We start from the raw sequence: 123,963 nt of genomic DNA on the forward strand, positions 1-123,963 counted from the left end.
AAGATGCGGAGACACGATACTCCAACATTGAGAAATTAGCTCTAGCATTGGTCATGTCTGCTCGGAAACTTCGCCCTTATTTCCAAGCACACGCCATCATCGTGCTTACCAATCACCCTCTTCGACAGATACTCCAGAGTCCTGACACGTCTGGGCGAATGATCAAATGGGCGATAGCATTGGGTGAGTTTGACATCTCCTACCAACCAAAACCAGCCGAAAAAGGTCAAGCAGTAGCAGATTTCATTGCCGACTTCACATATCCGGTTGACATTGCTTCTACACCTGAAGCAGTGGCTTCATTACCCCCGGAAGCTCAGAAGGTAGAATCAACGACCTCAGCTTGGAGTCTGTATGTTGATGGCTCATCCAACCAACAGGGCTGTGGAGCGGGACTAGTCTTGACTACGCCCGACAAGGTAGCAATGGAGTATGCTCTTCGTTTCAAATTCAAGGCATCAAACAATGAGGCCGAGTATGAAGCCCTTCTGGCAGGATTACGTTTGGCCAAACACCTCGGGGTTAAACAAATTGATATTTTCAGTGACTCCCAATTAGTGGTCAACCAGGTTACCAACAACTTTGATGCTAAGGACAGCTCCATGGCAGCATATCTTGCGCAAACACAACTTTTGCTCAAGCACTTCCACTACCAGATCACCCAAGTTCCTCGAGCGGCAAACAGTCATGCAGACGCCCTGGCTCGCCTCACCTCAGCTGTGGAAGACAAGATTGGAAGAAAAATTCATGTCGAACTGTTGGCAACACCAAGCACCATGGCCGCAGAAGTATGCAACTTACAACAGGGGGATAGTTGGATCACCCCGATCTATAATTTCCTTGCTCATGGCACCCTCCCAAATGATAAAGTCCAGGCTAAGCAAATTCGATACAAGTCTACCCGCTACCTGATCATCAATGATCAACTCTATAAGCGAGGTTTTAGCCTGCCATACTTAAGGTGTCTTACGCCTGCCGAGGCGGAAATCGTCCTTCGGGAAATACATGAGGGAGTCTGTGGAGATCATGCTGGATCTCGGTCCCTAGCACACAAGACTTTTCGCCAAGGATATTACTGGCCAACACTCCACCAGGATGCCATCAAAGTATCCCGCTCATGTGACAAATGTCAACGATATGCAACTATTCCTCATTCCCCTCCAGAGCCTCTTACTCCTATGATCAGCCCTTGGCCCTTCGCCCAGTGGGGACTTGATTTGATCGGCCCAATGCCGGCAGGGAAGGGCAAAGTCTGTTACGCAGTCGTTGCAGTGGACTACTTCACAAAGTGGGCCGAAGTAGAACCCTTGGCAACCATTACTGAGGCAAAGATAGAGGACTTCGTGTGGAAGAACATCCTTTGTAGATTCGGCATTCCCAATGCGATAGTCACTGACAATGGGCGACAGTTTGACAACAAGAAGTTCAGGTTGTTCTGCTCTAAGTTCAACATCAACTTATGCTTTGCCTCTCCAGCTCATCCCCAGTCTAATGGACAAGTTGAGGCCATCAACAAAATAATCAAGCGCACTTTGAAAACCAGCTTGGACAAAGCTAAAGGCTGTTGGCCAGAATTTGTACCCCAAGTTCTTTGGTCATATCGCACTTCATATCGGACTTCAACAGGAGAAACTCCATTCTCACTTGCCTTTGGCACAGAGGCGGTTGTCCCTGTTGAGCTCGAGCAAGCAACATTCCGAGTCCAGAACTACATTCAAAGTGAAAATGACAAACAACTCACCCTCAACTTGGATTTAGTCGAGGAACACAGAAACCAAGCTCACTTGAGGAATGTCGCCTACAAGCAGCGCATCTCCAACTATTATGACTCTAGGGTCAAGCCTCGTTCTTTCAAAATAGGAGACTGGGTCTTAAAGAAAAGATTACTCTGCGACAGAGTCCCGAGTGAAGGCACACTTAGTCCAAACTGGGATGGACCGTATGAAGTCATTGGCATCAGTCGCCCTGGCTCTTACACACTTAGAAGCTCCGATGGCAAGACCCTTGGCCATCCATGGAACGCTGATCACTTGAAGTACTACTACAAATAGACTCACGATGTACAAGTGTTGAGCTATAGCCGTTCGGCATCCTATGTAATGAAGGCCATTTGGCAATGAATTCAATAAAGAGGTAATTTAGCCAACTCAGCCCTCACTCTTTTACATTCATAGCAAGCGATGCCGGAACCCTTCTCAATCAGAAAGCAATCTGTCTTCCACAGTCACTACAAAACAAGCAAATGAAGACCGTGTCAAGCGCCAAAAAAAAAAAAAAAAAAAAAAAAAAAAAAAAAACAACTTCATCCAAAAAGCTTCACCCGAAAAGCTTCACCTCCAAAGCTTCACCCACAAAGCTTCACCTAAAAAGCTTCACCCAAAAAGCTTCACCATCAAAGCTTCACCTAAAAAGCTTCACCCAAAAAGCTTCACCTAAAAAGCTTCACCCAAAAAGCTTCACCATCAAAGCTTCACCTAAAAAAGCTTCACCCAAAAAGCTTCACCCGAAAAGCTTCACCTAAAAAGCTTCACCCAAAAAGCTTCACCCGAAAAGCTTCACCTAAAAAGCTTCACCCACAAAGCTTCACCTAAAAAGCTTCACCCAACAAGCTTCACCCGAAAAGCTTCACCTCCAAAGCTTCACCCACAATGCTTCAACACCAAAGCTTCACCTACAAAGCTTCAACACAAAACCTTGCTCCAAATAAACAAATTTTGTTCACAAAACCCAAGATGCCCTTGAACTTGTACAAAAACATTTGGGTAAACATAAACATTTTTTGTTTTACACCCACAAGGGCCCAAAATTTTCCTTCTTATTTATTCACTTATATATGTTCCCAAACATATTATAATAGATCCAACAACAAGCCAAAGTCCCAAATTTCATAATGGACAAAAGTACAAGCAATTCATCAATAATGAAGGTGCTACAAAAATTGGAATCTGCCCCAAAATAGAAATCCAACCCAAGAGACTTTTTCTCTCTCTCCCTCTTCCGCCTCCTTTCATCTATCAAATTTCTGCAACCTCTGCTCTTCTCCAATGGAGCTGAATTTTGGACACCCTATAGTTCTTGAGCATATGAACAACTTTCAAGAAGGAACCATTTCTGTTTGAGCGACGGAAATTAAAGTGTTGAAGCTCCAAACATGATAGTCGGCTTCTTGCAGATTTCGAAGCTGTTGTGATGTTTCGAAGATCTGGAAATATTTAACCGTTAGTTCATCCTGAATTTTTGATATGTTATGAAAGAGTCGATGAGGAACAACTTCAATGAAGAAAGCATACCGATCTGAACAAGAGAAAATGGAGTTTCGAAGCTCACAACAAATCTGACGGGTTGACAGACAAATAATAACCAGTCATTCATCATACCTGAGTTTCTTGAGTTATACAGCTCCGAGGGATCTCAAATTTGGATATGTTGTAGTTCACAAGCTGAGGAACAACTTCAATGAAGAAAGCATACCGATCTGAACAAGAGAAAATGGAGTTTCGAAGCTCACAACAAATCTGACGGGTTGACAGAAAAATAATAACCAGTCATTCATCATACCTGAGTTTCTTGAGTTATACAGCTCCGAGGGATCTCAAATTTGGATATGTTGTAGTTCACAAGCTGAGGAACAACTTCAATGAAGAAATCATGCTGATCTGAGCAAGAGAAAATAGAGTTTCAAAGCTCACAACAAATCTGACGGGTTGACAGACAAATGATAAACAGTCACTCATCATACCTGGATTTCTGGAGTTGTACTGCTTCGATGGCTCTCCAATTTGGATATGTTGTAGTTAAGGAATTAACGAACAACTTTCATGAAGACAACTTTGTGATTCGACCTACAGATGATGGTGTTATGTTGAAAAACAATTCCGGTTGTTAGGGGAAATGAAAAACAATTCCACCAAAGAAACATCATTATGATGTTTCATCATTATGGTGTTTTCATCATTATGATGCTTTCATCATTGTGATGCTTCCATCATTGTGATGCTTCCATTATGATGTTAATGCACCAACGGTTACACCTTCTGCAATTCCACTTATTCGGGCCTAGCAACCTTCATCAACAAAATCTATGAAGAAAAAGTCCGGGGCTATTAGCAAGACACCTCATTCGTCAACTCCCTCGACTAGAGACTTGGGGGACTCCCACCATATGCTACTACGCCTTGGTACTCAAAAGTTCGTGACTACTCAGTGACTTGGATTTTTCAAGTCTCCAACCGAGAAGTTTTCCTCACTCGGGAAATTAAGGGAACACTACCTCAAACTACATGCTTCACTCACAAAGCTTCAACAATACAGGTTTCAACAAAAGCAAAAATTCAAAGAACTTTATGAAGAAGGCTTTGGTGTATTTAACACAATATGTTGAAATGAAGCAAAGCTTATTTATTAATATTTTCGATAAGCCACAAATATGTACATATACATGAGTCAAAATAAACAAACAAAAGGGAGCCTTCACAAAGGTTGCTTAGGGGAAGTCTCAGCAGTCGGTAGAGCCCCAGAAAGAGAAAGCACCGGAGGGTGGTTATCCGGAGCCTCAGTACTTGACAAAACCCCAGAATGAGGAGGCATTGGAGGTTCATCATTTGAAGCTTCATTACCAGGTACAGCCCCAGAGGACGAAGGCAATAAATGCCTTTGGAACAAACCCACAAACCGCTGATGATCAAGTAAAACCTTACCATCAGATTCCTTCATCTGGTCAAGCTTCCTCTTCATGTTTGTAGCATAGTCATGGGCGAGCCGGTGCAACTGCTTATTCTCATGCTTGAGCCCTCTAATCTCCTGTTTGAGACTCATCACTTCAGCAGCCAATGATTCAACTTGGCGGGTTCTAGCAAATAGGCGTTGGGCCATATTAGACACAGAACCTGCACACTGAACACTAAGAGCCAGAGAGTCCTTAACAGCCAACTCATCAGACCGTTTGGAAAGTAGTCTGTTATCTTTGGGAGTGAGAAGGTTCCTGGCCACCACTGCAGCGGTCATATCATTCTTCATCACAGAATCCCCAACGGTAAGAGGACCAGTAGGGGATATGAAGGATGGGCGCCATATGTTGTCTGGAGAAGGCGTGGCTGTCTCTTCTCCAAGGTTCAAGTCAAAACGACGGTCGGAGGGTCCAGACATTTTCAAATGTGTTGAAGAAGGAAGAGGTCAGACAAATCAAGATCTTAGAAGTGCAAGAAATGAGCTTCTACTGGTAGAGATTCAAGTGTGCTGTGGAACTTAATGCCAGCCTCTATAAAAATCTGCACTCGACGGAGCTTCAGAAATCGAAGAGGCGTTTGCTTTCTCAAAAGCTGGGCTGCTCAGAGACCACGAGGGCCGATCTCAGAAATCGAAGAGGCGAATGCTTTCTCAAAAGCTGGGCTGCTCAGAGACCACGAGGGCCGATCTCAGAAATCGAAGAAGCACCTGCTTTTGCAGCCTCGTCAGCACCTGTCACATGCACAATCAGCTTTGCGGAAATTACGGGCAATCTGTCGAAGATTTCTGGTGAAGTAGAAAACACGTGAATCTTACTGATCAATCACCGCTCTCCATATGCACCATCAACTCCTCGGGTACCACATATAACTTTGTCAAAGATCTCTGACAAAGTTTAGGCATGAGAATTTCGAAGTGCCAGCTACCCTACTATTACCCATAAGGGTAAAGGAACAGCACCACTGCTTGACAACTGGAAAGTCCCTATGTGTGTCGACCTCCGTGTTTTGTGGCAAGACAGGTTGGCAAGAACGACCAACCTTTACTCACATTCGAGAAAAGACTCCCAACATAATTACTTTCTAAAAAACCGGAGTAGCACCGCTTTCCGAATCTCGAGAGTCAGATCCTCGACGGGATTGCTTGTTCGAAAACCGAAGAGGCACAACTCTCAGAACTTCGAGAGCCAGATTTCCTTAGATAAAGCTTGTCTGTAATCTTCACACGTAACATCAGCTTTCCAGATACCACATACCACTTTTTAAAGTGCTCTGACAAAATTAAAACACGTGAAGCTGGCAGCTCCCACTACATTGATGTGACCAAGAAGGGTAAAGGAATAGCATTACTACTTGTTATTGGGAAATCCCTATATACATTGACCTCCCTCCTCAACGGACAGGCAAACCTGCAAAAATGCTCAACCCTTTCTCGCATTCGAAAAGGCACCTCAACATAACCTCTCGAAATACTCAGCTTTATTTCCCCCCGATAATACCTCAGCAAATAAGCCACACCAAGAACAAGAGTATCTCATATCATCAGGGTCAAAAGCAAGAGTATCCCATATCATGCTTTCTCCCTGTCTTTGTCTTTGTCCTTGTCCACACCTGCAGGACAAGGAGAAAGAGAGCAGTCAGTCGGAACCTGAAATCAAACTTCCAATTTGGAACTGACTGCCTGGAGCCTTTGCCTGGTTGCTTACTTAACATTGCTCTCGAGTACTCATCCTCAACTGCTGTCAAGGTCACGAATTCCACCGGCAAATACCTCATGACAGTTGATCAGATATTGGCTCTTTACACTGAAGCTGCCAAGCGTGGATGAGTCACTATGAAGGAATGTTCTGAAGGACCATTTAAATGCAAAGGTTGCACACCACTTCTGCCATGCAAAAGATTGAAGCAGAAGGTTCAACGTTGAATGAGAGACAAGGAGAAGGAGAACAATCAACCGGAAGCCGAAGTCAAACCTCTGATCCTGGGTTGCTTACTTGGAAGTTTGACTGCTTACCTTGTCTGTCACCTCTTTCGGCAGATCTCCTAGCTCGGTGACTTGGGGGACTCCTACTATAGGGTTTGTATCACACTTGACTAAGCCCGAAACTACAACTAAGCTTCAAGTGAAATTGATACATTACCTTGTGCGTCAACATCAGCTAAATACACCATTCCCGGATGGAGGAAAGGTACTTCCAGAGAAGGGCAGATGAAGATCAGACCACACTTCAGTACTTAGAAGTTTCGTGATTACTCAAGGGATTGGATCTTGCAAGTCCCCAACCGAGGAGTTTCCCTCACTCGGGAACTTAGGGGAGCACTGTTTGTACCATACTTGACCAATCCTGAAACTACCGAGCACCGGCCAACGCTATACTGTCAAGGACCCAGAAGAGTTCCCCTCCGACCAGGAGGCCAATCACTACTCGACACGTGTCAAGATTAGAAGCCAATCAGAGCGCAGCACGTGTCAACATCAAGAACCAATCATAACATGACACATGTCAATGTGACAAAGCTACAAGTTTTTCTATAAATAGGGGTCATTTCCCCACAATATTGCCTAATGCCATTTTGTGTTAAATCATTCACAAGAACTCACTAAATTGAGAGCTTGATCCTTTGTACTTGTGTAAGCCCTTCACTACTAATAAGAACTCCTCTACTCTGTGGACGTAGCCAATCTGGGTGAACCACGTACATCCTGTGTTTGCTTCTCTGTCTCTATTCATTTACGTACTTATCCTCACTAGTGACCGAAGCAACCAAGCGAAGGTCACAAAACCTGACACTTTCTGTTGTACCAAAGTCTTCGCTGATTTTGTGCATCAACAAATGAGATTCTTCTGGATCTCTGGAAACCAGTTGTCAGGTATGAGTTTTCTTATCTCGTGACGACTTCAGGTCGTTGTAAATTTCAATTCTCACCGAAATTCGGCAGAGCGCTTCTGGCCAGGTGGGAGATACAGAAAATGGACATACCTTTTATTCTGTGAGATTTTTGGCTAGCAGAGGTGGGAGGTAGGTAATGCTTCACCAGATTTATGGTGTTGTGCTTTTCATTGACATGAGAGCTTCTCGTGCTGATAACGTGTTGTAAAATTGATGGTGGGTGCAGTGGAATAAATAAACAAGACACAAAATTTACGAGGTTCCTCTACAGTCAGTGTGACTGGAGTACATCCTCGGGGCAGCATTGATGCCTTCATTATAATCTGAAAATAAGAGTACAAAAATAACTCTCTCTTTTCTCCTCTCCTCTTCCTCTCTTTTTCTCTTTCGTGATTTTGTCTGTATGTTTTTCGTGTGTTGTTTGTTGTAGTTGGAGCACTCTATTTATAGAGCGGCTCCATACACACAATTTCTTACATTTTGAAAATTTACATCGCATCTTTTGACAAACACACATTTTGTTTCCATAGTCTATGTCAACATTCATGAACATTGACAATAACAATGCCATTGTTGAATATCATCTTTCACACACTTTGAATAATCTTCCAAGACCTGTATGGGCATTCACTTCTCACCAGTATTTTCAACACATGTCAATTTATCTGTCAATTTTTCAAGGGATACTTGTAGCCGTTTTTTATTGAAAGATTTTGGATGCGGTCCCTGATTTTTAATATTCTTTGACTAAAATCTGAATGATATTCAAAGTTTGATCAAAGTCCATTGACTTTGTACACCTCATTATATTACAATTAATATTTAAATTTTTATAATTTTGACATCAATTGTTTGATATTTTATAAGATGAGTAAATTGTAACAATAACCCCTCAATTTTAATCAAATTGGAGCAATGATCCCTTAACTAAAAATCTATTACTATTGGCCCCTCAACTTATCAAAATGTGTAGCTATAATCTTTTTCATCAATTTTGTCAAAATTTTGTCAAAATAAGTTATATTGGAATAACCATTTATATAATTAGGGTCTCTCAACTCATCAAAGTGTGTAATTATGGTCATTTTCGTCACCTACGTAAAAAACTTTGTCAAAACGAGTTATGTTGGAAGGACTATTGCTATAATTAGGTTAAAGTTAATGGACTATTTCTCTAGTTGAATTAAAGTTGAGGGACCAATGGTAATGAATTTTTAGTTGAAGGACCATAGCTGCACGTTTTGATGAGTTGAATGACCAATGATAATGAATTTTTAGTTGAGGGACCATTGCTCCAATTAAGTTAAGTTAAGGAACCATAGCTACAATTTACTCTTTATGAGATTTATAATCCTATAAATTTAAAATCCCTCATTATAATACTATTAGAAACTGTTACAATAAAAAAATTCAAACATTTTGATTGAATAAATGGATAAAAACTACGTAAAAATAAGAAATAATAAATGACAAAAGAATGTATCCATAGTGTTAAAAAAAATTGGTACATTTTACAAAAACAATTGGTACATTTCACATATAACAAAGTGGTACATTAATAAAGAAGAATGGGTACATTATAAATAAAGTAGGATACAGATAAAAGATTAAAAAATTATGAGTACAAATGAATTTTTAAAAAATATAGGCGCTAAAAGAAATTAATACATGGGTACAAAATAAAACTAAAAAGAAAATACTACAAATTTTAAAAAAAATGTTGCAAATTAAAAGTGGGTACAAACTAAAAATATAAATATATGATACAAAGTTTAGGCATAAACATAAATATACCATATTTAATTTTTCTATCATTGATTAAATATACAATGTCACGTGACGATATACACATGGGTACAAACACAAATAAAACTTTAAAAAATATGGGCACAAAAAGAAACTAATATATGGGTACAAATTAAAAATGAAAAAAAAAATGGTACAAACTAAAAATAAAAATATATGATAAAAAATTTAGCCATAAATATAAATATACTAATTGTAACATTTTTAACACTAAAGGAATATATTTAAAAATAAAAATATTTTATTATTCAAATAATTAATGATGTTATTAATATCCAAGGACTTTGATCAAAAATTGAAAATGAATAGGATTTTAATCAATGAAGTAGTAAAAAGAAGGATGTGAACCTAATTTCTCCATTTTTTAAATTTTTACATGTCATATCGAATGAATTGAAAATGATCAATGGTAAAAAATTAACAAGAGTGCGTGAGAAGTATAAATGAGTGTGTGAACATTTGCTTGTCGAGTGCGTCCTTGGCTCTTGCTCGTCTCTAGTAATTGATCGAGTTTCTTCGTCCCTCTTCCGCTTTTTGATTAGCGCAAGTCTCTCAAATCCCCTTTTTACGAAAATTCCGGGGTTTATGTGTTTTTCGGAAACTAAAGCAGTCGCTCATCAAACTAAAAACAGAGGAGTTCCCTCACTACGAGAGGTGCCCCGTTGATGGATGAGTTCCTAAACTAAGTAAAGTTTCTCGTTGTTGGGTTCCAAATCTCACACGTATATGAGTCAATCTCCTATCATTGCCAATCGAGCCATATAGATCCGTAAATGGATTTGTATGTATAGCCACTTCAATTGTGCTCGTCGTTTCTCGAAAGTATCTTATTTTTTGGAACATGGTCAACCAGACATTATTATGTTCGCAACTCTTCATCCACCGATGATGAAAATGCTCCAATTTTCCGTTCTTAGAGGAACGAAGGTACTGGACCAAATCAAGTCTTTTCAAGTACGGTGAACACTAAACATTTCACAACACTTATATATATATATGGAATAAATCCGTAACACCACTTTTTTACATAACGTGTTATTATGAAATGAGCACCGTAAAAATGTGTCAATAATTATGCTGAGATGGATTCATGCTGTTATATTCTTTTTTCGCCCCGGGGGGGTCAATTGTACTGTATCGTCTGTAATCACAATGGTCCAAATGAGATGACAAGAAAAGTCTAGATCTTTTAGAACGCGTCTTCTTTTATATATTTATTATTTAGTGTTGTTATTTTGAACATATTTTGTATATTCACTTATGTTCACTAGTGTGTATATGTGACCAATTGTAAAGTAAAGAGAATTGAAAGGGATATTAGTATTATGTTATACATCCGGAACATAATCTTTACATCTATAAATTGGACATTTGTCCTAAGAGAGTGTTGTCAATTTCCTATTAGACTTTACTCTTGTTCTCTAATGATACAAATTTGTAACATACGCTTCTTTTATTAGCGTTTTTACTGAAAATATTTTTTTTATGGGTAAATAAGAATTCTAATTCCAGTGCTTTTATAACTTTGAAACACTTTAGTCTATTGTGTTAAACTATTATCACTAACTCAAAAGTGTATGAAATATTTAGTTCTACGCATCTTTCCAATCTAAAAAGAGTTTCTTTGTTCGAATTTCTCTATCTCCATCTATTAAACAAGTATAGTGCTATTTACACATCTATTTTTACATCCTACATACTTTCTTAACTTTTGTCCATTAATCTTCTTAAATTCATTCAATCATATGGCCGAAAATTAAAAGGAGTGTGCGAGAAGTAAAAATGAGTGTGTGAATAGTAATACTCTAAACAAATTCTGGTAGGTGTGAATCCGTGTATAAATTAATGTCATAAGAGTAGTTTCACCCCTAAAAAAATGCACCAGCACTCAGCCCGTGTAATCCACTCAGTGAACAGTGATATACCCCAATGAACAGTAACAAGCTAAATGCATCTCTAGAGGTGGTTCGGTATGGGATACCGAACCAAAACCTTAGTCCCGATTCCCAAACCGAAATTTTCGATATTCCCAATTTCAAGATCGATCCCAAACCAAAATTTCGGAAATCCTAATTTTCGGGAATTCCGAAATAGTTTTGGTATTTCGGGACAATCAGGAATCCTGAAATATTTTTGGTCTTTTGGTGATTCTGTATTCCCGATTCCCATAGCTGTTATATTTTCATTGAAATCATCAGGTACATACTTCAAACATTACTATGCTTCTTGTTTTCCTTCGTTTCGTGATTGTTCTTCCATTACTAATTTCAACTTCATATTCCCGATGAGTTACTTGGCATGAAGTTGAGGAGGTAGAAGGAATAATGCATGAATTGATCAAACGATATCGGTAGGCAACATTAAACTCTTAAACAACCACCAGTGCAACCGCGGATAAGTTTTATATGATATCTTCTTTTTTAGTACTGAGATGCATTTATAAGTTTATAACCTATAGAACAGAGAGTTGTTTTATCATTTAAGAATACACTAGAAGGCAAACCTATTACAGAAGTTATATACCTTTTTGTGATTCTGTGGAATACTCATTACACTTCCGATGTTTATGTTCTCTACTTTCTTCAACAACTTTGACACTGGTGTTTGTGTTACTTCCAGTAAAGGTGACTCCTTTCAATGAAATAGAATGACACATAACACATGTCATAATCCTTCATATCTTTGTTGCAGGGATGAAAAATAAAGTAACATGATTTTTTCATCATTGTGCCAACATGATTTATATATATTATTATCTCTGTGTGTGTGTGTGTGTATATATAAAATAATTAAAAATATATATTTCGGTTTGGTATGGGAATACCAAAATATTGGGAAGACAATCCCGATTCCCATACCGAAATTTCGGTATTTTTCCGGGATAGCATACCAAAAATTTTGGGAAAATCAGTTTGGGACATTTTCGGTTTGGGATCGGTATTTTTTTTGTTTGGTTCGGGATTTTTGGGAATTTTTTTCCACCCCTATGCATCTTCACCCCTAAAAAATGCGCTGGCATAAACTATCTCCACCCTTACAAAATGCGCTGGCACCCAACCCAATTTTTTAATTTTTTTTATAAAAGAATAAATAAATAAAATCCAAAAAAAAAAAAAACGAAATATGTTATCTTCGTGTTGACTCCTCATTCACAACCCACAAATCCTCCATCACAACCAACATTGTAGCCCAAACTCCATTAGAAATATCAGAACTACAACTCTTCCATCACAGCCCCAACTCCTCCGTCGCAGCCACAATCAACAAAAACTCATCCATCGCAACCCCTCAATTAATTGGGCTAATTCCTAAAATGTGAAATCAATTCAAGCGGACCTTAGAGGTGTAAGAGGAGGATGAGCAAGTGTGAGTCGAAGGCGAGGAGGACAACTGGAAGAGGACACAAGGAGGATGCACGGAGCCAAGAACTCGTATACTCGTTGACGATCATCACTATCGTCGTATGTGGGTGGTTCGGCGAAGTCGGTTAAGCAGCATGAGGACGAGGCCATGAGGAGGACGATTGGATGAGGACGTAAAAAGGAAGACGCGAACGGTCAAACGCCCTCCCACGCCATGTTGGCGTCAGATGAGCCGTCTCCTTTCTCTGTCGATTATGGGCCGGCCTGTGGCTTGGCTTGGGCTGGGTGCCAGCCTAAAAGGCTAGAATGGAGCAAATTGAAAAGAAGCTAGTCCATTTTTTGGCCTGGGTGCCAGCTAAAGAGCAGCGGTGGAATTGTTCTAAGTGAAGTGGAATCAAACTGCCTGCTAATACTAACTTTTACATATATATATTTTTTTGGTCGGAAAAAAGAACATTCATTAATTAAGAAAATAAGTACAAACAACAAAGGGCCAAAACAAAAAGTGAGCAATAACCCAAAACATCTAGGGAGGGCCAACCAAGCTTATGCCCATCAAAAGAAACAAAGCAACAAAAGGAAACCCTAATCTCCAATGTTGGAAAGTAGCCTGCCGCACCCACGAAGATTGCACCAAATTCCAAATCACATACAAACCATAAGATTAACTTGAAACACCGAACCAAATCGAACCCTCGAGATCCAAACCGTCGACAACAACACATGCAAAGAGAACCAGAGAACCAAACAAAGAAAGAAAAAGGGGAAGGTCGAATGGGGTGTGTAAAACACCCTTGTTACGACGCAAAATGTTCCACACTTCGCTCAAATTTTCCGGCAAGCCGGGGAAGGCAAGGGGCTGTGAGGTATGGATCAAGGGAACCAATCGGGTCAAACACTTCAAAAGCAAGCTTATGGCTGAATGAGAAATGAGATTTGGGAAAGCATGGGGAAGAAATTTGGGTGAAAGAGAAACAGGAAAACATCGAAAATCATTAAGGAAGCTAAGAAACGGGCATGGAACTCAGATCTGAGACAAGCTCTAGGAAAATTGGGACTAAGCCTAAGGAAATCTAAAAAAAAACTCAGAGGAAAGCTGGGAAGAGTGAAGAAAGGGAAAAAAAAGGAAGAAAGAAGGAGAGAGTGATAAGTGCTGGCTGTGGAAGGCGTAGGAGGAAATGGGAAAAATGTAGGAGAAGGAAATGTGAGGATGCTGCTAGCCCAAGCCCTCGCAAGGGTCAGCGGCAAGGTGCTGCTAGGGTAGGGTTTTCTTTAGAGGGAGAGGTCCTGGTTCTAATCTAAAAAGTGAAAATTGGTCATTGACTTTTACATTTACAAGCAAAACTTTAGAGATAGTTTCGAGTTAAAAGTGGTGTATATGTCTTGGCTGGAAATGACCTTATATCATTATTGTGTTTGTGTCAATCCATAAACTAATCACCACACACAATAGTATAAGATGAATTAGTATACTAACATTAGAAAATCATATTATTGAGGAAATTTATCACCTTATTAATATAATTTTAGTCGAATAGTGTTAATAATGTTCACATTGGGTCTCTATTTATGTGAGTTTCAAGAAGCATGAGGTGTCGTGTTTGAAATTCACAGCGATTAAGTGATGTGGGTTTCAAAACTATCAGCAAAATATCGCCGATATTTTTGTTTTTATGGTGACTCGATATTGTGACATTAAATCGTCAACTTATTATGGTTATTTAATTTAACAATAACATCAAATTTCGACCAAAATTCTTTGATATTTTCACAAAACAATGGTACACTCGACATTGTATTAAAGGTAAAACAATAAATATGAAAATCTACCAAATGTTCTTTTATTTGATAAAAGATATACAATTTGAAACGAAAAAACTAACTAACAATAAAGTCTTGCCACAATACATGAGTCAATCACAATCAGGTTTCGAGCTCATATCAAAGCAAGTTGTACCACACACTTACATAAAGCTAGTAGAGAAAACTATTCCTCAACCAATGACAAGTTAGTAAAATTGAAATTGAAGTTTGGACAATTGAAAATTAAAAAAGGGAAAAACCTATGGAGGACTAAATGGCAATTGATGTAAAGTTTAGGGATATGTTTGTGAAATTGTGATGGTTTTAGGGGCAAATTTTGGATTTTAAGATTTGTCGTAGCAATGAAAACGTGCGAAAAGAGTTGCGGCTGCGCACGCCATTCATGTTTTTGTCTGGCGGGAAAATCGAACCGGCCCCAAATTAAGCGTACGGAGAAAGCTTCTCTCTTTACGAAAACCCTAATTAAGAGGAGTGTCACTTCCAATTTCTCCGATTCTCTCCGCCCACCTTCCACTTCCGTATCCCGTCATTTCGCGGCATTTCTCTCCATCGATTAAATCCGATCAAATGACGGTTCTTAGGTCCTGCGACATTGCCTCCCCCAAAACGACGCCGCCTAAGTCCAAGACTCGGCTCAAATTAGAGCCCCCCACGCCAGCCCAGACCCACGAGTCCCCCACTCCTCCACCTACCACTTCGACCTCCTTCTCCTACCAACCCCGAAACCCTAACCCTAATTTTGGCCCCAATCCCCAAAAAGGATCTCTCGGGTTGGGCTCCGGTTCGGTCCCTGTCTCGGGAGGAGTGATGCGGCGGCGGAGTATACGTCTCGCTTCCAAGTCTCCGGGTTCTGCCGAGATGGTGGCCAGAGGGGGCGGCGGGGAAGAAGGTGACGATCGTGATTCGAATGGAGAGGTGGGTTTTAATCTGTTTGGGAAGAGGATTATGGTTTCGGGAGTTGAGGAAGGGACTGAGGAGTTGAAATTGGTTTCTGGAGGACAGGAGAAGGTAGAAATTGAAGAGGGTAAGAGGGGTTTGGTAGAATTAGGGCTGAGTTATGATTTAGGGATTTTGAGGGATTGCGGTGAGAAGAAAAGGAAGTTGGAGATCGATATTAATTTTCCGGCTTCCGAATGTGAAGGGGAGGATGGAGCGTGTACGCCGTTTTTGAGTCTGCGGTCAGGGAAGAAAGTGACGAAACGGGGTGTGGATGGTGGTAGTAATGGAGCTTTGGTGATTGATTTAGTTGCTGATGAGCATGGTACCGTGACGAGGGAAGATGAAGTTGGAAGAGGAGAGAGAGCGAAGAGAAAGTTGGGGGAGAGTGGTTCTGTAGTCAATGGTGTCGATGTGGTGGAGTTGGATTCGGATTCGGACTCGGACGCGGAGAGGGCAAGTGAGAACGTATTGAAGAGTAGTAATCCAAAAGGGAAGATGAAGTTGAGTGATGTGATCGAAGATTTCAAAGGCGACCCGACTCCCAGTGAGAATGGTACAGAAAAGGGCAGAAGGAGATACAGCAGCAAAGAAAAAGGAAAAGGGAAATTGGTTGGAGAAGCGGTTTTATCGAGTGGTAACGATGAAGTTGAATTGGGTGTGAAATCAGAAGTTTTTAGTTCAGTTGACAATGTGTTTACGGTTCCTATTCATATAGGAGATAATGTAGCAGTGGACAATGTATTTTCGTCTCAGATTCATATGGAAGAAAATGTTGCATTGCACGATCAAGGACAGGTAAATAACAGTAACACTAATACAAGAGAGAATGTATCAGATGGAAACGTATACATGGAGCGGTTTCGCGAAATAGCTAGGCGAAATGCAGCTCGATTTGCATACTTTTCTGCTGAAGAGGAACAGGTGAATCATTTGCCTCCTGATGCTGAAGTGGCACAGGATATCGAAGATTGGCCTGGTCCCTTCTCTACGGCCATGAAAATTATTAAGGATCGAGCAGAAAAAGATGTGCAAGTGCCCTCTAACAAGACCAAACAATCATCAGTGAATTGGGTTCCTAAGAAGTTTCCAGATCGTCCCCTCCCAAAGATTTTGGTCCCCTCACTGCAAGATCTGTGTTTGTTGGTTCTCGCTAAGAATGCTGATGCAATTGTTTCACTTGACCACGTGGCAGATGCTTTGAGGCACCGGCTAAGTCAGATGCTTTGTGATTCTCGAAAAATGAACAGTCATTTATTCGAACTTTTTGTTCAGGGATCTCCAACAGAGGTTCGGTTACGGGATTGCTCATGGATGACAGAGGAGCAGTTTAAAGACTCTTTTCAGCAGTGCGACACCACCAATTTAACAGTATGTTCTCTTATTTTGGTTGAGCTTCTGTTTTGCATGTATAATGTTTATTTGTATCCGGTGCACGTGTGATGTGTCAGGTGAACTTGAAATACTTAGTTTCTGAGTCAACGGACAAGCTTGCTATGTATGAATGCAATTATGGTTCATAGGTAGTAGATGAGTATGCTCTTATTGTATTGTGATACTCATTTAACTGAACTGAGCTTTTATCCTGAATAGTTAGATTCTGCTTCTTATAGTACTGACACTCCTGTTAACTGGGAGCGGTGAGAGAGAGAGAATTCATATCTGAATGTAAAGAAGGATGGACTGATCATAATTCCTGTGTTAGAGCTTTCAGTGTCGATTTTGTTACAACAAGGATGTGGTGGGAAATTATTGGTGCTGAAAGTCTACTTTGTATGGTATTGATGCTTCTGAGCAAACATATTTTTTCATGTTTCCTGCGCTATCCTGATAAACGTAGCTTAGCAACCTGCATTTAAAAAAGGATTAATGGCTCACTGGAAGCCTTTTCTGTTGTTTTATCAGTAATATGAAAGTTCATTGTTCATTGAGTGTAGACTTCCAGCTTCTTGTCTAGTAATCTGAAATTTTTTCTCTCTGGTGAAATCAGGTGCTACAACTTGATCAGTGTGGGCGCTGTATGCCAGATTATATATTGCATTCTACTTTAGCTCGGTCATCAAATTGCTTGCCTAACCTAGTCACTTTATCCCTAAGTGGTGCGTGCCGTCTTTCGGATATTGGGCTTGGTGAACTTATATCTTCTGCCCCGGCACTAAGATCTCTAAACCTCAGCCAGTGCTCTCTTCTCACTTACTCGAGTATTAGCACTTTAGCTGATTCATTGGGATCAGTTCTGAAGGAACTTTATCTAAATGATTGCCAGGGCATTGATGCTATGCTTATGCTACCAGCACTCAAGAAGCTTGAGCGTTTGGAGGTTTTTTCGCTAGCAGGCTTTGAAAATGTTTATGACAGTTTTATTAGAGAATTTATTACAGCTTGTGGTCACAGTTTGAAGGAGCTTGTTCTGACCGATTGTGTGTAAGTCTTTCTAACACAGTGTGCAACTTTTGCATTGAATTCTATGTTGTTTTTCTACTTACGCGGGGTTGCTTTAATTTCGTGCAGAAAATTAACAGATTCTTCTGTGAAAGTGATAGCTGAAACCTGTTCGGGATTATGTGTACTTGACCTTGCTAACTTGAACAAATTGACTGATTCAACTTTAGGATATCTTGCAAATGGTTGCCGAGCAATTCAAACATTAAATTTTCGTCGGAATCCATTCAGGTGATTTCCTAATGAATAGGTTTAGTTTTACTCTTTTCCATCAGAGTAGATATGATTATTAGCTTGTTTTTGCTAGATTATTGCAATGCTAGTACTTCTGTTTAGACAGAATGCATATGACTAATTAATATGGTATGAGAATAAATGGAGTAGTTCCATGTGCGCTGACCTTTGATGAATTTTCTGGGTTGGATTGTCGATCCCTATTGAATCGATAATAGAACCTGCTATATTTATATTATTATTTGCTGATGTGATTTTAGTTTCATTTTGGTGCTCACACTATAGGCATTCCTCTGAGTGATAAACTTACAGAACAATCTATTCCCTGTGTAACAGTGATGAAGCCATTGCTGCATTCCTGGAAACTTCTGGAGAATGCTTACAGGAACTTTCAGTAAATCATATCCAGATGGTAAAACTTTGCTCTCTCTCTCTCTCTCTCTCTCTCTCTCTCTCTCTCTCTCTCTCTCTCTCTCTCACTCACACACACACACACTCACATCTTGTATAAGAACAGGAATAGAAACATTCCCAATGAATTTGTGTGTGCACCCAAACTCACTCGCACTCACACTTTCGATAATGTATATGCATGCTAAATTGCATGAACCAAAGTTGGGGTTTGACTGTGATAATCTGCTCGCCACTTGTTTGAGCAGTAGGCTTGATGTTGAGTGAGACCCTGGTCTACATAGCCATAACTAGTTGCTCCTACATTATAATATGGATTGGGTTCATTTCAGGTCGGCCACAACACAGCCGTATCACTTGCCAAACGGTCAAGGATGTTGCATACCCTAGATCTATCATGGTGCCGGAATATTACAGATGAGGCCCTGGGTTTAATCGTGGACAGCTGCCTATCACTGAGAATACTAAAACTTGTTGGATGCACCCAGGTACGTACAAACTGTGATCGGTGGTCTAATTTTGTATCGTGTCTTGACAATCTGTAGCATGATAAATAATGTTGAATGGTGCTGGTTGCAGATCACAGATACTTTTCTGGATGGACACTCAAATCCAGAGGTGAGAATCATTGGCTTGAAATTTTCTCCAATACTGGAACATCTCAAGGTCCCCAATCCTCACGAAGGTCCATTGCGTTATTCCGCCGTCTATTGAATTTAGTCCCCTGTTCGGGTCATTGTCACAACGACTTTCTGAGCAACCGGAGCTAAGTGAAATTGGCCATTAGATGTTCGACATATTTATGAGTCATTTGTAATCAAACTTGACTTTGATAGACGAGGAAGTGGAAATATGGATATTTTGGTGGGCATTTCATACCAGTCAAGTCGAATGCCTTCTTCCCTGCTCTTTCGGAGATATCTGGTATTTTCAATTTTCAACAACCCAAAGTGTCATTTCATAAAAGTATTATATGAGCATGGTAAACGTTAGCCGTGTAGAAAAATTAGTAAAATGTGAATAAAATGTAAAAAAAAAAGTGAATAAAATGTTAAAAAGAACGTTGAAAAAAGTGATTATATTCTTCTTAAAAAGCAAAAATGATTTTTGAGTTCTTTTTATTTTCACACATTTCTCTCTTAGACATATTCTAACCCTTAGAATAAAACTCAAATTTTAGGTTTTAAACCTACCTCAATTTGCTCCAACCTTTGGGCTTAATATGAGTTTTAACCAAAAACTCATTTTTGAGACAAATTTAGCCTAAAATTCCCCGAGTTAGTGAGTTGGTCCATCATATATATGTAACTTTATTTTTGTTTTATATTTATAAATTCACTAAATCCAACGGTTGAGATTTAATATGATCAAATGAGATCTAACGAGTTTCATGGTGTCATTTTAGTCATGGTCCGAAATGCCGATAATATCGGCGATATATCGCCGATATTATCGGTTTTTAGGGGAACTGATTTTTTTTTTCAATATCCAAATGGTTTTCGGGATAATATCGCGATATTATCGAAATTATCGATAATATCGGACCATGACGCTCAGAGAAGAACGCCGGAGCTGTAGAAGCTCCGGTCGACTGTAAAACAGGACCCTAGACTCCAATCTAGGTATGAAAATGAAATAGAAGACGAGATGAACGTTTTTATATATGAAGTTTGCCGTTAAACTGTCAGATGTGTTCGGAAAGTGAGTCGACACGCACGGCCTCGCCAGAGTTCGCCGAGTTGCAGAGACGAGAATGAGAGGGAGAAAGATGAGGTTGTTGATGATGATGGGTGTGCGTGTGTGTATATGGGTCTCGGACCCTCGGTGCAGATAGAAAGGAGAGAGACGACGGCGGCGACGAGGGAGAAGCAGAAGCCGATATGCCGATGTGGGTCTCTGTGCGTGTGTGTGGGAGTGGGAGAAGGATCGAGAGACCTTGGGTCTCTGTGCGTGTGTGTGTGTGTTGGAGAAGGATCGAAAGACGTGGGAGATCTGTGTTTGTTGTTGTGGCCCGTGGAAGAATGGAGAAGGGGGAGAAGGGAGATCAGAGTCGGAGAAGAGAAGAGAGAAGGTTCGAGAGTCTGAGAGAGAGACTGTATGCGTGTGAGTGAGGTGAGTATGCGTGGGTTGTGTGCGTGTGTGGTGTCATGTCGGTGTGTGTGTGTGGTTGGGTCATCTCATCTGAGATGCCTGACTGATTTCACAATGTCAATAACTTTTTGCAGTTTCAGACCATGGACATCAAATAATACTGCTTTTATAATGAAACCGTGTCCGTGTGCCACTGTGAGTCCGTGATATTCTTTCACATGCAGAACAGTGTGCCATTGTCTATTATATTCTTTCACCATATAAGAGGTGGAGTATCACTATCAGAGGCATTCAGAGCATTTTCGTTTCATTTTATTTCCCTTACCATTTTCAAAGCCATTCCAGATCCATTCCAAAGCTTGAACACAACCGGTTCCATATTTAAGGTAAGTTTACAAACTTAAATTTATATTATTGTAATTTATACAACAACAAATAAATTTGTGTGGACTCGTATGTTAATTTTTTTAAGTAATTAATACTTGCATGTTAATTTTTGTAAGTAATTAAGTAATGTTAACAATTACATGTTAATTTTTTTAAGTAATTAAGTAATGTTGTATAATTATTCCCTAGGATAATTTTAATATGTTTAATGTTATTTATTATTTTATTTCCCTTACCATTTTCAAAGCCATTCGAGATCCATTCCAAAGCTTGAACACAAACGGTTCCATATTTAAGGTAAGTTTACAAACGTAAATTTATATTATTGTAATTTATACAACAACAAATAAATTTGTGTGGACTCGTATGTTAATTTTTTAAAGTAATTAACACTTGCATATTAATTTTTGTACGTAATTAAGTAATGTTAACAATTACATGTTAATTTTTTTAAGTAATTAAGTAATGTTGTATAATTATTCTCTAGGATAATTTTAATATGTTTAATGTTATTTATTATTTTATTTCCCTTACCATTTTCAAAGCCATTCGAGATCCATTCCAAAGCTTGAACACAAACGGTTCCATATTTAAGGTAAGTTTACAAACTTAAATTTATATTATTGTAATTTATACAACAACAAATAAAATTGTGTGGACTCGTATGTTAATTTTTTTAAGTAATTAATACTTGCATGTTAATTTTTGTAAGTAATTAAGTAATGTTAACAATTACATGTTAATTTTTTTAAGTAATTAAGTAATGTTGTATAATTATTCCCTAGGATAATTTTAATATGTTTAATGTTATTTTAGGTTTTTTTATCAAATTGGATTATTATTCATTAATATTAGGTTTTTTTTTATTATCAAATTGGATTATTATTCATTAATATTGGGTTTTATTATCAAATTGGATTATTCTTCATTAAATTGGATTATTCATTAAATTGGATTATTATCAAATTGGATTATTCATTAAATTGGATTATTCATTAAATTGGATTATTATCAAATTGGATTATTCATTAAATTGGATTATTATCAAATTGGATTATTATTCATCACCATGTTTTATATTAGGATTATTTTTTTATCAAATTGGATTATTATTCATTAATATTAGGTTTTTTTTAATTATCAAATTGGATTATTATTCATTAATATTGGGTTTCATTATCAAATTGGATTATTCATTACATTGGATTATTATCAAATTGGATTATTTATTAAATTGGATTATTCATTAAATTGGATTATTATCAAATTGGATTATTATTCAGCACCATGTTTTATATTAGGATTATTTTTTTATCAAATTGGATTATTATTCATTAATATTAGGTTTTATTATTCCATATTATTTGTATAACTACTTAAATTTTTACAATCATTTTCTTTACTTCGTATTTAATTCTTCTGTAGAATAACTTTATTATTTAGGTTCTCTTATTTTATCAAAAAATAATTGTCTAATTTTCATGAAAAATAAATATAGGTACGTTTAAGATGTCCAGTGGAGTTACTAAACGTGATCCAGCTTGGGAACATGGAGACCCAATAGACGGAAACAAACATGGCACAATTTGCAAATATTGTGGTCGGGTAATGAAGAGTGACGGAGTGACACGACTTAAGTACAATCTTAGTGGATTAGATCCAGCAAAAAATGTCCAACGATGCGATAATGTCCCCCCAGAAGTGTAGGCATTCATCAGCACATTATTAAAAAATAAAAAACAGCAGAAGGAAAAGATAACACATGGAATGGAAAATATTCGAGCTGGGCTACGAGGAGAAGTCATTGGCCAAGCGGTTGACAGTGATGATGATGACGATGAGGACGAATGTGATGATGACATGGGACCTGAAGAACGACGCAGTTTGAAACAAGCATTACGTGCCTCCAAACAGTCAGCATGGGAAAGAGAACACCTTCATAAAATTCCTAATAGACCACAAGGTTCCGGGACAAGTGGTGGTGCACAACTGAGACGGGGAGGCAGTCTTAGAGAATCACAACCAACACCACCAATAGCCCCAAGTTTATATAAGTCATCCAAAGCACGTCAAAAGAGTGTTTGGAGTTATTTCACTGGAGGTAATGTGAAGGAGGGAATGAGGCGTCTAATTAGCAAGTTCTTTATCTATGAAAATGTCCCTGCTGAGAAAGCATCATCACATCATTTCAAAAATATGGTAGTGGGATGTCAACAGGCCGGTGTTGGAGTACAACCTCCCACTCCCTATGAGATAAGAAACAAATATTTGGATATAGAGTATAAAGACATTGGCGAGTATGTTAACAAGTTGATGTCAAAGTGGGAAACTAATGGTTGCACAATCATGTGTGACGGATGGACTGGCCCGACCAAATTGTCTATCATAAACTTCATGGTATACTCCAAGGGAAAGACAATTTTTTCGAAGTCTGTTGATGCTTCAGACCATATAAAGAACTACAAGTATATTTACAAATTATTGAGGGATGTAATCATGGAGGTGGGAGAGCATAATGTTGTCCAAGTCGTGACCGACAACGGTTCTGCATTTGTCAAAGCTGGAAAAAAGTTAATGAAGCATCATAATGTGTTTTGGACATCATGTGCAGCACATTGTATTGATCTCATGTTTGAGGTAATGGGGAAGAGAGAGAATGTTGCTACTGTGGTCAAAAGAGCTAGAACGATCACAAATTATATTTACAATCACGGTTGGTTGTTGGCAAAGATGCGTGAATTTTGCAAAGGAGAAATTATTCGTCCAGCTACCACTCGATTCGCCACCAACTATATTGCATTAGACAGCCTACTTAAGAAGAAAGCAGGGTTGAAGCAACTATTCACTAGTGACGATTGGGCCAACCACAATTTCAGCTGCTCAAATACAGGTCGTATGGTGGAAAGTATAATGCTTGATCATGCTTTTTGGACTCAATCAGAACATGTGTGCCAAGTGTTTGAACCTCTTTACAAAGTTTTACGGATCGTTGACACAGAAGTGTATCCTACTATGGGGGCAGTATATGAGTTGATGCGTGTAGTGAATGATGAATTGGAAAGAAAACATGGTGCAAGGTGGGTCATAAAGATAATTGAAGACCGATGGTATAAAACATTATACCACGATTTGCATGCAGCAGGTATAAATTATGTCATAATTTGCAATTCATTTCTTTAGTTGCATAAGTTTTATTTCTCTTATTAAAGTATGTGTTTCTTTGAACAGCATATTATTTGAATCCTCGATACCAATACAGACCCGGTGTTGGAGATGATGGTACCCTTATACGTGATGTACATAATGTACACTCTAAATTAGACCCTGCATCACCAGCAGTTGGCCAATTTGGAAATGAGGTACACAATTACTTAAATTATAATAATTACTTTGTTGGATTAAACTAACACGATTTATTGAATTCAGCTAACATGGTTTAAAGATGCAAGAAGAACTTTTGGAGAACCAACATCAATTGCTGCTCGAACAACAATGTCTCCTAGTGAGTGTAAACATATTTCACTATAAGTTTATAATAGAATTTGTTCGAGTTATTAGGCTTATCAACATTGTTTTTCATTGTAGCTGAATGGTGGATCATGTATGAGACCGATGCACCAACTGTGAGAAAGTTAGCAATCAAAGTATTATCACAAACAGCTTCCTCATCTGCTTGTGAAAGAAATTGGAGCACATTTGCACTGATACACACAAAGCAAAGAAATAGGTTGGCTCATAGCAGGTTGGAAAAATTAGTTTATTGCTACTACAACATGAAGCTTCAAATTTGAGATAAGGAAACAGAAATAGATCATGTCGACTGTGGTGACCCACTAGATGTGTTTGATATTGTTGGTGAAGATGATGATACAGAAGGTAACCAACTTTATCAATGGATTAGACCTCTTCATTTAGATGATGATGAAGGCAACCCAGCTCCTAGAGTTGCTGAGAAAGCACGTAATGAAGGGATAAATGTAGAAAGAGTATTAGATGAGGAGGTGGGATCTAGCAGCGCTGACTCTTTGGACGAACTTTTACGCCCAAGACCAAGAAACACTGGAATTCCACCTTCTTCCAATCCTACACAATCACAACATCGTGCTGATACTAATGATAACTCTAGTACAAGATCAGGAGACTCACCTACCACCGGAGGTGGGAATGATGAAGGATACAGTGGAGTTGGAGGTAGTGGTGGTGGATATGGAAACTATTATGGACCACCTCCTGGATTTATGAGCCATTTCACTGGTGAGGCAAACTTCACGCATGCAACACAGGATGATGACCATGGCAGTAGGCGGGTAGGACCAGGAATTGGTGCCATAGGGAAGGACTATACTAATAGAGAAAGAGGGAAGGGGATTTTGTCAAGTCATGAAGATGACTCGTTATCTAGAACTTCGGACTCTGTTAGAGTGGGAAGTAGTAACTATGGTTATACTTATAACCAACCATTTCCCTACCCTTCATATCCCATTCCTGTTGGGATGGAATCGAGCGACTCATGGAAACAATCCCAGACTCAATCTTCAAATGATTTTTCTTATGGACAACCTCAACCAATCTCGGATCCATATGGGTGGCATGTTAACAATTACATGCAAAACTATTTTGGGGATTTATCATTTGATAACTACTCTTCACAATACACTCACTCTACACATAGAGATGATGAACATAGTGAAAAATTTGAACCTCATAGGAACTCTATGTGGTACTAAAGTGTAAAATATTGTACTAATTCATTATATATAAATGATTATGGTGTGTTTAGACTTCTTTCATTAATTACTACATATTTTATACACTCACAATGTTTGTCAGCTCGCTATATAATCAACTTGATAATGTTAAATCCATCATGCAATGCATTTCCTTCCAATTTTTTATGATAAACTAATAGATAATTGACTAAATAAACATCCTGCAAAGTTTCAATAAAAATTTCCAAGTTTTTCTTACAATTTCCGTGGTTTCCATGTAATTTTTATCGATATCGATATTATCCCGATATTTCCATCGATATTTCCGTGTTTTCGGACTACCGATATTTCCGATATTACCGATATTTAATACCTTGATTTTAGTGACTTTTCAATATTTTTTCATGTGTTTCATATTCTTTCATAGTGTTCCACAAGTTTCATTGTGTCAGTTTAGTGATTTTTTGACACACCCCGACCCGAAAAGTCCAATTGGACTCCGAATCGAGTTGTACTGGCCGACACTCGGAGGGTGACGAAGCCATAAAGTGTAGTGCAGTGGAAAAAGAATGTGAATAAATTTAAACTTAAAAGTGCATAAACAAAAGAGTGTGCGAGTGAGCGGGATTGCTCCCATTTCACACGTGATGGTAAAACATAAGAACAATACAGTAATTAGGGTGAGGGTTATACCACTGAAGATAACCATCTCCTATGATTTTCCAAAACCCTCGTTTACACGTAAGCCCAGCTACTAAACCTGGAGGGGCGAAAAACAAAGTTAAGTGGGTCAACAAAACAACCTTTGTAAGGAAAACCTTTATTTTCGAACATACTAACCCCTCGCTGTAAAACAAGTATAGTTTCCTTAAAACATACTACGTAAGTATGTAAACAATCGTACAACAACAATCTAACCAGAAATATGCCAATTCATGATATATCAAATGCCACAGTAATATAATCATGTGATAATCAAGTATAGCTAAGTGTTCATCCATCTAAGCTGACACACGAGTTCGAACAGATAATCTCTAACACGAACAGGACTGGGTGTAATCAATATGCTTTAGTACTACGATCACGTGAAGACTCGTGCAGAAACACGTCACATACAAGTCGGATTGCCTAATGCAATCTGCCCAACAAGACTGACACCTAACTTGGATCCAAGGCAAGCAAACGGTGCGATGTGAACATACACATGAAAGATTGGCCCTGGTCCTGGGGCGAGTACTAACATCGGTGCAGCAAGATGAGCATGTACAAATATGTATGAATGTCATAACAGTAATATCCCAACCATATAGCAGCATTTATCACATTTAATATCACAATAACGAATACTTGGCAATATAAACGTAAAGGTGAAGTAGCTACGCATTTAGGGAAACTATAAATATGTATAGGTATAAAATAAACTGCCCACTCACCTGGAGTCAGCACTACAACTCCCTAGCACGAATATCAAGGCATCATGAACGATCGGCGCCTAGAACAATTATCAAATCACGTCTCAAAATTCTTATTGATAGAACATGTAACTTACATAAACACATCCCCAAGGATGTTCTAGAATGGTTTGAAACCCATTGACCAAAAGTCAACCGTCGGTCAAAGGTCAACGATAGGGTCCACAACCCTACATAACTCGATCTGGAAGATCCATATCTCGGATTTTCGATCTGTAACTTCCAAAGATCCACATTAAGCTTCTAGAACAACATCCTAAAGTTTTGGAACGATCCAACGGTCGGAACGTCAATTCATGCAAGGACCCCGTGGCGGCCAACTAGGTGGTCAACTACGAAACTACATTTAAACATTGTAATTTCACTAAACGGATGTCAAATATGAAATCGGGGCATCCAAATTAGTCTAGGAAGACCAGGTGGGGTCTCGGCCCACGAGCTGCCACGGTTCGTCGAAAAATTCCACTATTTCTAAAAATTCTCAAATTTCACATAAATGTAGATCTCAATGAGAGGAACAACTTTCATACTTGCCACAAAGTCCAAAAACCACTATGCTGTTTGGTGCAGATGTGCTGGTGAGAACGCATGGTTCCCCTTAAGTGGGGTGGATTGTAAGATCTTACATAAACCAACGCATAAAGGGTGATGTGTCTTATATGTGCATGCTCCCCTCCCTATAACACGAGGCCTTATGGGAACTCACTGGTTTAGGATTCCATCGGAACTCCAAAGTTAAGCGAGTTTGGGCGAGAACAATCCCAAGATGGGTTACCCACTGGGAAGTTGCTTGTGAGTTCTCAGAAACAAAACCGTGAGGGAATGGTAAACCCAAAGCAGACAATATTGTGCTACGACAGAGTCGAGATTGAGATGTGACATTTTTCAATATTTATTGGTTAAAATGTTCATAAAATTAAATTAAGATAGTTTACATAATTTTTTTTTTTAAAAAATTACTTTAAGAATCCTAAATTTATTCTTTAATAAGGAGAAAATATATTTTTGAGTTAAAATCTAAATTTTCTTTTAATTCAAGGTTGAAGATAGCCATAGGTTTTGCAACCTATTAAAAAGTGAGTGCGGAAATTTCGGGGCAATAATGAGGAAACAAGTAGGAAGCAACCTTGCATGCATGTTGGATTTTGCAGTCTCATCTCATAATCTAATGACTGTCAGAGTCTCATATACTCTGACTCACCTGGTTTCCATTTTTAACAATTCTAATGGGAATCAAGGCTTGCTTAATCGCTTGGTCATTTTGTTTTATCTGGAATAATTAAAACCCCAAAAGAGACAGAGTTCAGAAAGAAAAAAAAAATAGGAAATTTTAACAAATCACTCATGTTACTCTTCACTTTTAATGAGTTTTTTTTGAACTTTTTGTTAGTTTTCTTAAATAAAATAAAAAATAAAACAAAGCAGTAAAACAGAAAAGAAAGAAAGAGGGGGAAAGAACATACATTTCGTGTTCTTTACGGGAAGACCAAGTCAAACAACGCATCCTTCCTCTAATATTTAGAGTCCTCGCAGAACCAGACGAGAATTTGCAGCAAAAAAAATAACACACAAACAGCACTGAATCAATGGCACTCCCAAACAGTAGAACTCCAGAATTGGCACTTGATGTCGAGGGGAATCACACTACCACTAGTCATTATCTCACAACTGGTGGAAACCAAACTGGGTCTGCTCCTACCCAGCATGGCAGTGATGGTGAAGAAGGTAAGCTGCTAATTACCTATGTTTTGGTTTTGGATTATACTTTTACTGCATGTGTAACACTCAATAATACTTAAAGATGTCATCTTCTGAACCCAGAAATGCTTATGGTGGGAAAATGTGAACTTGGATTACTAGTACTACCTACCACTGTACTGTGCTACTGCTAATTTGCTAATTACCCATGTTTTTATTTTACTTTACTGCATGTATAATAAGCAAATCACACAAAAATCTCTTTTGTGAGGTGGGGTTTTTTTTTACTGAACCCAGTAAGTGGTTTATGTAAATATGGTGGAAAAAAAAAAAGTGAACTTGGATTGCTACCTGTTGATGCACAAAACCGGATGGTCTTGGTACAACGTAAATACGACCGTGAATCTGCAAGTAATGTAAATAACACAAGATGTATCGTGGTTCACCCCAAGGTTTGGGCTACGTCCACATTGAATATGTATTTCTCTGAGAGTATTTGTGAGAGAAGGAGCTCTGTAATTTGAGAGCTTTGAGAGGGGGTGAGAGGCTTCGGGTTTGTGAGGGTGAGGAGGCCCTTTTATAGAATAAGGGCTCCTCCCCTAATTACATATTTGCCCATTCCTTTATTACATAATTACATTTAAGTCCCTCGAGTATTTATACGAGGTCTAAATACGAGGCCCTAAATATGGTATAAACAGTAGTCCCCCAAGTCTTCAGTCAAGAGAGTCTTTTGGCTGGAGACTTGAAATTCAATCCATGTGTGGGCCGAAGTAACTAGATGTTGTCTTGAACTGATGTTCGATGTAAGGCAGTGCTCAATCTGAAATGATGCTCAACCAGAAGTAGCACATGCTGCGAGACTGCTCGGCTTGTGGCTTATATTGCCTTGGTTGGCTTGGCTTGTGGCGTTTGAAGGTGAGGGAGTCCCTTTTATAGAATAAGGGCTCACTCCTAAATACATAGATGATGGGCTAGAGTTGATGCTCTCTAATGATGGTGAGGGAGTCCCTTTTATAAAATAAGGGCTTGCTCCTTAGTACATGAATAATGAGTTATGAGTGATGCTCGTGGCGAGGCGGTTGCTCAGCTGATGGTGTTGCTCTCTAATGATGGTGAGTGAGTCCCTTTTATAAAATAAGGGCTTGCTCCTTAGTACATGAATAATGAGTTATGAGTGATGCTCGTGGCGAGGCGGTTGCTCAGCTGATGGTGTTGCTCTCTAATGATGGTGAGTGAGTCCCTTTTATAAAATAAGGGCTTGCTTCTTAGTACATGAATAATGAGCTAGAGTTGATGCTGCTCTAATGATGGTGAGAGAGTCCCTTTTATAAAACAAGAGCTCGCTCCTCAATACATAAATAATGGGCTAGAGTCCCCCAAGTATTTTTCATGAGGCCCAGTTGAGGCCCAATATATGGTACCTAATGTAGTCCCCCAAGTCTTCGGTCAATAGAGTCTGTTGGCTGAAGACTTCAAATTGAATCCATGTATGGGCCGAAGTGGCGGTTGTTCGGAGGCGGTATTTGTATACCTTGCACTTAAGATTTGTAAGTGAAGCTTTGAAGCTAGAGCTCTGTAAATGAAGCTTTCGAAGCTGGAGCTTTTGTAAATAAAGCTTTTGAAGCTGATTGACATGAGTGATGCTCATGAATGTTTATGTTGATTGACATGAGTCATGCTCATGGATGTTGTCATGAGTGATGCTCATGAATGTTAACATGAGTGATGCTCATGAATGTTGACATGAATGATGGTCATGAATGTTTATGTATGATTGTCATGAGTGATGCTCATGAATGTTTATGTATGAATGACATGAGTAGTGTTCATGTATAATTTGGAGTACTAGGCGTACTTTTGATCACCTGGTTGGTGGCATGAAGGAGAGTACGGGTTGTACATTTCATCACCTAGTTGGTGGCATGAATGGCTAGTTGCCAAATTAGAGTACGGGTTGTACATCTCATCACCTAGTTGGTGGCATGAATGGCTAGTTGCCAAATGATATTAGAGTACGGGTTGTACATTTCATCACCTGGTTGGTGGTAATAGCAGCGGGTTGCCGAATAATTGTGGAGTACTGGGCGTACTTTTGATCGCCTGGTTGGAGCTTTTTTGGGCTTATGGGCCTTCGCCCTCCACAACATGCCAGCCCATTTATTTTGGGCTTTGCCTTTTTTTTTTTTTTTTTTTTTTTTTTTTTACCCTCTGATGGGGTTTATACATATTACCCTCTGATGGGGTTTATACAGATGTCTCCGAAAGATAATAAATTACATCATTCAAAAATAAAGGTTTCGACAGTTACAGATCGTTGGTGCTTACTGCACCTACTGCGTACTGGGCCTCTCTTTCTGTCTCTGTCATGCATGTGCACCCAATTAATCATTAAACTTAACACTTTACCGTTTGTCCCTTACCACTTGCGATCCTGCTCATTCAAATCATAATTTCTCAGGTTTTATTCTTTTTTTCTGCTTTGTTCCCCCACTGCTTTTCTGCTTTTCTTGGTCATGGGGTCCTCCTACTCGAGCACGTTCTCACCATTTTTGTTGTTGGTGGTGTTACCCTGCTCATTCAAAACTTAACCAGACAGCAAAATATCTTACTCATACTCCCATAGTGGGAAAGCATCAGAGATATCATAAACTGCTTGGAGGTCGGACACGTAATGATGGCAACATAAATGGAGTCTTGTTCATGGGTGGGACACGTAATGATGACAAAGTAAAATAAAAAAGGAGGAATCTTATCTCAGTGGCAAGCCCATCATTCTGTCATTTGCAAAGGTTAGGGTCTCATCTTTTTTCATGGAGCATCTGCCACTAAGTCAAACCGCTCACCGAGTCATCCTTCACTGTTTTCTCATACAGCAATTCACCGTCCACCGAAAAATTCACTCAACGATGGCTCCGTCGAATCACGACGGATCTTATTGAATTTAGCCACTGATCTGCTCGCTGAGTTCAACTGTCGATTTTGCTTGTTGGTTTCGAACCTCCTGACGCCACTACCACCAACAATCTGATTCCTCTGCTGGTTCATACCCGAGGCTGAAATCCAAGTAGGTCCGGTAATTTTCACCACTGGGCTGCTGCTAGAACTCCATCTCCGCCTCAGAAAGCCCCACGAGCCTGCAGCGGTACCATTATACTGATTGACAAGCTCGGCCGGTCATTATCTTCCTCTCCATTGGTGGCGAAAACTGGAGAAGTGGGAGAATGAGTTGGAGAGGAGAAAATGGGATCAGGGGAGGAGAGGAGGGTATGAATAATGGGCTTCCACAAGATCTCCGATACCCAAGGTTGAGATCCAAGTAGGGTCGGTAATTTTATAGCAGCATATGGGAAAACCCGATTGGGGAAGATGAACAAGCGCGACCCCAGAGGCGAGCAACAGTCATTTTGCTTTTTCTTTCATTTCAAAGCAATTTCTTTTTCCTCATCCTCTGCAAATTCGGAAACCACTTCCCACAACGCTTCCACAGCAATCGCAACCTTTTTCGAGCTCCTCTAATGGCGTCGGCTGCTGCTCGCGGTCCTGCTGGACGATTCCGATGGGATGGTTTTGAGAGCGGTTTCTGTGATGCTAGTGAAGTTGTTGGGCATCAGAAGCTTGATGGGTAGGTTTGCCTGATGTGGTATTTTCAGCGTTGCAGACAGAGCAGAAAGAATTGACGATAGGGAAAGCAGAATAGGCGACTTCAGTGCAGGTCAGTGAGAGGAGGGTCTCGAGGTGGAAGAGCAAGAGTTCTGCCTGGAGATAGCGATAGGGTTTGTGAAGAGGGAAAGAGAATGAGGGGTGGAAGGAGTTGTTTGACCTGCTCTTGACGCTCCATGGCGGTGCGGGTTCCCAATCATTGGGATTAGCAGTGACGACGTCCGTGTGACAGCCAACGAAGGACAAGATCTTCCCAAGGACTTCTCACTCTCCTTTGCGCGTGTCGCCTCTGCTGAGGTGGCGAAGAAGGAGAACTTGACTTGGTCGGTGCATCGACCCGATGCGATATTCGGGTTTTCCTCTTAGAGCATGATGAACATCATTGGCACGCTGTGCGTGTACGCCGCAATATGCAAGCACGAGGGGAGGCCACTGAAGTTTCCGGGAAGCAAAGCGGCGTGGATCTGTTACCCAGTGGTGTCAGATGCGGATTTGATAGTAGAGCAGCACATACGGGCGGCGGCAGACCCGTATGCGAAAAATGAAGCGTTTAATACAACCAACGGGGATGTGTTCAAGTGGAAGCATTTCTGGAACAACGTGGGAGATTTTGTTGTGGTTTTTCTTTCTGGGTTTTGTCAAATTGTTTTCTTTCTGGGTTTTGCAGTGATTGTGTATATAGGTGGAGAAAGAGAGCTTCGTGTAGGTGGAGAGAGAAAGAGAGTTTGGGGTCTGCGGTTTTCTGGAAAAGCCCAAGGAGGGAGGTTCTGGGTTCTTGGGTTGTGCAGATTCACGGTGGAGGTCAAAAATTGAGAGAGAACCGACATAGCTTTTTGTGTTGTTTCCCACAGACGGCGCCAAATGTTGATGCACAAAACCGGATGGTCTTGGTACAACGTAAATACGACCGTGAATCTGCAAGTAATGTAAATAACACAAGATGTATCGTGGTTCACCCCAAGGTTTGGGCTACGTCCACATTGAATATGTATTTCTCTGAGAGTATTTGTGAGAGAAGGAGCTCTGTAATTTGAGAGCTTTGAGAGGGGGTGAGAGGCTTCGGGTTTGTGAGGGTGAGGAGGCCCTTTTATAGAATAAGGGCTCCTCCCCTAATTACATATTTGCCCATTCCTTTATTACATAATTACATTTAAGTCCCTCGAGTATTTATACGAGGTCTAAATACGAGGCCCTAAATATGGTATAAACACTCCCTATCACTGTATTGTGCAGCTGTTAATTACCCATGTTGTGATTTTACCTCTATTGCATTAATCGCACTTAAAGATATCATCTTTTTTGTGGGGTGAGGGTTTTTAACTGAACCCAGTACATGATTCATGCAAATATGGTGGAAAAAAGTGAATTTGGATTACTACCTGCCACTCTACTGTGCTGCGTCCAGTGGAAATTGGGAAGAGGCTAGCAAGTTTCTGGACAATGATCCTCATGCTGCAAAAGCTAGGATCTCGAATTTATCAATGACTGCACTACATGTTGCTGCAAGCGAAGGGCACTCCGAATTCGTGGAGAAATTAGTGAAACGCGTTCCTAGGGATGTCCTCGGAATGCAGGATGAAATGGGATTCACACCACTTCACTATGCTGCAATAGGTGGAAGCCTGAGGTCTGCCAAGGCTTTGTTGATAGAAAATCTAAAGTTGGCACAATGTGTAGATGCCGAAGGAAGAACTCCGCTGCTCCTAGCTGCCACCTTGGCTTCTGAGAATAAGGAGTTGGTGTGGTACTTTTTGTTGGTAACTACAAATGAGGAGCCTGGTCATCCTTTTACTGGCCACTGGGCTGCTAACCTAGTCAATATGCTTATTGCCTCAGGTTTCCATGGTAAAAACCACTCTTGTGTACAATGTGGAACAACGTCGTTCCTTTTCGCTATCCCTATCATTATAATTTGATTGATTTATAATTTTCTGCAACAGAAATTTCACTGTATGTGCTTAATAAATATCCTGAGTTGGCCATTGCTAAAGATAAAGAAGATTGTACTGCTTTGTATGTTTTGGCAAGGAATCAATCAAACTTCCTTAGTGGCAGCAGGCTTGGATTTTGGGAAAGCTGCATTTACTCATGTTAAGAGCCTCATCCCATTTTTCGACTTTAACATCTTCCCATTCACTTGTTCAATTTTTTTTTTTTGTACTGATTTTTAAGTGGCTGCTTATTATTTTCCATTTTGGTTTCAGTTCTCCCTGTTGAAGTGGACTCTATACCATCACACTCAGTGAGAACCTATGTGGCTCGCCATGGAAGTGTCCAAAACCTTCAGACAATGCCAACACCAGAACAGTATGGAGGTCAGGATTTGCAAATTCTGTATTAATTATTCTCAGCTTTTTATCATATGCGAAAAAGGAAAATGTCGATTATGAGATTTATCTCTGTAGTTGCGCAACCTTTGATGATATCAAGCAAGTTTCTATCTTGAGTATCATCTTTTAGAAGGATAAAAGAAAGGAAAAATAGGGGGTTGCAGTGAAATAGATATAATTAGTCGTACTGTTGATTGAAGTAAAAGTATCAAACTTAGTGTATTTCTTAAGAAAAGGGTTTTGCCAATCAACTTCATGGTTTTAAACTTTTAATGATCAATTAGAGGTGAAACCGGCTACGTAACTCCGAAAGGAATTGTCTGGTATCAATCTGCAACATTTGACACTTCTTGTGTAATTTTGTTCTCTGCTGCAGTTCTTCATGGGTTAAGAAGAGTACTTTTTGGAGCTATTAAACGAATAGGTATGATCTCTTGTGTAATTTTCTTCTCTGATGCAGTTCTTCATGCTGTATCCTTTTCACTCAGCATCTTTCACATTTTTAACTTGCAGCACTAGCTAGTTTCACGCAACTCCATGATGCAAAACTTAGACATCACTGTGCAGTTGAACTAGTAAAACGTATTTGCTCACAACTTTCACAGAGGCATACTTCTTGGCGGTTCAATTATCTTTTGAATTCAGATATCATGCAGATAGCCACTGTAAATGGCATAGTTGAAATTATAAGTATGCTCGTAGAATCTTTTCCAGATCTAATATGGGTTCGCCTCCTCAACAACCAATATTTGTTACTCAACTTCGCTATTGAACTTCGACATAAACATCTTTTTCGTACTGTGTATGATAAGACTGCACGAAGTAAATTAATGGCTGCTACACTACTTGAATCGGGGGGTTCCATCTTGCATCTGGCAGCAAAGTTGGCTCCTCTTCCGCAACTCTCATCTATTTCCGGTGCAGCTCTACAAATGCAGAGAGAACTGCAGTGGTTCAAGGTGTTTGCTCAGAAAATTTCTCAATTGTTAGTATACACACATTTTCACATTCTTAATAATTCTTTTATTCTGTATATTTAGGAGGTGGAGAAACTAGTTCACCCCTATTATAAGGAGAGCCGGAACCAAAACGGAGAATCTGCTAGAGAATTATTCACCAAGGAACACAAATTATTGGCTGAGAGCGGAGAGAAATGGCTAAAGGATACGTCAAATTCTTGCATGCTCGTATCAACTCTCGTTGCCACAGTTGTGTTTGCTGCTGCTTTTACCGTACCTGGAGGTAACGACAACGAAGGAGCTCCAATTTTCTTACAGAAGAAGTCAGCCATATTCTTGGTGTTTGTTGTTTCGGACACAGTAGCTCTATTTTCTTCATTAACTTCCCTTTTGATGTTTCTATCAATCCTAACTGCGCGTTATGCTGAAGAAGATTTCCTAGAGTCACTACCAAAGAGGTTGATAATAGGTTTGGGCACTCTCTTCTTTGCTATAGCCGCGACGATGGTGGCATTTGGTGCAACACTTTCGATTGTGCTCAGCAAGAGATTCAACGGGGTTTCCGTCCCTATCACCTTGCTGGCAAGTTTTCCGGTGACTCTTTTTGCCCTGCTGCAGCTTCCCTTGTTTATCCAAATGGTCCGATCCACATTTGGACAGAGTATCTTTCGCCCTAAAAAACTTGGGTAATCCGAAGGACAGATGGAAGAAAAGATGTGTGAACTTGTGTTTTGGCTGTGTTTTTATGCGTACTGATCAGTGATGAAAGGCAGATTCTGCATTAGATAAACCTATAGCATGCTGCAGATGTTCTATATAAAACTTTAGGACTTTGTGTAATTATGTGTGGGACATATTATTTGTGCTTCAGGACTTAAACCTCCTTAGGGCATTGTTCGGAATTTATTTTGGAAAGGCTAAAATGTTGTATAAACGATTTTCCTTGGCCATTGTACATTGTTTGTGAGCCATTGGCACCCTCCTCCCAATCACAAACCAATTCTGATCTTCTTGGAGGAGGCCGTCTGCGGCGGCAGCGAGCACTGCAACACTGCCGCTCGATTTGGAGCTTCAGAGAATCAGAGTGGCTTCTCATAAGTTTTGTAAGAGCATCTCCAATGCAAGGGCTCGAATCTTGTATCTGACTCAAATCCTAAAACTCAAAATGAGTCCTAGTTTCTACGCAAGAATGTGTTTTATAACGACTTGTTAAGCTTATGAAAGCGATTTCTGCGCATCTTTTTTCACCTTTTGTTCAGGAGGGAAGAAATGGTGAGCGAAAATAATGAAGTAAACTCTACTGAGAGAGAGAGAGAGAGAGAGAGAGAGAGAGAGAGAGAGAGTTGGACAAAGAAGTAAACTCTACTGAATATCATTTTTCATTCACAACATTTGTTGAACACGGAAGTACATTCTATACCAAGAACCTTTGCAGGGACTCTTGACACCGATGACTTTGTACGGGAAGTGAAATTTTCGGATTTTGACCCAACTTCATGTTACATGTACACATGAGTATTCTTCTGAATCTACAATTCATGAATTTCTGTTGTATCAGCTTTTAGGCCTTGAAACAAAGCAAATAGGTTTGCTCCTCTGACAATTGAGAGCTCGCCCTTTCGATGATCTGAGAATAATGATAAAGTGGCATTAGCGCTCGTCTAAATTAAAGATTATAGATCAAACATATGCTATAACTGCAAACTACAAATGAACAACTACGATAATACCTCAAAGCCCAGCTTACGGTACAGTTCCTGCGCGGGTTTGTTCTTTTTATGCACATGCACATATATCTGTTCGACATCAGCTACATTTAAACAGAAAAAGAAAGGGAATGAGTAGACTCAGAAGAGGAATTCAAGTGCGCCCTAGTCAGACATTTCTATAATCCCAGAGAAGGGTTCATGCAATATTTCATGCGGTATTTCATCTTACCATTTAACATTGCGGATCTAATAGCAAACTGTAACATATTGCTCGCAATACCCTGGCGTCGTGCTGCTTTGGCCACACATAAGTTTGAAATATAACCATATTTACTTGACAGTGTCCTGTTGATACTGCAAAAGAGAGGAGCGTTTACCCGTTCCTGCAACAGAAATGAATTTAATTGTCAGTTCAGCAAAGCCAATAAACTGGACAAACTGGTAGACACACATGCAGTGTAGGTTTTTAGTTTTAATTGTACCCCTGGAAAGGTCTCTCCATCCAACAAGTACCGAATGCTCAAATCAAGTGTTCCAACTACACTTTTCACGACAGTACGTTTCGCATTCTTTGTGTCCTTCTTCACCTGACAAATTCGAAAGCAAACAGTCACCGTCAATGGTATATTTTTATTGACTGGGTACTTTAGCTAAATATAACATGCCTTAATGCAAAGAAGGGTTTTCTGAGTTCAAACTAATAAACCAGAAACACGCTCATTCAAATATGTCAGTCATACCGTGATAATGCATGTGCATGTCTGCCTCTGCTGCCCCTTCGTTCGTTTTTTTATAGCGTTAAATTCCTAAAAAAATTATATGTATAATTCAGAATTTTATTTGAGACATATATTCCAAGTGTACACGTAGAGAATGCAAAGCAAATGAATCTTTCCTACCCGGTCTGCAAATTTCCTTTTGTTACTCTCAGCAAATCTGTGTCAATCAAGCATAGCTAGAATCAGCAGTGCCCAACCGTCCATTTGATTGATAAAAACAAATACTAGAGGCTTGGAGCCCACTAAAGACACATGCAGAGGGAAACCCACCATTGGCAGGATCCAGCCATGGGGGTAGTTCTCTAGAAATCTTGATTGATTCAGAACTAGAAGTTCTGAACCTTTCCTTATTCCCTTGTTTTATCTTTCACCTTGATTGCCAGCTTTTGTTTAAAATGGCAGGATTATTCCTCTGCATGTAAAGCTTTATATGATGACTTCAGATGGTATAGACCATCTAGTCAGCCTACCTATGATAGGAACTTCATGTTCCTCAGTTAGTTAGAGTAGTTCAATTACCAAAGACCAAAGGCAAAGAGACAGAGACAGACAGAAAGACAGAGAGGGAAATCTGAAAGTAATAAAGAACTACAGTACACACCGGTCATTTTTTCGCTCCTCCCAGTGACTTTCTGCACGTAACCATGCTGCTGTCTGCCACAAACCCAAAAGCATCAAAAAACCAAATATTATTCGTGGGCACAAATAACCTACACTTGGAAAATTTTGCCAAGATGTGATCATCTAGATAGTGATTACTTACCCAGTATTCTTCATCCAGTGCGGCCTCTCGTGCAACAAATTGTCCAAATTCCAACTTTTTCTGTTGATCTAAATCTTCATCTGATGGTTGCAGCCGGTCAAATTGCAGATCAGGATGTTTTGATGGTTCACAGTGAGGAATAGTTTGTGTTGGAATCTCTACTGACAGCTCTTCCATCTTCCTCGGATGGGAGGACTTCAAATCCCTTTTCCTGTCCATTTGGTAATGAAATAAGATAATGAAAGATATGTAGCGCTGCTAATATACTAAACAACTAACTATAAGGAGAGGCCTTTACTTTAATAAGAGTATTGCATAAGGAACAAAAATAAGTGGCAAGATCAAATAGCACTAAAAAATTTCCATATAGGACATCAGCATACAACCGCATACAAGGAAGAAAAACCTTGCAGCATACAGTACAATAAGAATTTAAGAATGCAACTGAAAGTAAATGAACTAATCCAATATGAATGAAATATACAACTGTAACTCACACGTACCAAGTGGCATTGATCCTGTGAAACTTTTGATGACTTCTATAATCGACATGAGAAAATCTCAACAGCACAGCCTTGTCAATTGAAATCGTCAACATCAGAACAGTCCTTCCTCTGGAATTGACTTTCACAGAGGGGGAGATGCTTCTTAAAAAATGTCTTATGTCACAAAGATGGTGACAATAATTCCCAGCATGTGAAACGCTTGTTTGATCCCTGCTGGATGTAGCTGTCTATTAAAACAAAAGCAAAATAATTTCAAGAAACATGGCTGCGGATAAAATGCCCGATATAACTACCTATATGTCAAGTGTGGGGCTGTAAATAGTGTGGATAAGACAAAGATGACAACACGTAGGCTTGAGTCTATTTATTTATTCATGGAAAAGAATGTGACTTCCTGGTATGTAGTGATTACCACATCATACGGGACCCGAAATTTGGATTCTAGACCGCCAGCACTGAAGGGGAAACTAAACTCGAAAGTGGTCCTAACAGAGACGGTCATAACCTGTTTATCTCGGTAGCTTTGCTTGGAAGGAGTGTCACTAACTATCTGGTGAAAGAAGCAACAAGTGGCTATGCAGCAAACACACAGGTTTGTGGACAAAACCAGGGGCAGCTCTCTAAATGTTTTAAAGAAGTTGATATCATTGCCAGGAGAGAGAACACGTGAAATCCCTGGCAGCCGGCTCTCCTCCTTTGCAACCTCATTCTTCTATTCTTTTTTATGTCAATTTTTTCTATTAATACCAATTATTTCCTAAAATACACAAAAACAAAAATGGTAATCAAAATCTTGGCCAAAGATTTTTTTAGGATTAATTAGCATAACATGCACTTAATGGTGGGACTTGAATAATAATTATTGAGGACCATTCGGACAATATTATCCAAAAAAATAATTTACCAGCATTTCTTCTTTCTTTTCTTTGTACCAAAAAAAACTACCAAATGATCAAATCCCCTCCCCAAATGACCTCTTTTATACCATAAAAATTCAAGATTTACCCAATAATTAATGGATAAATCTTTACCCTAATCATATTTTCGCAATTTGCGGTGCACTAATAAGAAAATTTAGAAACTTTTGGCAGAAACGTGGGCACATGTAAGCCGGACTTGGATAATGATATAAATATTGGGAATATTATTAAAATATTAATTAAATCAATAATTCTCCCTACGTCACCAATCAATCGATTATCCAGAATGTAAGAGAAATTACAAATACTTCTTTTTCTTGTGGCTTAATTTTATATTTTCGTTGGGGAAAGAGAAGAGAAAAAGGCAACAGTCGCCATTTCGACTGAGTCGACTCGGCCGAGATATTCGCACCTGCTTCCTTACAGTTAAACGCCATAGTTTCGGCGACCGATCAAGAAAGCTAAGGAATTTCCGCCATTAAAACACAAAAATTCGCATGCAATTTCAGATTAAAGAAGGAGAAAAAGAAAGCTTACTCAATTTCTTAGTGCCAAAGAATCGGAGCGTCTCGTTGCAAAAGCGCAGACTTTTGGCTCGTCGGCGGTTTATGGATTGATACTTTGGGGCGGAAGGCACAGTGGTTTGAGGTGGCGCTGCGGGGTAACAGTTACGGCTCGTTGGCGGTGGAAGGCATTGTTTTTGAAGGCGCGCTCAGCGATGACTGAATTTACAACAAGGCGCTTTACGACGTTTATCTTAGGAAAATAAAAAAATATTTATAAGAGAAGGTATCGGATGTCGTATTATTTATTGTGGGCCCTTTGATGATTTAGATCAACGTGAGCCGTTGGATCATTTATTGTGGGCCCTTTTTTGCTAACATTTTCCTCTTTCTTTGTATTTAATTATTACTTAAACGTTAATAATATGTTTATTTTTTTTATTAGTGACACATCATTTAATTTACAAATTTAGTTTAAAATTCTCTCTATAATCCCTTTTCCTAAATTCATTTATTTTTAAATAAAATAAGCATTTTATTTTAATCCAGTTGAGAAAATATTTTTACAACTCAAAAATCACTTTTAACTCTTTCAAAACAGTTCAAAACATGTTGTAAAAAGGTCGTCACTTAAAATCTTTTATAACCCATAGTAGAAAAACAACTTAGGTGAGATTATATTTTACGTTTTTGAGCATCCTTGTTCTTCATTCTCCTTTAAAGCATTTTCAAGGTCTCAAGTTCAATTATCTCTTACCTTCTATTTTTTTCGTAATAAATAAAAAAAATGCAAAGTACGTAAACAAACGGCATCATAAATTAATAACACTCACAAGTCATAAGCTTTACATTACATAAACCCTAGTGACCCCAAAACCAAATGACCAAAAATACTCCAACCATTCAAATGCTTGCTTTGCTATACCCAACTGTGAAATTACCCCCTTAGCCTTCAAACTCAGAAGTCTTGACCCACTGCCCATACTTGTTCTTCATCTTCTCATCCAGCTCCTTGGCCTTCACCTCAGCTATTTTTGCAGCATTTTCCATGGACTCCTCCTGAACTTTTGCGATCCGCCGGCTCCTCTTCTTCGTCATCGCCTCCCTCTCGGCTTCCAACCCTTCATACTCCCTCACCCAGCAGCTCTGCACCACGCAGCTCATCACCAACACCAACACCTGCATCATCAGCATCGCCATCAGAACCCCGCATTCCAACCTCACCAACAGCTTGGCCTCTCTCGGGTCCCGTGGTGACTTGATCAACGACATGGTGCTGCGCTCTTTGGTGAACAATGCCAGTGTGCCGAGCAGCTGTGCGACCAGCGAGGCGAGGAGGAGAGAAACGTGGGTTATGAAGCAGAGATGAGTGAGCTGAGAGTAGAAACCTACAAAGGAGGAGAGAATCGAGATGCCGGAAATCATTAGGAACGCCATGCCCATTGAAGTTGGGGGCGTTCGGAGGAGGACGGTGGGAACCAGAGAGGTGACGGAGAGGATGAAGAGAGTGAAGTTCAGACATGAGAGGAGAAGATTTGGGAAGGAACAAGAGCTTCGGAGGTTCGATTTCGAGGCTGCCATTTTCGGGGTTTGAAGATTTGAATTGCTTCAGGGAATCGAATGGGTTTTTTGCTTCACAAGCGTGGAGTGGGGGAAGAAGCTTTTTGAATTTATAGAGGAGGTGGGAGTGGAATTTTGCCGTTGAGTTTGCAACGGCTAGGTTTTGGATGGGATAGGGTGGGGGTGACTCATGTGCGTCCTCGAGTGGCGTTACAAATTTTCCCTCCTCAGAGATTTAAATTCCAAAAGGAAAGTAATGATCAACAAAACAAATTAGAACCCACCAAAGTACTAATCCCACCCACCAGCTTTTCTCAACCCAAACAAATCAAAATTCAAAGAGATCACTGTTCCTCTAGTTACCTCCAAATCACAGTCAACGCTCTTATGCAAGTGACTTGTAGAGAATTCATAAAAGTACAAAGTTTATGCTCACATGTCAAGCTGTAATTTGTCTATACGAAAGAGAGACTCCTTATTTTATGGAGCAAAGTATTAACTATATCGAAAGTTCTCTCTTTCATGACACGCGGGCATCTCAGAGGATACAAAATTTCATTTCGCATCGAGGACATATATAATAAATTATGGCTGAAAACTTTGCTTTAATACTCGAATTCAAAGGGATTGGTAGTAGCACCCAATAAAGATGGAGAACCAGGTGAAAGCTGTACTAGGTAGAAATTTAAAATATCATTTACACGATGCTAAACAACAAAGTAGATAAAACCGTGATCTGATTTGCAAGCATGCTCGGCTCTTGGAAATAACAGCATGTACAATTTACTTGTGTAAATCTGCTGCATCCTCTGGTCCATTGATCCATGTAGAACGGTCATTGTGTGACGAAAAGTCGCTTGATTTCAAGGGATCCGAAGGACTTGAATAAGAAATTACATCCGTTTCAGTTTTCTGCTGCTGATCCTGCTGAATGACAAAGAAAAATGCACTTTACTATTTTGTAGCAAAATGAATCCAGAACGAAATCGCGCTAAAGTTAGGGCGTCATCCATAAGTGGCGCGCTATGTGGCCCGAGCACAGTGACACAAAACCGAGCGCAATGGCGTTCTAGGATTCATATAGCCGACCCCACTTAGTGGGAAAAGGCTTTGTTGTTGTTGTTGTTGTTGTTGTTGTATTAGTCCTAAATCCAAATTCTATGTCCCCCATAAGGTGTACATTTCAAACCCTGCGCATGGTGTTCATGGGTTCAACGAAGAAAATAAGAACAAACAGAATAACAATAAGAGCTAGGAAAACGAGTACATTTTCAGCTACCATCTAATAAGTGCTTAACCTCAATAACTGTCGTACCTGGCCTTTAGGCTTGTATAAACTGTAGATATCAGTATAGGTTACAATGGTCTCAACTCTATCTAGCGATGCTTGCAGCTTTCCCGAGTTCATGTTGAACCATGGTTCACCAGTACCCAGAGCCCTAATCAATTCAAGGTTTTAACCATGAGCCACAATTAATCCACAATTAATCACTGTCAAAGAAATAGTTGACACAACATGCATGTAATATTTCTTCAATATGAAGTTAATCAACCATACAAGACTAAGAAACTTGCCCTGTGATTTCTGGAAGTACATAATCAGCCCTCCACCCAAAGCGCAAATCCACACCAGGAACCAAGCGAACCGATGTCTTACTCCTAGTACGAGATATACCATCTCCACCAAAACAAGTAGTAAGTTTCCATTTCCATCCAATTGCATTCATTTGAAAATTATGGCCGATGCCAACCTGCTTTTTCCAACAGTTTGTAGTGTGAATGATAACAAATATTGGTTCAGTCCAGGCAAGGGGGCACACAAGCAGACTATATGATGTTGAAGCTACAATATTATCAATTCCTAATTTCCTAGTAAGATTGGCATATGGTAATCGAAGTGTGCTTGAGATGGTGCAAAGGATCCAAAATTATATACGTTGGTAGTCTAGGAAAGTAGGGTCGGGCAGCATCAAACCTGGAGATTTAGAAATCCAGTTAGAGGAATCTTTTTCGAAAGAACACGAACATCCTGATGGATAGGCTCGTAGATGAACTTCCAAGTCCGTTCAGGAGCTAACGGCTTCAAAACAATCTTTCCTTGAAACTCATTGATTGGAGCATTATAGAACTGAACCAAGTCGATGATCCCAACGAATCAGAATTCATTAGCAATCAATGCGGGTTAATAGTCGAATCTAAGACCCTATGCATATCGGCTAATATTCCACAATGTATACTGTATACACAAACAACTGCAAGCAATTTTTATGAAAATTTGAAGATTTATCAAGTACTTTCTGTTGTTCAATATAAACACATAGAATTCCTGTATTCTCATGGATTGTTTAGGAACCGTTTGATAACCATTTCTCCATCCTCCCTACCACCGCCCCCTCTCCACCCTTTTCGTCCCTCTCTCCCCCATATACTTTCGCTCTAACTCTACCCAATAAATCAAAACCAAAAACTAAAACCGAAATAGTTATCAAACGGCACTCAGTGTTTGCAAACAAAACTTCAATAAATAAAAAAATATTTACAAACAGGACACTTTGACTTGTGACTAGCATGGAGGAACCCATCACGTAATTCTTCATATTAACACAAAAAACAGAGAATTAAGCATTGGATTATATAAAAAATTTCAAACCTTTGAACTGGACAGGTAAAAAAACAGTTAAAATCTTGAGGAAATTGAAATTTCATACCTCCAGATTGAGGCCGACCCTTAAACCCTGCACTTCTTTCCGGAACTTGAAAAATAACTCCGACGGAATCAAATTTACACTGTAATTTTCTTCCCACGAAGTGGGCTCTTCTCCATTCGAACCCCAATCCATTTTTTTTCTTTTATAAATTCAGAACTGTGAACTGTACGGACGAGGCTTTGGAGCACTCGCTCTCTGCTTCTGCACTGTGAGGGGAGACGAGAGGGAGAGAGCCTATGCATCAGGATGAAGGTCCATTGGGCCATTGTCCACAAATTGTTAAATGAAAGATGGGGTTCATTTTGGTTGAAAGTGGCCCACCAAAGGCTTCTACAATGTGTGGCCCACCAAGCCTTCAAGTTTTTTTTTTTGGTAAACTTCAAAAAACTACCTCAACTATTGATGTCGCGACACTTTTATACCTCATCTTTTAAAATTGACAATGTCATACCTCATTTTACAAATTTGTGCCAATGTTAGACCTCCGTCAGTTTTTCTGTTAATTTCTCTGTTAAATTCTGACGTGGCCCGACACGTGTCCCACTCACTAATCCAATTGGATTAAAAAATAATAAAATATATTTTTAAAAATAAAATATTCAAAAATTAAAAAATATATATATTAAATCTCTCTCACTCTCTCCTTTCTCTCCCCTTTCTCATCTCTCTCTTCTCTGCAACCCAAAACCCCTTCCCACCCTTCCTTCACCACCCTCTCTCTCCTCTCTCTCTCCCCCCTCTTTCTCTGCTCTCTCTCTTCTCTGCATCCCAAAAGACCCAGACCCCGGAGGAACAAAACCCACCTTCCCATTGCAGCAATTGTTGCCGCAATTCGAAAACCCCAAAACGAAGAACCCAATATTGCTCGACTACTCTGCCTCCTTCACTCTGCCACCCTCGATCTGCAACTGGACGCCCAAAATGACGGCGTTGACATGAACTCATTGGAAACCGGTCTGATTTGCTACGAAGTCCAAGTTTGTGGGGTAGTGGGGGGGGGGGGACACGGGTCAATGGGCAAGAGTTTGGGGGGACGGGTCAATGGGCAAGAGTTTGGTGAATGAAAAAACCCAGGTGGGTTTAGGTGGTTTTGGGCACGGCGAGAGAAAGAAGTGGGGAGGAAGGAGACTACGGTGGAGAGGAGATGGAAAGGCGAGAGAAAGGGGAGAGATAAGGTGGTGGAGGACGGGTGGGAAGGGGTTTTGGGTCTTCTGGGATGCAGAGAAAAGAGAGAGGCAAGAAAGGGGGGGGGGAGGAGAGAAAGAAGAGAGAGAGAGATTTAATATATATTTTTTAATTTTTGAATATTTAATTATTTTTTAATCCAGTTGGATTAGTGAGTGGGACACGTGTCGGGCCACGTCAGCATTTAACAGAGAAATTAACAGAAAAGCTGACGGAGGTCTGACATTGGCACAAATTCGTAAGATGAGGTATGACATTGTCAATTTTAAAAGATGAGGTATGAAAATGTAACGACACCAATAATTGAGGTAGTTTTTTGTACTTTACCCTTTTTTTTTTAACAAACGATGTTGTAATTAAAAAATTTATCTAAACTATAGAGATAGTTATCCAAACTTGGATATTGACGAGAAAGAACACTACTTTAGCCCATTTAGCCAAGCTCAATTCTGCTGTAATATTCTAGTTCATATTAGTCAAAATTACAAGAAGAGTCGAACTCGAATACATCAAATTTATGATATCATAAATTCTCCATTTACAAAAAAAAATTGGGGACTTCCAAGTTTATTTAATGGAATGATGAAGAAGGCACGTGTTCCAAGTAGTGGCTTGGGTGTGCTATCTCTTCATTAAGATCCTACTCAAAATGTCAAAGGTATTATGAAGCCATTACTAGTGAGCAGTGACGAAGGATTGTCATTGTTTCATTCCAAATTTAAAGTTCCAATCTTTGGTTAGACTATGACCTTCCAAGTTACAAAAGTTAAATCACCCATTTAGAGATTTTGTGTCAAAGAAGCTTTGTTTTCTTAATTAGAATCTAAATTTGGTTAAATCAACCATGATTGTGTTTTAGTTTCTTAAATCTTACTCTTAATTTCTCTTCATCTTACTTAATAGTAAACAACTCCTCTTTTTTCGGTTGATAACGAGGCGTAAGCCTAAAAGAAAAAGAAAGATTACATAAGAATGTCACGAGAGCATGAAACTTTAGCCATATCTGCAACAAACAACTGACGACAAGAATGATGAGCTTGCTAAAAAATACTGGACCCAAACGAGCCAAATCATCAACAACACAATTCTTTTCATGGTAAATATATCGAATATGTTCCTTTTGAACCAAGAAAACAAGTATTTTTATAGCTCTTTTTCCCTCAAAGAAAACAAGTGTTTTATTGGTAGTTTTGCTAATTACACAAACGAGTTGTCTAAATCTGTTCCTTTTATTTGGTTTATACATTGATCACGTATCACATTCTCGTGATTAAGTAAATTTAAAGACATTTATTTCTTAACCCTTGACAACTGACAAGAGTTGGGTCGCAACTTATGACTCAAATATGGCATTTCTATGCAATTATGATATCTATTGGAATTGCGCAACAAAATAATGAATTTGACATATCTTCCACAATGTATTTTCAAATACAATGTTGGATTATCAATGAGATATCATAATCTTATTCATAATCCAATAATGAATCGAATTAGACCCAAACTGGAAAATTCTCATAATGGCGGGTGTGGTGTGTTGGTGTTTAAGGGCAATTTGGTAATAATAGTTGTGTTCTTAGAAAAGGCTAAAATTCTTTTCTTATTCACCTTATATTTTAGTTATAAAATAAAAAATGCTACTCTTAAATCTCATCATATATTTGTATCATTTCTTTAATGGATATGAGACTCACATATGTTCTTGAGCTCTATTTAGCTATCTATATTAAAGAGAGAATAATATTATTCTTACCACCTATTTGTATCATCTCTCTAATAAGGTAGGACCCGCAAACGCATGTTGGTCTCGTCTCTATTGGAGAGATGATATAAATATGTGGTAAGACTAGTATTTTTGTTAAAGAGATGATACAAATATTTATGTCATCATTTGTACCATATTTTTAAGGGTAAATTACATTTTACCCTCTTAGTTTTAAGGTCAATTTTAATTCCTTACAACATCTTAACATTTCAATTTCATACATTTACTTATTATTCTATTTCAATTTCATACATCCGTTAGAAAATCCGATAAGTAAACCGTTAAGTGATGACATGGCAAATATGGGATTCAAATTTGTGCTGATGTGGCAGCCAAATTTGTGCCATATGGAAATTTTTATTTTTATTTTTATGTATTTAAAATATTATAAAATTTTACCCAATTTAAAAAAAATAAAAATAAAAGAAGAACCATCTTCTTCCCCGTGACCTCCCCCTTCCCTGCAACATAAACACCCCATCCCACCTCCCCCGCAACCCCCCACCTTCCAGGAGACCGCAGCCATGCCCAAAAATCCCACCCGAGCCTAGAAACCATTTCCCCCGACCCACCCCAACTTGTACTTTTTCACTTCTTCTATCTCCTTCCTCTCTCTCTCCCTCCGTCAATGGCGTTGACCAGTGCTTTAAGCTCCCGGCTTTCAAACTTCCACCGCCTCACCAACTCCCAAGACCACCTCTCTTTCCGTAAGTTATCTCTCTCTCCCTCTGGATACATTTTGGCTTAGTACCAGTAGCAATCCTTTCAATTTTGTATGCAAGTATGTCTCGAATTGCATAGAAAAATTATGGGTTTTTAGAAACAAGATAGAATGGAAATTGGGTTCCTTTTCATACCAATTTTATGCCCTTATTAGCAAACACTTAAGGAAGATTTGTAGCTTTGGCAGTGTGAGAAATTATGGTTGGCATGTTGGGCCATGTTCTGGGCATTGAAATTTGATGCCCCACCCCCACCTCCCCAGCAACCCCTCCATCCCATTTTCTCCCTCTCCTCCGCTCTCTTCTTCACCACCAAAACCACATTTGCATCCTAATTCCTTCCCCTTCCCTCCGTCCCCCCACCTTCACCCCCAAACCCGAATCTTCCCCCCCTCTTTCTCTATGCAATTCAAACCCTAATCTTCTCTCTCTGCGATTCAAGCTCGTAAAAACCCAAATTGAAAGGGTTGAAGGCGTCGGGGTCCTGAAAGGGTGAGGAGCGTGAGGGTGCGCCACCGAAGAGGGAGGAGAGATCATCGGCGAGATTGGCAGGGGCGGGAGCGGTATTGGAGGCGAAGGAGGAGAAGAGGAGAGGAAATCCACTGATGGGCGTTGGAGGAGGGGAAGGAGAAGAAAGGATTTGGGGGATGAGGTGGGGGGGTTGAGGGGGATGGGGGGTTTGGGTTGCAGGGAAGGATTTATGGGTTGTTGTTGTTGTTGTGTGTGTGTGTGTGTGTTTGTTTTTTTCAATAGGTAAATTATTATAATATTTTAAATGCATAAAAATAAAAAATAAAATTGCCACATGGTACAAATGTGGCAGTCACGTCAGCACTTAACGGACCAATGGATGAAAAATGTAACGAATGTATTATATTGAAATAAAATAGTAATCAATGTATGAAAATGAAATGTTTTGAAGATGTTGTATAAGGTTGCAATAGACCTCAAACCTGAGGTGGTAAAATGTAATTTACCCTATTTTAAATATAGGTAAGATTTACCAATTTATGTGGGTCTCACCTCTATTAAAAAGGGTGGTATAAATGTATATAAAAAGCTATGAAGATTGCAAAATTTGAAAGGATATAAAGGTTGATACAAATTAAGTTCCAAACTTTCATTTATTTCATCAAACATTCACCATATAATTACCAAAGTCCACCACCGTCTAAACCAATTCATCCCCCAAAAGGAGCAATTGCTGGTTGCCAAAGCATTGGTGGAAGCAAAGATCGTGTCCTTCTCGGCATATATTTCCTCACCCAAACGTGTTTTCCATTGATTGTGAACTTGGCCTTGCCCATCCCGTTGAGTATGGCCTCGATCGTCGCCGGAGAGTGGAAGACAATTATCGCAAACAGTGATTGCTCGTATGGCTGCACCTCCTGCATCTGCACGGACTCGATTCGAGCCCCGAAAGTTATTTTGAAAAACTGCCTCACCTCGGACTCCTGCACCGGGTACCCTTTAGAGAACGTCACAAACATCGTCCTGTCGTGTGGTGGCGTCGCCTCGTTCCTTTGCAGAGGTTGCTGCTGCAGACACGGCTGCTGATTAATTGAAAGAGAAAATGGGAATAAAGACGAAGACGATCGTTGTGAAGGTAACACTACGTAACTGTGATCCGCAAAGTTCTGAGCAAAATCCCGTTGCATTGCCTTCTGCATAATGTCGTCGAAAGCCGGGAGGCAGACCTCGTTGACGGCCTTAGTGACGTCTCGAGCCGCTGCGTCCCGGTTCTGGTGAAAAAACTGGACTGAGATTTCCTTCTCTATAAAACTCTGTATGAGTGGGATGTCAGTCTGCTCAGACGGAAGAGAGAAATGGGTCCCGCTGATGAGTTCGAGACAAGTGATGGACTCGTCAGCGAGCTCGTTGATCAAAATGTATGGCAAAGAGAGCATCTTTTTCACCACGTTCTTGAACCCAACTCTCTCCAGCCAGAGCCACAGGGCCAGTACCTGCATGGACTCCAGTGGGTCCCGGAAGAGCTTTAGCACCAGAATTGAGTACAGATTTCGGTCGATGTTGTGAAACTGTTTGAACTTCTCCTCTGTGAAAAGAGCAGACCTCGAAGCCATGTTTTTCCGCAGCTCCAAAACGTAGAAAGCTGCTACCCTTTTTGTCGGGAAAACAGAGGTTACAAAATACCCAGAAAATAAAAAATTAAAAAAAAGAACTTTTTGTCAGAAAAGTCAAAGAATCAGATGAAAAAAAAGAAACCCATAAACACAAATTGAAAAATATGAGATTTTGGAGATAAAAATCGAACCTTTTGAGCTGTTCTTCTGCTGGGAGCCTGGGATGGGTTCTTTGTGTTTGTCTTCTCTCACAACTGAAGGCACCCAGAAGATTTAAAGGCAGGAGTGAGACTGGGAGTCCAGAAATTCGAAACCGATGCCCAGGTGCTGTCACAATGTGGGTGTTCCTATCAATTTTTGAGAGGATTTTGTTTGTTTTAGATATTACTTTGAAGCAATAAATCATTTATGGAAAAACAAAAAAAATTGTTTGCTTCCAACTTTTATTATGGCATTGTCGCCTGGTGTCATTAAACCTCTCGGCTTTTCCCCTCCTCCTGAGAAAAAACTTGTATTCTTTTTTGTATATATATATTTTTTTTGCATGTATATATATATTTGTTCGTCTGAAAGTTTTACATATGTTTGGCCAGTCAATGGGTGGTCAGTTAGTATGGTTTTTGTCGTGGGTGTCTGAGTTGGCTGATTGGCTTGATTACTGCAGGTTTTTCTCCGTTTTCCGTAAAACGGCTGTGCATGAATCTCAACACTTAGCGACCAGTCTGTTTCATGCATCTTCTGCGTTTTCCTCTGCTGCAGAAGAAGCTGCACCAAAATTAATTGAGGGATGTTAGTTGAAATTGCAGGAATTTGTAGTGTTTGAAATGAGTAATTTGTTAGAAAATTAGGGTCAAATTGTTAAAATTTTCAATTCGAGGGTAATATTTGATGCTGTGTTCTTAAGACAAGAATTTGCCTGTCGAAGACGCCTCAAGGTTTGTATTCGCAAATGTCCTCTACAAACGATACAACATTGCTGGAAAATTAGGGTCAAATTGTTAAAATTTTCAATTCAAGGGTAGTATTTGATACCATGTTCTTAAGACAAGAATTTTTCCGTCAAAGAGCCTCAAGGTTTGTATTCGTAAATGTCCTCCACGATACAACGTTCTTTCTCTCTGTGGAAGTTGAAAGTTGAAACAAACCCAGTATTCCATAAAGAACAACGAACCAAAAAGTGCTTGATCTCTATTCGGCATATGATACTGAATCTGGACTCGTCTAATTATTAGATGGTGCATTTATTATCTTTAATTAAAAGTTTGTTCAATGTTTTCATTTAAATTCATGATTTGTATTAAATAAGTTCACGCATAGTTTTAAGTCATGGTTATGTATCACCATTAATAAGGGTAAACCATTCATGGAAGGTTGTCCCATGCCTAGACTATTTAAAAATCTTACTCATGTGCGGAAATTGATTATTCAGAATTTGATAATTACTTTTACATTTGTTTTAGTGAAGAGTGTTTTCTTCCTAACTCTTATTTCTTTGGTGAATTCTTTAGAGTGACGAGTTGTTTATCTTTAAGTGTTTATTTGTGATTTCTCTTTGATCTCCATTATCCGGTGTCAGTACTAGAAATTTTTGAAGTGTGTTGGAAAAGTAGTTTGATTTGTTTTTATATTGGGGCATTGTGTCCTAGTAGGACAAGGGGGTTCAGTGTTTTGTTTTAGGATTAGGCTTTTGTTACTCAGTTGGAGAAATTAAGTCTTGGCGAGATATGGCCTTTTCGTAATGTAGTCGTCTACAAGTGTTGTTTACTAATAGGATAGAGATTAGGATTCTTTTCTATTTTTAAATTGGTTCAAGTTTGCTTTCCTTTTATTACTTTCCATTTTGATGTCCTGTAACTCAATAAGAGAAATTAAAATGTACTGTTTTCATTATGTTATATTGTTATGTAGCCATTTTGACAAATTTTTATGAATTATACTTCCATCCGTATCTAAGGTTCGAGATGGATTTAGGAGTTTTTGTGGGAGCCGTATACGGTGCGAGTCGCATGTACGGTAATGAGGGGGTTCATGTTTATTATCCCTGAGAAATGCACTCCTTGCAAATATCATACTCTGACCGTATAAATTTTATGATTGGAACCGTTCAATTTATGATTATATATATATGTTTGGATGATAAAATGATTCCGGAGTTGAATGATATTTTCTTTGTAGAAATGATCATCGAAATAAATTTTTTGAAATAAATGGTACGCGATGATGAAATATATACGGTGAAGTTATTCGCAAGGGATGAGATCAATTTTATTACTCTTGTTTATCTTATGTCAACAGAACTCGGAAGCTGCGATCATTTTTTCCCCTTCATTTTCCTGACCTTTGATCTATAAACAGTTTAAAAGCACACTATTTGACTATATCACTATATCACTATATCAGTTTGGAGAGAGAAACACACATTCAAAGCGTCATCACCTTTCCAAAGTATCACTGTATTATGAATAGAACCGCTCAGTGCATCTACAAAAGCGACCTTTCCTTTCAAGAACATTAGTGAATTGTTACCCCACGATATCTTGGAATGTCAATAACATCTCTCAAAATCTACGTCGTTTCTCGAGCATTTCGTCACTAGGATGATTATTTCCAAGTACCAATACCATCTCTGAAAATTATTTCGTTCTTCAAGCATTTCGAGCTTTCACCACTTTTGGCAACCTTTCTCAGTCTCTGGGTGCCTAAGTATCAACCGTAAGCCTTTCCCAGGACGAGCATTGAATTGAACAACTAAATTGGATGTAAGGAAAAGAAAAACCAACTTTGTCAATAAATTTGTTTGTCTATAAAAGATGGAAAACATTCCCAAATTCGGAAACAGAAACATAAAATTGATGCTTGTATGGTACAAAATCACACATTATCATCATCACTTAACAACTAAATCCTATACGTAGCGAATACTTTAACTCTGATTCGATCTTCAAGATGCCCAACTACAGTGGAAAACCCCATGAGACCAAACTTCAACACAACCAACATTCTTCCAGAATCGTGCAAAAGGGATGGAAAGCTAAAATGTCAATGTAGATTGTTGTCGTCCCCGCTTCAAACTCACACGCCAGTTATGTCCGGTGTTGCTGCAGCAATGCACTGCAGATCAGAAAGAGAGAATGATCGCCAAGGAGAACTCCGTCGTGGAAGAGGTGGTGATGGATCATTATCAGGTGATTGTCTACCGTGTGGAGGCAGAGGTGGAAGACAGGAAGAAGGTGATGGTGAAATGGAGTTGGATCCCTCCCCGTTACTATAGCTAGGAGAGCTGCTCCAAGTCTCCCCAATAATAAACGATCCTCGACTAGGGTTAGCAGCTGGCCTCTTTGATATCACAACACCATTATTCGTCATAGAGTCATTGCAGTTTTTATCCTGAAAATAATTCCGGGCTAATAAATTCTTGCGCTTCTTGGTATAATGATTTTTTGGCTTTGCAAGTTCCTTGACAGAAGAAACAGACGAGACATCTGCTAGGCTTGTGAAGGACTTTGATTTACCACTATAAAATTTGGATATACCTCTCCTGAAATAAGAAAGAAGACATTATAAATATATCGCAAATCAAAATGCATGAAAAAAATAAGATAATATATGTAATTAAAGTCCTTGAGCTTGTTGATTGTACTTAATGATCTTCAAGATTCATCTAATCCTAACATAATGGTAAAATATTGCCACACAAACAAAATTTTATTCTCGTGTGAAGCAAAACAACGAAGCCACAAAAACTTGCACAAGGCATGGAAGCCTTGGAAGAAGTGTGAAGTGCCTCCCTTTCTAGGCGTTTTGACTTATGAGCAATACTTTTAACCACTAAGACATTTTTATGTCAATTGATCCCACTCTCCTGTTTGTTTCAGCCTAATTCGTTCAACCATTAAGACATTTTAAACCATTAGAGAAGTTTGAAATTGAACTTATCAAGTTCCTAATAAGATAGAGTCAAGAACTCAATTTTCGTCTTTTATTAAGGGAACTTTAACGAAAAGCTCCCGGTCATTTTAACGAAAAACCACATTTTTACACTAAAAAGTCAATCCTGGTACTATTCACTTTACCCTTTATTTTTAAAACTCAAAAGTTTTTAAGCCATTTTCATTAGTTTTCCTTTTTATTAAAGATTGAACATCAATTCAGGCTTGTGTGTCAATAAACTTCAACAAAAGTTAAAAAGATAACTACAAGCTTATCAGCTTACATGACAAAAAGGGTATAACTATACAGTGATTGCATTGCCGCCATACCATGACACCCTCAAAGTTTTTCTAAATGCTCTGCTGATTGCTCAGAAGACCAGATAAGGTAGAAAAATAAATTTCAAACATGTTTCATCACCAGAGGATCGTAAAGACCAAAAGGAAGAAAACAATGAAGTGACAACAAACAAGAACAAACAAAAATCCGTATGAAAATTAGACATAGCCAACAACGTATCTTGACTGACTTCCCTTTTCAATACTCAAACAAGAAAAGCATCCACAACGCTCAAACATTTAATATTCTTCTCGTTTCCTCTAGTTTCACGAAACCAAACAAGCATACAAACAAATCCAAATTTTTGAGAAATGAGTGAGACTTTAATCTTAATTTCTTAGAACAATATTTGGGAATCCACCCAGTTGTGATTAACAAATCCTAATCATGTCATAATCATAATCGTTCATTTTATCGCCGTTCAGTCATAATTGCTTCTTTCCGTTCTTTCTTGTTTAGTTTGCATCTTTTGAGGATTCTGAAAATTACTGAATCATTAACAAACCCACATGCTAATAACTTTCAAGCTCTAATTTTTTTTTTCAACAAAAAGCAATAATATGCCAAAAAACAATCAAAGCATCAAACTTTATCTAAAATTACCAAAACCCAACTTGCTAATTCAATTAAACTATAACACCAACCAGTCTTAATCCAGATTATATCAAAAACCCAACTTGCTAATTCAGTAAAACCACAAAACCAACCAATCAAAATCAAAATCCAAATTAAATCAAAACCCAACTTTCTAATTCACTAACAACACCAACCAATCAAAATCCAGATCATTCAAATCAGAAGTTCAAAACCAATAAAGTAAAAGGTACTAACTACCAAGTAACATACTTGACCGGCAAAACCTCCTCGAGCTGGTCCATGGTGTCCAACGGTCCTTTAAACGAGCTCTGCACCTCAGTCTCACCGGATTCCTCCCCCTCCGACGACCCATCAGACGAGTCGCTGTTCATTCCAACTGAAGACGACGAGCTGCTACAAGAGTCCTCCTGGTCAAGACAACGATCTTGAGCAAACCCTTCGGACGAGTTGTAGATGGGGATGCAAGGCGTCCCATGGATGAACCTCGGCCGTTGGTTCATATTATTGCCGCCACCGCCGTTTCTCTGTAGAGCGATTGACATGATGTGGGCTGGTTCCTGGTTCAAGGTTGAGAGATTTTGGATAGAAGAAAAGAGTGCTAATTTTGGATAGAAGGAAAACAGAGAGAGGGCAAACGTCTGAGATGGGATATTAATAGCCGGCGATCAGCACATGGGATGGCGATATTTTCTTACATACGAAGAGGGATTAAAATATTAACACTAAAATGAGTCATAGTAATTATACCAAGAGGTGATCTAATGGTCGAAGATAAAATTCAGATTCGTACTTAACATGACATGTTATAAATTGATTCTAATGTTGATTAATTATACGATAATGATTAAAAAAAATTAAAATAAATGTGAATTTTTTGCCCTTGAATGTGTACTGACGTGACAAAATCAGCTGATTTCATGAATGTTTATATTGAAAAAGTATTTATGCCAATATGCTATTGTTTGAGTAAATAGATAACCAAGAAGTAAAAAAGAGAATAAATGAGTGAGGGCGAACCTTATCCTGACATGAAACAAAATATGGGAATATGGAAATATGGCGTGTGGAACAGAAAACTAAGTTATCTGATTTCATACTTAATTATCCACTTTTTTAATCCATTTAAAAAAAAAAAATAAAAAAATAAAAAAAAAAAAATATATATATATATATATATATATATTTGGGTGGTTGGGGTGATTTTGGAGAATTTTTTATTGTGATAGAAACATGAGTGGTACATTTTTATGTAAATGGTGGAAAGTTTTATTTTAAGTTATTAACTTTTTAAGACACATATTACACTATTTATATAACGACCTTTGATGTACTATTCCGTGTAACAGTTACACTGAAAAATCTCTTGTGATTTTGGGTGTGGTGAACTCATGGTATGCTTTGTAGGGTTCCGAGGATGTACAAGGAAATTTGGTTGACATTTTGTGTGTGAATCGGATGCGTGGAATGGTGGCTTCCACAGTGATTTTTTGATGATCACGATTAATCTTTAGAAAACCCCAACATTTTAGCACATTGGTTGATCTGTATGCTTGTTTGCTGGTTTAACTAGAACATGGTTTCCCTTAATATCTACATTTCTTTTCAAATTTTCTCTTATAGGTGGACCCACCACAATATCATTTTTAAGTGACAACAAATATCTCTTTCTAACATCAGAAATTTACATATATTGTCATTGTGAAGTTTCATGTTAATAACATAATCATACGTAAATATCAGAGTAGTTGTGCACACATGCTCCATAAGTTGCTTTATTTATCGAAGGAAACTTTGATGACAATCATGTGTGAATCTAGCACCTATATGTACTTTAGTGACATGCAAAAATCCATTAGTTATCACGTACAAAATTGTAAGTAAATTGTAATTCATGAATACTAATTATCATACATAAGAGGACAATATTTAGAGCGAAACAGACACGTATAAGTCAATTCAAACGCACTTAAATAAAACCATTACAAAAGTTAAATATCTAAAATTACTGAATAAATATAGTTCACGAGTAATTCGTATGTATTTAGATTTTGCATGGATGAGAAAAGTAGGTCATTGGACTAAAATTGAAGTTAATGATCCAAATTCTGTGCAACTATTTATTCTTTTGGCAAAGCAACATGCACTAAAAAATAAAAATGAAGTTAAACTAAAAACATTAAAGTAATCGATCCATCCACCACCAAAGGGAGACATCTTCAACCTTTGGAACAAGAATGTTTGCATAGGAGGGGGAAAGGTGCAATGCATGTCTCCATTGAATGTGGAGAATATAGAGGACGTAAGAGATGATGGCACACCGACTTGACTTCCAAGTTTTGAACAACCTACATAGATTTGGAAATATTTTTGCTCACCACCCTTAACTGATGGTGTGCTCAACATTTTATTTATCACCGTTAAATTACTTTGAATTTCAAGATCTGTCTAGTTGATAGATACAAATTTTAAAATTTAAATTTATTCAACGGTGATAAATAAGATGATGAGCAATGAGCATTAAAAGTGGTGAACAAAAATACAGCTTGTAAATTTTTCAAGAACAAGCCTTTCTTGTGTAGAAAAGTGGGCCCAATATTGGACTCAACCAAAATAGCCCAATAGATGGCCCAATAAAAAATTCCAACGGTGGCCCAGTCAGAAAGCCCAGACCAATCTAAAATCTTCTGAAACTAGAATCTTCCTCTTCTTTCTCGCTCTCAGCCGCCATAAACAGCGAGAAACAGTCACAGACTTCACAGCAGTGACACTGAAACCTCTTCCCTCTCAATCCAATCCCACAGTCGCAATGTCGAAAATCGAAACCTACGAGGACTTCGTCAAAGTTCACGGCCTGCTCCTGGCGGCCTCGGGACTACCGCAGTCCCTCCACCGCCAGCTCTTCCAGAAGCTTCTATCGGAGAGCTTCGACGGCGGGTCCCACTTCCAAATAGAGCCGACGGAAGACGGCCGCCAGCGGCGCCTCGTTTTGACCTCCGACTCCATGCCCGCACACTCCGACGTCTTTCTCGTCGACCACGCCTGGACTTTCCGCCTTTCCGACGCTTACAAACAGGTTCTGTAACTGTAACTGCACTTACTTTTTACACTCTATTTGGCTGCCAAGAAAATTTTGACAAATAAGGAAGAGTTAATTTTCTCGGGGTTTGTTTGGTTTCACAGTTGATGGAAGTTCCGGGATTGGCTGAGAGGATGGCGGCGATAATGTGCGTGGATACCGATTTGAATTCCGATTCGGAGGAGAATTGGGAGAGCAATGGAAAACGCAGCGTTTTGGAGGTGCTGGAAAGTGAAATCACTGAAGCCAGAGGGAATGTGAGGTGGCTGGAGCTTGAAGACCTTGACATGGACGATAAAACGCTGTCGTCTTTGGACTTAGCTGCCAAGTTCCCAGTATTTCATTTCTAAAACCCTACAAAACCCAATTAGTGTTATTTGGAAAATATATTTTTTATATATTAAAGTTTTATTTTTTATGTTTAGGATTTGCTTGCATTGTCTTTGTGTGGAAATAAGCTTGAGAGTGTGGAAGTAGTTGTTCAGGAAGTTACGAAATTCAAAAATCTGAAAGCTTTGTGGCTGGACAATAATCCAGTTGTACAAAATCGGTATGTACATTTTTCAATATGTAGAATGTTGTTACTTTATTGATTTAACTAAACAATTCGTTGCTGAGAGATGTTTTTGTTTTTAATTTAGTGGCGATGAATTGGCGGATAAATTTCTGCGGGAAATGCCAAGTCTTGAAATATATAACTCAAGATTTACCTCCAATTTTGGTGAGTGGGCAGTGGGGTTTTGTGGAGGAGTATACGACAAGGAAAATCCAGGCAGCATTGATCAGCCTGACAACGCGGTGCATCAAGTCACTGATCTTGATCTTTCGAATAGAAGTATTCACAACATATTCAATAAGTTTCAGGTATTTTCTATATCTCCCATTTTTTTCATTACCCATTACTGTTTTTGGTGAATAAATCGATACTTTATTTTGCCATGTAAATAGTAATGGACAATGCAGAATTTTTAGATTCAAAAAACATACTTAGAGGATCAGTCAATCTAGCTGCATTCACCGATGTGGGTACTTTTTTTTTCAGGCATTTTCACCTGCTCAACTTCCATGTCTTTCATACTTGAATCTTCGTGGAAATCCACTAGATGAGACCTCAGCGGGTGACTTGTTACACTTACTCAGGAATTTTCCTTCCTTACAGTCTCTGGAGGTAATACTTTTAGGGATCATTTTTTCTAGCACAGGGGTTCCTTCTTTGACTATAAAATTTAGGATAATTAGAATGTAAACTTATTTTATAGGTGGATATTCCTGGTCCTCTTGGAGAAACCGCTGTACAAATTCTTGAATCTCTTCCTAATGTTTCGGTGCTGAATGGTGTTAATGCATCAAAAGTACTGGAAACTGAAAAGGATGTAGTTGACTCAGCACTTCAACCTCGTCTTCCTGAGTGGTCTGCGGATGAGCCTCTTACTGATCGTGTTATAAGTGCAATGTGGCTGTACTTAATGACATATCGACTTGCAGATGAGGAGAAGATAGATGAGACCTCTGTATGGTATGCTTCTCAATCCCAACGAAAACTGTGATTCATACATTTGAATATATCAATGAACAAAGCGGTAGATTATTAAAGTAGAAAAGCATAGTTATAGTGGACCACTGCATATTGCTGCACTTTGGTTCTGTTCGTCAGTAGTTTGTTGTATCTTCTCGGTAATTGGGATCACTATCTTCGTACAAAATAAATAAATTGCATATAATAATCAATTGTCACATTTAACTGATGATGCTTTGCTTTGGAGTTCTTTGCAGGTATGTGATGGATGAGCTTGGTTCAGCTTTGCGGCATAGTGATGAGCCAAATTTCAGAGTGGCTCCTTTTCTGTTCATGCCAGAGGGGACACTAGCATCCGCTGTGAGGTTGTAATTTTATCCTTTCATTTGCTTTTCTGCTTTTGTTACCAATTCTCCTCGTCTTCTGTACATGAACTCAGAATGCACTTTATAATGTACTGTGGAAATTTTATTCTTGTTGATTATGTGGCGAAATTGGAAATTTGAAAGGTAGATGCAGAAACCTGGGTTCTTTGAAGTATGAATTAGTTGACTGTAATCCTTTTTGTCCTTCACAAAGGCCCATGGAAATGTTATACACATAGTTTGTACTGATACATTTTTGCCTTTGATGTAATTTGTTTTGAGAAACTACCACTGTAACTAACATTAATGTTGCTTGTATTGATTTCAGCTTCACTATATTATGGCCAATTCAAAATGTTCAAAAAGGTTATGAGTGCACACGTGATTATCTTTTTGGTATTGGAGAAGACAAACAACGTTCTGCTAGACTGACAGCTTGGTTTCATACACCAGAGAATTATTTCATTCGAGTATGGTTACCTGTTAAAACATTAAGATTTGGTTGTAGCTATACTCCATTTTTCTCAAATTGTTTGTTGAAATCATTATATGAATTCCCACTAATCTTTGCAGGAGTATGAAAAGCACCGGATGAGCTTGAAATCAAAAAATTTACCCTCTCAGTCATCAGAGCCCTGTCCGGCAAGAAGCCTGCTTCGTAGTGAAACATCAGCTTTACGTGTGTACACTGATATACCTCAAGTAGAAGAACTTTTGACTCGTCCTGAGTTTGTAATCAGTACGTACTGCCATTCAGATTTGCATAACTTTGAGATTAAGTTTCCTTTTTGAATATTTTGAATATTTTATTTATGTTGCCATGATCTGATCTCTCCTTCTCCCTCTGTGTGTGTTCTGGTTGGTGCTTACAGCCACTGATCTGAAGGATGCCGATATCATATGGACGGGTACACAGGTAGATGAGGATATGAAGAAGGCTACTGGAATAACAGAAAGTCAGTACGTAAATCAATTCCCTTTTGAGGCTTGTATTGTGATGAAACATCATTTGGCAGAGACTATTCAAAAGGTAAAAACAAATTCACATTGCAATCAAATTCTCATGTTAGTTCTATTTTCGTAATCCGCCTGTCTGTCACAAGCAGTTAACATATCTTAGTCCTCTCCCTTCAACTTCATCCGCTTGCTTATTAAATTGTTTACCAAAAGTCAAGCACCATGATTTTTTCTTTACCCCCCTATATGAGGTTAATTACCTCCATCTTTTTCTCCTATGAACAGGCACATGGATTTCCTGAATGGCTGCAGCCTACCTATAATCTTGAAACACATCTATCTCAACTTATTGGTGATTATTGTGTACGTAAGCGAGATGGACTTAACAATCTATGGATCTTAAAACCTTGGAATATGGCACGAACTATAGATACAACTGTCACTAGTAATATATCTGCTATTATCCGGCTCATGGAAACTGGACCAAAGATATGTCAGAAGTATATTGAGCACCCTGCTTTGTTCCAAGGGAGAAAGTTTGATATCCGCTACCTAGTTTTAGTTCGGAGTATGAACCCTCTGGAAATCTTTCTTGCGGACACTTTCTGGGTATGCACACTGTCTGTGTTGAGTAGATTCTATCTCATTGCCAATTATATGAATGTGATATTTATACCTTCTCTGGTGTTGATGTGAAGAACATCTCTTCAGGTCTTTGTCTTCCGGATTTCTTTTTCAACTAATATTTTAATCTCCATTTCAGGTTAGATTGGCAAACAACCAATATTCTTTAGACAAGCACAGTTTATTTGAATATGAGACTCACTTTACTGTGATGGTATGTTCCGAACACCATGCAATAGCATCAGGATCCTACTTTGGTTCTTTTAATTATTCGATAGACATATATGTTTCTACACTCCGTAATCACATTCATATGGCTTCCAGAACTACCGCGGGACATTGAATCACAAGAACACATCGGAATTTGTGAGGGAATTTGAACAGGAGCACAAAGGTGTGAAGCGTCCAGTTTGTTTTCATTTTCTTGATTTCACCCTCAAGAGAAAGGGTTTTCAACTTTTTAGCACGCCAAGCATGCTCGACTAAATTTTTACGTGTTTTATTGTGTTTGATGTAGTTAACTGGTTGGATATTCATTCGCGGGTGACGAAGATGATACGATCAGTTTTTGAGGCAGCTGCACAAGTACATCCAGAGATGCATAGTCCAACATCGAGGGCCATGTATGGGGTAGATGTCATGCTTGATAGTTGTTTCCAGCCAAAGTTACTGGAGGTTTGTATTGGAAGCAAACACACATTCTTGGATTTTAGTATCAAGTGTACAAAAGTTTTCGAAATCCACACTTTCCTGCTAACAAAAATATCACTTATGCGAACATAATGTAATTTGAACTGTTTTGTAGGTGACCTATTGTCCGGACTGCGGAAGGGCATGCAAATACGATATGAACTCTATCGTCGGAGACCAGGAATTAATTAGAGCTCGCAACTTTTACAACTATGTTTTCGGTTGTCTCTTTTTGAACGAAACCACTCATGTTAGCCCCTTGTAGTTTTAGGTCATCAAGCCATAAGTTATTCCCTACTGTGTTGTATTACGGATGATCAATTTCTTCCTCGTTTCCTGCTGGTTTGCTATAGATGATGGTTGCGTGGTGGTGATACTCGAAAGTAATTCTGCGAGCCCGTCTCAGATATCGTTCAATTTTGAGTGAAATCGGTGACGATAGACTTCTTTCTCCACAAATGTTCTGTACATGTGCGATGCTTCATGTCTATTTCTCCTCTTAGATTTCCTCTTCCAAACTAGGGTTAACGAAAGCAAAGAGAATTACAACTATGGACATTGTCTATAAACAGTGAAGAAGCAGAAGCTCAAAAGCTACTTGCTTGGTTCAGCTGACGATTGTGATTGACTTCTGAGCGTCGGAATCTTCTTTTGTAGTTCAAGATTGGAGATCCGCTCCGCCTCCAGTGCTCGTTCAAGCTTTAATTTCATAAATTACAAAATCTGTCAGCAGAAGTTCTCACAGGGAAGAATACGGATGCCCCAACTACATTGACTAAGTAGGACGATAATACCTTTGCTGCTCGGGTACTCCATTCTCCTAAAATGGCTCTCAATCTTTCGTTTTCCTCTACGTACTGTTCGAGTATTACAATTACGGTGGTTAGGAAACGAGAAAAAGTAAACAACAACAAAACTTTTTTCCACTAAGTGGGGTCGGCGAGAAAAAGTAAAAAAAAAAAAAAACAAAAATCTATAAAATACAAATCATAGTGACAACAATACAGTATGAAACCTGATTGTTGGTGGTCCGGACTTGCTGGATTTCGGAATCCCTCTCAGCTATCAAAGACCGAGCCAGCCTGAGCTCAGACTGCAACTGATTCATCTGCAATGTAAATACATCTCTCAGTCACCTCCCAATGTCAATTATGCGATGTAGAAGAGGGCAGCAAATGAAACATTGAAAGGGTCCGTTCAGAAGATATCAGCAACATTAATGAGGTAATTGCATAACACTAACATTTTTTCATAAAGAATCAAGAGCAAACCAGGCATTACCTCGGCGGAAAGCGTCCGTAATTCCTGATCACGAGCTGCCAACAGATGGGCAAGGTCAACCTGCAAAGACAGACATCGGTAAGCATTGTTCTGACCATTTCCATATTCCACAAAGAATGAAACAAGTTCAGTGCTCAAATTACTTTGGCAGTTTATGCCCACGTTTGAATCACTTAAAGAGTTTTGTATATTCTATAGAATACGAAACTAATAGTAACTAATTACCTGAGGTGTGCTCCCATCATTAGTCCCTTCGTATTTACTTAAGCATTCTTGTAACCGAAGGATCTGTGATAAACACTTGTATAGAATAAAATAAGATTGTTGATTTGAAGAAATTTAATATGCAGCATGGACCACCTAACTATCCATGCTGCACTTCAGTACCAAAATCATTAGTCGAAAACCCCAAGGAGCGGCATGTAATATATTAAGTACAATAGTACACACAAATGTCAAGGTGAAATACCTCTTCACTCAAAAAATGAAGGTTTTCACGCTGATATTGCAACAGAGCCATTTGCTGATCAGAAAGTCGACCAGCATCATGATACCTGTCACAACACATAATGAGTGTTCTTCCATTAGGATGGATGAAATATAGCCGTTTAAGAGACATATCTTAGGTTAGACACTGTTAAAGTTCTTGACACATATACTGGTGATTGATCTCTCTTCCATTTCTGTATATAAAAATACGAAGCAAGATCACCATAAAAAAAAATTGTATGATTACCTCAAACCTTCTAAAGAACTCGAGGGTTGAAGAGGAGAATATAATGACTTTAAGACATCAGGCTGGGAGTTTAATGAGTTATACTGGTGAACATAACCTGAAAACACCAAGATTATCAATAAAGATGCGAGACTACTACAATTTTAAGATTTCATGTTTATGCAGGTGTGCCTGTTAGAGCTCTACTTTGTGCTAGATATGAAAAAGATTCAGGATTAAGCTCACCAATATAGACACTCATAAAGGATGCGGCACATATTGCTTCAATTACCATAATACTCCTGCAGATTTTATGAGTAAAAAAGGTCTGTCACAAGCCAATTCATAAACTAGTTTTCGTATTAATCTTATCCAACCAAAATTATACACAACATGTTGAGCTAGCCCATATTTTGGTCACTTAATAATGTTGTCCAGATTATGTATGCGGAAAAGGGAAAATAAACTATAAAAGAGATAACAGCTACAGATCCTGAATGAGGAATTGATTATGATCGGCATCATAATGTGGTAATTCTTATACCTCAATATTGCTGGGAGAGTAAGGAAACTGATGTGAGGTTTCCAGACCATGACAAGTAACAATGCAGCAGTTCCTAACATTTAATCAAGATACCAGAAACTGAATTATAATAATAATAATGATGATGATAACAGTACTTTTGAGGGAAATTGTAACGGCAGACTCATAGGAAAGAAGCGTGGTTTTTGCAATGATAAAAAATGGAAGCCACCACATTTCAAACGAAAAGAAGAAAAACAGACAACTCAAATACAAATCCACATACCATATGAAGTAGCTGCAAAAGGTAGGCGAACAATATGCTTCAACTTCTGGCTGAAACTATAATAACCCTACAAAACAATTTGCATCTCATTGTTCAAAAATCACGTAAGTTGCCACTTATGAAACAACATGATTTCACCGAATCAAGAACGAAAAGACAAGAGTATACAAGATCTGGATTTCATAGCCGTATCGTTTTATTAAGTTCAGCATTCAATCACTCCCTCTCTACCTATGCAATTCTGAAATGTTGTAGTGTTGGTGGCAATTTTGCACCAACATAACAAAAATTATAGTTCAAAGGATTTATTAGCTACTGGAAAATTTGCATCTGTGCATAATGTGGGTTCCACCCATCTTAGATAAACGAGATCCAAGTAAACTAAAAGGTTACCTGCAATCGAATTTTCTGAACCTGGTACACCAGATACTGCTGAAAAATGCCTGAAAAAAGTTAAAGATTAAATTTTGATCCGAAAACAGGAAAATTTTCTGAATTTGAAGAATGCCCAGATCAAAGAATAAAAAATACCAGTGACTATCAGAAGAAGCACGTTGCAGCTGCAGAGCAATTGGGGAATCAAATCTTCTATGGCCTGGAATATCCACGGAGCCGCAACGGCCACGGAAGCGTAGCCGGCGAGTATGAACAAGTATAAAACGCTTCCGAAGAGGCTTCTCGACTTGCGGTGGCCGAACAGCGGAGCCTCGTGCAAGATATCCAGAAACCTGAAAGGTGGAGACGCAATCAACGGCGGGGTTTTTGGAATCGGGCGGCGGAAAACGATGGCATTGGCAAATAGTGTGTGGGAATTAGAGGGAGATTGAGGAGGAAGACTTACAGTGCGTTGTCCTCCGGCGATGTTGACGGCAGCGAAGCGTGCCTTTCTCTCTCTGTTGACATTTTTAGACACGGATTTTGGGTTCTGTGTATTTGCGAATTGGGATCTCTGCTTTCAAGTTTCAGAGGAGTTCACTCTCAGACTCCCTCAGGGCTTGCTCGTTAATATTTTTTCTGGAAGTTTTCTCCTTTTTTGTATTTATCCTTACAGACAAAATTTACACTTTAACCACCCAAAATTCGATTTCTTTTTTACCATATGAAATTCCGTCTAGTTTTTCATCCACAATTTCGTTAAATGTAAGCATGTGATATGCACGATGACTCTTTTCTAAATGTATACATTTTAATGTATATTGAATTTGAAACGTCCTAGGCGTATGGGAGATTGGAGCAACAGGGAACGTCTAGACGATGTTTTTATTCTTGAACTGCAATGAATAGATCAAGAGGTCGTTCCGCCCATTTCTGTAGAAAGTTGAGAAAAATAATTCAGAAAAAAAATAACATCTTAAACATTTTAGCGAGAGGTACTTGCAAATAGATGTGAACATCCTCGAAAATGGATCTCGTGCAAGTCAAAATAATAACTCTAATTTTCAAGGCAGTCATGTGTTTAGATTTGATTGAACTGTGGATCGAAATTGGGCAAATTTGTCATATACAGCTAATGGATTTTAAACCAGGTGGATATTTGTTTGGTCAACTACCTTGGTTGTGAAGGAACAATAATGAAAAAGTTTATGAGTGATTTGTGCAATTTTCCTGCTAATTAATATTATTTCTTTAAACATAAAAAAAAGGGCTTTGTAATGGGCCCAAAAAAGCCCAAGTATTCAGATGGGGCAATCTTATGTTGACGGGCGGGTGACATAATCTCCAACTCAAAGCCAACACTGCGTCGCTGATCAACCCTAAGGCAGTGACCTCACAACTTCCGAAAGAAATGAACCAATTTCCAGGCTTTCATCTTCTTCCTCCATTTCTGGTTGCTGGGTTTTCCTCCATTTCTTCGTTTTCTTATCTCTCCCATTAATCCCACCGCGAAACGCCCTAAAACCCCGATGAAGCTCCGGTTTGGTGAGCTGACATTTCTGGGTCTTTCTCCATATCCATGAGAACCCAGGATCCGAATCCCAAACCCCATACGACTTCCGGGCGACCCGCGAGAAAATCCGGTCAATCAACCCGAACCCAGAACAGGATTTTCATTGAAAACATCTATGAGAGCAGTGCTGAGCCTAGGGATGGCGCGGCAGTGCAGATGACCGTCCTGTTCTTCAAAGCCCGTCCGACCTTCTGGGTTCGAGCCTCCAAGATCGCCGTTTCCCATTTTCACAACCTCGCCCACGGTGGAGCTCGGCCGCGCCCGCTTCACGACTTTGAGGTAACGTCAAACCCAGAGGCTTGGTTTGTGAAAGTTGTTTGCACTCTGTTTCTTCGCTCGCATTCATTGGATTTGGTTTATCTTAGTAAGAACCTTTCGCCTTCGACTGCTTTCGAGGTTATTAAAAGGTTGAACAATCCGATATTGGGGTTGAAATTCTTTGAGCTCAGTAGGGTTAGTTTGAGTGTTAATCATAGTGTATGGACTTACAATTTTCTTTTGAGGTCTCTGTGTCAAATGGGGCTTCAAGATTCTGCTAAATTGGTGTTTGATTACATGAGGAGTGATGGGCATACGCCCGATGATTCGGCTGTGGAACTCTTGGTGTCGTCGTATGCTCAGATGGGCAAGTTGGATAATGCTGAGAAGTTTCTTGGTGAGGTTCATTGTGATGAGATTAGATTGACGCCTTTCGTATACAATAACTTGTTCAATGTGTTGGTTAAACAGAATAAAGTGGATGAGGCTGTTTGCTTGTTTAGAAAGCATATGGGGTCGCATTGTTGCCCGGATAGCTGGACTTTCAATATTCTAATTCGAGGTCTATGCAGAGTTGGGGAAATTGGTAAGGCTTTTGAGTTGTTCAGTGATATGGGGAGTTTTGGTTGCTACCCCGATATAGTTACGTATAATACACTAATTACTGGACTTTGTAGGACTAACGAGGTAGATAGGGGATGTCAATTACTCAAAGAGGTTCAATCAAGAATCGAACTTTCACCTGATGTTATAACTTTCACGTCAGTCATATCAGGATATTGCAAGTTGGGTAAGATGGAGGAGGCCTCCGTTCTTTTTGATGAGATGATTAATGCTGGAGTTAGACCAACTTCTGTTACTTTCAATGCAATGATTGATGGATTTGGTAAGACTGGCAACATGGGTTCTGCACTTGCCATGCATCAGAAAATGCTCTTTCATGGTTATCGTTCGGATGTTTTTACCTTCACTTCCCTAATTGATGGCCATTGTCGAGCTGGGCAACTGAGTCAGGGATTAAAGCTTTGGCAGGAGATGAATGGGAAAAATGTGTCTCCAAGTGCATATACTTTCTCTGTCCTTATTAACGCTTTGTGCAAGGAGAGTAGACTACATGAAGCACGTGATTTTCTGAGGCAATTAAAGTGGAGTAATGTGGTTCTGAAACCTTTTATGTACAACCCTGTGATAGATGGATTCTGTAAGGCTGGCAATGTTGATGAGGCAAACGCCATTGTGGCCGAGATGGAAGAGAAGAGATGCAGCCCTGATAAAGTGACGTTTACCATTCTCATACTTGGGAATTGTATGAAAGGTAGAATGTCTGAGGCAATTAGCAACTTTAAAAAGATGTTGGCAATTGGTTGTGCCCCAGACAACATCACCGTAAATGCTTTGACATCTTGCCTCATGAAGGCTGGGATGCCTAATGAAGCCCATCACATTAAGCAAATTGCATACAAGGACCTCAATTCGGGCATGTCACCTTCAGGAAGAACTGATCATATGAAAGCAAACGCACAAATTCCAGTGGCTGTTTGATTGAAGCTCTACCACAAAACGGGAGTTGGAGTACTGCTTCCAGTGGTTGGAGGAGGTCCTTCCACACGCAATAGTGGATCAGGCACCAAATGGAGCATGCTCAATTTGTGACACAAATGGGTCGAAAACCAGTAAGTACATTGCACGTGTTCATTTTGAGTTGAGAGCCGAGACTGTATATTTACCTTGCCATAAAAATTTTGCTCAATGATATAATTCCTCAATAGGTTGCCCCTGCACTCGACATGGTTATACTTGTTCATGTTCCGGCGGTTTCAGCCACTATGCATCTAGTAACATGGCAAGGGAAAGGGAGTTGGGAGGGAGCAATTGCAGAACTTCATAAACTCAGCAAATCGCTTCGAATCAAATAGATTTTGTACATACTTGTTCATGTTAGTCACTTCATAAGTGATTTGCTCGTAATCTTTATACGTTGCTGGCTTACCATGATTCGTCAAAGTTATAAAAATCATTCCCACAATCTTTGGTTTACTGCGTTACAGAGAAATCGCTGTGTATGAATTCCATTCCATTTCGTTGATGATAATACTTTTACTGAAACATATACAGTTAGTTGGCCAAATTACACTTTTGGTCCCCGTAGTTGGAACAATTTTCCACTTTAGTCATTTAGTTTGTTTACTTCAATTTTAGTCCCAATCGCTTGCCTCGTTAAAATTGAAGATGGAGATTTTGACATTTCGGCACGCGCATGTCTTGTGCGCAACGACTTTCGAAATTCCGGTGATGGTTTCAAAGAACCCCAACTCAATGCAACTCTCAAATTCTTGAAAACCCAAATTCTGAGATTGCTTGAGAAGCGAGAGATTGCTTGGGAAGAGGGAAGGGTTTTTTTCCATTTAATATTTTTAAATATTTTTAGTTTTTTCAATGTTTCAGTACTTAAATAAAAGTTCGGCTCAAAGTCTTTTTATGAAAGCATACACATGTCATTAACATTTCAGAAAAAAGTGAGTATAAGAACAATTAGGTGGGTTTAGCAGCACTCAATAAATATAATCAAGTTTTTCGCCCCTTCAAAATTTGACCTTGTTGCCATGTTTATTCTCATGAAATGAGTATTGGAATGATCCCAGTATCTAACTTCCCTTGTAGCGCATGAAATGAAATAGTTATTGTGAGTTTTTGAACGTTAGATTATGTAATCTAATACCTGAAAAGTCAAAGGACATGATCAACAAAGAAAGGCTCGTCGATCTCATATCCATTTTTTTCTTTTCGCATCTCGATTTATGACTTCCTCTACTCCAAGTAAACGTGCAACTTTAATTTGAACAAAAGGACCTTTCGTTGCTTATATTACATAGGCCATAAATAATAGTCTTCGTATCTTATTTGTGCATCAAGGCAGAAACAACAGAGTCACCACTAAACGACGGCCCGTTCCTTCACCTTCAAGCTGGAAACCCTAGTACAACACAACATATCCCAGTCCGAAACAACGATGAATTTCGTATTACATATCCACAACCAAGCCCACCGTTTCTTTCGACAGACTTACGCGACAACCGGGTACGATGCACATGTTGCAACACCTGCAATCCAGATCATTGAAATCAATAAGAAGCTACAACTCACTTTCCAGCCAAAAACATATCTCACATTTATTAGTTTAGCAATCCGAAAAACTTACCACACATGTTCTTCCCATACTCCATCTTGAAGTAGCCATTGTCGCCCCAGCTTTCTCCCCAAGAGTTCTTGATGAGCCAGTACGGGACGCCGCCTTCCACTCCGTACCCAACTGCAAGAACTGCATGGTTCACATCCTGCAAACATACACGAGATTAGGATAACATTTTGCTTAATTTTGAAAATACAAATAGATTAAGACAAATCAGAAGTAAAGACTCACCATGGGGCCGGTGCCGCATGTGTCACTGGTGTAAACTCCCGACTTGTAAAAGCGGAAACCATTGATGACCTGAAACGCCACACTGACAGGCCGCACAAATGCAACGGCATGCTTCAATTCTTCTTCAGCACCCTGCATAATTTTGCACATAACAATTACAAGCTGCCCCTTGAAATTTAAAGCATTTCAATTGTCAAAAAGTGCTTATAAGCTCTGCTTTTCAGTCCCGTTAAGCTTACCAGGGTGATATTGACAGAGCCGACGACTTGGACACCAACATTTTCAGCCGAATATTTGCAAACACCGTCGACTCCAACATACGGATAAGCAGCCTCGGTGTCAAGACCGCCATTGTACTTGATGTACTCAAATGCTTGAGATGGCAACCCACCACTGCAGCCGTTATTGTTGAAAGCGCCAGCGCAATCCACAAGCTGCTGCTCAGATAGGGAGATCTGCTTTCCGAAGGCCTGCACATACGCTGCCTCGAGAGCTCCAGTGGTGCTGCATCAGCCATATATTAGTGTTAGACATTCGAAATACACGATAATTAGTATGCCTTAACTTACAATTTGCATCCGGTAATCATCGAAAATACTCAAGCTAGGAAATAAACCTGAATGTCCAGCAAGATCCACAGTGACCTTGATCTTTAACTGGAGTCACTATGCCTTCTTCTTTCCAGTTTTTCTGTACATATACACAAAGGAACAGTCGATATTAACTTCAAAGCGGTAGATCTAGCTAGCTACGCGTTTATTAGTAACTGATCATAATAATTGATGTAATTAATGTGCCGATTTACTGCACAATAGGGGTTTCTCTTACATTTTCCTTTGTCTTAATATAAATTTGCAAAAAATATTGCAGCAGCAAATGACTATTTGATTTAGCGTCACTCAGTCTCCATTTCATTAGAAATATCATGCATTTAAATCTCATGAACGAAAAACCTATTTACCGAGTCAGGGAGAACGGCATCAGTGAGCTTGTGGTTGCCCTTTGTGGTGGCGGAGCAGTTCTGAGCAGCTCCCAACCTGTGCCTTGTGAACTCTTCCCAGCTCCAATCAGCAAACCCTTTGATATATCAATCAATTTAACCCTAGTTAGTAAATTCACCTATTAATGTGTAAGAGATTTTTTTGGAAGTGCTTTTAAAATAACTCAAAGCGCTTTTGGTGAAAATGTTTTCGGAATTAAACTTTTAGCAAAAACACAAGTGAATACTGAAAAAGCAAAGTATTTTTTTGGAAGAACATTGGAACCCAAAAAAATTTCCTGCAAGAGTACTTAACTACAACAAAAAGAAAAGTGAAGTTGTCATTGGGAAAATAGATGGAATGATATTTACATATCTCAATTGCTAAACTAATCAAAATCAAATAGAAATTAACGATATGTCAATTACATATCACATCTACAATTGGAATTAGTAAATTGATCATTTCGGCCAATTTCCCGTCTTTTTTCTCTAAATTTCAACCAGATACTGTTTTTTTTTTCTTTTTCTTTTTCTTTTCAACCAGATACAACAATAACTCAGTTATAATCCAACGCAGAAACAAAATTAATATCTTTTTTATTTAAAAAAATAAAAACAGAGAGAAGACAGAGAAGGAAATGAAAAAGGTTGACGTACGATTGAGAGCAAGAGTGTACGGCAAGCCCTTCTTATTGGTAGATCGAATCAGCTTCTTATTCTCCGAGAAAATCGCATACCGCAGCTTCATCTCCTCCGCGCTCTCGTACTTCTTCCCGTACCTGATCATTCCCAAAAACCAAAGAAAAACAAACTCAGTTAATCGGACGGTGGTGATCTCTGATCAGGAACGAACTACTCCGCGTGGAGCCGGCCAACCCACCTGTGAGCGAAGCGGGCGAAGGAGAGGACGTGGCGGCAGTTGCCGAGGACTTGGACGACTTGCTCCTCCATGTCACGTAGGGAGTCGGACACCAATCGGATTGGGTTGGACTCATCGAAGCTCGATGCTGCCGCGACGCAGCTGATCGCCGCCAGGGCCAAGGCGGCCGACAAGAATAGCGTCAGCCGAGCCATGTTATGTCGGAGGAGCAGATCGACGGAGATTCTGCTGATTGAATATTTGGTGAGGGGGAGGCCACTCTGGTGCTCTGGAATCCACTGATTGGGCTTCTTATTAAAACAACCATAACCAACCAGCAGTTGCCACGTTGCGGTAACGCTTACGTACCTCGTCCAATTTTATACGTATTTTTTTGCTGTAATTTACCTTGGGTTTTACTTTTCATAGGGTCTAGGATTCCGTTATCGATGACGTACGGCGTGACCTCAAGCTTTTTGGGCCGTTTAACATTTTGTAAGTTTGTCGTGTAATGTAAAGCATTTTCCGTCCATAATTTGCAACTTATTATTTTTTTTCCTGATCAATAATCGTGATTCATGATATATGAACTCTAATACTAAATGTGTTCAATATCCAGTTAAGTCTATCTAAACCAATTGATTGAGTGATTGGATTGAGTTCCTAACTTTCAAAACCAACACAATTGGATCAAATGAACTCTAGTTCGACAATATGTCCTATATATTATACAACCAAAACATGTGTTAATTTTAAAATTTGTGATCAATATTATATTTGATTTTAATTGTTTGATATTTCATTTTTTTTCGTTGTTAGAATCGACTATTTTATCCAACTCAATCATTCGGTTGGATTGGTTCAAATTATACGCTCGTATAGTTCTAAGATTGAATTAGATACAATTCAATGTACATAAGATCGGATTTGAATTGATTAAATTTTATTGGTTTCGAATCATGAACACCCCTATAGTAGAGACTCAATGACCATGGGAAAACTATCAATGACCATGGGAAAACTATGTCATACCTTGTTATCCCTAACACTATATGAACTGAATGTACTCATTTGAAGATGTTTCAGTTTGTGGTGATGGCTTTGCCAAGCAACACTGGTCTCAATAATTGAACCAGTTATTTTGTTTTGTTTGTTTTTTGTCATTGCTGGACTCAACCACAATCACCATTTGTCACCTTCAAAGAAAAATCCCTCGAATAGTAGAATGCACTATTTATTTATTTATTCAACGACGGAAAATGTTGCATATAAATTGGAAAAAAAAAAAAAAAAACAGAAGATAGAAAGAGACATGGAACAACACTATGAAAATGATGTTCAACAAAACAAACTAAGAAAAGATGGGTACTAAAAATCGGCATAAATATCATGAAATGAGCTTAAATGGATGACATCAATAGAATTGGTCCCATAAGGAAACCGATATCTAAGATAAGATTCCAAGAAAAAAAAATCTACTTGTATGGTTGGTGATGAATGATAAGGAAAATGTTAATTAGGCTTAAAAGTTGCTCTTTGGTAAAATGGAGTAATTCGAACAATGGAAAGTGGCTAGGCCCAAGCGATTTAATTTAAATGTTTTTCTTATACAGATATTATTGAGGGAGGGGAGCAACTTAGTACTACTGTATAATGATATTCATTTTCACTTGTAAGTGAGAGGTCTTATGTTCGATTTTCGCCAAAAACGAATTTGAACCACATTATTATGGCAAACCCATTATGAGACTTAGTTCACTGTCCATTGTGAGGCTTGGTCTCAACATTTCTAAACATTTCAAACAATTCCTATTGAAAATGTAATATTTGTTTTAGTTGGTGGCTTCGCCACAGTAGTCTACCATTCCGTGAGTCGGGAAGACTTACATAAGCATTTCAGCCTCCCTTAGACACCATCTGTTAAACCCCTATTCAAAATTTGTTAAGTTAACTCAATAGAAGGTCATGAAACCATAGCCTTCACCAACTAACAATTGTCACCACCCCTATTAAGCTATCACCTACAAACCCAACGCAAAGCCACCAACTCCACCCTACAACTCAACCCGCAAACATCGAAAAGAAGGTCATGGAGGTTGCTAAAATAGTATAGACTGCCAAGATGCAGTCACCACTATCTTCACCGCCCACAAGAAAAATTGGAAGCTTTGACGAATGAGGAAATCACATGAGCAGAAATAAGCTTCTTGAAACCCTATCTAAATTCCTCTTTTTTTGTTAGGGACAATACTTGGCTACTTAAAGATGAGTAGGAATTCCTATTCAAAACTCTTAGTGTTTTCATCACTGAGCTTTATGCTTATGATTATAACCGTTCATACTATGAATCACACTGTAAAGATCTATCTCTGAAAAAAAAAAATTAAAACTAAGGTCCTTTAGTTAATCTATTGTAGCAAATACATAGACGATTTGTAATGCTTTTACCATTACCATTAATTTGTTTTTAAACAGTTTGATAACTAAACGACCTTAGTATTAATAGATTTCTTGCAGAGGCAATCTTTATAGGGTGATTTATAATATGAATGGTTCTGATTATAAACACGAAGTTCTATAAATAGACAACAAACAATTTTGAGAAATCTTGAGTAGGGGAGTTCCTACTTATCTTTAAGTAGCCAATTATTGTTCTTTTGTTAGGAGGTTGCCTTTTTTATGTAATTTCAATTTGGATCAATTTTCGATTCAATTCAATACCCGTTATTGAATTCCATATTATATAATCTATGTTTGAAATTTATATTTTAAGGCAACTAATATTAATGTTGACTGTGATATACCCATTTTGGGACAGCCTGTCTCGAAGATATGTATTATTTTATTATCAATGACATGAATTTACTATTTTACCCCCAGTTATGAGCGTTGTGGTGTGTTATTTAGGTAAGTGTTGAAATGGATGGAAAGGAAAGAAAATAAAAAGAAGAAGGGAGGTCACGTGTGTGTGTGTGTGTGTGCGTGCGTGTGGCTGGTAGAAGAAAAAGAAGAAGAAGAGGTTGGGCAAAGCTGCCCAACTAGAGGAAGAGAGCAGGAGCTCTGGGAGAGAAAGGAGAGAGAGCTGGCAAATCAGGAGAAGAGAGAAGTAGAGGATGGCCAACCAGAAAAGGGGAAGGAGGGTAAGGAGGGAGAGAGTGGCGCGGGCGATCGGCTGGATCCCCTTGGCCCGTTCTTGACCCGGTCAGCACCCATACCTATTTTCGATGATTTTCACCCATTTTTCCGGCAAATTGCTTCGAGAAACCTCATGGGAAACACTCTAGGACCCTTCCTCTATCCATTCCATCTCAACTTTGGAGAGTTTTGGCTTTGAAAATGGAGAAAATCGCAAGAAAGGGGTGCGGCGGCTTTGGCTTCTAATCATCCAATCCCGAAGCAATTCCTTTCAATTGTCACCACCCATAACATCCTCTTGAGGTCTAGAACAAAGCCCAAGCAGTGGTGGAGGCGTTGGAACAAGTTTGGAGGTCGAATCGAAGCACACCAAATTCTAGGATCCGCATGGATTTTGGTGAAATTGAAGTGTTTCCAAGACAAATTGGCCTTAGTCACAGGTATGAAAGTTGTTATACTCATTGAGATCTTCAAATCTACAAATTTTGGTAATTTTTAGAAATAGTTGAATTTTCCGGCGAGCCGGGGCGGCCGACCGCCACCCACGGCGGCTGGTGCGGCGGTGCGTGGCTTGAGGGCCGCCAATGCTATTTTTAGACTATATGTGATGTCTTGAATTCAGTTTTGAAAAGTGAATGTCGTAGATTGATTGTTAGAGCCAAAATTCTATAAGATACGTTAATAGGCCATTATATGAATTGACGATCCAACCGTCGGATCGTCACCAAACTTTGATACATAGTAGTACGTAATATTTGAAGAATGTAGAAACTTACGGATCGGGAATTTGATGGACGGATCTTCCCGAATTGGATTTGTAAGTTCATAAAATAAAATGTTAACCGCCACTTAGTTTTGGAAATTGGCGGAGTCCAACCGTCGGATCGTAATGAAATTTTAGTATGTTGTTCTAGAAGCTTAATGTGTATCTTGAGATGTGACGGATCAGAAATCTGAGTTGTAGATCTTCCAGATTGAGTTATTTGGGGTTATGACCCTACCGTCGAACTTAGTCGACGGTTGACCTTTGATTAACGGGTCTCACATTATTCTTGAATGCCCTTGAAGATATGTGTTATGTGAATTACATATTCTATGGATAAGAGTTCTGAGATGTGGTTTGATAACTGTTTTAGGCACCGAGCGTTCGAGACACATATGTTCTGATGTTACGGAGTCGTAGCGCGGACCCCAGGTGAGTGGGCAGTTATTTTTAGTATATATATATACTTGACGTTTTTCCCAGAAAACGTATTTAAAGGAAATGCAATTTAAATGCCATGCCATAAATGCCATGCATATACAATTATGTTTCATGCATGAATTGATATGTGATACCTTATATATATAAATATGGTACTGTGGAGGCACATGTAAGTTCAGGTAAGTTGTGTTTGGTTATGTAAATCATCGATGATGCGATATGTGATTGAGAAGCGATAGCTCATAAACTTGCACCCAGGGTGATTGCGATTTAGCCAGAGAGAGCTGGCACATGCTTGTATATTATGTTACCTCCCGCACCATATGCTTACATTGGATCCAATTAGATGCACAGTCTTGTCGTACAGACCACTATAAGTGGTTCCGACTCGTAGGTGACTAACGTATTATCACACAGCTAGTATTGAGAAAGTAGAATTGAGCATAACTGTATCTCACCCAAGCTTGTCGTACAGACCCTTTTCAGTGGTTCCGACTTATGTGCAGTATATTGCCGTATAGGTCATAGTAGTGACTCCGGCTAGATTGAGTTTGAGCTATGAATTCAGCCATACAGACTACCACAGGGGTTCTGGCTAACGTATTATATTTCTATGAAATCATTCTTACCTGAATTGTTTACTTTGTTATGTCTTGGCATGGCATGCATAAGTTTATGATTATGTGAAGCATGAAATGATTTGATACGTGTTCATATATATTTATGTATATGCTTATATATATTTTCTGGGAAAGTAACCATATACTTGTTTTACAGCGAGAGGTTAGTATATTCAAAGGAAAATAATGTTTTCGTATAAATGTGTTTTACTGACCCACTCAACTTTGTTTTTCACCCCTCCAAGTCTTAGATAGCAGAGTTTGGTGGCCACGAGGACTCCAACGGTGTTCTAACAGAATCAGAAAAAGTAGGATTCATCTTCGGATGTTGTATTTTAGTAATCATCCTACTCGACTGCAACTAGACACTCTTATTGCTTTGAAAGTGTATTTATACACTTAAACTCTCATTGACATCCTTTCTTAATTGGGATTGTTAGTTAATAGGTTTTAAATTGTTAGTATTTCTCTTACTCTTTATCGTTTCCGCGCTGTGCTCATGGCTACGTCACTCTCACGTAACGGCCAACACGTCTTGACTCCGATCGGGGTGTGTCACATTTGGTGGATTTTAAATATAATCTATTTTTGAAAAATTAACTGAAGTTTAATGGATGCGACATTTTCAATAGATTGAGTACTTGTTTAGAATGTTTAAAAATAGTGAAACTAATTTAAAATGACACTAAAAAATTAAAGAGTTTTAGGTACTTAAGTCATTTATAAAATGAAATAACATCTTGGTCATGCATGATGTATCTCAATTAAACATCAATATCAATCTTATATGATATTTTAAGCAATTAACTGGGAAAATTTCAATATTGGTTGGGAAAGGACCAGTGAATGGATTATGACTATACACTACCTTTAACAAGACGTATTCGATCCTCTCACTATTGTCAATACAACACTATTCTCAAGACAACACAAGTAGGGTAATGCTACAAAATTTATAAACGAAATGATGTGTCATCAATAAGAATAAACAAGTTAATCAACACTTAATTAATAATTTAATCATCAACTTTTATGTTATTTAATTTACAAAATTTAGTCTACGCTTGTAGTCTCCCTAGCAATAGCAATATTTCGGCTAGACAAGAAAAAATTTAAATATAATTTGGAAGAGAACTATTTGCACAAATTTACTTCTTTCGAACTCAAATGAATTGTGGGGAAGTGAGAGACAGAAGAGGGTAGATTAATAAGTCAAGATTATTGTAGATTTAAGTTTGTCTAATATAATGAGACAGATAAAAAATTATTAAGACATTTATTTGTAGGAAAAAAAATGGACGAATAAATTTCTACAAAGAAACCCCAAGCCCTAAATTCAACTGTCATATAGTTTCAAATTTGGGATTTTTGGTAGACATGATTTTTGAGGAAGACCCAAAAGATAAACAGTTCGGATCATTGAAATATAGTACGAAGTAGACTCCACAAAAACTTGTCCAAAATTTGTCAGAGATTAGCTCTCATTGTGACAACCCGTCCTAAATTTTACGATTTTATAAAATTTTAAAGGTCGTTATTCATTATTCTATTCATTTATTATGGTTATTGTTATTTTTACTAATTAAGGAGTTATAAAAAATAGGGGAAAATAAAAAGAAGAAAGGAAAAGAGGAAAGTTGCCTGATGGCAGCGAAGTGGAGAGGGAGAGAAAGAGATGGGCACTGCCCAATCAGGAAAGGAGGAGAGTGAGAGTGACAAATGGGAGAGAAGAACCAGGAGGGAAAGGAGGGAGGTGTGGAGCACCCAACCCAGTCGATCAGTGCACCAAAAAACAAAACCAGTTTCGACCCGGTTCTAATTCTGGCTAAATCCCACCATTTTTCCGACGAAAGTCACCCATTATTCACCTGGAAATTATCTCTTGACCTCCCCTCTTCCATTTCCACCCAAAATTAGAAGGAATTTGGTTGAAGTTTGGTGGAAAAACCACCATGGGTGCCGCGGGAAAGGTTACTCGAAATCCACCCATTTGTGAAACGTTTTCCTTTGATTACCACTACCAAAACACTCCCCTAGAACCTAGGAACAAAGCCCAAATAGTAGTGGAGGTGTCAAAGCAAGTTTGGAGGTTGAATCGAATCACACCCAATTCTAGGGTTTCGTACGGTTTTAGCAAAATTGGAGTCTTTCTAGGCCAAATTGGACTTGGCCACAGGTATAAAGTTTACTCTACTCTTTGAGATCTTCAATTTTGTAATTGTTGAGAATTTTTAAAAATAGTTGAATTTTTCGGCGAGTCGGGGCGGCCGACCACCACCTGCGGCGACTCGTGCGGCGGCACGTGGCTTGTGGACCAATGATGTTTTTTTTAAGTACTATTACATGCCCTGGGTTCATAATTGATATCTGTATGACGTAATTTCATTATTTGGGCTTAGTTTCATTTCGACACGTGAATAGGTCAAAATATGAATTGACGATCTGACCGTTGGATCGTCACCAAACTTTAATACATTATAGTGCATAATATTTGAGGATCATAGGAACCTTTGGATCGGAAATCCTACATACGGATCTTCTTGAATTGGATTTGCAAGTTTATAAAATAAATGTTAACCGTCACTTAGTTTTGGGCAATTGACAGAAATCCGATCGTTGGATCGTAATGAAATTTTAGTATGTTATTCTAGAAGCATAATATGAATCTTTGGAAGTTTCAGATTGGATATCTGATATGCGGATCTTCCGGAGTGAGTTTACAGGGTTGTAGACCCAACCATCGATCTTTGATCGATAGTTGACTCTTGGTCAATGGGTCTCAAATTATTCTTGAAGGTCCATGAGGATATGTTTTATGTAAATTAGGTATTCTATCGGTAAGAACTTTGAGACGTGATTTGATACTTGGCCACAAGCGACGATAGTTCGTGATGTCTCGACATTCGTGCGAGGGAGTCGTAGCGCGGACCTAGGGTGAGTAGGTATTTTCTCTTCTATCGTATATATATATATATATATATATAAGATTGATATCTCCTCAAACGTTTATAAATTGAATATTTCATATAATTACTGTCAATGCTTTGAACTAATGCGAACTACGAATGACTTGATCCCTGTTTAGGGTACGTAGGCAGTCTAACAAGAGATTAGATGCAACCATATAATAAATGAGACTAAATAATTGGGACAATAGCCTTGTTTGGGGAATTGAACAATGTGAAGGACATTGGTGGAAAATGTGAGAATTAACCTTATGATTTGGTAGTTAATTGTTGTTCATAAATCAATGTGTGAAGAATCAAGGAATTGAAGTAAGGAAACGTAAGTAATGTTAGTTAATTAAACTAGTGTCTAATTGGGCTTATCACCGATAATTATTTCCGAAAATAAATAGTTTGGAAATGGAACGTTACAGATTATGCATTTCACGCCATGTTATATATATATATATATATATATATATTGAAAATACTATGTTATAGTTGAGTTTTAGATTGCATCATGATATATTCATATGTGTATTACCTGAACCTAATTATTGTGAATGCTTCGAAGTGCCAAATGATGTTGTGGACGCCCAGGTAAGCTTCAGGTGAGTACATGTTGATGATAGTGATGGTAGTGAGTATGTTGATGAGATATTGATTCAGCCGTACAGGTCACGTGAAGTGACTCCGGCTAATATATTGATGAGATATGGATAAGTCATACAGGTCACTATAGGTGACTCCGACTTATATGCTAACCATGATTGATGAGATACGAATAAGTCGTACAGGTCACCATAGGTGACTCCGACTTATGAGTTAGCATATATGTGATGATATATGATGAGATGCTAGCATATATTTATGATGAGATATGTAATGAGATGCTAGTATATATGTGATGATATGTGATGAGATGCTAGCATATATTTATGATGAGATATGTAATGAGATGCTAGTATATATGTGATAAGATGCTTGCATATATTTATGATGAGATATGTAATGAGATGCTAGTATATATGTGATGAGATGCTAGCATATATTTATGACAAGAGATGTGATGAAATGCTAGCATATATATATGATTAGATATGTGATGAGATGCTAGCATATACGTGATGATATATGATGAAATGCTAGCATATATTTATGATGAGATATGTGATGAGATGCTAGCATATATTTATGATGAGATATGTAATGAGATGCTAGCATATATGTGATGATATATGATGAAATGCTAGCATATATTTATGATGAGATATGTGATGAGATGCTATCATATATTTATGATGAGATATGTGATGAGATGCTGGCATATATGTGATGATATATGATGAGATGCTAGCATATATTTATGATGAGATATGTGATGAAATGCTAGCATATATTTATGAGGAGCTATGGATAAGTCGTATAGGTCACTAGAGGTGACTCCGACTTATAAGCTAGCATATGTGATGAATATGCGATAAACTAACATATGTGATGAATATGCGATAAGCTAGCATATGTGATGAATATGTGATGAGCTAGCATATGAGATGAATATGTGATGAGCTAGTATACGTGATGAAATATGTGATGAACTAATATATGTGATGAGATATGGGTAAGTCATACATGTCACCATAGGTGACTCCGAATTGCGTACTAGTATGAGTTATTAATCACACGATTATTTGATATTGCTGACGAGATGCTGTATTGTGGTATATTTATGATATTTGTATGGAAATTATACAGGTGTTGTAGCGAGGGGTTATAATGTTTTATAGGGGTTATATTAAAATTTTATTTACAGGGTCACTCACCTTTATCTTGTCTTCACCCTCCAGGTCTTATTAGCTGAGCTTTTTTATCGTCGAAGATTCAAGGCGATTCTTAGTATGGGAGATTATTTCGAGGGTACGATTCTTAATTCACTTTTCTGTACATGCTTATGCTCTAACGTCACGTGTGAAGTGGGTTTATTCCTGCTCACCGGTGCACTCTGGTATTTAGACACTCTTAGGTTTAAATTTATTCACATTTTTCCACATCATTACACTTTACGGCTTTGTCACCTTCTAGGTGTCAACCAGCACAGCTTGATTCTGAGTCCTAGTGGACATTCCGAGTCGGGGTGTTTATATATATATATATACAAATCTTGTAAACAAATAATTTTCAAGTAACCAAAAAATTGGGAATCACTTGAAATATTGATCCGTTTCTTTTTCTTTTGGTACATGAATTAATTTATGTAGTTCTTCAGTCTAAGATTCGTTTGGTCCGCCAAGCTTTTGTCTAATGTTGGTTTGAAATTAACATATGGTATAGTGACAGGAGAATCTTCATTAATCAATTTATGGGTGCAGTACAAGTTGAAATTTTGGCACCACAAGAATATTCAAAATCCTTCTAATCCTTTTTAATATTGATTATCCTTGCAGAGTGGAGATTTTGTTTTTCTCTTTCTAATTATCGATGATTTTTCTTTAAAAAAATCATTCAAAAGTCACCCTGTTATGTACTTCATAGGAGGAGGGATCAAATACAAAATCTTTATCTTTATCAAGAGAAGAGATGTCATGAATTCTTAAATTCGAAACTCTTTCTCCTTAAATTATATATAGTTTCAAATTCTTCCCATTTCTCTTGTTAATGATATTATTTATTTTTAAAAAGGAGAAGAGATGGCATGGGATGATAAAGGTTTTTTATTTTATTTTCCTGAACCACCTAGAGGAATGAGAGAATATCAATAAACCGCATTTTTAGTGTTTGATATTGTCGTAACGTTGTTACGTGGGATTATAATATCAGGCCTTAGTCCATGTGACGATTCAGAGTGCTTATACTCCACCCAAATTTTTATCCAAGGAAAACGAAGCCCATCCTTTACTTTCATTACGAACTTTCCAAGAAGCCCAACCATGCTTCGGGCCCTCATAATTCTACCTTCCAAGAATCCAAGCACTTGTCCATGTCAATTACAAATACAGAGAGAATCTTACATACAACTAATAATATATAGTTTTATATGTTCATAGCATACGTGTGACTTTCTTAGTAGGGTTTATATCTCGAGCCCCAAGGTAGTTGTTGCCCCTCTGGCTCGCCTTGCATGGGGATATTTCGGACAAGGATTGTCTTCCCTCCACTTCTGGTGCCCTTTCTGTGTCCTCTTGTTTGTGTGGTCACAGTTAAGCCACGTCAACATTTTATATTACTATTTATTTTTGTCTTATTATATTTATAAAAAAAAATATAAAATGTTGACGTGGCTTAACCGTGACCACACAAAACAGGAGGGCACCGGAAGTGGAGGGCAGACAATCCTTGTTCGGATATTTCTGTGGTAATCAGTGAATTGCTTATGCTCAACCGTGCGAGATATTTTTCAGTGTGATCGGTACACGAAATGGTACATCACGTGTTATTATACAAATTGTAGGATTTGTGTGTTAAAAAGTAATAACTTAAAAAATAAAATTTACTACCACTTACATAAAAACACATGGTGTACCACCCGTGTTCCCGTCACAATGAAAAATTTCTCCAACCGTGCATACATACTTTAGTAATTGTGAGGTGTTAAAAAATGTTAATTCCACAATCAATTATAGATTTACTCAAAATCACCTGCACTTGTGTGGACGACTGACCCTTGCATCCATTTTACAACCCTCAAACTTATTAATTCATTGTTGTAGGAGGACGGTCACATAAAACACATCCCTTCCCCTCCCTTCCTCTCTCCTATCCTCCGCTCCCTCTTCATCTCCTAACCTAACAAATTCATGGAAATAAAATAAGGGAACTTTAACGAAAAGCTTCTGGTACTGTTCATTTTAACGAAAAACCACATTTTTACACTAAAAAATAATCCTGGTACTATTCACTTTACTCTTTATTTTGTCCTTATCGTTAAAACTCAAAATTTTCAAACCATTTTCATTAATTTTCCTATTAAACAATTGATGATGTTGTGCATAAACAAGCCATAATTAGGGTCAAGGTCACATCACTCTCGCAGCACTCTAATTTAACATAATATCTCTTCCTTTTCATACAGTAATATGCTTGGACAAAAAGGCATCCAGTGGACCGTTCTTGCACACAAAGTTAGTTATATACCAAAACCTACGTACACATTACATTGCTCCCCCAATATTTATATGCTGACTCCTCAGCTCAGCCCTCACACGATTCAGAAGAACAGATCATACATTTACACCGACCAAATCAAAGCTTTGTATATTTCTTCGAAAAATATAGGCCACTTGATAGTTGACTTACCTAATTACAAACCATTCAAAACAAGAAAGAGGAACCGTTTCACTCCGTGTTTAATAATATAGTTCCTGTTATGTTTGCAGTCATACTATATCTGTTATTGTTACGTACTTAAATACGTACTCTAAGATCGTGTGGCCTAACAAAATCAAGGTTTGCACCACACGTATGCATATAAGCTAGCCCTATAGTATACTCGGTTTGGTTGAAACAGTCTTAGTTTTAAATATTAGCCAAAGTCTCTGGTGGTTGAACTGATCGAGCACAATTTAAACTGCATCATGCTTACGATTATCATTAACTCCGCAGAGCCGTTGTGATGATATCAAATATATATGTATATATGTATAAATAGAGAATTTCCGGTTAATCGATTTTGTGCATTGCCGATCATCTGGTGCATGTTGGGCGACCGGTTGTGCAAAAATTTGTTGCGGTTAACTATATTATAGAAAGATCATATTTGTAACTTTGGATTGTAAACTTTGACAAATATAGTGCGATCTTACATTTTTTTGACGTTGAATGACAATATCATATGTTATAACACTGAAACATACATAAAATGAGCTTAAAAGTGAATAACAATGATGAGTACTTTCATGACGTTCACTAAAGATTTATTATATACGTACTGACACTGAGTCCATATTATTCCATGAAATGGATTCATTAACATATATGCAACTCATATATATTATTTATAAACCAAATTGAGTATTTTCTTTTCTAATTTTTCTATGATCATACACGGCCCGTTTATTTATCTAGATGATGTAATATGTTAGAAGAAAGTTGATCTAAAGTCAAGATGTAATACATGACTGCGTAGGATTTCAAGAAGTTTGATTTGTGTTTGGTTGTTTGGTAAAATTCCATTTCCACAGAGGAAGGTAGGGGCAGTTGTAGTTTGATTGAATACTGATCCCTTCTAATTCTTGACCTATTTGAAAGATCACCATAGAACAATAGTTTTTCATTTACTCACGTGATCTTAGTACATTGTTTTATGTCATGCGTATGTCGATTACTAAAACAATATACTCTTACCAAAATAATATGAATGAGCACTTCTTACTATCGTTTTCGTTGGTTTGATCAATTTATCAAAGCAAATTTTAACAAATTTCGTCTGAGTATGAGATTACAAAGGAAAATTATTAATGCACATCGTTTTCACCTGTTGCACGCCCTCTTGTATAACTATCGAATTGAACAAACAAAAAAGAAAACCAAGCACTCCTAGAATTAAGAGGAAGCGTAAAGACTATGAAAACAGACGCGTCAAAATCACTCCCCTTAAAAACAAAATAAAAACAGATGGAGACTAGATGCAAGATGAAGGCTTAGTAAAAATTCAAGGTATTAATCAGCCAAGGATAACTAAGGTTTAAAGTAGGGCAATAAGGGATCAAGTGGATATTAATTTAAGATGAGCTTACTGAGTGGGACAGGGTTTGATCATTGCCTAGCTAGGACTAGGAGGGTTAAGGAAAATAATTAAATTAGGTTAATCTCCTCATTAGCTAGCAGCCCCTGACGTCTTATATAGAGCTTCTCTGAAGATTCTAACCCCTAACCATCGTGTTTATCATGCAATATTAAACAAAGTAAAAAAATAAAAACATACTTTTATGTAGGCTTTTAATCAAACTAGTCTGAGATTCACATAGCGTTTTACTTTGGTATTTAAAATGAAAATTGATAGAAATGGTCATTGAGTTTGTCTGTTGTAAATTATTTTGGTAATTCCGTGAAAAATATGTCAATATACTCGTTAAGTGGAGATGTTGGTTTGACAAAAATATCCTTAAAAATGTGATCACATGGTCGTTTACTTCACAATTTAACTAGGATATTTCACAAATTTTACGAAATAACCAAAATGATTTACAATGACAAACTGAGGGACTAATTTTATCGATTTTCATTGTCAAAGACTAAACTGAAGAGTTATGTCAATTTTAAAAATCATTTTAGTTGAATAGCCTTTTATATGTTGACATCAATTCAAAACGTTTTCAAAAGAGGAAAAATATATGAAATTAATGACTTATTGGAAATTAAAATTTGTACGAAAATTGTGTTCTTCGTGTTTTTCATGAAGTAACGTTTTGTTTTATTTTTTTAATATATATTAACTTCAATTTAAAACATCTGTCTACGCGCTTCTTTTTCCACTTTACTGATATAAAGTCTAAGAAATTGATCTTTTTTTATTTACTAACTCCCTTGAAGTAATCAAGTCGTCATTTGAATATCTAACATTCTTGCTTTGCAAGTTTCTTTCTGGTCCCAAATGACAAGAATGCCCACTGACATTCATGAAGTGACGAAAGAAACGAAGTCCCCACACCCATTTCTGACATCTCTCTGATGGATATATTCTAATACCACATTCATCTGCCGAAGCTAAACTGTTTGAAATACTCATTTTAAAACAAAGATTAAACATTGTCATTAGCAATTTAGCATCAGGTTACCATGACACCTCAACTACCCTACATGGGGACCTACTTTGATTTCGATAAAGTCAACTAAAGAATATAAACAATCTTAACCATCTGATATACTGAAAAAAAACTCTGATCTATCTAATGTGATCACAACACTATTACGTATTAATTAACTTGTTATAACATGAGCAGAAAAAGCATTTATGTTCACCAATATTATTTGTAAACAAAACACTTGTTATAATACATGTTGATTATAACACCACTTGACTTGATGATGTTATAATTACATTGAAAAATTTCACACTTAAAAGATATTCGAACTTGAGTGCATGAAGGCCGGACACACTGTCCGCTAACCAACCCAATTCAAGCATGCTCTCCATGATAACGCGTTGGTGAGAGTTGGTGAATCTGGTATTTTGGGGATAAGGCATTGTCTTAGGGCCATTGTTCTAGAAGCTAAAACCTATTGCAAGTAGACCAACCATTTTTTTTCCCTAAACCTCTGAACCAGTTGGAAATTCCATGTCATTTTTCCACAACTTAGTGTGAAATAGCTGGATTTTCTTTGTTTCTCTTGGCGATTTTTTCAATATGTTAGCTGGATTGCTGTTGTTCTGTTTGGACCTTTCTTTGATCAGCCGCTTTATTATATATTTATAAAGAAATAAAAGGTAATTTGGTGCTGATACTTCAAACTTGATGATCCAGCCAAATGGCAGAAAACATACCTGACATACTTGTTAAGTAAAAGCATTAAGAAAAATTCTTAATTGTGCTTTTCGATCCAAATTTCCAAAGCACATAGAACCAGTTTCACATTTTTTTTCTGTTCTTTTCACCCTCATGCTAAAATGTCAAGGTCAAGAGGGTAACCCTTGTCAATTTTGCATCTAAGAACCCACCATGTTGACTAAGGACTCATCACCCCATTTGATAAAAATAATTCTAAAGTAATACCCTAAATCTTCAAATCTATAAATATATATATGGTAAGGTGGGGAAATTCCATAGAGTGATGCAAAGAACGTAACAGAAAATATAGAAAAATTCAAAAGAGGTCGATAGAAAGAAGTTGCAGACCCCTTTCTCTTAATCTTTTGTTTGGTTTGGAGGGCAGTTGGTGATTTTTTTTTTTCAATATTAGGCCTTGTCTTCTCCTTTAAAGTCTCCCATATCATTTGCTCATTTCATCACATCTCTCCCCTCTCATATTTTCCTACTCAATTCTTTCACTGTTCCCAAAATCCTAAAAAAACTTCACCAAAACAACAAGAAATCTGGGATTGATCGGGAATCATTTGGAAGCGAAGGTGTTTCGAACTCTAGTTTTTGGAAACATTTTTGTAAAAAAATGGCGGTCAAGAAGGTCTTCACATGGAGGTCTATTCTCCCAGACTGCTACAAATCTGGGGTTCCACCAAAAAAGAGCAGCAAGAAAGTGGCGTCGAAACAAACCTCATTCCAAAGACTTTCCCTAACTGATCTGAGCAATCCAAGCACAACATTTTCGGAAGATCTCTCGATATCTCTTGCTGGCTCTAATCTTCACATCTTCACACTTGGGGAGCTGAAGGTGATCACGCAGAGCTTCTCATCCAGCAACTTTCTCGGGGAAGGCGGGTTCGGGCCCGTGCACAAGGGGTTCATTGATGACAAGCTGAGGCCTGGTTTGGCGGCTCAGCCAGTGGCGGTGAAGCTCTTGGACTTGGATGGCACACAGGGCCATAGGGAGTGGCTGGTGAGCAACTTTTTTTATTTTGAAATATTCCACAATTTTCTCATTTTAATCAATTGAGGTTTTCATTGACTTTGTTTTTAATGATTTTTTATTGGTTTTCTGCAGACTGAGGTGGTTTTTCTTGGGCAACTGAGACATCCACACCTTGTGAAGCTCATAGGCTATTGCTGTGAAGATGAACACAGGCTTCTGGTTTACGAGTACATGCCAAGAGGCAGCTTAGAGAACCAGCTATTCAGAAGTATGTCTAATTTTCCCAACAAAATTTGCATTTTTTAAAGCTTTAAATTTTGTTCTTCACCATATGTGCATTAGGCTAGTTGACCATGACAGTCTGTGTGCCGCTTGCATACCAATCCCCCACCCCCTAGATTAAAATAGTTTAAAATATTGCCTCAGCCATAAACAAATTCATCCTTCAATTTCTAATGTCTTTTTTCTTGTCGTGCAGGGTATTCGGTGTCGCTTCCATGGTCCACAAGAATGAAAATTGCGCTTGGAGCTGCAAAAGGCCTTGCCTTCCTCCATGAAGCAGAGAAACCAGTCATATATCGTGACTTTAAAGCTTCAAACATCTTGTTGGACTCTGTAAGTATTGCTCTGTATTTTTCTCCTAGGACTAAATAATCCTGTCCATTTTTGTTAAAACTAATTCATAAAATGCTTATATTCTTATTCGTTTTTGTTTACAGGACTATACTCCCAAGCTCTCAGATTTTGGATTGGCAAAAGATGGTCCAGAAGGAGATGAGACACATGTTTCCACTAGAGTTATGGGAACACAAGGCTATGCTGCTCCTGAATACATCATGACAGGTACTAATTAATCCAATCCAACCCAATTCAACTTAAAGGCTTAGTGAAGATAATTGTGGATTAGTTTCTAATACTTGTGTTAAATTTCAGGTCACTTGACAGCAATGAGTGATGTGTATAGCTTTGGAGTTGTACTATTGGAGCTTCTAACAGGGAGGAGATCTGTGGACAAAAACAGACCTCAAAGAGAGCAAAACCTAGTTGAGTGGGCAAGGCCTATGTTAAACGAACCCCGGAAACTCAGCCGGATCATGGACCCAAGACTCGAAGGCCAGTACTCCGAACTTGGGGCCAGAAAGGCCGCGGCATTGGCTTTCCAATGCCTCAGCCACCGGCCAAAGCAAAGACCAAAAATAAGTGAAGTGGTCAAGACCTTGGAGCCACTCAAGGATTTTGATGACATCCCCTTTGCATTCGTGTACACAGTTCCATCTGAATCTGATAATTCGATTAAAGACGTAAAAGACGGTGATGCACAGAAGGAATTGAAGAAAAAGAACAACCACCATAACTACAAGCATCATCAGCTAAGATCACCAACTGAATCCGATAATTCAATTAAAGACGTAAAAGAAGGTGATGCACAGAAAGAATTGAGGAGGAAGAAGAAGAACCACAATCACCACAAGCATCATCAAATAAGATCACCAAGGTCTCCACGTTACTTCTCAGAGAATCTGCTGCAACAAAACCATAGAAATAATGGCTTCAAATCTCCTGTCCACCAAAGATTCAAGGGAGCATAGAGTCGTACTAAAATACCTGTACAATCACACTTTAAAATGTAAATACAGATTTGACAAAGTTGCCTTTGACAACTCTTTCTTAATTTTTTGGTCCAATCATTTTAGTTGTTCTTGAGTTAATTTTTTCAAATTCAAAAAGTAGAGTTTCTTTTTTTAATGAACCAAAAAACCCATCAAAAAGAGGGCAATGGACTATCATATACATGTTGAGGGAAGGAAAATGGTACAGTTAGATTCTGATCCTAGCTTTTCATATGCTTTCGATTAATTATAAAAACTCATATAAATAAGTGGGAAATCACCATCATATATATGCAGAGGGAAGGGAAATGACACAATTAAGGACCAATTCTAATCATTCATGATTGTGGAACCCATAAACTAGGAACGGCCACAATCAACTTACTCGCACGTGCGCCCGATTGATTTAGCACACCTACATGTACAATATACTAATTTCAAAACGATTAAATACAAATGCGCAGTTTGAGTCAGATTTGTTGGCGACATTGATTAGCATTTGTCACATTCCTTTTCTAAAAATATGTGATCATTCCAAGCACTACAGGTTGTTTAGCTAAACACAACAAAAGAAGGTGGCTATATGTGAATCAAGATCGGAATCCAATTATTTGATGTAGAAACACGGCAACTGGTTTTCCTTGTCTACTGGCATTTCAACTTATATGGCATCATTTGCTTGCCAACAGGATCCGCTCTGTATCTTTTTGGTGATGATTCTGATAATTGGTGAATAGTGTCCGTTTAAAGTATATTGTGCGGTCGGTTTTTGCAAAGTACTATTTATGTTTATTTTTAAATAAAATTATTTAAAATAATTTCTGATTGCATAATATATGATGAATGGACATAATTCACGGATCTTCAGATCCTCATTTGCTTGCATCATGTATGCAACACCAAACCCCCGTGTACAATTATATAAATAATAAAATAAAAGATGATGATTATATAGGTGATTGGGACTGGAATTTTATTTGGTCAAAATATAGAAATCAAATGGGCAGGCGTGCCCTCATTCACAACCACCGGCCTGCCCTCAGCTAGACTAATAATAGTGTATGCCAAGCTAAACTCAATCTCCATTATTAGTGACCAGGTTGAATAACTGTCTGTGGAATGACGCCGAGAAGTTCCCTTCTTCCACCATTTTTCGGCAATCTCCGGCGATGGCAAGGATGGCTTCAACTCGGATTCTCCTTTGATAGAATATAGATTCAATGCTAATTGATAAAAGGATTTACTATTCATACACATTTTTTTACTTCTCACATATTTTTCTTAATTTTCAGCTATTATATCGAATGAATTGAAGAAGATCAAATAACATAAATGAAACAAGAGTGTGTGAAAAATAAAAAGAGGTGTATAAATAGCAACCCTCTGCTTGTTGTTTGGCCTTGTGCCTTGCTGGCTTTATGAACCGTTCTTTCAAACCAAAAAAAAAAAAAAAAAAAAAAAAAAAAAAAAAAAAAAAGCAACCCTTGTGATTAAATGGTCATCAACTACGATCTTTCTCCAAAGTGAATAGTTGTGAAAAATTGTACCTATATATTAAAGGAAAACTAATGAAAAGGGCTTGAAAACTTTGAGTTTTAATGATAAAGACAAAATAAAGGGTAAAGTGAATAGTACCAGGATTGACTTTTTAGTGTAAAAATGTGGTTTTTCGTTAAAGTGAACAGTATCACGGGCTTTTCGTTAAAACTCCCATATATTAACTCTAGAGTTGTCACATCTTCTAATGTCAGTTAATTAATTAAGAAACAAGGCATGTCTATCTCTCCCACATAGTCCAAATAACTAGGTTTTTATCACAAATGGTTTATGAAATTAAAAATTGATTTATGTAATCTCTGAAAATAGGTGTCGCAAATCCATGTGGTCCTTCTGTCATAATTGTGTCAAAAATTCTTTTATGTGCTGATGTGGCATATAAATGGATTCAACAAGTCTAATTAAATTAAAAATAAATAAGAAATAGATTTAATAATTAATTAAAAAAGTTGTCAACCCAAAAATTTAGTCCCCGCAATCACCTCAGATCCCAACCCACACTCGTTTGCCTCCATCTATGGTAGCTTTTGCTGTCTATTCTCTTAAAAAAAAAAAAATTCTCAAAACAACCATCTTTACACCCTTCAACACCTTTCACTGAATTGGACCAGGAGCAAGACCATCTTTGGTGACGGCTTGGGTTGGTGACGACTTCTGTGACATCACCGTTAATATTTGGATGATAGACATCCTCACAAACTTAATCTTAGAGAGCTTGTTGAGTGCTCCCCCGATGATCTTGGTGAAACAGCGAGCTCTGCCTTGAGATAATCTCATTGTGCATAAGGTATTTTGACAACTTTCTTAATTAATTGTTAAATTATTAAACGCAAATAAGCACATAACATTTTTTCTTTTATTTTTGCAGAATTGTGATGAATGTACCATATTGATTAGCACCATCTATTTTCAAGACTTACATTGATTGATTTTCAATTTCATGGACCATCTTGATGATGTAGGTCAATTTTAAGGACTATTTGTGATAAAAACTCGTAACTCTTGTGGGATCCATTTATGCGGCACATTAGCATGTAACATAAATTTTCACAGAATTGTGGCGGAATGACCACATTGATTTGCGACACTTATTTTCAAAGATTATATTAATCGATTTTCAATTTCAGATATCATCTTAATAGTTCGGGTCAATTTCAAGAACTATTTGTGATAAAAACCCAAATAGGAACTCGCATTGACCTTTTGTTGTTGTTGTTGTGAAAAAAACCCAAATAAATAAATTAAAGCAGGAAATCGCACTGACCTATTGTGTTGTTGTTGTTGTTCATTTCTTTAATCTTGCAGTTAACTATCACCATGTCATCCACATTTTCAAAATTGATTATATATTATTCCTGTACCAAATGATCGACACGGATAACACTAATTAATAAGAAATTAAGCAATATTATAGATTCTCTTTTGGATGAACGGAAAAGGGAGACTGGAACACGCGTTTAACGTTCTTTTTCCATAACAGGTCTACTAATTGTTAGTTAATGCATATGAACATTGTTTTATTTGTGTGTTTAACAAACAAAACACAATAGCAAACACAAATACGTGGTTATGTGAAAGAAAACAACAATTATATATAAATAATATGAGTCACCAAATAACAGCTCTGCAACTTCCTCGCCAACCCAACATATTCGAATCTTCATGATTTGCTTCATGAATGTAGACAAGGGCAAGCCTTTTGCTAGAAATTTAAAATATCATGAAATAAAAAGCAGGGAATCTGGAATGTCAACTTTGAGTCCTTTGTTGTTGGAAGCTGCAGACATTCAGGTGGGAGCAGAACCCATCATCTAATCTAAATGCATCATAAAATTGTAGTTGTTGATGTGCAAAATTGGATTGATTTTGGAACAACGTAAAGTATCAAGGTGTAACCTTCGCCAGGTTGCTTCGGCCACCAAGTGAAAATAATATATAAAAAGATAAGAGATAGGGAAACAAACACAAAATATACGCTATTCACTCTAAGTTGGGCTACATCTACGAAGATAGAGGAGTTCTCATTAATAATGTAGAGTTTACATGATACAAAAATTTAAGCATAATCATTATTAGTGAGTTCTAATAATGGAATGGACTAGTGAATCCTAGATCAGAAGAAGTTTATTTGTGGGAGAATGATCTTCTTTTATAGTTGAAGAGTCTCATATTTTCATTTGCGGTCGATGTGGGTTTTAGGAGCTTTGTTCTATGTTAGACACGGATCGCGTTGTGATTGGTATTCTAGTTGGAAAGAAACTCATGTGCCTCAACATGAATGTTTTAGTAGGTTCCTGAAGGTATAAAGTTGACCATTACTCAATAGTTTCGGGATTAGTGAAGTATGATACAAATAGTAGCCATTGGATTGTTATTGAAGGATAAGATAATGGTTTTCAAGAAGATGCAGAACTAGGTGAAGAAATTTAAACCTAATCATCGATGCCTAGCTAACACCTGTTTACCAGAAACTTTGTAATTTGTAAAAGCTGCCTAAACCCTAGCTTGCTTGTAATTTCTTCTGAACCTAGTTCGTTATTCATGCTTTGCTTCTGAACCCTAGCTTGCAAGTCTTTTTGTTTCCACACTTCTCCCCCAACCTTTGTAGGGAGCTCTTAGTCATTGATGAGCAGTGTTTGTTTCGCTTGTTCAGTGAATCGTCACTGTCAAGTCTCCGTGCCTCCGGCGATATGTGTGGCTTTAATCATGAACGATCCAAAAATGTGCATATATAGTTGACATCATGGCCTAATTTGCAACATGAAACACAATTTTACCAGAGAAATAATTGAAGGGGGCAAACCTAACTCATGAAATAACCTGCATGATTTACACAACTTGAATAATTATGTCAAATTAAGTGGACAAAAAACATTGCATTGTCCATCATTTAGATTATAAGGAAAATAATGTCGTACGACCTAACACTAACAAACATCATACATGTCAACATTGCTACCCATGTTTTTAGCTGAAATTGTAATTCGTCAGAAAGGTAATTAACCCCACGAAAACTACAACATTGAGCCAACAAGCAATGGGCAAGCAACACAAGATTAAGTATTTATGATTCATACATGTCAACAATTCTCTCAATTTAATCACCCAAATTTTCAAACTAGTTGTGATCCGTAAAAAAATATGTATTTATGATTCATACAACAATTGATTAATGCTTAAAGAAAAGCTTAAACTATTCATAATCTAATCTTCTTCTCCAAACGTTGGAAATTATGGGAATTTCAACAAAACACTCTCTGTAATATTCATAATCTAAGCTTTAACCAGATACTATTTACCACACCTTTATTTGTCATTCTTTAATTAAAACTAAAGTTTTTCTTGAAATTAGACGAGATATTATATATAAAATAAGCTTGAAAAAAAACGTGGTCGGCAGGATTCGAACCTGCGCGGGCAGAGCCCACATGATTTCTAGTCATGCCCGATAACCACTCCGGCACGACCACTTGATGACACGAGATGTGACAATGGTAATTCTAACAACCTTTTAATTTCAGCACAACATTCTAACAGACCTTTTCTGGTTCAGGGAAACGGGGAAGAAACGAAGAGAACTGGCAGCGACTGTGAATCTGACTGCGATCCCAGATGTCAAAAAGGGGGGTATTTTGGTCAGTGGAAAACATGAAAAAAGAGAAACTAATTGGGGACAAAACTGGAAGTACACTGTTTTGTTGAACAGTAAATCATTGTATTTTGATTTTTTTAAATTAAAAAAAAAAGAATAGATATGATCAGATTAGCTACCAGCGGGATTTGAACTTATGCCGTCATGTAAGAGCTCAACACTTTTCACTATTGTGGTAAATGACCACTTACATGTATTTTGAGTTTTTGAATATATTAAATTTTAATGTCAAAATAAGTATTTTGCATTTTATTTTTTCGCTACAAAAAATTAACATGATTGAGGCATCATAATTCTAATAAAATAAAATAAATCAAAGAATGCTATTCTTACTATCTATACATACAATAATTTAATATCATTTTATGTGGCGATTGAGTTGTGTGACTTTGGTGTAATTTCTGTTTATTTAGTAATTTTATTCTTCTTAAATTGCATTTAATTTTTATCCTTCCATTCCAAACCTTTGCCGTACCCTACGTTCCATCCCACCCGTTGATCTGGCATTGTAATTCAAAATAGGTGAAAATTCAGTGAAAGCTCCAAGCCAAAAGTCCATGAAAATTAAAAATAGATGTCACATTCTAAAAGCTGCCAGTTTGGAAAGAACTAAGGTGAAAGAAAATTATTGATACTTTTATCTCTCTTTTTTTATTTTTATTTGGAAAATCCCCAATTGTAAAGACAACTATTTCTTATTTATTTTTTGGGTAATGTTAGGAAGACTAAATTTGTAGATTAAATTTGCGAACTAAATGATGTGCCACAAATATGAATGAGCACGTTAATCAACGCTTAAGTAATAATCAAATCATCAACTTCAATGTCATTTAATTTATAAAATTTTGTGTACAAATTTAATTTCCCTAATATTATCCTTATTTTTTATGATGGTGAAATAAAAAACGATACAAAGTTTTCCTTGAGGCATAAATTACTAGAAAATCATCATGGGTCATCGAGGCGGTGGTGGAGCACCACCAGTCGCTTAAGAGTAGTGATAAGATCAGTCGTGAGTAGCCGTTAACTAATAAAGATGGAGTGGGAGCTGAGGTTCCAAAATTGCAACAAGCGGGAACTTCCGAGGCGTAGCCAATCCAAAAACTTCCTCCATGCTCAAATCTTTTGTTGTAATATTGTCAGGTAACTTCCAGTTGAATCCATGCAACAAGTTAGCCAAGCTAGACCTAATCATTTTAAGTCCAAGGCTATAACCAGGGCACCTCCTCATTCCCGAACCAAAAGGCAGCAGCTCAAAATTATGTCCCTTCACATCAATTGCCTTCCCTAGGAACCTATCTGGATTAAACTCTTTATTAACTACATTGTAAAGATGAAGAAAATGAAGAACTGTGTATGAAGATTTACAGAAAAAGGAAATTACAGAGAAAATAGAAAGGTCTGAAAGATAAGAAGAAAAGTGCTGATTGTATTGAATCAATTGTAAAGTGTGATTACAAAGCTTTATAGAGTAACATTTCTTAAAGACTAAACTACCCTTCCTTATCTAGTTAATAGATCCTAACTATCAGATTCTAACCACCTACATCCAATTACAACTACCTCAACCACATAGGTTGACATGGCAGCAACCATTCCCAACCATATATGCTGACATGGCAGCAGCCATTGCTTCATCCATCATATGTCTACACTTATCATTCCCCCTCAATCTCAGCTGGGTTTACCAAGCTTGAGATTGCAGCAATGTCTAAAGAAAGCTGAACCAGCCGCTGCAAATCTGCCATGACCTTGTGCTCGCGCTTAGCATTATCCTTGTAGTTAAACATGACCAAAGCCCGCTTATCCTCAGCACTGTAAACCTGGTTTTCCTTTCTAATACGAATGGCATTCATTCTCTGGTGCCTACTACTACTCATTACATACCTAAGGTTCTCAAACTTCTGAATCTCATCAGCCTAAAGACCAGCAGCCCTCTCAATTGCACAATCAATATTTTCGTGAAAAATGGGAAAATAGCTTCTCCACCGAAGGATGTCACTTGCCCAACAAATAATGCCAGCAGTAGATGAAGAATTTTACAATCCCCTGTAAACCAAGCCGTTTAACAACTACAACTCTAATCAACTAATCTTGACAGAAAACTTGGCTTCGTGTCCACAAACTTCAATCAACTAATCTATACAGAAAACTTGGCTTCGTGCCCACAAACTTCAATCAAGTAATCTATACAGAAAAATGGCTTCGTGCCGTAAACAAACAGTAATGGCTTCGTGCCGCAAACAAACAAACTTGAAATGGCTTCGTGCCCAAACAACTAACTATCTTGAAATGGCTTCATGCCCAAAGAAACAAACTTGAAATGGCTTCGTGCCGCAAACAAAGAATAATGGCTTCGTGCCTCAAAGAAATCAATCAACTACTTCACAAAATCAATGAATCATACACTTTTGCAGGGAATTGGCAGCTCCACCACCAAACAGAACATGGATCAAATAACACCAGAGAAGCACAGAGAGCTGATATGCAAACAACACCAAGAATTCCTCACTGAGACAATCAAACAAACAGTTGGAGTGCATAAAGAAAGATGAAACCTGAATCTTCAGTTCTTGATCCAAAAACGCCCAGAGAAACACCAGAAATCATCGACCATGTGATGGATTCTGATCGAATGAAGCCTTCGGACGAACAATTGATGATAAACCGCTGCCTTCTGGATATGTAGACAATAGTAAAGCCAAGAAATCAACAAAAGCACTCTTTGACATTTCGTCAAACAGAAAACAACAAAAGCACTCTTTGACATTTCGTCAAACAGATAATGTGCAATCAAGATTGCAGCAAGATGCCATCGACTTTGTTTTCAAAGTCTGCAGATCCTTCACATAATAATTCTGAGCAAAACCCATCAATTTCAATCCTCAGCCGCAACAAATTCTGAAAACCCAGAAAAATTTCACCATTGAATTCTCTCGCTAACAAAGATCACAACAGCCATTGCTTCAGGCGAAAGGATCATATCAGAGTCAACCTATCGTAGCCATGTATGGATTGCAGAGAGCAGAAGGTTTTGAACGGCATAACCACCCAGAGACGGCGCTCGGCGGTGGTGAGGTCGGCGACATTCCATTTGCTTTCATTGCCGTCACCAAATCACAAAGAAGCACTGATAAACAGCAACCATGAATCAAAACTCCAATCTTGAATCAACCAACGCAGATGAAGAAACCCAGATCGAGAAACCCAAAAGAATCTGCAGTCTTTATGTTTCAACGAAAGAAAAACGGCACCAAGGATGTGCATTGCGTATGAGAATCTGAGGGTGTCGCAAGAAGAGTTCTTCAAGAAGCAACATGAAGATATCAAATCGGAGAGTTTGAAGGAGAGTGACCATGACTGCGGAGGTTCTCTCGCAGCTCAACGGCGTCATCGCGAAAGGCGAACAGAACGGAGCACCGAAGATCAACCCAACAATCGCAATCGCGATCCCAACAATCGCAGAAAAATCATCCTAAGAATCTAATGGAAATTTGAAGAGAAACTAAACTGGGAAGAAAAAGAAAATGTAAACTACTACGAAGAAAAACCACCAGAATCCATGGCGTGAGCCTGGTGGCTCTGATACCATATTAACTACATTGTAAAGATGAAGAAAATGAAGAACTGTGTATGAAGATTTACAGAAAAAGGAAATTACAGAGAAAATAGAAAGGTCTGAAAGATAAGAAGAAAAGTGCTGATTGTATTGAATCAATTGTAAAATGTGATTACAAAGCTTTATAGAGTAACATTTCTTAAAGACTAAACTACCCTTCCTTATCTAGTTAATAGATCCTAACTATCAGATTCTAACCACTTACATCCAATTACAACTACCTCAACCACATAGGTTGACATGGCAGCAACCATTCCCAACCATATATGCTGACATGGCAGCAGCCATTGCTTCATCCATCATATGTCTACACTTATCGCTCTTCTGGTGCATTCCAATGTGCAGCGTCTCTCCCCATACTCCATGTGTTTATTAAAATCGTAGTTCCTTTGCAAATATCATAACTTGTGACATTGCAATCTTCAAGGGCTAGATGTGGTACTAACATGACTGCCACTGGGTCCATCTATTAAAATTTTAGAGACTATGATCTCAATTGTAAGGAATAAAACGAAAATGGTGATGAAGGTTTCTGGAAAAATCTCAGAAATTGCAGAGAGAATGTTTTCACAGAAAATGCTTGCATTCATTCAATCACACTAAACATGCGTGCAAATAAATTACCGTTAGAGAGAGCGATTCTCTCTCTATATTACACAATCAAATCCAACCATTCTTGTAATCTACCCTATAAGATAGTTACATGTGTCAACACAAATAACTAACTCTAAGATTACATCTCAGCTGTCCAATTGGACTGTGATCCAATGGCTCACAATTAAAACTGAAAACTAAGACTTAAGCTAATATTTCTCTAACACAAACACTTATATTCCAACACTCCCTTCTAAGTGTTGTGTTGAGATTACTCCAAGCTCTTTGCTCCGATATTCAAATCGATCTCTGGCCAATGCCTTGGTAAAAATGTCTGCAACTTGCTCCTCAGTCTATACAACAGATCGATCTCCCAATCTTGCTATGCATCTCGAATGAAGTGAAATTTTCTGTTTATATGCCTTGTCTTATGATGATGCACAAGATTATTGGCTATGGCTATAACTGAGGTATTATCACATAGAATTGGTGTAGGCTTAACCTGTTCTTCACCAAAATCTGAGAGAACAAATATCAACCAGATTGCTTGTGCAGTGGCTTCTGCTATACTAACATATTCAGCTTTAACCGTTGACAATGCAACAGTACTTTGCTTGATTGATGCCCACGAAAATACATCGAGCCAAGATTAAATGCCTATCCAGATGTGCTTTTTCATATCATCCTTACTCCTTAACTAATCACTATCACAGTAGTCAGTGAGCATTGCTTCTTTTCCTTTCTCATATGTCATCCCATAATCAAGTGTGCCTTGAATGTACCTAAGTACTCTTTTAGCAGTTCCCATATGTTTTCTAGTAGGATTATGCATAAATCTAGGTAACAGACTTGCTGCAAACATGATGTCCGGCCGTGTAGCAGTCAAATATAACAGACTTCTAACTATATGTCTATATAAGCTTTCTTCAGCTTGTTCACTTCCATCTATCTTAGATAGCTTTTCATTCACTGTAATAAGAGTAACAACATATTTACAGTCTTTGAAACCAAACTTATCCAGTAGTGTCTTTGCATATTTCTTCTGGTGCAAGAAAATGGAAGAATCAGTTTGTATCACACCTAATCCCAGAAAGTGATGTAACAGCCCGAGATCAGTCATTTCATACTGTCTCATCATCTCAGTTTTGAACTCCATCATCAACTGTTGTGAACTCCCTGTGTAGATGATATCATCCACATACAATAAGACAATGAGTATTCCACTTTCGGCAATCCTCACACATAATGTAGCTTCGATAGAACTTATGTGAAAACCAGTTTTAGTGAAATTAGAATTGATCTCTTCGTACCAAGCTCTTGGAGCTTGCTTAAGACCATAAAATGCATTTTTGAGTCTGTAAACTCCATCTTCCTTGTTCTTAACCATAAATCTAGGGGGTTGATCCACACACCTCTTCATGCAATACTCTATTCAAAAATGCTGACTTCACATCTAATCGAAGCAGTTTCCACATTTTCTGTGCAGCTAGTGCAACTAATGTTCTAATTGTATCAAGTCTAACAACTGGTGCAAAGGTTTCATTGAAATTTATTCCATGCTTTTGGGAGTAGCCCTTTGCAACCAATCTTGCTTTGTTTTTCTGCACTGAGCCATCAAGGTTCAACTTGGTTTTGTAAGCCTATTTGACACCAACTACTGGTTTATCAGATGGTCTACTAACTAACTCCCAAGTATTGTTCTTATTTTTCATTGCAATTTCATTCTTCATTGCTTTTTGCCATGTTTCATCCTTGGCAGCTTCTTCAAAAGTTTTAGGCTCAATGATGCACAAGTTGCATTTTTCATATGCTTCTGCAATACTATTGTATTTGAGTAGAGTGTGATCAAAATCCTGTGGACCTGAACTTCCACTTTGTTCTGTGGTTCCAATTCTAACTTGTGTTTCTTCAATACTCCTTGGTGTCTCACCATTTACTTCTGATATCTCAGCTCGAGTTAAGCTTGATTCACCAGTCTCATTTTCTTTCTCAGTAAACTGAAATACTACATTCCTTTTGTGCACTTCAATCCCAACTTGCTTCTTCATTGAACACTACATCTTTGGAAATGATAACTTTTCTAGATTCAATGTTATACAATTTGTACCATTTCTCACATCTTCCATACCCAAAAAATATGCATCTTGTGTTAGACAAATCAAGCATCTATCTATGTTGTTTTGGAACATGTGCATAGCACAGAGAACCAAACACCCTCAAATGCTTAATCCCTGGCTTTCTTCCACTATAGGCTTCAAAAGGGGTTTTCTTGTCCAAAGCCTTAGTTGGGCATCTGTTTAAAACATATACTGCAGTGTTAATTGGCTCAGCCCAAAATTCCAGTGGTATCTTCTTCTCAAACATCATACACTTAGCCATCTCCACAATGGTTCTATTCTTTCTTTCAACCACACCATTATGTTGTAGTGAGTATGCCACTATGAGTTGTCTTTCTATTCCAATTTCTTCATAAAACCTGTTAAACTCAATCGATGTGTACTCTCCCCCTCTATCACTTCTTAATTTCTTCAATTTATAGCCACTTTGCAATTCAACAGTAGCTTTAAACTTCTTAAACACATTGAACACTTCAGATTTGTATCTCAGAAAATAAACCCAACACATCCGAGTACAATCATCTATAAAGGTGAGAAAATACATATTTCCAGCTTTTGTAACTACTTGTTATCTCTCTTGGAAAAGAATCTCAGCAATGCTTCCCAAGTATGCATCGCTCACACACTTCATTGGTGTTCTTAATTTCTGGCAATCCAAGCACTATTTCTTGTTCCTGAAGTGACTTCAAACTATTTACATTCAGGTGACACATTCTCCTATGCCAGATCAAGGTTGACTTACTCACATTTGCCCTCAATGCAATGTGTAAGCCTGTTTAAAGTTTCAAGGGAAAACTTATGTTTCCTTTCATTGGTACCTTAGTAACCAGATTAGAGAGAGCATTCATTATAAATCTCAGCCTTATTATCTTAAAAAATTAGAAAATAACCATGTTCCATCATCTGCCCTACACTTAGCAAATTCTCCTTTATGCCATTTTTACTTTTGCAGTTATACTTTTGTCAATATCAACCAACACATCTTCTGTGCTAGTCATGTGGTTACTACAAGCACTGTCCACCTACCATACATCTTCAATGAGTTTCTTATCAACTGCATTATTGGCATAAAACATGGTTGGTGTAGGAAGAACCTGAGTTGCATAATTCAGCTGCTGAACATTTTTCTTGTTATTGCAGTCTCTTGCAATGTGACCAATTTTCCCACAACATTTGGGTTTACCTTTAAGAAAGCATTCACCATAGTGATACTTATCACAATGCCTGCAAGGATTTCTACCACCTTATGTAGCTACAATTTACTTCCCAGATCGGTAAGTAGGCTTTTGATTCCACTTTTTAAATTTTGGTTTCCAATTCTTCTGATATTGATTGCCTTGATTTCCAAAAGAATTGGTAGGTTTGGGGTTCACACTGAGACTCGCAAATGCTCTTTTAGTTTTGTTCTCATTATGTCTCTCTGGTCTCTGTGCAAAGCTCTTCAATGAAGCAACTACTTCTTGAACCTCAATCACATCTATATCCTTTGAGTGTTCAATCACAGAGCATATAGAATCATATGCAGAGGGCAAACTAATCAACATTTTCTGCACAATTCTCTCTCTAGACAATTCTCTCCATAATTTCTCATTTGATTAATCTCATTAAACAATTTTGTAAGATAGACAGACAAAGACTCATCATCTCTCATTCTGGTATATTCAAATTCTCTACGAAAGCCTTGTAATTTAACACTTCTAAATTGTTTGTTGCCATGGAATTCTTGCATCAAAACGTCCCATGCTCCCTTTGAAGTTTCTTTGTGAGATATTCAAGGAAATATCTCATCGGAAACTGCTTCCTGAATCAGCCCCAATGCCTTGGCATTTTCATAAGCTTCTCCGTGAGAGTCATAGCATCACTCGATTCTTCTTTCTCCTTCTTCTTTGCATCAGATTCATCAGCTCCCTTCGAATTTGAGCACTCTAACCCTTTTTCAACAAACTCCCATAATCTATGAGACTTGAAGATAGTCTTCATACTTATGCTCTAGAATTCATAATTTTTACCATTGAAGATTAGCGCTCTCAGCTCACCATCTCCAGATCCTGCCATGTTAGACATAGATCCCGCAAGCAATTTCTTCAAATTTCAGACCGTTTTCTTCATAGATTCAAACGCCCAGTGTTAAGTGATCAAACTTGGCTCTGAGGCCATGTTAGAATCTCAGAGACTATGGTCTCAATTTTAAGGAATGAAACAAAAATGGTGATGAAGGTTTCTGGAAAAATCTCAGAAATTGCAGAGAGAATGTTCTCACAGAAAATGCTTGCATTCATTCAATCACACCTCACACCAAACATGCGTGCGAGTATATTACCGTTAGAGAGAGAGAGAGAGAGAGAGAGATTCTCTCTCTATATTACAAAATCAAATCCAACAATTCATGTAATCTACCATATAAGATAATTACATGTGTCAACACAAATCACTAACTCTAAGATTACATCTCAGTTGTCCAATTGGACTGTGTTCCAATGGCTCACATTTAAAAGTGAAAACTAAGACTTAAGCTAATATTTCTCTAGCACAAACACTTATATTCCAACAGCATCCTCGTTGTCTCTTTCATGATTGCATCTATATAAGGAAGCTGTGCAATGTCCTTCTCTTCTACCCATCCCTCTCTCCCAATCATTATGTCTAGCTCTTCGGTTGCCTTTTCGATGAGGTGTGGTTGTTTCATGAGTTCAGACATTGCCTACTCCACGGTGGTTGCTGAGTTATCTGTGCCTCATGCTATTAAATCCTAATTTAGGAGATGACAAACTTTAGACATGTTTATGCAGTTATATATGTCCATCGAGAACACGTCAGTATCTTACTTATTAGAATAAATAATAGGGGTTTAGAGTAAACGAGGATTTAAATAACAAAAATTTGTAAACAAATAAAGCATACGTACCTGGGTGAATCCCTTGACACTGTCAAAGTTGAGCTTAACTTCAATATCAGGATCTTCAGCCAGCTGCATCAGTAAGGCCACCATGTCATTCGACACAAAATCCTTCACTCCTTTCATGTTTGCCTTTTGTTCATCCAACACATGATCATGGAACCGGTTGAATTTCTTCTTCAATGCTTTCATACGCTCTATGTACCCTTGCAAGTCCAAACACTGAGCCCTTGGTATCCAATCCCCTATATTAAGTACCCCATTAATGAAGAACAACTCTTCTAACATCTATTGAAACACTTCTAGTGACGCTATCGAAGTCTCAGATTCGGACATGCTAAAATACTTCTTACCCAACACAATTCTATTTACAATGCTAAGGGTTAGTCGCGACAGGTGCTCTTTGAGCATAGTTGGCTTGCCTGGCACTGCACATAATCATGATAGAAAAGTGCGGTTTTCTTGAAAACGAATATACTCAATAGAGTCTAGTACTTTTAAGCTAAACAAATGGGAAAGGTAAATTTTCAGGCCTTGGCGCCAATATAGACTGTGAGGTGCCCAGGTGAGATTTTTGTAGTCGTAAGTTGTATACTTACCAGCTACCATTTCAGGTCTAGAGCAAAGATGTGATCATGTGTCCTTAAGAATTGTCTTGCCATTTCTGGAGATGAGGCAATTACAACTGGGTAGGAGCCGAACTTAAGTTTCATTATAGGTCTATGTGTTTGGGACAATTTGTGAAGGGATTGTTGAGGCAGAGGGCCAATGAGGTTGAGGTTGCCAATTATAGCCCATGGTTTGGGAGCTGGTGGAAGTTTTATATTTTGGGGTTGGAGACCCCATAAGCGTTTAGGAGCATATGCACAAATAAGCAAAGCGTGAGCTGTCTCTGGGATATGATGATTCTTCTTTTTTCGCCACCTCATTTTGTTGTGAGGTAGGCGGACATGTAGTTTCACAAACAAACCCACGATCGTGTAGAAACTGGGATAACTCAAAATTTATATACTCTCCACCATTGTCAAAACGCAAAATTTTAATATCAGAGGAAAGCTGAGTTTTAACCATCTGATGAAACAGACGAAACACATTACAAACCTCACTTTTATTTTTCCACACATACAACCATGTCATATGGGTGCAATTATCTGCGAAAGTAACAGAACACTTAATTCTCGAAATAGTACTGACAGGGGAAGGCCCCCCCACACATCAGAGTGTATTAGCGCAAACGGAGAAGACCTTCTATTCATACTTGAAGGGAAAGAAGCATGATGACTTTTGGCTAAATACATACTTTACACTTCATTCTAAGTCTTCAATACCATTGAACAGATCAGGTAACATATGTTTTAAATAACCAAACGATGCATGCCCCAAACGATTAAACAACAATACCTTATGTAGATTACTATTATGCGACGTAGGAACCAAATTAGCTTTTCTAGGAACCACGTCATCCGCATAATATAGCCCTTCTCTCTTAGTGTCATGTCCAATGATCTCTTTTGTCTGAATATCCTGAAGCAAACAAAGTAAATGATAAATTAATACAACACAATCTAACTGTTCATTGACTTGTGGTTCAGACAAAAGGTGATGGGATAATGACAGAACCAATAAACAATTATGTAAGGGAAGAGGGGGTGTAAGACAAACTGTTCGGCTCTAACAACAGGAGCATTAGTACCATTGACAGTTGTCACACACTTTCTATGAGGATGTCTCATAGATTGAAACAAAGTTTTATCATATGACATATGATCCGTTGCACGGGAATCCAAAACTCAACCTTTATTCACTATTGTAATACCACACGACTGCACAATAAGGGCTGCACGCAGACCTACTTGCAGCAAAATACTCCTTATACGACACTGCAATTGCTTACGCACAACAATTGCACACGGAACTGCAGTTGTAATTGTACACAACAAAAAAAGTGCCGTTTCACACAGCAACACGGCAACGATGACAACTAGCGATCAGTAAACTGTAGCCCAAGTATATAAAAAGAAGAACTATAACACGGTACAACTATAGCACACGATGTACCAAGACTGCAAGCAGCTGCAATTCTAGGATCTCCTTTGATTTAGCAATACTAGTTCCAACTTGTGATGTAGAAATCACACTTCCGGCAGACAGCAGCAAAGCATGCAGCAGCGCACTGATTACAGAACCTCACAGCCACGAAGAATTTTGAACTCACGGCACAATTGCAAAAAATACAGCAATTGTACAAGATCCACACGGCACAGCACAATAGGCTGCAATTCCAGGCAGCAAGGAAAAAAAACACACTGTTAATGCTGGGCTTGCTTTAAAAATTAAATTAAAGCCATTTGGCATCTCCTTTCTTTGTTGTAAAAAAGACAGCTAGAAAGTAAGGAGTCAAATGACTTGGCTGTCACGTCATGTATAACATCTTTCTTCAAAAACACCTTGATGTTTTTTAGCCTTGGTTGGCCTATTTGACTACTCCTTCGAAAATGATCTTATAACTTATTTTCTACTTCCAGTGAGCAATGCTAGCTAGCTTGATTAGCTTTATGATCGTACTCACAGTGAGTTTCTGTTTTGGTCTCTAACAATTGTCCCACCCCCGCGACAGCTACATATAAAATTCTCCAGTGTTTCTTTGATTTTCTCAATGAGCATGGATGTCACGGTGCAAGATCCTTGAAAATATGCACCAAAGAGTCTTAGACACAGAAGGAAACTACGAAAGATTATAGAAAGTGATGTGCGAGTTTCATCTTAAACTCAAGAGAAAATTTTCAAAATTCGTTGTTAGGTATGACATTGGGATAAAAAAAAATTGATGTATGACAATTTGAAAATCATAATTCTTCAGAATAGTAAATTGAGAATTACCCTTTTTTTTTTGGTCAATGAGAATTACCCTTTATACACTATAAGATAATTATCTAACAAACGTCATATATGTCGACAGTGCTCCCCATAATTTTAGCTGAAATATTAATTCAACATAAAGGTAATTAACCACACAAGAACTATAACATTAAGCCAACCAGGAATGGGCAAGAAACACAAAATTAAGTGTTCATGATTCATACAGGTTGACCATTCTCCTAATTTAATCATCCAAAATTTCAAACTAGTTATAATTTATACAAAATTACATGTCTACGATTCATACATGTTAGCAATTGATGAATGCTTAAAGAAAAGTTTAAATGGGAATTTTTTATTTTTTCATGTATAACCCTATTCATAATCATCTACGTTGGAATGAAATTAGACGAGATATTGTATGTAAAATAAGTTTAAAAAAACGTGGTCGGCAGGATTCGAACCTGCGCGGGCAGAGCCCACATGATTTCTAGTCATGCCCGATAACCACTCCGGCACGACCACTTGATGGTGGAACATGAGACACTAGTATATAACTATATGGCCTCGTTTGGCACATCCAATAAGGCAGCGGGTAATACTAATAATACAGAATACAATATTTGATGTCCGTTTGTGTTAAATAGTCACTGAATTAAATAATCCGGCCCATCTATTTTATACGGTGATTACCCGCTTCCTTATACTCTCCAAAACCACGGAATAATTTAGTCGCTCTCATTCCTCTCCAAACGGTCTCTCTGCCTCTCGCGCGCTTGCTCTCTCATCTGAATCCAGGTTCATCTTCTCAAATGCCTTCTTCTTCTTCATTTGAATCCCAGTTCATCTTCTTATTTTTCTTCGTCTTCCCATGTTCCGCCCCTCCCCCTGTTCTTCCCCCTCCTCCTATTTTTCTTGCAATTTTCTTTCAATTGATTGAATCTAGTTATTGTTTTCTCTCCAATTATGCAATTGATTATGTAATTTTGTGTTTTAATTGGAATTTTCGAATTCTAGGATTTGTTGTTGGGGTCGAATTTTGGATTTGTTGTTGGTGTTGAACTTTCATCCATATCAGTATATTGTTTAGTACTTGGGATTAAGATTCTTCATGAACACCAGCAGTATTCGCTGGTCAGTTGGGTGTGGATGTTGCTTCTACTTCTCGGGTTGGCATGTTCACATCCGATTGCCAGTGAGAGGCCTCAAACACAGGCGGTTTGCCAGATCATATCTTGAACCATGCCGGCCCCTAGTGTACCTCCATTCAAGCTTGGAGGATTATTGAACACAGTTGCTAGAGAGAGGGGGGAGAGATTAACGGACTTATCTGTTTGCTGTTAACATCCTATTTCAAGGGGCTCTTAAGACAGACGATTCTAGCTTTGATAACATTCATGATTTTCCAAGGGACCTCAGATTTTTCCTTTTCTTTTTTGTCAACTGAGCAACCTGACCTGCAATAAAGATTCTTTATTTCTGGGATATTTGTAGGGGCAATGCAGATGTCAATCTATTTCTTAAATCGAAGTTCGAATCCTCTTCGCGAAGATTAGAATGGCTTAGAATATAGATCTTTACCATAAGAATAGCATATTCCTCTACAGTTACAGAGATTATAAAACTGTTGTACACATCGGGGAAAAACAAAGGGAAACAACAATCAGTTTTGTTCATAATTTAAATTAGTACTTGCTGATTGTCTGTTTAGCTTTACGGTTTTTGGCTATTCTGGAGTGCAGCATTGTTTCTAGTTTGATTGTTTGTTTAGCTTTACAGTTTTTGGCTATTCTGGGTGCTTTCTTTGATTGTCTGTTTAGCACTTTCTTCTTCTCTTCAAAGAGGAGCTGCGGCACCCTTTCTCTGCTGCTCTGCTGCTCTCTTCTCTGATCTCTCTCAAAATGGGCTGCTCAGAACAAATGGTGCTCTCTTTTCTTCTCTCTAAAAACACACGGTCACACTTCTCCTTTTGTTTTCCCCAAAGAATGGTTCCATATCCGAGAAAACCAATTGCCTATGCCTTTGAAAAAGGCCAAAAGTAAAGGCCTTTGCTTTTGGTTTCTATCACGTACTATTAATTATATGCACAATTGATTATATGCATATTATTGTGTATGTAATTATAGGAATGGAAAGTGAACAAAGCAGTCAACCAAAAAAAAGTAGAAGGGTTTGGAAACAACATGATGAAGATGCATTATTGTCCATACTTGAAGAGGCAACTTGCATTGTTGGCTATCTGGACAAACTTTTTCTTATTGAAACCAACTTGCAGTTGTATATTTTGTGAACTTGGATATGTGGTTGGATTAATCTATATAACGTAATGGTTGTAATTGTGTTTTGTGAACCTTCTTTTATGTTATTGGAAAATATTTTGAATTTGATGTATGGAATTTACTATTTTTCTTTGTTATTTGAAAATTTGTGTGGTTTTGAATAGGTATAAATATGATAAAAGTTCAACAAACAAATAAAATTTGTCAATTTTTTTTCTTCCCTTTTCTTATCCGGTTCAGTACCAAACACATTATAAATAATACGGTCATTAGTTCGATACTGCATCAAACGCTCGACTAATTTAATCAGTACTATCCGGTGGTTCTTTATCCTATCTGACAGAAATAGTCAGTACAGTCTGAGCTGCCAAACGAGGCCTATATATATTTGTTCTATCAAACCTTTTCGTTTTAGTACAACATTCTAACAGACATTGGTACACAATTTCATTGAGAAGGATTGTAAGATCGTATCATAAACTCACTACACAGATACACATAAGAATGAAAAAAAAAAAGCCACACAAGTAAATAAGTAAAGAGGGTTGTCTTGAGAATGAAATATAAATTTTGTTGATACAAACGATTTATGGGACGTGTGAGGATAAGGAGTGTTGTCTGCACAGGAGAGCGGATAATTATTAAACTTGAGATCTCTAGTACACGGGTAGAATTGGGCACGGATCTATTTGATTTGGTTTGACATAAAAAAATATAACTGAACCAACTAGTATTCAACAGTTCGGTTTGATTAGATTTTGACCAATGCAAACATTGAAATTAAACCAATTCAAACCATTGTCAATTGGTTTGGTTCGGTCGGTTTAAACCTATTTAACACATAAATAAATAAAACATTAATCATTTCAAGAATTTTAATCTACTAAACATCGCACATCTCACGCATTCCAATTTGATTAATGATTAAGTTTTTCGGAGCATAAAAAGTTCATCAAGTCAAATAAAATTAAGTTTGAATTAATTAATAATAGAGAGGTACACAGACAATTTAGTTTGATTTGGTCAATTTCAAAAGTATCAAATCCGAACCAAACCAAAAGTAAGCAAAGCAGTTTTGCCCTTAAATTGTTTGAATTTTTTCTTGGTCAACACCCAACCAACCCGACCAATATGGTTCTGTTGACCCTAAAAACTACCAAGCTTACGTGGCGCTCAGGTCGAGTAACTAATGAGCTAACTACGTCCTTCGGTTGATGTGGGGTGTGCCAACTCGTCGGCCGAGCTCGGCCGAGTAGTAAAATGTGTTGATGTTGTGTTGGGTGCGCAACTGACTTCTCGATCTTGAGATTGCGGCCAAGGAAGGAACACATCTCGGCCTTCGGGTTCTAGAGCCTGAAGACAAGGTTGCTAGTTCTGCGAAGTTCAATATCAAATTCAGCTCTCAGGGTGCCGAATGTAGTAACTTGGTAACACCTCACTTCACCGAAAAGGCTGATGAGATGACTTCTGCCAATAAGGATTTGAAAATCCTTCTCAACCGAGACTTGGGTAGATAACCAGTCGGCCTCATCGCAGTGCTGTTTATCCAAATTGAAGGTGCTTCGCGGTCGGCTGATTCTACGGTAATAATGCTATTTATCCAAACTGAAGGTATTCGCTGGTTACCTTCACAGTGCTATTTATCCAAATTGAACATGTGTCGGCAAAAAAGAAAATAAAAATCTCAAGGTTGTTGAGAGGTTTCCCGTAGAGTGATAATTTGCGCAGGGCAATTTGTGTGTTGAATTGGAGGGGGCTTTCCGTTGCCATTGCATCTGTATTTATAAGACTGAAGTACTACCTTTGCACGGTCAGATAATGTTGCAGAGTTTAATTGCAATTCTAATTCCTGAAATTAATCCGCGTCAAAAGCCAAGCATATCCTCAGATTGTAGTTTGTGACTTCTAAAATAAAGCCTATCTAGGATTCCACATCACATCAGAAACCTAGCCCACCTAGGCTTCTGATCTCATAAAAAAAACCTCCATCAGAAGCCTTTTAAAACCATTTGATCACTTCCATCACCATAGCCTGCCTAGGTTTCCTATGTCATCATTACAAACCTAGCTTTTCTAGGCTTGTCTCATCATCATCCAAAGCCATCACCTTTATTGTGGCATGCATCCTGACCCTATCTGAATGCATTTCAAATTCATTTTTAGCTTCCATGTACCGTTAGATATCCTAAATCAACTCGAACTATACTGCTCGCTTGGGATATAATTCACATCATATTTATCTGGTTGAAGAAGATGCTAGGATAATGCATATTAAAAGATAATTATTATGATAAAAATCATAATATTATCCTTTAATAATGACAAAAATTATCTCAACTTTTCCATCTAATGATTGAAAGCTATGCTCACTCAACGGCCTTAATTGCGCGGGCCGATGGTGTAAATTTGGGTCCAAACAGGTTCAGATCAGCAATTTGGTCAATTCAGTCGGTTTGATGCCCACCCCTATGCATGGGTTAACGCTCTTAACCAACAGAGTTACGCAAACCCGAATCAAGGTTCGGGCCTCAAATATGCTACAATAAATGCTCTTAACCAACAAAGATACAAGTACCCTTGCCAAATATATGCAAATATTACTAATAAAGATGAATTGGCAGTCGAGGTTCCATAACAGCAACAAGTGGGAAATTCCAAGGTGTGACTAAATCCATAAGCCTCATCCATACCAAAAGTCTTCCACTTTCACATGTTAGCCAAACATGTCTTCATCATCTTCAGCCCTAGGTTATAACCTAGGCACATCCTCCTCCCCGACCCAAACAGCAGAAACTCAAAGCTCTCTGACCCTTCAAATCAATGCCAGTATTCCCTAACTACCTCTGTGTCCTAAACTTTTCTGGTTCTTCCCACAGTTTAGGATCTCTCCCCATGCTCCACGTGTTCACAAAAACTAGGGTTCCTTTGCAAACATCGTAACCTGCCACATTGTAGTTTTCAGCGGCTAGATGTGGTGCCAACACTAGGTTCTGAAAGACGATAGGCGCTAGTCAGGCGACAGGCTAGGGCATAATGCTTAGGCGGCTAGATGGACTCTTAGGCGGACTAGGCATATTTAAGTAAATCTATTATATTTTGTGTAAATAAATATCTGTTTATACTTAAAAATATATACAATATCATCATAAACTACAAAATAGAATGACATATATATTATGTAGTATTGGAACATAATGAAAACATGGAGAACAAGCATATAATGTGTGTTCATTTAAGTATTCAACAAGTCTCTTGTAATTTATTGAAAAAAAATAAATTACAAAATGAAAGTTATTGACACGCCCTGATCTCGGTGTCCAAAGGACAATGGGATGACCACGTGTTGATCGCCACCCAAGGGTGACTCAAGCCATTTCATGAATGCATATGCCAAGAACATGTGAAACATGCATAATAGTTTTGCGCGTAACTACGCAATATAGTATTCAAGTACAAACCTTAATAAAATAAAATAATATTCAATTGCCAACAATTTAAAAGTGATGATGTATGACATGTTGAGAGCATACTACTAATTCGAAATACAAGCGGAATGAATATTAGAAAGTGCGATTACAAGAGATGTCCTACGCGAAGAGGAGGACGCAAATTCATTGATATGGGAATGCCTCGTAGCTTGGGTAGTATGCCTCGTCCCTAGGTCCTGAGTGGGCACAAAACAAAATATGAGTGGACCAAGTTTATATATAAGTAATACATTTTCCGAAAACCCTAGCATGCCATCAAACCTTCATAAAACATATATCATATATAGTGTGCTTAGTAATGGTATCACAATCGCCCGAAGGCACTACATCGCCCGCCCGAAGGCATATATAGATATCTTCCACCCGAAGGCACTACATCGCCCCCCCAAAGGCATATATAAATATCTTCCACCCGAAGGCATATATAAATATCTCTCGCCTAAAGGCATATATGTATGAATATCCACTAAGTAAGCACAGAAAATCATGAACATAATCCTTCCAAAATATATCTCATCAGAGCTTAATAACTCAAACATCATATCATAAATCCATGTTCATAAATATCTCAGTAAACTTAAATTCGATAAAGTATGATAATTCATCAAGCGCAAATCCGATTTACTCATAAACGTTTCATAAAACGTAGCCATTGATAGGAATTTTTACCACCTGCAAAAGTAGGAATAAAAACACTTAAAAATACTTGCAAGAGTACAAGGTTGTCGTAATATAGCAACTCAAGTAAGGTCGTTCTCCACATGAATTGAATGAATAATTTATGTTAAAACCAAATCTTAATTAATTATTTGAAAACAAAGTTTGGAATAGGTTGATTTTATGATCTAAAATATTAAAAACGAATTTAATTAAAAATAATTAAATAAAATTGAGAAAGTAAAGAAAACAAAAGAAAATAGTTTTGAAAATAAATTTGAGCACTAGGGTTCCGCCGTCACCTTAACAATCCTACGTAGTTCTTCCAATTACTTATGACTTACACACCATATTTGAATGTTAGGTTTTCCTAAAGTATATTCTACTTGGAACCTCCAACATAGAATGTATTTCTAATATGCAGCCCGTCTGTGGCGTCTAGATCAAATGTGAACATGCAAGACTCATTAAGTTTTGTGAAAACATTTTGAAAAACCATATAATCCTTAAGACGTGTCGTCCATCCTAAGAAGTTACACATATTAACCACAAGAAGCCACCGCCAATTTCAGGGAGCGCCCTCCGCCAAAATTGCATCAAAGTACTTTTATAAATATCCTAATGGTGGCCAATCATCAAGACAATTAGATAATTTAAACTGATGATTAATAATTCAAAACCGCATGCATAATATCATAAGCAAATTGAAAAGAAACTACATATTCTTATTAAGGCTCATGGTCTCGCCCTAGCAAACGAAACTAGTTACTAACAACCACAAAACAAAATATTATTGAAAACATGGATAGAAAACACCTTGAAAATAAACTTGAATCGTCAAAAGCTCTCTAAGGCCAAAATGCGTGCGTTCTCCCCCTCTTAGGGTAGGCCAAAAAGGCTTATTTATAATACTCTAATTAAAATCCTCCTAGTAAAAGTTCTGAGAAAAAAATTAGGAAACCTAATAAATTGAAATAAAATAGGAAACATAATCCTAAATTAACTTGGTAAATTCATCCAAAAATTTGCACAGCCGCGTTTTAGACCCAAATCAGCTCCAAAACGGGCCCAAAATAGCTAGATTTAAAGCTTGGACTATTCTGAACACTTCTCTAGAAAGCCACGAACCCATCTTGGGCTCTAAAAAAGGTATGAACCGACGAAGCTGGGAGCTCGACCAAGAAACTTGTTAGAGATTTCAATAATAAATATATAAATTATTATTATTATTGTTTATACCATATTTAGGGCCTCGTATTTAGATCTCGTACAAATACTCAGGGGACTTAAATGTAATTATGGGATAAAGGAAGGGGCAAATATGTAATAAGTGAGGAGTCCTTATTCTATAAAAGGACCCCTCACCCTCACAATTGGGAAGGGCCTCACTCTCATTCTCAGAGGCCAATTCCTAGGCCTGAGATCCCCTCTCTCACCTTCTCAACGCTCTCACTATCAGAGCTCTCTCTCTCCCTCAAATAAATACAATCAGTGTGGACGTAGCCCAAACATTGGGGTGAACCACGATAAAATCTTTGTGTTCTTTGTGTTCTTCGTGTTCTTGAGCGTTTGTGCAGATTCACGGTTGGATTTACGTTGTTCCAAAACCGCATCGGTTTTGTGCATCAACATTTGGCGCCGTCTGTGGGAATCGATACGAAAAGTTGTGTCGGTTCTCTTTCATTTTTTCACCTCCACCGTGAATCTACAAAATCTGGAAAAACCCAACAACACTGCAGCACCAAAGTCACAGCCACTTGGAAGCATACACGTTTGGTTCCTTCCCATTACCAATATCCAGAGATCTGATCTGATTTCTCCATCTTTATAATTGCTACTGTTTCTTAAGCTTTAGCTTTCTCTCTAACATGAAAGACCAGGCAATGAAGAGGTTTGAAGGAGATCATCACCATCACAATGGGTCTGCCAACCAATCCCATCCCGCCACGTCGCCATCGTCAAAATTCGGAGATCCAAAAAAAAAAAAATATTTCGTGGCTGGAAAATAGAAGCAGCGACGTGTCCCCTACGCTCAAGGATTCGTGAAAACAGACATTTACAAAAAAAAAAACCTCCATTCTTTCCCTCATCTCTCTCACCTGATCTGTCCATCATTCCCCTGCTCCGTCTGCATCCTTCCCGCCGATTCATGGCGGCGACGCAGGTGAGTCTTCTCCTCCAGAAATAGCTCAAGGATCTTTGCAAGAACCCGATCTTTACGTCGTTCAGAAGGCTCCAAAGTCGGACGATTCGCTGCTCCCTGTGCCAGACATTTGCCATGCCCCTGATCCGGACACTAGACCCGAATTCTACGCGGGCCAGCCCAAGCCATGGCGACCCGATGATTTCGTAAACGGGGGCAGAAGCGGAGCGGGAAGGGCAGCGTACTGTGTCGCATCGAGCGGTGTGGCCGTGTGGCCCAATGCAAGCGAGCTGGTGCCGGAGACGTTGGGGGGACTTGTGCAGGAGTTCTCGAAAGCGGCGGCGGAGCTCAGTCATTACTCAGTTCAACTTCAATCGACTGTTTGGACGCCAGAAACCTGTCCACCACATTCTGGGCGGAGGCAAATCTGCTAATGTCTTGTTGTGGAGGAACAAAAAAAAAAAAAAAACGGGCTAGTGTTTTAATTGCTGCGACTATTGTCTGGGTGCTATTCGAATGGCTCAATTCTCATTTCTTGACTCTTGTGGGGTATGCTTTGATTCTTGGCATGCTTACTCAGTTTCTGTGGTCAAATTTTTCTGGCATGATTAACAGATCCCCAATGGCAGATGACAGCACAAAAAAGCAAAAGAAAAAGGCAGTGGGAAACAAAGTGAAAAGAAAAAGGAAAAGGAAAAGATGCTTTTACATAAAAATGGTATCTTTTTGCTTTTACAAACAGGAGTTGTCGGTTTTTCAAATAGGGAAAGGAACAACGTCATCAAGTGGAAGCCAGATGTGATTTACTTTTCTTGTTTTTGTGTGATATAATTTAGTTTTCCTATCTTTCAAAGACATTTGTATAAACCCCATCAGAGGATAATATGTATAAACCCCATCAGAGGGTCAAAAAAAAAAAAAAAAAAAAAAAAAAAAAAAAAAAAAAAAAAAAAGGAAAAGCCCAAAACAAATGGGCTGACATGTTGCGGAGGGCAAAGGCCCATAGGCCTGAAATAGCACCAACCAGGTCATCAAAAGTACGCCTAGTACTCCAAATTATACTTGAGCACTACTCATGTCATTCATACATAAACATTCATGAGCATCACTCATGACAATCATACATAAACATTCATGACCATCATTCATGTCAACATTCATGAGCATCACTCATGCTAACATTCATGAGCATCACTCATGTCAATCAACATAAACAGTCATGAGAATCACTCATGTCAATCAGCTTCAAAAGCTTCATTTATAAAAGCTCCAGCTTCGAAAGCTTCATTTACAGAGTTCTAGCTTCAAAGCTTCATTTACAGAGCTCTAGCTTCAAAGCTTCAGTGCAGGGTATACCAATACCGCCTCCGAACAACCACCACTTCGGCCCATACATGGATTCAATTTGAAGTCTCCAGCCAACAGACTCTATTGACCGAAGACTTGGGGGACTACATTATGTACCATATATTGGGCCTCAACTGGGCCTCATGAAAAATACTTGGGGGACTCTAGCCCATTATTTATGTATTGAGGAACGATCCCTTATTCTATAAAAGGGACTCCCTCACCACCATTAGAGAGCATCGCCGCCTACTGAGCAACCGTCTCACTGCGAGCATCAACTCTAACCCATCACTTATGTATTGAGGAGAGAGCCCTTATTCTATAAAAGGGACTCCCTCACCTTCAAACGCCACAAGCCGAGCCAACCAAGGCAACACAAGCTACAAGCAAAGCGGCCTCGCAACATGTGCTACTTCTAGTTGAGCATCATTTCAGATTGGGCACCGCCTCATATCAAGCATTAGTTCTAGACGACATCTAGTTACTTCGGCCCACACATGGACTGAATTTCAAGTCTCCAGCCAAAAGACTCTCTTGACTGAAGACTTGGGGGACTACTGTTTATACCATATTTAGGGCCTCGTATTTAGATCTCGTACAAATACTCAGGGGACTTAAATGTAATTATGGGATAAAGGAAGGGGCAAATATGTAATAAGTGAGGAGTCCTTATTCTATAAAAGGACCCCTCACCCTCACAATTGGGAAGGGCCTCACTCTCATTCTCAGAGGCCAATTCCTAGGCCTGAGATCCCCTCTCTCACCCTCTCAACGCTCTCACTATCAGAGCTCTCTCTCTCCCTCAAATAAATACAATCAGTGTGGACGTAGCCCAAACATTGGGGTGAACCACGATAAAATCTTTGTGTTCTTTGTGTTCTTCGTGTTCTTGAGCGTTTGTGCAGATTCACGGTTGGATTTACGTTGTTCCAAAACCGCATCGGTTTTGTGCATCAACAATTATATTATTTAATTATATATATATAGGTGCAGTGCACCAGAAATGTTTGACAGATGATGGGATTGGGTCATTGACCCAACAATCACACCCTTTCCAATTAAACGCTACACCTTTTCTCTGTTTTGGCGAAAAGGTATGATGCATCCGAATGTATTTTTTGCATCAGACATCTCCATTAGAAACACTGCTGCAATGTTCAGTTGTATCTCATGGTGAGAGGATACACCCAAAACCAAAGGATATGTCTAAAGGTGCAATTCTCTCTATATATATTGGTAACATTAGTAGAAGAGATTCATTCAGAAATTTGTTGTCTACATAATTTCTTTGCTCTCTTTTCTCTCCTCATCACATTCATACAATTTCTTTCTAGTTATTTCTAAGAGAATACAATTCGGTTTTACTAATCGAATATTCCATATTTTGTTGTATTCTGAAAGTGATTTGCCAAGAACCCTTTAGCAAACTCATTCGAGTGGGGGCAAATAACACTTTAAGGAAACGATTCAAGTCGTACCTCGAAGTCATCATTCGGATTATTCTCTATATTTCTATATTTACTCTAACAATCTTAAAGTGTTATTTTTGTCATGGATAACAAATCTGATAACATGACTTTTAAGATTATCAATCAAGATGTCTACAAGTTAGACAAATTTGATGGATCAAATTTCACTCGATGGAAGGACAAGATGCGTTTCATGCTTACTGTTCTAAATGTCATATATATGTTGGACCCGAAATTGGAGCCTATTTGTGTACCAAGTGACAAAGACTCGGACAATATAGTTGCCGATCGAAAGAAGCGTGAAGAAGATGAATTGGTATGTTGAGGACACATCTTGGGCACATTATTTGATCGTTTATATGATCTGTATGCACACATTCAATCTCCAAAGGAAATTTGGGAAGCACTTGACCACAAGTACACAACGGAAAAAAGAGGTATCGATAAATTTTTAATGTTCAAATACTATGAATTCACTATGTTTGATGACAAACCCATCCTAGACCAAGTTCATGAATTATTGATCTTGGTTTAAAGCTTCATGAACTTAAAATAGTTATTCCGGATCTTATGATAGTTGGGGCTATTATGGCAAAATTACCCCAAACATAGAATAACTGTATAAATAAACTTCTACATATGGTGGAAGATATTAGTTTGGAGGATTTGCAATAATAGGGTATTCAAATTGAAGAGGAAACTCGAAATCGTGATAAGAATTTTGCAAATCAAGATTTCTCTAAAGTTCACATTGTCGAAGGAAACAAATATAAAAAGAACTTCAAAGTCAAAATTGACAAAGGGAAGTTTAAGAAGACCAATTCCAACAACAATCAAAAGAATGCAAATGGTGTCTGCTACCATTGTGGAAAGAAAGGCCATTACATTCGTGATCGTAGACACAGGAAAACAAGTGAGGAATATGCCAATAAGACTAATAGCGCAAATATGGTGGAAAACTCTGGAATTGATAACATTGTTGCAATGGTATCAATGATGCATATTGGTATGATTACCGAACTGAATATAGCAGCAGCAATAAAATCCTTTTATTGGTGGCTCGACTCAGGGGTTACTATACATGTGCACAATGACAAGGCACAATTCAAGACATATGAAGCATCAACGGACAATCAAGAAGTTTTAATAGGGAATCATAATTCCGCCAAAGTTCTAGGAAAAGGAACCATTGAACTTCAATTTACTTCTGGGAAGAAATTGACATTGCTTAATGTACTGCATGTTCCATAAATTAGAAAGAATCATGTGTCTGCAAATTTATTATGTAAGAATGGTATAAAGACTGTTCTAAAGTCCGACAAGTTAATAATGTCGAAAAATGGGATGTTTGTTGGGAAGGGATATTCTTGTGATGAAATGTTCAAACTAAGTATTAATAATAAAGTGAATTCTTCTGCTTATATTGTTGAATCTTCCTCTCATTTATGGCATTTATGTTTAGCACATATAAATTTTAGATCTTTAAAATACATGCACACACTTGGTTTAATTATTTGCAATGATGATTATAATGATAAACGTGAAAAATGTATTCAAGCAAAAATGACTAAGAAACCTTTTCCAACTACCGAAAGAAATACAAATTTATTAGACTTAATAGATTCTGACATATGTGAATTTAATAGTGTTTTAACAAGAGGTGGAAAAAGATATTTAATCACATTTATAGATGATTGTTCTAAGTTTACTTATGTTTATTTATTGTCTAAGAAAGATGAAGCTTTTGAGTATTTTAAGCGCTATAAGGCTGAAGTTGAAAACCAAAAGGGAAGGAAAATTAAATGCCTTCGTAGTGATAGAGGTGGTGAATATTTTTCACATGAATTTGATATTTTTTGTGAAGAGCATGGTTTTATACATCAAAGAACTGCACCCTATACACCACAACAAAATGGTTTGGCAAAAAGAAAAAATAGGACATTCACTGAAATGATTAATTCTATGATGATTAATGTTAATACTCCAAAATATTTATGGGGTGAAACATTGTTTACTGCATGCCATATACACAACAGAATTACATCTATGAAGACACATGTGTCACCATATGAAATTTGCAAAGGAAAAAAACCAAATTTGTCATATTTGAGAGTATGGGGTTGTGTAGCTTTTTATAAGGCACTCGATCCTAAGAGATCCAAGTTGGGTCCAAGAGGAATTAAAAACATATTTGTAGGATATGCAGAAAATTCAAAGGCATATAAGTTGCTTAATTTAGACTCGAACACAATAGTTGAGTCTATAAATTCGAATTTATAGAAAATAAATTCTATAATGACTACTCAGTGTCTGGAAAAAAAAATGATCAAACACATTTCTCTAATCCGTCTACTAGTCAATCTCAAGGTGAGAAAAGAAAACAGTCTGAAACTATTAATGAACCAAGGAAAAGCCAAAGGGTAAGAAAAGAAAAGACTCTAGGCTCTGATTTTATTTAATCTCAATCTATTGTATTTTTAGTCGAAGGAAATAGAACAAAGGTTCTTAAGAAAATACCCATATTGTTGAATGTTGAGCATGATCCTAAAAGTCTAAGCGAAGCATTGACTTCAAGAGATGTAGCATTTTGGAAAGAGGCTATAGATGATGAACTTGAATCATTAATATCTAATCAGACATGAGTTTTAATATACTTGCCCCAAGGATGAAAAGCAATAGGTTGTAAGTGAGCATTTAGAAGAAAATACAATACAAACGGGTCTATTTAGACATTTAAAACCAGGCAAGTTGCCAAAGGTTTTAAGCAAAATAAGGGAATAGACTATTTCAATACATATGCACCAGTAGCTAGGCTCACATCAATTAGAAGATTGTTTGCATTGGCATCTTTATATAATTTGCATGTGCATCAAATGGATGTGAAAGCGGCATTTTTAAATGGTGATTTAGATGAAGAAGTCTATATGGAACAACCAGAATGGTTTGTTCTCCCTAGGAATGAAAAGAAGGTTTGTAAATTAGTAAAGTCATTATATGGATTGTAGCAAGCACCAAAACAATGACATGAAAAAGTTTGATTTTGTCATTTTATCATATGGATTTAGACATAACAGTGTTGATAAATGCATATATTTTAAATTCACAAATGATTATGGTGTTGTTATATGTTTATATGTCGACGACTTGCTAATTTTTGGTATAAACATTAAAGGTGTATCTGAAACTAAATAGTATCTAAATTCATAATTCAAGATGAAGGACTTGAATGAAGTAGATACTATCTTGGGAATTAAAGTAAAGAAGCATAGTGAGGGTTATGCTTTGTATCAGTCACATTATATAGAAAAATTGCTTCTTAAGTTTAAGCTTCTACAAATAAAATAGGCAAATACCCCTTATGACCCTAGTGAGACTTTGCTTAATAATTCTGGTAGGTCTGTTGCACAACTTGAGTATGCTAGTGTAATCAGAAGTTTAATGTATGCCATGCATTGTACCAGGCCAGATATCGCATTTGCAGTAAGCCCAGATATCGCATTTGCAGTAAGCAAACTTTCTAGATACACTAGTCATCCAAGTATTGCTCATTGGAAAGCAATAAATAGAATTTTTGGTTATCTTAAAAGAACTATTAACTTGAGTTTAACTTACTTTGAGTTTCTAGCAGTACTTGAAGGATTTTCAGATGCAAGTTGGATAACAAGCGCTAATGATAATAAGTCTACATCAGGGTGAATTTTTACAATTGCCGGAGGAGCAATTTCTTGGGCTTCAAAGAAGCAAACATGTATAGCACATTCAACTATGGAACCTGAATTTATAGCATTAGCAGCACCA

The 123,963-nt window shown here is 38.1% G+C and overlaps 15 protein-coding genes, 4 long non-coding RNA genes and 2 other non-coding genes across 29 annotated transcripts; 9 read left to right on the forward strand and 12 right to left on the reverse strand.

Moving 5' to 3' along the window:
* Positions 1-2,757: 2,757 nt before the first annotated feature.
* LOC126604024 (uncharacterized) lies at positions 2,758-5,274 on the reverse strand. Of its 2 annotated transcripts, none has more exons than XM_050271076.1 (2): positions 3,559-5,274; positions 2,758-3,294 (listed from the first exon to the last, which is right to left on the reverse strand). In XM_050271076.1, the coding sequence occupies exon 1, from the start codon at positions 5,143-5,145 to the stop codon at positions 4,471-4,473; it is 675 nt and encodes a 224-aa protein (XP_050127033.1). In that variant the 5' UTR covers positions 5,146-5,274; the 3' UTR covers positions 2,758-3,294; positions 3,559-4,470. The 2 variants fall into 2 exon arrangements, with proteins under 2 accessions (XP_050127033.1, XP_050127032.1); XM_050271075.1 differs by having other exon boundaries at positions 2,758-3,475.
* A 9,735-nt stretch (positions 5,275-15,009) lies between these two features.
* Positions 15,010-19,549, forward strand: LOC126604694 (uncharacterized). Its single transcript, XM_050271982.1, has 6 exons — positions 15,010-16,915; positions 17,535-17,968; positions 18,056-18,217; positions 18,557-18,632; positions 18,964-19,119; positions 19,211-19,549. The coding sequence occupies exons 1-6, from the start codon at positions 15,176-15,178 to the stop codon at positions 19,343-19,345; spliced, it is 2,703 nt and encodes a 900-aa protein (XP_050127939.1). The 5' UTR covers positions 15,010-15,175; the 3' UTR covers positions 19,346-19,549.
* A 2,984-nt stretch (positions 19,550-22,533) lies between these two features.
* On the forward strand, positions 22,534-24,900 carry LOC126602739 (uncharacterized). Its single transcript, XM_050269625.1, has 4 exons — positions 22,534-24,251; positions 24,338-24,468; positions 24,536-24,611; positions 24,695-24,900. The coding sequence occupies exons 1-4, from the start codon at positions 22,877-22,879 to the stop codon at positions 24,898-24,900; spliced, it is 1,788 nt and encodes a 595-aa protein (XP_050125582.1). The 5' UTR covers positions 22,534-22,876.
* A 3,875-nt stretch (positions 24,901-28,775) lies between these two features.
* Positions 28,776-36,923, forward strand: LOC126604713 (ankyrin repeat-containing protein ITN1-like). The gene is made up of 7 exons (XM_050272010.1): positions 28,776-29,015; positions 34,014-34,496; positions 34,592-34,741; positions 34,856-34,966; positions 35,358-35,405; positions 35,495-35,940; positions 36,022-36,923. The coding sequence occupies exons 1-7, from the start codon at positions 28,877-28,879 to the stop codon at positions 36,628-36,630; spliced, it is 1,986 nt and encodes a 661-aa protein (XP_050127967.1). The 5' UTR covers positions 28,776-28,876; the 3' UTR covers positions 36,631-36,923.
* A 373-nt stretch (positions 36,924-37,296) lies between these two features.
* Positions 37,297-41,380, reverse strand: LOC126604719 (uncharacterized). Of its 3 annotated transcripts, none has more exons than XM_050272017.1 (10): positions 41,155-41,380; positions 39,695-39,907; positions 39,192-39,402; positions 39,030-39,082; positions 38,549-38,585; positions 38,390-38,455; positions 38,132-38,236; positions 37,879-38,032; positions 37,671-37,750; positions 37,297-37,567 (listed from the first exon to the last, which is right to left on the reverse strand). In XM_050272017.1, exons 2-10 carry the CDS (start codon positions 39,787-39,789, stop codon positions 37,502-37,504), a joined length of 867 nt encoding a protein of 288 aa, XP_050127974.1. In that variant the 5' UTR covers positions 39,790-39,907; positions 41,155-41,380; the 3' UTR covers positions 37,297-37,501. The 3 variants fall into 3 exon arrangements, with proteins under 3 accessions (XP_050127974.1, XP_050127976.1, XP_050127975.1); XM_050272019.1 differs by having other exon boundaries at positions 39,695-39,910; XM_050272018.1 differs by having other exon boundaries at positions 39,695-39,924.
* Positions 41,381-41,931: 551 nt separating this feature from the next.
* Positions 41,932-42,782, reverse strand: LOC126604723 (uncharacterized). Its single transcript, XM_050272024.1, has one exon. It carries the CDS (start codon positions 42,699-42,701, stop codon positions 42,066-42,068), a length of 636 nt encoding a protein of 211 aa, XP_050127981.1. The 5' UTR covers positions 42,702-42,782; the 3' UTR covers positions 41,932-42,065.
* A 483-nt stretch (positions 42,783-43,265) lies between these two features.
* LOC126604721 (uncharacterized) lies at positions 43,266-45,630 on the reverse strand. 3 transcript variants are annotated; one of them, XM_050272022.1, is made up of 5 exons: positions 45,389-45,630; positions 44,656-44,808; positions 44,256-44,431; positions 43,996-44,119; positions 43,266-43,604 (listed from the first exon to the last, which is right to left on the reverse strand). In XM_050272022.1, the coding sequence occupies exons 1-5, from the start codon at positions 45,518-45,520 to the stop codon at positions 43,464-43,466; spliced, it is 726 nt and encodes a 241-aa protein (XP_050127979.1). In that variant the 5' UTR covers positions 45,521-45,630; the 3' UTR covers positions 43,266-43,463. The 3 variants fall into 3 exon arrangements, with proteins under 3 accessions (XP_050127979.1, XP_050127978.1, XP_050127980.1); XM_050272021.1 differs by having other exon boundaries at positions 43,266-43,607; XM_050272023.1 differs by lacking the exon at positions 43,266-43,604 and adding an exon at positions 43,630-43,870.
* Positions 45,631-50,241: 4,611 nt separating this feature from the next.
* On the reverse strand, positions 50,242-51,144 carry LOC126602740 (uncharacterized). Its single transcript, XM_050269626.1, has one exon. It carries the CDS (start codon positions 51,142-51,144, stop codon positions 50,242-50,244), a length of 903 nt encoding a protein of 300 aa, XP_050125583.1.
* A 2,780-nt stretch (positions 51,145-53,924) lies between these two features.
* On the reverse strand, positions 53,925-57,001 carry LOC126604720 (protein OXIDATIVE STRESS 3 LIKE 2-like). The gene is made up of 2 exons (XM_050272020.1): positions 56,260-57,001; positions 53,925-54,682 (listed from the first exon to the last, which is right to left on the reverse strand). The coding sequence occupies exons 1-2, from the start codon at positions 56,550-56,552 to the stop codon at positions 54,217-54,219; spliced, it is 759 nt and encodes a 252-aa protein (XP_050127977.1). The 5' UTR covers positions 56,553-57,001; the 3' UTR covers positions 53,925-54,216.
* A 1,716-nt stretch (positions 57,002-58,717) lies between these two features.
* Positions 58,718-63,625, forward strand: LOC126604712 (uncharacterized). Its single transcript, XM_050272009.1, has 15 exons — positions 58,718-59,083; positions 59,191-59,421; positions 59,512-59,636; positions 59,728-59,950; positions 60,129-60,254; positions 60,346-60,602; positions 60,860-60,967; positions 61,296-61,437; positions 61,541-61,706; positions 61,840-61,997; positions 62,210-62,533; positions 62,688-62,762; positions 62,873-62,942; positions 63,066-63,223; positions 63,354-63,625. Exons 1-15 carry the CDS (start codon positions 58,817-58,819, stop codon positions 63,501-63,503), a joined length of 2,580 nt encoding a protein of 859 aa, XP_050127966.1. The 5' UTR covers positions 58,718-58,816; the 3' UTR covers positions 63,504-63,625.
* LOC126604717 (protein FIP1-like) lies at positions 63,616-67,067 on the reverse strand. 2 transcript variants are annotated; one of them, XM_050272013.1, is made up of 14 exons: positions 66,885-67,067; positions 66,575-66,771; positions 66,437-66,486; positions 66,044-66,110; positions 65,779-65,851; positions 65,481-65,536; positions 65,256-65,352; positions 64,989-65,073; positions 64,745-64,819; positions 64,520-64,579; positions 64,254-64,346; positions 64,033-64,095; positions 63,841-63,937; positions 63,616-63,756 (listed from the first exon to the last, which is right to left on the reverse strand). In XM_050272013.1, the coding sequence occupies exons 1-14, from the start codon at positions 66,944-66,946 to the stop codon at positions 63,641-63,643; spliced, it is 1,191 nt and encodes a 396-aa protein (XP_050127970.1). In that variant the 5' UTR covers positions 66,947-67,067; the 3' UTR covers positions 63,616-63,640. The 2 variants fall into 2 exon arrangements, with proteins under 2 accessions (XP_050127970.1, XP_050127971.1); XM_050272014.1 differs by having other exon boundaries at positions 64,745-64,807; positions 66,885-67,065.
* Positions 67,068-67,761: 694 nt separating this feature from the next.
* On the forward strand, positions 67,762-70,275 carry LOC126604715 (pentatricopeptide repeat-containing protein At2g06000-like). The gene is made up of 2 exons (XM_050272011.1): positions 67,762-69,922; positions 70,019-70,275. Exon 1 carries the CDS (start codon positions 67,998-68,000, stop codon positions 69,789-69,791), a length of 1,794 nt encoding a protein of 597 aa, XP_050127968.1. The 5' UTR covers positions 67,762-67,997; the 3' UTR covers positions 69,792-69,922; positions 70,019-70,275.
* A 786-nt stretch (positions 70,276-71,061) lies between these two features.
* On the reverse strand, positions 71,062-73,811 carry LOC126604718 (thiol protease aleurain-like). Its single transcript, XM_050272016.1, has 8 exons — positions 73,533-73,811; positions 73,310-73,431; positions 72,632-72,747; positions 72,287-72,360; positions 71,910-72,174; positions 71,671-71,802; positions 71,449-71,584; positions 71,062-71,350 (listed from the first exon to the last, which is right to left on the reverse strand). The coding sequence occupies exons 1-8, from the start codon at positions 73,724-73,726 to the stop codon at positions 71,313-71,315; spliced, it is 1,077 nt and encodes a 358-aa protein (XP_050127973.1). The 5' UTR covers positions 73,727-73,811; the 3' UTR covers positions 71,062-71,312.
* Positions 73,812-76,455: 2,644 nt separating this feature from the next.
* LOC126604727 (uncharacterized) lies at positions 76,456-83,632 on the forward strand. 2 transcript variants are annotated; one of them, XR_007616724.1, is made up of 3 exons: positions 76,456-77,086; positions 77,783-77,841; positions 83,263-83,632. It is a non-coding gene; the product is annotated as an uncharacterized LOC126604727 (long non-coding RNA). The 2 variants fall into 2 exon arrangements; XR_007616723.1 differs by lacking the exon at positions 83,263-83,632 and adding an exon at positions 78,716-78,872.
* Positions 83,633-89,166: 5,534 nt separating this feature from the next.
* On the forward strand, positions 89,167-91,566 carry LOC126604716 (serine/threonine-protein kinase RIPK-like). The gene is given in 6 exon segments (XM_050272012.1): positions 89,167-89,905; positions 90,011-90,146; positions 90,357-90,493; positions 90,598-90,721; positions 90,812-91,392; positions 91,395-91,566. Coding segments are annotated over 6 exon segments (1,389 nt in total). The 5' UTR covers positions 89,167-89,518; the 3' UTR covers positions 91,419-91,566.
* A 1,356-nt stretch (positions 91,567-92,922) lies between these two features.
* On the forward strand, positions 92,923-118,320 carry LOC126604728 (uncharacterized). The gene is made up of 2 exons (XR_007616725.1): positions 92,923-92,974; positions 118,254-118,320. It is a non-coding gene; the product is annotated as an uncharacterized LOC126604728 (long non-coding RNA).
* On the reverse strand, positions 96,434-96,515 carry TRNAS-AGA (transfer RNA serine (anticodon AGA)). Its single transcript has one exon. It is a non-coding gene; the product is annotated as a tRNA-Ser (tRNA).
* On the reverse strand, positions 98,107-99,840 carry LOC126604726 (uncharacterized). The gene is made up of 2 exons (XR_007616722.1): positions 99,256-99,840; positions 98,107-98,746 (listed from the first exon to the last, which is right to left on the reverse strand). It is a non-coding gene; the product is annotated as an uncharacterized LOC126604726 (long non-coding RNA).
* LOC126604724 (flavonoid 3'-monooxygenase CYP75B137-like) lies at positions 105,302-106,709 on the reverse strand. 2 transcript variants are annotated; one of them, XM_050272025.1, is made up of 2 exons: positions 105,933-106,709; positions 105,302-105,766 (listed from the first exon to the last, which is right to left on the reverse strand). In XM_050272025.1, exons 1-2 carry the CDS (start codon positions 106,209-106,211, stop codon positions 105,710-105,712), a joined length of 336 nt encoding a protein of 111 aa, XP_050127982.1. In that variant the 5' UTR covers positions 106,212-106,709; the 3' UTR covers positions 105,302-105,709. The 2 variants fall into 2 exon arrangements, with proteins under 2 accessions (XP_050127982.1, XP_050127983.1); XM_050272026.1 differs by having other exon boundaries at positions 105,302-105,776.
* Positions 109,226-109,307, reverse strand: TRNAS-AGA (transfer RNA serine (anticodon AGA)). The gene has a single exon. It is a non-coding gene; the product is annotated as a tRNA-Ser (tRNA).
* LOC126604725 (uncharacterized) lies at positions 109,481-111,173 on the forward strand. Its single transcript, XR_007616721.1, has 2 exons — positions 109,481-109,580; positions 109,800-111,173. It is a non-coding gene; the product is annotated as an uncharacterized LOC126604725 (long non-coding RNA).
* Positions 118,321-123,963: the final 5,643 nt, after the last annotated feature.

This window comes from Malus sylvestris, chromosome 15 (assembly GCF_916048215.2).
Source record: "Malus sylvestris chromosome 15, drMalSylv7.2, whole genome shotgun sequence".
Taxonomy (NCBI): domain Eukaryota; kingdom Viridiplantae; phylum Streptophyta; class Magnoliopsida; order Rosales; family Rosaceae; genus Malus; species Malus sylvestris.

Bases quoted from the DNA above. Each gene is read 5' to 3' on its own strand.
- LOC126604024 (XM_050271076.1), bottom strand. From the start codon at position 5,145: ATGTCTGGACCCTCCGACCGTCGTTTTGACTTGAACCTTGGAGAAGAG.
- LOC126604694 (XM_050271982.1), top strand. From the start codon at position 15,176: ATGACGGTTCTTAGGTCCTGCGACATTGCCTCCCCCAAAACGACGCCG. The intron at 16,916-17,534 runs GTATGTTCTCTT...TGGTGAAATCAG, and splicing joins GCGACACCACCAATTTAACA to GTGCTACAACTTGATCAGTG. The intron at 18,633-18,963 runs GTAAAACTTTGC...GGTTCATTTCAG, and splicing joins CAGTAAATCATATCCAGATG to GTCGGCCACAACACAGCCGT.
- LOC126602739 (XM_050269625.1), top strand. From the start codon at position 22,877: ATGGAAAATATTCGAGCTGGGCTACGAGGAGAAGTCATTGGCCAAGCG. The intron at 24,252-24,337 runs GTATAAATTATG...TTCTTTGAACAG, and splicing joins CCACGATTTGCATGCAGCAG to CATATTATTTGAATCCTCGA. The intron at 24,612-24,694 runs GTGAGTGTAAAC...TTTTCATTGTAG, and splicing joins TCGAACAACAATGTCTCCTA to CTGAATGGTGGATCATGTAT.
- LOC126604713 (XM_050272010.1), top strand. From the start codon at position 28,877: ATGGCACTCCCAAACAGTAGAACTCCAGAATTGGCACTTGATGTCGAG. The intron at 29,016-34,013 runs GTAAGCTGCTAA...GGTGGAAAAAAG, and splicing joins TGGCAGTGATGGTGAAGAAG to TGAATTTGGATTACTACCTG. The intron at 35,941-36,021 runs GTGTTTGCTCAG...CTGTATATTTAG, and splicing joins GAGAACTGCAGTGGTTCAAG to GAGGTGGAGAAACTAGTTCA.
- LOC126604719 (XM_050272017.1), bottom strand. From the start codon at position 39,789: ATGTTGACGATTTCAATTGACAAGGCTGTGCTGTTGAGATTTTCTCAT. The intron at 39,403-39,694 runs GTACGTGTGAGT...CCAAATGGACAG, and splicing joins CACAGGATCAATGCCACTTG to GAAAAGGGATTTGAAGTCCT. The intron at 37,568-37,670 runs GTATTATCGTAG...CATTATTCTCAG, and splicing joins ACCGTAAGCTGGGCTTTGAG to ATCATCGAAAGGGCGAGCTC.
- LOC126604723 (XM_050272024.1), bottom strand. From the start codon at position 42,701: ATGGCAGCCTCGAAATCGAACCTCCGAAGCTCTTGTTCCTTCCCAAAT.
- LOC126604721 (XM_050272021.1), bottom strand. From the start codon at position 45,520: ATGGATTGGGGTTCGAATGGAGAAGAGCCCACTTCGTGGGAAGAAAAT. The intron at 44,432-44,655 runs GTTTGATGCTGC...TGGAAAAAGCAG, and splicing joins CTGGATTTCTAAATCTCCAG to GTTGGCATCGGCCATAATTT. The intron at 43,608-43,995 runs GTACGACAGTTA...TTTGTCATTCAG, and splicing joins TATACAAGCCTAAAGGCCAG to CAGGATCAGCAGCAGAAAAC.
- LOC126602740 (XM_050269626.1), bottom strand. From the start codon at position 51,144: ATGGCTTCGAGGTCTGCTCTTTTCACAGAGGAGAAGTTCAAACAGTTT.
- LOC126604720 (XM_050272020.1), bottom strand. From the start codon at position 56,552: ATGTCAATCGCTCTACAGAGAAACGGCGGTGGCGGCAATAATATGAAC. The intron at 54,683-56,259 runs GTATGTTACTTG...TTCTTATTTCAG, and splicing joins GAGGAGGTTTTGCCGGTCAA to GAGAGGTATATCCAAATTTT.
- LOC126604712 (XM_050272009.1), top strand. From the start codon at position 58,817: ATGTCGAAAATCGAAACCTACGAGGACTTCGTCAAAGTTCACGGCCTG. The intron at 59,084-59,190 runs GTTCTGTAACTG...TTGGTTTCACAG, and splicing joins TTTCCGACGCTTACAAACAG to TTGATGGAAGTTCCGGGATT. The intron at 60,968-61,295 runs GTTGTAATTTTA...TATTGATTTCAG, and splicing joins ACACTAGCATCCGCTGTGAG to CTTCACTATATTATGGCCAA.
- LOC126604717 (XM_050272013.1), bottom strand. From the start codon at position 66,946: ATGTCAACAGAGAGAGAAAGGCACGCTTCGCTGCCGTCAACATCGCCG. The intron at 66,772-66,884 runs GTAAGTCTTCCT...TCCACCTTTCAG, and splicing joins TCGCCGGAGGACAACGCACT to GTTTCTGGATATCTTGCACG. The intron at 63,757-63,840 runs GCAAGTAGCTTT...CGTTAACCCTAG, and splicing joins ACAATCGTCAGCTGAACCAA to TTTGGAAGAGGAAATCTAAG.
- LOC126604715 (XM_050272011.1), top strand. From the start codon at position 67,998: ATGAGAACCCAGGATCCGAATCCCAAACCCCATACGACTTCCGGGCGA.
- LOC126604718 (XM_050272016.1), bottom strand. From the start codon at position 73,726: ATGGCTCGGCTGACGCTATTCTTGTCGGCCGCCTTGGCCCTGGCGGCG. The intron at 72,361-72,631 runs GTAAATAGGTTT...GTATATGTACAG, and splicing joins ATGCCGTTCTCCCTGACTCG to AAAAACTGGAAAGAAGAAGG. The intron at 72,175-72,286 runs GTTTATTTCCTA...TGGCTGATGCAG, and splicing joins GGATCTTGCTGGACATTCAG to CACCACTGGAGCTCTCGAGG.
- LOC126604724 (XM_050272025.1), bottom strand. From the start codon at position 106,211: ATGTTAGAAGAGTTGTTCTTCATTAATGGGGTACTTAATATAGGGGAT. The intron at 105,767-105,932 runs GTACGTATGCTT...AGGATTTAATAG, and splicing joins GTGTCAAGGGATTCACCCAG to CATGAGGCACAGATAACTCA.